This window comes from Amblyomma maculatum, chromosome 3 (genome assembly GCF_055883805.1).
Source record: "Amblyomma maculatum isolate TAMU_Amacu chromosome 3, ASM5588380v1, whole genome shotgun sequence".
In the NCBI taxonomy this organism is placed as follows: domain Eukaryota; kingdom Metazoa; phylum Arthropoda; class Arachnida; order Ixodida; family Ixodidae; genus Amblyomma; species Amblyomma maculatum.
The window spans coordinates 185,878,355-186,022,533 of NC_139346.1; the positions used below are offsets into that span (position 1 = coordinate 185,878,355).

The window sequence follows — 144,179 nt, forward strand, 5'->3', positions numbered from 1 at the left end:
GAAGAGCACAAGTACGGGCGCATGTGTGATTAATGCAACCTGCGGCGCTGAAGACAACAATTAAGAATAAGGCCCGTGGAGAGTACGAACTATATTTAACCAAATTATTTAGTTATGTTGCTAGGAACAGCTAATGCTGAACTGGGCGCGAAGGAAAATAATCTTCATGGCGGCCGGAAACGCTGAGTATTACATAAGGCGAAAAAATGGCAGCCAATAGGAGCATCAAAAGAAAAAAAATAATAAAGCAAGCCAGCAAAATAAAATGCAGAATGCGGAGGGCCCCGCAATCTGCCTTCGGAGTCTCGAAGACGATGCTGAAAAACAAAATGAAATCTCTTGCGCGCACGCTCTCGTAATGACACTAATAAAGGAGTCCAGCCAAATTGCAGGGGCTGGACCACGCGCAGGGGCTTGTCGCTCCCGTGTAGGTACATAGACGCACACACACGCGCACATTAAGAATGGCGCCTGTGTACCGTGGTTCTCAACGATGCCACGCATCTCGACTCTTTGTATATGTGTTTTATGTTTCTATAGACACTGTATGTACACAAGTCCTGCAGCCGACTCGCGCTTGTCTCGGCTGTTGCATGATGGCTGCCCGGACATCCTCCTATCTATCGCGTACTTCATCGCACGCAGTCCGCGGAGCTAGAAAATTTACGAGCATACCCCTCCTCCATTCCCCTGGAGAGGTGCGAGTGGTGTGAGCCTGTGTCGATGGTGGTGGCGAGACTCCCCGTATCATGTATAATAACTGCGAGCGAACTATTTCGGCTACGAGAGGCACATGTGCGAACGCGCTCAATGGAAGGAGGCCCCAATGAGGGGACCGGCGGGAGAGCAACGGGCTCATCTCGTGTGTAGATTCCTGCGCGAGTTGCTTCGAGAGCGTACCTTCCTCGTTGGAGGTCGACGCGCGCTGTCTTTCACGTACAGTTGAACGGGTCCTGAAATGCGCCTGAGCGCGTTTTCGTCTTTATCTAGGTGTGCTGAATTGCCGTGCGTCCGTATACATGCAGGAATGTGTGTCGGTGGTTCTGGAGCGCTAAAATCGGTTCTTTTGCACCTTATATCATAGTCTCAGAAATGAAAAAAAAAAAAGAGAGAGAGAGAGAGAGAAATAAATTACAACACCTGTTGTCCTCTTCAGAGATGAAGTGTAACCGTCTCCCTCCACTCCTCTCATCTATGGGCCGCCTTGACCGTGCGATATCGCAGGGCACATTCTCAATGCCCACATCCCTTTCAACTCGAATAAAGTGAACACTGCTGAACCACGAATCTCTCTGCTTACTGTGCTCGCTGCACCAGACGCGGCGCTGAGGAAGCCAACATGGTTTGCCTGGTGGAAAGTATGGCAAGTTGTCACTTTATACAAAGAGCAGAAGAGGAGGAGGAAAGACAGGGAGGTTAAGAGGAAGAAGAAATCGGTTTGCTACCCTGCTCTGGGGAAGGAAGTGAGTGGATATAAAAAATACAGGGATAAAAGGAGAGGCGTGAAGAGAGAAAACGGTTAGAATCACCGAAATACCTTTTGGTAAAATCGAAGGCGTGAAATAGCAACGTTTCTCGATCCACTCCAGTCAATCGTTTTATTAGTTTTCATTTACGCGTGCTGCCTGTATCCGTGCAGCTCTAAAAATATTATTGGAGACAATTAAGTTCTGCCTTTCAGGGTATGACGCGACAATGTCATCTCCTGCCTGTGGCTCCTCTTCCAAATCCCTATTCGCATTGAATTCGTTATTATTAACGTGAATTTGCGCCTCTGTATCACATATACTTATTAGCCCACAGTGGTAAGCTACCACATTATGTGTAACACCCAACATGACAGCAGGTGGCAATAGAAAGCCTCACTTTAACCAAGCAGGGTGTTTGGCATTGGGACGGCCGGGGTGGAGCTGTGGCCGGAAGACAGTGGCAAGTCGTTCGACCACCTCTCGAGGAGGGGTGGTGGTGAAAACGTTTATTAAAAATAGAGAGTTACATGGAGGTTGCTCTGGGGTCAGGCTTAGTGCCCTTCCCCTCACAAACACTAGGTGGAGTTCCCAGTACGGGACCCCAGCGGCTTCCGCTGCCGCCTTTACTCGTTTGACCAACGCCTTTTGGGCTTTGAGGTAGGAGCAAGCGAGTAGGGTCCCCTCCCAGACCTCTCGGGTGGGGTTTGGGTTAGGTGCAAAGGCAGGTTTGGAGGGGCATACCCGCACCACGTGGAAAACGTCCGATAATATATTCCCCATAGTGAAGGCACTCCCCGGAGAAGGCACTGTCAAAGTGTTAAGTGATTGTTTTGGTACAGCTGCGTAATTTGTCTGAAAGTGTAGGCTAGTGTGAATTCTTCTGTGGAGGAGGGGGACGAGATTGCCCGGTTAGGAAACGCGCGGGCGTCGGCATCTGCTGTCTCGTTTCCTCCTAGCCCCGAGTTGGCCAGAGCCCATGAAGCGGCGGGATGAACTTCCCATGTACGAGCTTTTTTGCAGTAGTCGGTAGGCCAGGCCCGAGCTGTTTTTTAGTAGCCGGTAAGCCAGGTACTGGACCCAGCCCTGTTGAACGTAGACACACCCCTCGCGAGTCCATTATGATTGTTTTGGAATCAGAGTGTGTTGCTGCTAACACGATGGCGACCTCCTCTGACTGTGCTACGTTTCGGGCTTTAAATGTGAGCCCGTTCACCGTTTCGGACTCGTGGATCACTGCTGCCGTGTACCACCCGCCTTGGCGCGGGCCGGAGGCGTCCACATAGTACACTCCGGGTTTCCCTTCGTAATGGTGAGCTAAGGCCATGCGCCTACCCTCGTGGTCGTCCTTGGACATGTTAGTTGGGAGCGGTTTTACGTGCAGGGCGTATCGCCACTCCGGGGGAAGTCTTACTCTTTCCTCGGTTACAGTCGTGTGTTGTATGTGTAGACGGATTAATAGGCGACGCCCCGACGGTGTCTACGATAACCGCGTGTATTGAGTCGTGAGGTGGGCTTCTCTCAGCTTCTCGAACGAGTTCGTCATACCCAGACCATGGAGTCACAGGTTCGACGTGGTTATAGGGAGGTCGAGGGCCTTTTTCATTATTTTGCTCGTGATCACCTCGATGATGTTCTCGTCGTGTTTCTTGAGGTAGAGATAGGGGGTCGAGTACAGGATTCTGCTTGTTACAAAGGCATTGGCCATTCGTAGCTTCTCGGTCCCCCTTTCTTGTTTGAGACTCTGCGGACCATTCGGCCCACCTGGTCTCCCACCTTTTTAGCTTGTCTAACGTGGTCGTCGTTAGCTTACGCTGGTGAATGAAAAGATCCAGGACTTTCCTCTCTCTCTGGTACCGGTTCTGATCCAAGTCGCAATTGTATCTTGTCTGTGCATTTTTTGGAGGGACGAATATGGAGGAATTCGGATTTTTTTCGGTGAGCAATGAAGGCCGCATTTCTTCGCGTACTCATTCACAGCGGTGGATGCCTCCTGCAAGCTGGCCTCCATTTCTCCCAGAGAGCCCTGCGTGGCCCATATGGAGATGTCGTCCGTGTACATCGCGTACTGCACACCCGAGACTTTCTCCAGGTGGACCGGGAGATTCTCGAGGAGGACGAAAGAAAAATTATAGAGGTAACTGCAGAATGCCCGAACTTACAAGATGTGAGAAACATGATGCCATATCAGTTTTTGAAACGAAAAACCCATTTTGTAAAGCACTGCAGCATCAGGAGATCCGGCGCTGGTTTCTATATATATGAAACTGAAAACCAAAGAAAGCGCATAAGACGCGCAGGGTGCCGGGTATAGACGTGACGTCTGATGATGACGTGATGCTATCTATGGCTATACTTAGAATAAAAAGGTAGCGTAATAAGGACGACCACAGAATAAGAACACCCCAATCAAATTCGAGTGTGTGGCGTCTTTCTTGTGTGGATCTTTTTATTCTAAGTATATGTCACCAACTAGTCCAGCAACAAGTTTTATTGGATGCAGTGGCTACGACGCCAAATTCGAACTGCCTGGTCGGCAATGACGTGGCTCTTCTATGACGTGGCATGTATTTTATTTCACTCCGTCACTGTCAACAGTAACACACATGCAGTTAGCAATCACTGGCGTTTCCCTGGCACAATGGCTTCGAGGCAAGAGAATGTACATGACGTGATGCAATACCGCTTGCAGTTCGAGCTGAGCGCCATGACCACTGCACATGCCATCACCAGATGTCGCGTCTCGACCGATCTTCATACGTGTCTCTTAATTACGCTCCGTTTCAGTTTCATATGAAAAAAAAAAAGCGTCGGATTTCATCACTCTGCAGGGCTTCAGAAAAACTGATATGAAATCTTGTTCATGGCTTCGAGCTCCTCGTTGGGACTACGCACCCAACTACGGCAATCAAAGTGTTAATTTGTGAGGCATTGCTAATTGGATAGATAATTAGAAGAGTTGTGCACTATATTCGTCAACTGAGGCTACGAGTTTTTTCTTCTAATACATTATTTTTCTATTTTTAACTAACAATTTTTGGGAGCTTTCGAAATATGGGAAGCAGTGGACGGAAGCTACTCGTGAGAGCTGTAGGCAGCTTGAATTGTCTGTATAATTCAAGCACTATAAGGCACAGCGCGAAGTTCCATGCAGGAACCGGCTTTTGGTGTATACTTGTATGCATGATGTTAGCTTCATGAAAAGTTATAACTTTCCTGGGGGATACTTTAACACTCATTCCAAATTAACCACAATATCTGTGATGTCAAACAACTGTCGCATTTCATTTCTTATACAGCGGGCGTATAAACACATATTCATGATTGCTTTGGCTTACGGCAAGAAATATATGTGGAACAAACACACAGACGCCATGGTTGCTATACAGCGTTTCCCAGTGCAGTTCAAAGGCACTTCTAGAGATAAATGATCGACAGTAGACTGCCTTTGAGAATCGACTTCGAGGCGTTCGAACTGTGCCACTAAGTAACCGCTAAACGCTATCACCAGCTGACTCATGAAATAACTGAGACCGACCATTATTAAGTTTGGCAACCTCCGCTACAAGTGTTCAGTCCAAGTTTAGCGCTGTCAAAAACGCGGCATCCGATGCCTGTGTCGGATACAATGCTGCCGAACTCTATAGATACTTTCTAGTGGCTGGTGCCATGTTGGAGGAGTGAAGCCATCTGTCATGTCGTTTCATAATAATAATAATAATAATAATAATAATAATAATAATAATAATAATAATAATAATAATAATAATAATAATAATAATAATAATAATAATAATAATAATAATAATAATAATAATAATAATAATAATAATAATAATAATAATAATAATAATCAATCAATCAATCAATCTTTATTTAATGTGCGCAGGAACAACCATGTGGTCTTTGTGCTGCAGCACAAAAAAAAATGAAAAAGCACAAACATGTTTACACACACAGAGAGAACACAAAAAAAAAGAAATAAATAATACATGAAATGAAACTGAGACGAAAAGTATCACGGAAATTAAGCAAACAATGAGTATCATCACTTATATACACAGTGAGAGAATTTTTTAGCACACCAGGAAATAAAGAAAAAAAAAAAGAACGGTAGGTAGAAGAGAAAAAAAAAACAGATAACTGACATTGATTATAGTAATATAGAAATATACATAAAATAAACAACCATTCCAGGCGCAACAAGTGCACGGTACTTAAAACACAGGCTAGAAATACAGAATAATACAATAAAGAAGTAAAATTGAACAAGGGACAGTAAGATTCGAATATAAAGTTTAAAGTTTAAATGTAAGCAAGAAACGGATAAAAAGTAGTTCAAGATACAGACAGCATTGAACAGGAGAAAAAGCAAAAAGTGAAGTAAATACAATTTAAGGCTAGAAAGTGGGAGTTATATGTGATAAAGTACTATTTAGAATACAACGCTACGAACATCCAATGTAAATGAACAGAGCGAGTTTTGGAAGATGTCAAGGTGAGGACAAAAAGAGTTAAATAACCACTGCATCCTGTCCAGAGGGGAGTGGGAATGAAGAGGAGAAACCTGAAATGGTCTGAATAATAATAATAATAATAATAATAATAATAATAATAATAATAATAATAATAATAATAATAATAATAATAATAATAATAATAATAATAATAATAATAATAATAATAATAATAATAATAATAATAATTAATTATGTTTCCTTCGTTTCCTCCATGATCAAGAACTCCTCGTTTATTCTTTATTCTGATGATATAAAATTATTCAAGGTCATACAATCTTTTCAAGATTGCTTGTTGTTGCAATCAGACATATCTGCTTTTTCTGATTGGTGTGCGAAGAATGGACTTAACCTCAATTCTTCCAAAACTAGGGTTGCCTCATTTACTCGTAAAATGCACAGCTTTCTCTACCATTATTCTTTGAATTCTGTGCTGTTGGACAGAGTTGATGAAATTAATGACCTTGGTGTACTGTTTGACCGCACCCTCAGCTTCTCCTCTCAAACTAAACGCATTGCTCAGCGGGCTATGCGCACACTCCGATTCGTCTGCAGACTTTCGAGAGAGTTCCGTACTCCACTCCGTTCTTAAAGCTGTACCTGTCCATATGCTCGCAGCTTTTGGAGTACGCGTCGGTTGTTTGGAATGGCACTTACAAATCAAACTTGGACAAGGTTGACAGAGTACAGCAAAACATTTTACGGGTAGTTCGATATCGCTTTCCTTACGCAACTTCCTCCTCTCGCTCCACCTGGAACACCCAACTGAATCTTCCTTCTCTTCACCGCCGTCGTGCCAAAGTAGATATAATTTTTCTGTACAAACTCCTTCATAGCCACATTATGTGCCCTCAGTAGAGTACATCTTACTTCGCGTTCCGCGAAAGAGCATGAGGGAATTCAGACCGTTTCAAGTTTCTCCGTTTCTTCATTCCCATTCCCCCCTGGACAGAATGCAGAGGTTGTTTAACTCTTTTTGTCCTCACCTTGATATCTTCCAAAACTCGCTCTGTTGATTTATATTTGATGTTCGTAGCGTTGTATTCTAAACTGTACTTTATCACATATATCTTCCACTTTCTAGCCTAAATATTGTATTTACTTCACTTTTTGCTTTTTCTCCTGTTCAATGCTGTTTGTATCTTGAAGTGCTTTTTACCCGTTTCTTATTTATACTTAAAACTTTATATCGAATCTTACTGTCCCGCGTTCAACTCTATTTCTTTATTGTATTTCGCTGTATTTCTAGCCTGTGTTTTAGATACTACACACTTGTTGCGCCTCGAGTGGTTGTTTATTTTATGTATACTTCTATATTACTATAGTCAATGACAGTTATTAGTTTTTTTTCTCTATCTAACGTTTTTTTTTTTTTCGTAATGTGCTCTACAATTCTCTCACCGTGTATACAAGACATGCTACTCATTGATTTCTTTCTCTCCCTGACTATTTTCGTCTCAGTTCCATTTCATGTGTTATTTGTTTCTTCTTTTGTGCTCTATCTGTGTGTGTAAAACTTGTGTGTGCATGTTTTTTTTTTTTTGTGGTGTGGCACGGGGACCACATGGTTGTGCCTGTGCACATTAAATAAAGATTGATTATTATTATTAATTACACTCATAAGAAGGAAAAGAAAATTAAAGAGAAGGGCATAGAGCAATGTGCGAGGATGAGCTGAAAGGTGAAAACCCATACGCCGCACGTCGGTCAGCCAATTGCTTACGCGGAAAGGAGGGGGGGGGGGAGGTACGAACGGACAGATTGCACACACACACATACACACACAAGTGCGTACACATACATACATACATACATACATACATACATACATACATACATACATACATACATACATACATACATACATACATACATACATACATACATACATACATACATACATACATACATACATACATACATACATACATACATACATACATACATACATACATACATACATACATACATACATACATACATACATACATACATACATACATACATACATACATACATACATACACACGCAACACACACAAGCACGCACAATCATATATCAATCCATGTAATTGGACAAGGCATGGCGCATGACCCGTGACTCAGCACGGTCAGCGGGAAGAGGCGTCTTTCGGGTTTTTGGTATGGGCAGAAGGTCAGTTATTGCCGCCAGGAGAACAGAATGTTTGTGGCGGGCAGTTCGGGCGTGGATAGGCTCGGGCTGCGCAGTGCGTTTTTTGCACCTGACGGCGGAATGAAGGCAGACTCCATCGAGCGAGCCCTCTAGGGCTGAGCAGACGAGGCTGTGCTCGAAGGTCCGCCACTTTAGTTGTTTTAGCCCAGATGCATAGTTTGGCTGCAGATCATGTCACTGGTCAAGCCGTGCACACAAGGTGATCGTGGCTCCTTGTACGCTTTCGAGTCGCTCAATGAGGTTTCCTTGAGAAGGACTCCATATGGAGGCACAACATTCGAGTCGAAGGAGGACAAAGGCAGTGTTAGGGATCGGAAAGCATTTGGGCCACAGTGCTTCGCCACTCGTGACACAAAGCCCAGCATACTTCTTGCTATCGACGCGACCTGGGAGATGTGAAGCGAGAAGTTTAATTCCGAGGTAAATATGACGCCGAAGGATGGCATAACGACTGGACGGCTTGAATTGCAATCCCGGACACATTGTAGATTGGAGTAAAAGCGCTCTTGCTGGCGTGGAAACGCATCACACCACACTTTTTGTTACTTAGTTGAAAGTAATTATGAGAGGCTCATCGGGTGACTTCTTGGAGGTGGACCTGGAAACGGAAAGAACAACGAGAAGTAGTAATTCGAGAGATGATGGAAGTGTCATCCACATATTGTATCAGCAGATTGTCCGGAGACTGTGGAAGGTCGTTGACATAGAAAGAAATTAGGGTTGGGCCAAGAACAGAACATTGTGGGACCGCAGAGAGAGCATAGTAGCGCACGGATACTGAGCCATGATAGAGGACACGCTGGCTACGATTCGTGACGAAGCGAGCAAACCATAGTAGGACAGCGCCACGCAGCCCGACTCATGCTGCCTTCTTGATGAGGAGGGCATGGTTTATAGCCTCGAATGCATTGAAGAAGTCGAGTTGGAACAAGTCAACAGGAATGCGGCTGGGAAGGCTGTCACTCACAAAGTGCTGTACAGCAACTACGGCTAGGACGGATGCCATGCTAAAATTAGGAGAGGATGTGGTTTTCCTCCAAGAAGGTCATGATGGCAATGTTCAAAAGTACCTCGAAAGATCTGGAAAGAACTGACGTGACGGCCACTGGACGATAACTCGAGGTCGAAATTGCAGGCTTTTCATGGCCCTTGTGTATAGGGGTAACATATGATTGACGCCAGGTGTCGGGTACAAATGAATGGGCAGAAAAGAACTGGAACACTTGGAAGATAGAATGAGAGGTATGAGGATATATCAGCTTCAGGAAGGCTGGAGCGATGAGGTCAGATACTGGGGAATGGAACGGTTTAACAAGATGGACAGCTGCATCGAGGTACTCAAGGGTGAGTGTGAGAGTAGAGATGGAGGTGCGTGTGGAGGAATGGAGGATTCGGAAAGCTGGACGAGGGAATCTGGGTCGTGAGAGGAGGTGGTGGGACTGTGTGAAGAAGAGAAATGAGAAGCGAAGAGGTTAAAAATGGTGCATAGGTCAGTGACGGGATGCTGGTTATGCTGGAAGCAAGGTTGGTGAAAGCTAGACTGTAGCTTGCGCACGTATGACCAGAAGAGCTTCGGGTTGTCCTTGGCTTTGAGAGCAACTTCTCTAGCACAAACGGAGTGGACCACGTGTATAGCGGTCTTCGGAAAGCGCAGAAGGGACTTGGCCTCTTGTCAAGTGACGGGACGCTGCAGTTGTGTTGCGCGTTTGAACAGAGCCATTTTGCGGCGAGACTTCTGATGATGTCACTGGTGATCCATGGTGGCCTGCGGCGGTGTGCTGTGTTGATAGGGCAGGGCATATATTCATTTTGGATGACAAGAACAAAGTCGCACCAGAGGTTGTAATCGAATGGGGAGTACTCCTCTGTTTGTAAACACCAAGGAGCTATTGGTGGACAAGACGGGTTATGTGATCGTGTTCAGTGCGGCTAAATTGCCATACAGCTCTGGCGAGGTGGCATTTGCGTGGAAGAACTGTCTGTTGCGTAAGACAGTTTTAATTCAGAGTGGCCACTGCCGGACAGCCCCGGGAGAACATTGCAAGAGACGACTATGCTTATGTTATAGACGAATTAAGGTGAGGTCAAGAAAGCTAGAGCGATTCCATATTGTGTAAGAGGGTTTGCGGTAGACCTGGTGTAGTTCGACTGAAGTGACTGCGTCCGAAAGGAGATAGTCACCGTAGTCCGTGGGCACGGGTTCATCATAATCCCACCAATCAACATGTGAGTTGAAATCACCGACTAGGATGACATCGTCGTAAGGTGAGGTAGATGTTTCCGATAGTACATCGTCAAGTGTAAGAATCCAAGCGGTTCTCGGGAGGGCAATAAACACAGCAAAGGTGGACGATGCACCAGGGAAGTAGCAATTCAAGAAAAATCGCCTCTAAATTCCGGTGTTCCAGGTCATATCGGCTCCATTTACATTTCATGCGTGAATGCCATGGCTTAGGAGTCTGGCCAATCTCCGTGGTCTGGCCGCAGCATGTCTTTATATGAGTGGGAGCAATGATAGGTTGAGCTAAGTGATGACGTTGTTTTGAAATTATTTCCGCAGAACGTGTTTTTGTTAAAAAAAGTTATGTCACTTAAAACTGCTTAGGTGCAGTAAGGCAAAAGCTTTTTCGGTTTTTAGTTAGTTTTCGTTTTTCTTCGAATTTTTTTGTTATTTTTAAATTTCTATTTTTAATATTTTTATTATATCTTTAGTATAACGATCAGTTCATCATTGGCTTATTATATAGCTACTGGATTGTATTCTGGCTTCTGGATTGACCTACGACCTTTCTGGATTCGCGTATGGCTTTTGGCTACTGATTAGCCAATGTTTAGCTTTTTTAGCCAATTTAGCCAATGCTGGCTTGTTATGTGGCTTCTGGGTTCGATTCTAGACTTCTGGATTAATTTACGACATTTCTGGATTGCCTTATGGCTTGTGGTTATTGATGTTTAGATGCTTTAGCCAATTTAGCCAAAGTTAACTTGTTATGTGGCTACTGGGTTGGGTTATGAACTTCTTAATTAATATATGACCTTTCTGAATTGGCTTATGGCTTTCGGCTATTGATTATCCAATGTTTAGACACGAGCCAGATTAGCCAATGTTGACTTGTAAAGCGCCTAGTGTTAGATTGGCTGTGGATCTGTCTCGTCTCCAGCGGTCGCCATTCGTGACTCGTGAGCCATGAAATGCTTTCGCCTTAATAATACTGCTGATTTGGCAGGATTCTCGCGGCTTCAGTCTTTCGTCTGTTGCGGCTGTCATTGGAGCAGCGTATGTAGAACAGCAACCATAGTTCTGCATAAAGAAAGTAACAAAATTCCCATAAAGAAAGGTGTTAGGCAAGGAGGCACAATCTCCCCAGTACTATTCACAGCTTGCTTAGAGGAAGTATTCAGAGACTTGGAATGGGAGCAGTTAAGTATAAGGGTAGATGGAGAATACCTCAGTAATCTGCGATTTGCTGATGACATTGCCTTGCTAAGCAACTCGGGGGATGAACTGCAAATAATGATTGATGACCTAGACAGGAAAAGTAGAAAGGTAGGCTTGAAAATCAATATGCAGAAGACTAAGGTAATGTTCAACAGCCTCTGGAAGGAACAGCAGTTTACATTAGGTAGCGAAGTACTGGAAGTAGTAGGCGAATATGTCTACTTAGGACAGGTAGTATCCGCAGATCCGGACCATGAAAAGGAAATAACAAGAAGAATAAGATTGGGATGGAGCGCATTTGGCAAGCACTCGCAGATTATGACTAGCAGAATTAACCGGTATCGCTCAAGAGGAAAGTATACAACAGTTGCATTTTACCTGTACTCACCTATGGGGCTAAAACGTGGAGGCTAACCAAGAGAGTTTTACTTAAGTTGAGGACAACCCAGAGGGCTATGGGACGAAAAATGGTAGGGGTATAACATTAAGAGATAGGAAGCGTGCAGACTGGGTCAGAGAAATAACTCAAGTTACCGACATTCTAGTGGAAATTAAGAAGAAGAAATGGGCATGGGCAGGACATGTAGTGCGAAGAGAGGATAACCGATAGGTAGCAAACTGGATTCCAAGGGAAGGAAAGCGTAGCAGGGGGCGGCAGAAAGTTAGGTGGGCGGATGAGGTTAAGAAGTTCGCAGGGGTCAAGTGGATGCAGCTAGCACAGAACCGGGTTAAGTGGAGAAATATGGGAGAGGCCTTCGCCCTGCAGTGGGTACAGTCAGGCTGATGATGATGATGATGATGATGATGATGATCTATTATGCGCAGACAGGCTCGCGGCAGGCAAGAAACAAGCGCTTATTATAAGTAAACATACGGACGGCAGGAAAGCAAGATGTTGGCAGCCTTGAAATAACAGAGAATGATAATCTGTCATATCAGGTCGGTAGTATACCTCAGCGGCTTTGTATAGCAATAAAAATAAGGATAATTGTAAAGAACGTGCTTTCTCTAGTCCTTGAAATACTTGTAATTAATATTTAGCTGTATATTTTGTCGGTAATCTGGGCATGGGTTGCGTTTATGCTATTAAATGGTTTTCCACTGACGCATATGCTGTAACGACGCATAAATAATCTGCTGGTGGATAATGGTCAGTTGGAGGATAAAAAATATATTCCCATGATATTCCTCGTTCACATTTTTCCACTCAGGGCAAGTACAGTCGAATGTCAACATGCGTGCAATCATATTTTGTGTCATATCGAAAATAGATTGTGTACATGAACCTCATAATATATATTCGCCGCACTCCAAGTAAAGCGTGCGTATATAGAACTTCTTTCGGTAGAAAAATATCACGCACATGGCGTCAGATGGAGCTTTTTTTTTTCTTTATATTCAATAAGTGAACACTTCCCACTGCACTGCGTATAAAACTACGCTGCGTTTCCTTTATGCAGACCAGAGTAACGTAATGAGGATGCGGCAACTTGCGTGGTGCATATTTTTCTTTTGCTTTTTCTTTGCTCAAAATCTGACTATATATATATCATTCATCATTATATATTTTCATCATTTCGAGTTATTGATTGCATTAGATTCCTGGATGTGTCTTGACTGCGACAGAAAAAAAAAAAAGACGTTTTTCGAAAATCCAAGCAGAGCTATTTTGAAGATGAAAGCTCAGCAACTTGAAACCCAAACTGGTTTCATAGCCAGAAACGACATCCCTATTGATGAAACGGTGACGTCACATGCAGTATTGGAAAAACAGTCGCACGCGCGTTGAATGATGGAAATAAAGTCTGGAAAACATGACGCAGTGCATAAAATGCCTGAGATATCCTAATACATGCCTCAAATTTTCATGAGAACGCGGCGAGCGTGGGCAGTAACGCGGGTATAATGTTTGTGACGTCACAAGCACAGTGTTTCCCGTAGAAATAGTCTGAACTGAGGCCACGAAAACCGCAGATTTTGAAATCGAGTTGCGCGCAAATGAATTATCGCGCGACTTCCAAATTTGGTGGAATGCGTCAGGACGGAGAGGGAAACCCACAGTAAATTTTTTAGCAGGATACGCGAATATCGAAACATCTCCGTAGTTGCTCTTTGACGAGGCACGACTGTACTAGAAAAACAGCAAAAAAAAAAATAATAATAATAATAAAATGCCGGTTTAAGATAGATAAGCTACAGGTGTTAGGAAGCAAGTGGTTTCCAAGTTCCGTGCTGAACTGAGCATAGCCTGCCGCTCGGCCGCCGCGCTGAAGACATAGAGAAAGGAAAAGATCCCCCAACCGGGCGCGCCTCTGCATGCCTCCACGTTAAGTCCATCGTGAAGTGAGTGCAGTATATCTATTTTTGTTCGGTATTTTCGTATCCAGAGCATTTCGACGTCGGCGTCAATAGCGCGTTAGAAACTCGGCTTTCCTTTTTCTCATTGCATTTTTTCCTGCACCTTTGGTCTGATATTTCCGCAGGAGCTCTTGGATCACCGGTATCAGAATGATCTATACTGAGCTTTCCCTGTTAATCCAGAGGTCACGATAAGGATATGCATCTGATAATGCGAATTCGTCATCATAATACTATAATGAGGACGACAGCCCACCGATTTTGCCGATTGAAAAGGTTTTCCTAAATTCGTGCTCCGTATAATTATAACAAATTGTTAAGTCCCAATTATCGAGATTCCACTGTAGTCAGGTGCGGCCACTCTATGCGTGGAACGAAGCAGTATATAGAGCTCTCCGATCCCACTGTATATATCGCCTAAGAGTTCTACACACGCGACGTTCCCTCCCTGCCGCTTGCATGGAGCGAGCTTGTGACTAAGTCGTTTATCAAGCAGCCTCACTGTATACAGGCCGAGCTTGGTGTCTTATTAGCATCCTCAACGCGTGTGCGGACATTACACCGCTCAAGACAGAGGAGGAGTCGGTTTTTAATTATGTCCGAAATAACGTTCAGCCTCTAGCTGCCTACCTCGATCACCCACCCCGCAATTTTTCGCCCGTGCTCAACCGCCTCTCTCTTTCTCAAGCTGGCACTTCGACATGTTTTGCTTTTTCATATATAGCACGCCCGTATTACTACCGGAAACAGCGACTTGGGCGAGCAAGCTCAACGCCCATTTTTAGGGGAAGGCTATGAATGTACCCGGCACTCACTCGTGTTCGAACATTTTCCTCCCACTGCCCGGCCTATATGCACATCATGTACATGCACTCGTTACATATATATACGAATTCATGGACGAAGAATTCTTGGAACCTTCAGTAGGTGAGGGAAGAGAGGAAGGCTGAGCTTGTGCATAACTATACCCTCTCGTGCACGAACATGGGGCGAAAAATGTTCGCGCACGATTTGTGTCCACAAAGCGGGTTACACACGCACACACACTCACGCACACACACACACACACACACACACACACACACACACACACACACACACACACACACACACACACACACACACACACACACACACACACACACACACACACACACACACACACACACACACACACACACACACACACACACACACACACACACACACACACACACACACACACACACACACACACACACACACACACACACACACACACACACACACACACATTCGTTCGGGTGCGTTGTAAAATAAATAAAAGTATTGCCCTGCCAGAAAGAACTACCTAATCAGGCTGGGCGATGAAGAACACAGGAAAGAGGAGAAGAAGGAAAGGTCGCTGATTAATGGTTTTATAATAGGGGCCGAGCCTTGCTGCTTTTCGTTCAGCCTCAGCCGTCTATTTCTTTTTTCAGCCCGTCGCCAAACCCCCACCATTTTCCCCGCCCTCCCTCCCCACCACCAGCGGTGTGTGGGATCGGACGTGAATCACGAAACCTGGTCGTGTGTGCAGAGGGAAGATTCCACTACTCTTTCCGCAGTGCTGCAGACCGGAGACGATGGCGGAGAAGGAATCAATGAAGAAAGGAAAAATAGGAGGAAGCTATAGAAGTAGAAAGAAAGCATAAGTACATACATTCATGCATGGACGTCTATTATGTATAGACGTGAGCGAACACTACATACATATCCCCCCCCCCCCCCCCCCCCCTTACCCCGGCCCGCCATCGTCTCGTCGTCTCACCGTTCTTGTAAGTGTCCTTCCTCCTATCTTCTTCCTGACACAGAATAATTGACGGGTGGGGCAGGGAGCGGAATTCGCTTCACAATTTTGCTTCGACGGGGAGGGGTTACAGCCGCTCGATCGCTGGCTGGCGCGGACGCAGCAGCAGCAAGCGACGATGACGACGCGGAACGCGTTCACTGAACGTGTTTATCGAAACACTTCTTGCGACGATGGGCTGGCTATTTTGCTTTTGTTTTATTTTCCAACTTCTTTCATCCAGTGCATGGATGCACGCGGAGTAGCGATGCATCAAGACGTGCCACAGACATTTGTCTGTGCTGTTGTTTTGTTCGCATTTGTGAAGCATGTTGGCAGGTTTTCGAAGGACGCAGAGAAAAAAAAAATGTGTCCTAGGCGGAAGGCGATTGCGAGGATGTGAAAAGAAATGTACGTATATGCCGCAGGTTCAACGTCCCGAAACGACTCAGGTTGTGAGTGATGCCGTACATCGCACAGCATACAGGCACATCTTGCGTTTCGCTTTCATCGAAAGGTGAGAACTTGACACACGCGGTCAAAGGAAATCGAACACGGGTTAAAGGGAAGCCCCAGACCGTAACCAACGTTTCGAGAAGTGGACTTGTCTTCAAGTCCACTTGTCTACACGATGGCATGCGGACAGACTCTCCCTTAAAACTCGCTTGGTTTCCTTTGAATTTTAGTATAGCCATCTTCACCTGGTTCTACCTTTAACACACGTATGGTATTAAACTGGCTATTTATCAAACTTCAGCAGGATAGCAGTGGCACCACAGTAAAAAAAATCGAGGCAATTAGAGAGATAGAGAGAGAGAGGGAGGAGGAAGGGAGGGAGAGAGAGAGAAGACTTTATTTATTGCCAGATAAGATGATTTTGACTCAGAGGTAGGTTGCAGAGATTGCAAGCCTCTGGGTCACCTGTAAGCTCCGACTGGCCTGAATTTTTCTCCGAGCCCTACATTCCGAGAGTGTTAGGAACCTACATATCTTGTGGTAGATAAATCCCTCTGCCTAGTCTGGGAGTTTCAGAGAGCTCCTTGTATGTGGTGAGGGGGTCTTTGTCTTCGGGTAGCAGGGTCTCTACGGCCGCTCGGGTATATACATCTCGAGCGAGGTCATGAGCAGCCTCATTGCCTGGTAGACCCTCGTGAGCAGGAACCCATATGACTGAGCGGGTGCTTCCTCAGTAGAAATTAGGCCTTTGCCGAAATTCCTAAATTCCTTAATATCTGAGAGAGTAGTTAGTGGCTCTAGTACCTGTAGATGCTATCGCTATCGCAGCCTCTTCAGCTATTAAGGTGTTACGCGCATTAACGAATATAATGACTTTCCGGGAGTGGTTCCTATCTCAATGCTATGACCGCGAATCCTTCTAGCCTGCAGGCAGCATCGCAATAGGGTGATTCCTCAGCAGGGTCTTTCATTAGTTTGCTTTAAATAAATTTTGTCTATGCCTCCTTCGTTCCTTGCTATGGACAGGGTGCATATTCTTAGGAATCGGTGCAATTTTTGAACAGTTCTCGCGTCTCAAGCTCCAGGGGTTCAGCGGCTTATAGGGTGGCTCTCTTGACGGAGGCTGTAGGTATTTTTCGGCCCGCTACAGTGGAGCTGAGCGGCCAGATCTGCGCCCCCCTGACCGCTCTGGCAATCTCTTCCCAGGTGTTATGCATTCCCATAGCTAGATAGAGACACTTAATATTATGCAACGACGCCTTAGACACTTAGAATCACGCGAACCCTGGTAAGATAACTTTTGGACTCTCAGTACGGGAATCGGATGCTACGATCATTCTTAAAACTGGAACAACCATCGGTTTTCCACAAATCTAGTTTCCTTTTATAGGTGTGCTAAGTATACATCCTTTTATAGGTGTGCTTGACATCAATATTGTTGAAGATCGTGGGATCAACTATTGTTGCTTGTTGTGCCGGAAAATCAGCGTTCATCAATGCGCCGCGTCCAATATGGACCTCAATAGCCATCTTCATCGCTTTATACCGCACCATCTACGAGACATTGTTCGGCGACTCAGTTGGTCTGTGCTACCCGGGCCACTCGCGACCGCCTGAAGCGATGTGGCGTTATGCCCTCCAGTGTATGCCAAACTTTCGCGGAGTTTAACCGCCACACAACCGTCATCTGCGTCGTGGCCTGTGTCTTCTGGCGCGCAGTTAATACGAGATTCCGCGGACAGGCATTTGTTTCGCGTGGTCGCTTCCCCGATCGCCTATTGGCACTAATGGCATGGGTTTGTTCAGCTTATGGCGAAGTCGTTGAGCAGCTGTGTGTGGTGGGTTTCGGGGTCATGCGTGTGGCCATTACTGTGTAGTGCACGTCGTGAAATTATTAGTATACTTGTTGTCAGAAGAACTTTTTTTTTTTGTTTGGAGAAGAGGAGTTGCTGAGACAATTGTCTTGCCCTTTTATGTCTGCTGTGTTGGTGTTTAGGCCAAATTGGAGATTATGCATCTCCTTACGGCCACCCATTTGTGCAACAATTGTATTATAATCTTATGTCATTCCCCTGTGCCCATATATTTTTTCCTACAGTCCCGCATCAGCGGCAGCAGGCGAAGGTCCGCCTGGCTCAGGCCCGGGGATAAGCCGAGACCCTGTAGGCTGTGTGCGCGCAACTGCGACAGCGGCTCGATCAAGATGCCTAAAAATTGGCTGCCGAACGCTCTACATCTGATGGAAAAGTGAAGGAACTGCACAGGGCGCACCAGCTGAAGGCGGAGCATGCGCGGAGCACCAGCGCCGCCTGGACGCTCTGGAGCAGCGCTGCGAGAAAACTTACCTGTCTCAGGAGCTGCGTGACCGCCTGTCCGAGACCGTACAGAACCACAGCCGTGACGTGAGCTAGCTGTCACGAAAGAAGGCGGAGGTAGAGGGGGCCGAGTAGCGGCTCGTCCAGACACATGAGGCTGCTGTGCATGAAGGAGCTGCGACGCGAGCTTGAAGACCAGCGGGCCAAGTATAACTGCACCTGTACACCGAGAACTTGGACGTGGAAGGGGCCATGTTCGGACACGAACACAAAGCCGAAATCCAAGTAAGGAGCTGAGCACGGAGCTGGAGACACTCAAGGCTAGGAATGTAAAGGAGATCCAGAACCTGGAACAGAGTTTGTTGGTCGAGTATGAGTGGAAGGAGCCAGAGCTGCTGGTGCGCTTGCTACCACAGTCAAGGTCGATGGTTTGGCCCACTCGAAGTGGCTGTGTGTTTCCAACGGGAGCTGCGACACAGCTAGTCTCAAGAAGCAAATACTGCAGCATGGCACGAGCGACCACTTCGCATAGGAGAGCAACGGTTCCTCCGCTGCGGATGTGGAACGCCATGCATGCAGCTCAGCGAGGCCAACCCCCGCTAAGCAAAGAGGTGTCTGCAGAGTGAAGCGTCGAAACAATCGAGGTGCTCAACTTGAAGGCATGGCATGCCGGTACTAGTTTTCGCCCACATGGTTGCAGGAAATTCAGGCCCTCACGCGGCGACATTAGACCAGACGTTCAATAAATGCGCCGAGTTGAAAGAACCAACTCTGAATGTACACAAGTACAAATTTGCACCTGAGCTACCGGAGCCAACGAGAACAGAAGGCGCACACTGCGGAGAGCAGCAGCGGATGAGCAGGGATATGAGTCTGTGAAGGTCGTGATAGACCAAGGCTGGTGACTCGTGGAGCAGGAAGGGTCAAATGGAGAATGAGCCCCGCCGTAGTGGTGCAGTGGTTAGAGAGCTCGACTACTGTGCTCAAGGATGCGCGATCGAATCCCGACCGCTGCGGCAGCTTTTCGATGGAAGCGAAAAGCAAGGCGCCCGTGTGCTGTGCGATGTCAGTTCACGGTAAAGAACCCCAGGTGGTCGAAATTTCTGGAACCCTCCACTACGGCGTCTGAAACCAAACCAAAAGGAGAATCAGGACAAGCAAAAGAAGCCAAAGTTCGAGCCAGTCCACGCTGGCTGAAGTGGAAATTGAGGCTATGGGGGTCATCGGTCAGCTGAACGACTTCAAGCTCAACCCGCCCAACTTCGGCGACGGGGTAAACAATTTCCAGGGCTAATGTTGTGGTTTTAAGGAATACTTGCTTTAACTGTAAGAAGGCAAAGTGCATTATTAAAAGGTGGATGGTGTTTCATTGAAATGGAAAACTGTTCTTGCGTCAAATTTCTCTGTGCCGCTCACCACAGCAAGATCAACAACAGGTTCTGCTAGTTTTATTATTTGCGTCTTGGTATCAACAACGCAAAGGCTGCATGCTTTTTTTTTTTATGAAAATACCCTCTACATCTTTCAGTTAAAGTGCAAAGGCATATTTATTTCTGGTTTAAAAAAGAATGGCACGGATCATCTCTATTATTCTAATAGTAATGCGAAAGCACGGGGAGCTGCACTCCCAGTTGCAGATGTCGCGCCATCTGGGAGCCGCCGCGTCGAATGGCATATACTCCAAGCTGGTTTAACGATAGAAAGCAATCACCTGGTATCGCAGTGGTTAAAACGCTTGACCACTGAACCCGATCAGTTTAAATGCGGAAGCAGTACAAGAATTCATGATCAGTCATTGTTCAGGCATACTAAGCTATAGGCTATATCACTCTGTTGGCTGGCGAACTTAAAAGTTTCATCCGGGAGATCCGCGTGTTGGAACTTGGTTTTAAATGCCCGCGCGAGGCCAGCTGGTTGTGATATCACGAAACAGCTAAGCCAATCAGAGCGATGGCACAAACACGATCGGGCGCCGGGGTTCTTGGTCGGCAGTGGTGAGCGGATAATTGCTTTCGTACTAAAACTCCAGATATTACCCGTGAGAGAACGCAAGTATTCTGTAGCATCGTTTTAATCGCACTCACGCCTGGGGAGAATGCGGCATACTGCGTCGACGCTCCGGTGATATTAGGAGGCTTTCGTGGCGTTGGCACACTCGGCAAACACGTGTGCGTGTGCGTGTGCGTGTGTGTGCGCGCGCGCGCGCGCGCGCGCGCGTGTGTGTGTGTGTGTGTGTGTGTGTGTGTGTGTGTGTGTGTGTGTGTGTGTGTGTGTGTGTGTGTGTGTGTGTGTGTGTGTGTGTGTGTGTGTGTGTGCGCGTGCGTGCGTGCGTGCGTGCGTGCGTGCGTGCGTGCGGGGGGTGTGGAGTAGCCGAAGTGGTGGGCTCATGGTTCATTTTGCATTTTTGACCACCTGGGGCACTATAATGTACACGCTGACTTCACACAACACACGGGATGTTTAACATTGCTGTATTACCGCGGCTTAAATTTGAACCCGCAACTCAAACATAGAAGCCGAACGCCAAAGCCCTTCATCCATGTTATCAAGCACGAGTCGAAGCTGCATGGTCGCTAGCAGGATGGCTTGCCATGGAAATGCTGTGAATAACCTTAGGGAAAGGCAATACACGTGTCCTTGTCTTATCAGCTGCCAGCAACTAAACAGGGGGGCGGACAGCAACCAGCCACTCGCCTTTCTCGAGTTCGTCGTACGAAATTCAGTGAAATCTCGCGTACGTACGACAGGCGTGATCGAGACTCCCTCCGCGAGCTGAATCATCGTCTCGTACCTGACACGGCTGATTGACGTGGGAGACGAAGAGCCACGACGCGTCAGTGCCCGGAACAACCTCGCACGGTGGTCGAAAATCGAGCCGTGTTGTTCCTGTTCTCATCCTCCGCGTGGACCCACGTCCCGGACAGAAACGCGAAACGGCGCGTGAAGGCTGAGAAGGAGGAGCGACAGCCGCCCAGAACAACGGACGCGAACCACTCTGTGTATACGGGGAAGAGTCATGGGGGGAAAACAAGAAGCCAAGCAGAAGAGGTGGTTTGAAGAAGCAAAGGTTGAGGACGAGGACGAAGTGTATATAGTGAAAGCTGCAAGCAGGGCGTCGTGCGTGAGTGCTCCGCGATTCACGAAGCAGGAAGAACAATAACAAGAACAGCAACAGTAGCAACAACATGTTTTGTGCGTGTGTGCGAGAAAGAGCGGCGGTAATGGATTAGGCGAGCCCCGTACGCATAGGGGCACGCGCGTCCATCGCCGTGTGCTGCAGAGCGGGGGGTATATAGTCGGTGGGAGGGCTGCAGACAAGGAGGAACCATTGAGGAGCGCAACGGACGTCCTGGCTCCGGCAGGGGTGGAGCCACGCGAATCGCCCAGCTCGAGCAGGCAGCCATACCGGGAAACTGGTTTGACCAGATAACTAATGACGGGGCTCAGGGCAACCGGAGCCCCGTGTAATGCCGGCAGGAGCAGACAGGGGTCACGCCGAAGGGGCCAGCCGTGATCCATTCTTGGCGCCGTCGACAGGTCCATTCATTCTGCTAGTCTCGGGACTGCTGCGTGCCGTGGACGGCGCCGTGGTCTCGCAGCAGTGCCTTCTTCTGGCGGACGTGTAGCGTGCTGTTTATACCTGCCTCGCCCAGTCGTCATCGCTGGGCTTGCTGGCCTGCCGCGAGCGAGGTGCCGATTAGCATCGACGACGGGCGAAGACGTCGACCAGTGCTGGCGGTGCGGCGCCTCCGCTGCTGCTGGTCCGGACGTCGTCGCCGTGTCGGCCGAGAAAGAGGGAGGGAGAGATGGCCTGTTCATTCACCAAAAACGTGGTACCGCGTTTGCTCGCGTAATCACGGCACGCACTCCCCACTCCGCGCCTCACTGTGAGAACGCTGCCGTAGGAGAGTTGAGCTCAGCCTTAGCAGCAGCAGCAGCAGCCCGCGGCTTTTTTATATTTATACTTAGCCTGACCGTCTTTCTGAAGGGCGAGGAGTCTTTATGTACACAAGGGGTGCGCTTTATTCTGCACAAGCTGCTACTCCAGGGTGGCTTTCGGTTCAGGGGGAGCACCTTTGAGCGGTGGTCCTGGCAGGAATAGATGGGATAGTAAAGAGGATCTTGCTTCGTTTTTGCATTCTTATGAGTGCGCTGCGTGGGCACTCATGAATGGAATTACGAGGAATCGCTAGGTAGCTTCAGCCGAGGATAACCTGCTTCCCCTGAACGTCGCGTGCTTTCAGCGCAAAGAATATGTGCATGCCTTCACGATGTCGTTCCTAAGCGCACCGTGTAAAAAATATATATTATAAATAGAGAGATGATGCGTTTATAGCGTGCAATGGTGCGCGTGACCGAGAAGCTAGATACAGAGTCTTGACTAACCTACGAAGGAGTGCATGGAGTAGGTAGTTAGGAAGTTAGCCAAGCACACAGAAGAAATATTGGCCTTGCATTAACAGGGAGCGGTGCCAGAGCGTCGCCGGCATTGAACCCAAGTATGAACGTCACTGGCCTAATTGCCTCAGAAAAGCTGGACCAAATCCATTACAAAATACAAAATTTATTTACATATGTCTAGACATTAGAACTTCCGGTTCAGGGCGCGACCTTTCAGCTCGACACCTTGTCGAACCTCCCCTTACCTCTTGTTGCATTTGCCTTTTTGGAGGCTTTTTTCCATTTTGGGGTGTTCACTTTCGTTTTTTCTTTTTTTTTACTGCCTACTCCAGCAAGTATAAAAACAACCCAACCAAGTCGTTTGCGTTGACTTATGCGCTCTTATTTTTATAAGGATATCCATCAATTCACTGAGTTCATCAGAGCCCCTATCGTTCTTGAACACGTCATGCAGCTTATATTTTAACAAAATAAGCGCACACAGGGCGCGCGTCAGGATCAGTTTCTGACTGCCCAGGCCAAGCAAAAAACAAACAAAAACATGATGTGCCTCGTGGCATAAGTGGGAGGTCTTCTTTTTTTTTTTTTTTTTTTTTGGGGGGGGGGGGGCACGTTGTAGTACACCCCAGAAAAAATGCACCGCTACAGCCATCCAGAAAGGCATGCTCAACAGGTGCGGCCTGCTGAGTCGCGCCTCCGTAAGCGCACGTCCTTGAGGAGTTTACAGTTACGCCCGCTGCTTTTGCCGAGGGCGCCACTGTCCGGTGAGACGTCGTCGCCTTGATCGCGGGCCACGCGGGCACGCGGGCTCTGAGCGCGCGGTTTGCTTCATGTCTGGACGCATTCGCCTCGAGTCTGCGCGGTCAACGCAAGCTTTGTGTGCGAGCACGCTTACGTCGAGACGGGGCGCGTTTGCTTTTTGTCCTGTGCTCACTTCAAGCATTTTGCTGTGCGCGCGTGAGGCGGCCAGGCTCACGCAGGCGGCATTCAGTTCAGTTCAGTCGTTCAGTCGTGTCCGACTCTTCGTGACCCTATGGACCATGTCACGCCACGCTCCCCGGTCTCTCACTATCTTCCTAACATCACATAACTTTATCTGCAGTGCCTCGAGGATGCCATCTAACCATCGCGTTCGTTGCCTACCCCTTCTCCGGCGACCCTCAACCTTTCCCAACATCAAATCTTTCTCCAGCGACTCCTCTCTTCTCATCAGATGACCAAAGTAGCTGAGCTTTAACTTTAGAATTTGACCCTCCAATGAGCAGTCAGGGTTTATGGTCGCCAATATTGACTGATTTGATCTTCTGGCAGTCCAAGGAACTCTCAAGAGTCTTCGCCAGCACCACAATTCAAACGCGTCAATTCTTCGGCGGTCAGCCTTTTTCACAGTCCAACTCTCGCATCCATACATCACAACTGGAAAGACCATAGCACGAGTTATACGGATCTTGGTTGGCAGACTAATGTCTCTGCTCTTTACTAGGCGGTCAAGGCTAACCATTGCTCTCTTTCCCAGAAGCAGGCGTCTCCTAATTTCATGGCTGCAGTCTCCTTCCGAGGTAATCTGGTAGCCCAAGTAGAGAAAATCTTTCACAGCTTCCACTTCTTGTCCCTTGATGCTCCAGGACTTGATAGGGCAAGACGCCATGATCTTTGTCTTTTTAATGTTCAGTTTAAGCCCAAACTTCTCACTCTCTTCTTGTACGCGCATCAGAAGTCTCTTGAGTTCCGCTTCACTTTCTGCCATCAAAGTGGTATCATCCGCATATCTAAGGTTGTTGATACGTTTTCCAGCAATCTTCACTCCAGCTGAAGACTCGTCCAGACCGGCCTTCCTCATGATGCCCTCTGCATATACGTTAAATAGGCAGGGCGACAGTATGCAGCCTTGCCTCACTCCTTTCTCAATCGGAAACCAATCAGTAAGACCGTGCCCAGTTCTAACTGTGGCCTGTTGCCCTTCATACAGGTTCCTGAGGAGACAGATGAGGTGAATTGGAACTCCCATCTCTTGAAGAGCTTGCCACAATCTGCTGTGATCTACGCAGTCAAACGCTTTCGCATAATGAATAAAGCAGAAGTAGATGGGTTTCTGGAACTCTCTTGCTTTTTCCATGATCCAACGAAGGTTGGCAACTTGGTCTCTAGTTCCTCTGCCCTTGCGAAACCCAGCTTGCACGTCCGGAAGCTCCCGATCCACATACTGCTGCAGCCTACCTTGGAGGATTTTCAACATCACCTTGCTAGCATGCGAAATAAGCGCGATCGTGCGGTAGTTGGAACAATCTTTGGCACTGCCTTTCTTTGGAATGGGGATGTAAACTGACCTCCTCCAATCCTGTGGCCACTGCAGGGTTGTCCAAATCTTCTGACATATTGTATGCAGAATGTTAACAGCGTCATGGTTGAGGTTTTGAAGCAACTCAGCTGGGATACCATCAATTCCGCTAGCGTTGTTCTTAGCAAGGCTTGCTAACGCCCATTCAACTTCACTCTTCAGGATGCCCGGCTCGAGATCAGTGATCACAACCGTCTTATGTTGGGTTTGCACATTCGGGTCCTTCTTGTACAGTTCTTCTGTCTACCGTAAATTAGTACGAGTTCCCTTGCGACCTGCAGCGTCTGGAAGCGTGGCTCAAGAATATTTCACGCCAAAGGCAATCGGTAAAAGAAGCAAGTGGGAGTCTTGAGACAGGTTTCTGGCATGTTCCTTCCATTTCACGGAGAATGACTACAAAAAGAATGCCATGGTGAGGCTCCAAGCTGCTTCCGACTGCAGTCCCGACTGTGTTTCATAGATATCACCAGTGCACGCAAAAGGACAACGTACAGCCCAGAAAACGCCGTTGAAGAAGCTCTATACCGATGGCATAGTATTGGGATATACGATGAGCGTGGAGGTTCAGGAGAAAGCCTTGACGATAGTGAAAGTCCTCTGCACTATAGCCACGCCGCAGAAGCCTTTTCTTCACAGGCTGCTGTATACTAGAACCGCACGCAGAATGTAGTTTTCTGGTTCATCGAGCCTGCCGAACTACACTGGATATTTTACGTCTTGGAAGAGGCGAATAAAGCGGAGAACAGACTGAAAAATAGGTTGGACGCAAAAGATCTGCGAAAATTGCAACGCAATTGTGGTAAAATGAAAGAACGTGTAGCTCCAAGTCTGCGAATTTCCAGGCTTTTCTACAGGTATTGGAAGCAGCGGAAAAAGGTGACAAAGCTGTGATTTTTATCAGCAACCAAGTGACCACTTTCAGCAAGAAAAAAACGGCCCGCATCCTGCGGATATGCGTTTGTTCAAAGCAGGGGCCTTTTAAAGCTTCCATGTCTTGCTACGCTTCAAAAATACGTCAGCCGGGGAAGTAGGAGTGACTCCATTAATAAAGGAGCGGCTTCGTGTCGAACACGAAGAATTAAGTGTGGAGCAGGAAGTGTACTGTTCTCTCATCATGAGATGGCTATTGTCTTTTAAGGATATGATATAAACCTCTCTCAAGGAAGGTTCTCCGTCTATGAATGTTTTCTTCCTTTTTTTGTGTGTGCAGCCGTGTAATAAACGTACCTATCTGCTCGGCTGCAGTTGCGCTTAAAACGTTTCACAACTTCGCTGCGCCAAAGGTATTTTTTCTAACTTAGACAGTTTACATCCTTGATGTTTCCCGGAAACGTGCTGGAACGTTAAGCAATGATATCTTGTGATCGCAGGTAAGCTAGTTTCACAACTGGATCACTCCCGATGCACGTTCTTTCACTAAAGTTTACAAACCAGCGAAATGATATGAATTCGCGAGAAGCAAATAAAGATTGGAACAAAAAGGTTCGGGCGCATATACGTATAGCATCTTGAGGCAGACCGGCACGACGGAAGTGCGTTTACTTTGACAGGTCGTGTACAATGCGGATAGCGTTATGGTGTACAAAGTCTATCTCCAACTAAGTCGAAGATCCCAGGTTATCAGCTAGATTTTAGCTAATAAACGCCTTCCTATTTCCACCGTAACATTTGTCAGATAATGAGAAACTTCACAGAGGCATGCTCACAGCTAGGGACACATATTTTATTGGGTAGCGCTGGCAGCTTTGAACAGGTTGGCAGGTTTTGTGTATACAAGTTGTATGCAGCAATGAGTATTTAGTATGAAAATGACACGCACGGAATTCACAACATTGTGATTTAAAGATTTATACATTAGGCTACCATGGCCGCTGAACCACCGTTTATGGATCCTTTATAAACGGTGCGCTGAACAGCTTCGAATTGTTTACAGCCGGGTGATATTTTCGTCTGACAACCAGCTTGACCTGAATGCCCAACATCACCGTAATACGCGCACTTTAATAGAGTGGTTTTGAACTACCGTCACCTTAAGTTTCCTGGTGCACACGCCAGTATACATTCTTGCCGAGTGAACGCTAAGCGCTGACATGCTCATACTAGACATGACAGTATATAATAAGTCGTGTTGCCAAATTGTATGAAACGGAGCTCTTAAATACTTAGAACAGCAGGCTGCGATCATGCCGACGCTTCACTTAAAGCGAAGTTGGCGCAGCTCTCCGCGCGCGGCTCTCCCCGAGCAGTGGCGCCGCTGCGCTGACGACGGGAAGTAGGTGCCTTCCATCGCTTTTGGACGACGTAGCAGGCCGCACCTAGTGCGCTTCCATCGAGCGGCCGTGCTTCAACAACCTCTGATTTTCTCCGCAGCATGCATTCGTACAGCATGCTGAACAGAAAAACAAAAGCACGAAATTCCCGGGAGTAACGTATTGATTGTGATTGAGGACATCATCATGACTGTCATCATATGCATGCAGTTTGAAGAATTTTTTAACTCTGGCTGAAGCATTAACTTTTTTTTTTAAATATTTTCAGTACGTTTTCTTGACCTCCACTGGACAAACATATGCATTTTTTTTTCCCCGGGAATATCAGGCCTACTATGCCCGCATTTATTTATCTACGAATATACTGCACGCCACTTTTGGCCCTAGCAGAAGAAACAGTAAAAAAACGATCTGAACAACATCATAACAAAAGCAATGAAACTAACAGCACAAAAAATGCACAAGGCACAACATAAGGCAGACCATATTTTAGCCAACCTAGAACAGGCGTTCTAATTCAGCCACAAAATATGATGACATTCCTCTCGGCTACTGTGAGGGGAAAAGACTTTTTAAAAGATTCCGTGCGAGTGAAAATAGGTGTCAAGGAGCATTTAGGACAGAACTATAAGGGCTTCACGTGCTTTGGGAGAACTATATTCAATGTACCATTTTTTTCTGCGTTTGACGTTTTTGGCGTAATTCAATAAAAAGCGCGCAGAACAAAAGCTAAGAGCACTAATGACTTCCCACAATTACACTATAAGACCTGAGGTGTTATTTAGACAAAACCATAATGTTTGGAAGTGCAGGAAGGAGGCGCAGCCGCATAAATTCTCGTATATAGTATGTTCTCCAGCAAAGGCCGGAGGCTGGCGCGACTTCTCTCATAAGTCGACTGCCACGCAAACGTCGCGAACTCGTTGAATGTTCTTTACATTAGCTTGATTACGAAACAAAATTAGCGGGGTTCAACCACGCTGAATAGGTAACCAGCTTAAGCACTGCTATGCATGGTTTAGCCATCGACGGCCCATCACCGAATCATCCATGGCTAGACTGAGGAAGCAGCTGCCACGGGAAGGCGAGAGCACCGGAGGAGGAGTGCACGGCGCAGCCAGTGATCACGTGATTGCGAGGATGACGTCACTCGAGGTTCGGCCGGTAGCAAGCCGAAAAGTGGCGAACAACTCACTGCGGCGAGACACAAATGAAACTGGCGCGTGCGCAGTACGTATAGCCTGCGCAGATGAATGACCTTGGAGGATGGTAGCAGTAGAGCTTACGTTCTAAAATCTGGAGCGTGTGCAACAACTTGGCGAATAAGAACACAATTCAAATAGCCGCTTGTGCAAATACTGACAAATCTCCACCTCCTCTATTAAACGTTCTTGTATTTCTCTGTTCTGGTTCTTGGGTTCCAGTGCGTATTATTTTGGTACTGAGCTAAAGGAATTCCAAGGCATAAGTAGACAGATTACGCAAATTTTTTAGCAGATTTCAGAAAGGCACATCCGCAGTCTTGATGCCAAATCTAACAGATCTACGTAGATTAAGTCGGCAACCTAAACCACATCACAAAATCTCTGCGCCACTCTTTTCTATGTTGTTTACTATTTCTTGTGAAAGCGAATGGCACCACATTACAGCTACAGCACATTATAAACTGTGTCTCTCACAGCCTGAGTCACTTCGGGACGTTAAACATAATAAACCAAACCATTATAAACCTCGATAATTTGAACTCAAAAGAGACGAAAAATTTGCTTTAATGGAGTTAGCTGCTGTCATGGCTCAGTGGTTATGTCGCTCAGCTGATGACCCAGGAAACATGAGCCTTTATAATACACTCCATTTGATGGGGCCAAAGTGTCAGGTAGAATTTAATGAGTTTAAGTGAATGTGCTTACCAGACCTTGTGACGGTTCTTTGACTATAGTGCTGTAGTCCCTCTAGAGTGACATCAAAGCAAAGTATGAAAACGTTACTTAGAGCAGGTATATAACTGTAGCCAACGCTTCATTGGGTATGGTATTTTGGTTCCTCTAGCATCACAGTAGAACAAAGTAAAAAATATCACTAACTGGCTGAAATCAATGCAGCTGCAGCCAACACTTACTTAGCTATGGCACATTGGTTTCTCTATAGTAGAATACAACCTAAAAACACAGCAGTTGCTATGGGCCATGGTATGCGCCATGTGTAATCCTTTACTCAAAAGTAAATGAAAGAAGTTTTTGATAATTATAACTATACACTAAATGAGCCAGGCGCACTGAAACTCTTGAGCTTATAATTTGGTGTGATGGTTATTTTCATACTTGGGCAACAAAATAAGTTTTAACTGTAAACTATACAACCACAGTAGAATTTTGTGTAGTGGTTACTGCAGACTTAAGTTGTACCCGATTATACTACCACATTAAAGGCCCAGTTACAAAAGTTGCACATGACTATACTATGACATTAAAGGCTGCTGAAAAAAAAAAAAGACATTCACTCATCATTAGGCACATGTTGCTTTAAAACTGTGCACAAATCCTTCTGGCACCTGGTTAGGTCACGGGGTGACAACAAACGCATCATGGCTGACATCCCCTTCTCAAAGTGAGTCGCAACGTTGTCATGTTGCTGGAAAGCTTCAGCGATCTTCTCAATTGCTGCCGTTCTTTTGTGGACGGTGTCAACCTGCGATGGGCCCCGATTTGCATACCTTGAACGACTGCTAGGTGCGAGCGTTTGAGGATGCAGCGGTGCATTCCTCGTGTCGGGAGATGGGTTAGCCGCCCTCTCCACGTCACAGCCTGTGCCATCTTTATCGTCGGGCTGACGTGAAAAACAGACCAAAATACTCATTCACTTGGTAGCCACAATAGCACATAAATTTAGACAACGCTAGTGATGCGATGCTTCAAGCCTGAGCACAGGCAAAGAGGCACTTTAGAATAGATTTGGTGCAGAATGGTTTATATTGTAATGCATGACAGAACCTAGTTATGCTGATGTGTATATTGTGAGGCAGCACTTACCAATTCACATTATTCTCCAAAAGCTTCAGTGAAAGCCCTGGCTGATGACATTGCCTTTGTGGCATCCAAGAAAGTCATGCAGGAGAAGAACTTCAACTTCCCGGAGTATGTTTCTGCAGCAGGCTGGCCACTCTTAGTTGTACAAACCTTCTTTCTTTCAGTCCTGTATGTTCTTCTTTTATTATTAAAGAAAGACCACAGGAGATCTACAATTTCCAACATTTGATTGGCGAGCCATCATACATTCAAAGCACTCAGAGTTGCTTGCAATAACTGTACGTAGATATGCTAAGCTGTAAAGCTATAAAGCCCAATTGGAACCACTAGTCAGATTTTTTCTTTTCAATATTCTAGTCTTTTTTCTTTAATTCCTGCCACTGTTGTTCTTCCCCTCAGTGCCCTGCGGCTTCCTTACACAATAGACGAGGCGAAATCGGGACCGATTCTTAGGAGGTTGCCGTAGATGTTGTTCAACACTTATTTATTCAGAAGACGGGGATATGGCAGCAGTCCTGACTGGCGCCCTCAGTTCAAGGCACCAGAGTATGGCATGCGCGCTCGATCGACTGGGGAACAGAATTGTTTGAGTCCTGACGTGGACATATTTTTATTATTCAACCTATTTCTCGAAGGTACGTCACACCTGGAAGACAAACCATGTATACGGTCATGAAGCAAGGAATGCTTTCACATTGAAATACCAATAGGAAATGATTTTGTTCAACATAAAAAAAAAAAAAAAAAAAAAAAAAAAAATAAATAAACTTAGCCACTTGATCGAGATATTTGATCAGTTATTTTGACTGGAAGCACTAATCCAGCTCAAATGGTCCAATGAATGGTGAAAACACAACTGGTTTTAGAGCAATTTGTTTCAATTTCCCTGGTGCTGAGGATTTTTTTTTTTTTTTTTTAACAAGGCGCGCGCTGCCATCAAAGCGCGCGACTAAGCTAAGTTTTTGGTTCGTTTGTCGCGCAGCACACTGCTGCAGCGCTAGACACAGTCTTGGTCTCTATCGAAAGCTAGTAACAGCGAGCACACTCTAAAACGTGTACAAATGCACGCGCCTACAAACAATTGCGAACGAAAACGAGAAAAATCAACTTGGGAGTTTTGGAGACATTACCTGCAGTGTATGGGCCACACTCTGGGTACTTTAGCTGCATTTCCTCGCAATATGTTCGCACAACGTGGCACGCATATGATTATCGGAATACTCGTCTCTGTGAATATCTCAGGGAGCGGGAAAAGTTTCTACTAGGGCGATAAAAAAGAAATTCGCTTCGTAGGTGAACCTCAAACCGTAAGAGAAAGATGGACTTTGAATGGTGAAGACATCATAGTACTCAGAAAATGAATCAGCGATCGGTGGGTTGTTGGCGATCACATTGGTTATCTGTCAATTCGGAAATTTTAGCGCTTAGCAGACCGCTTTCGCGCTCATGTATTTCGGATTGACCACAAGCTTGGATTGGATCCTGAAAAGTTGCTCGTTGCCAGAATAAAATGTTTTACCACTAATGCATCGAGTCACGGCTACATACCTGCAGTGTGAAAACTTAAAAAAGCATCTTTGCCATATCGTGAATCGCTGCTCGCGGATTGGAGCATCGCCTCCTCCAGAGGCGGCGATGACTGAAGCGAAGCAGAGGAAACCAGTGACGTACGTCATTTCACCGGCATCACGTCAAAGCGGATCGCGAGAGCGCTTCGCGATTTAGTCCGTCGTGTGAATCCACTTCAACCGGTGAACAAGGTGTCCTATACCATCATGGCTGCTAGAACAATTAGCAAAGGAGTGGAGAGGGTTTACATGGCAGTGCCGCCATCGCTTTCGCTCCATCAAGGGGCTAGCGGGAAAGCTACGCAGCATTTAGGTGCCAAATTTTATACGGGAGATCAGTCTCCATGCAGAACATAGACTTTAAATTTATTTTCGATCTGTAAACTTAAGAAAATTGCCGGAGCTGCCTTTAAGTATTCCCCTATTTTTGCCCTGCCAAACGACCCCTGCCATACATGAAATTTTGTGCACTTCTCACTGAAGACGCGAGTTCATTAAGGAAGTAAATAGACCAATCTGCTTACCAACAATCTGTACAACTAGACTGCCTCAATGAAATCGGTGCCATACTTTGAACAGGCATTCATTTTCTTGCTGTACGATTTAAACCGATAGAGTCACATAAAAAAGGCCTCCGTCATTATAGTGTTGAAGTAGATGGAGGCAAAACCCTCTTCAGTTATGCAGTTTACTTGCGAAAGTGGCTGGTAATTATGACACCTGTACTGCACTTTTATTTTAGTTTCCATATTATAAAGGCTGTTTTCATGAAAAATAGCATCACCTTTGTTAGAACACAGCAATCTATTAACGTAGCCCAACATCAATTTGTAATCAAAGTCCTTTTAAGGGGGAAAGCAGGCTCAAACAATACCCAAATATACCCAAATTGCATTCATCTCCCTTCAAGAAATCATATTGATATTTCGCACGTTGCTTATAACAGTGTCCCATTTTGAGCATGCGAAGTATTGCTAGAAAAACCTAAAGTGTACTCGTGCTAGAAAACAAAATGCATTTTAAGGTACACTCCTTAATGTACATTCTTCAAGGGTGATGCATTTCAGAACTATGGAACTTTCTTCACTTGTCACCCCCAATTAGAAACTTTTCTAAATTATGAAAATAATTTATTACTTTGTTATTCTACCAAAATCAATTTTATATCTGGTTAAAAGTTTTCCTTTAGGCACAGAAAGTTACCATGCAAATGTAGCTATTTTGGTTAGAATATGCAGCAAGCAAGTGGTAAAATATGAGGAAAAAGACTTTCGCTGAAAGGTCTCTTATGGAGAAAATGTTCCTTCAAAGCACTAATATGATATTTGCAGAAACTGAAATCTTGGTTATGCATTCAAAACCATAAAATGAGCCAAGTAAGCAGACTTTAGTTTTGCTTCCTCCAGACTTCTTAACAAAAGTGTTCTTGGTAAATGTCTTCATTTTTTTTCTTCCCGCTCTATATAGAGGCCAGGGATCTGTGCTCATTGCCGGCTTCTTTCGATGTGGCCAAGTGCCACATCGTAAAGCAGACATGGTGTTACATTCTCCTTTGTGCAGAGCTCATTTCCTGCAAAGACTGCATGAAAAAGCTGGTGCATTGGGCTCCGAAAGCACAAAGTAACTGCAAGCTCTTGTAGGTTCCAAAAATGGGGCACATTAAGAACACTGACAAACAATGTCAGAGTGACCAAGAAATGAATATTGAAAAGGAATTTTTCCCGCAACATGTGCTCCAGAATTTAAAACAACTAAAAGACAATTATGTTGTCTGTTCTGAGGTCAATAACAGCCATGCAAGCAATACTTGCCTGATCTCGTACCTAATTGCGCATTGACACGAGCTGCACAACATTTGTTTTTCAGCGCTTACTTGACATCACTTGCAAATTGCCAGGCAAATTCTTTGGGTACAAAAATATTTGGAGAATTCTTAGCAAATGCCAAGTGCGGAAATGAACTCGTTGCAGTCACAGAGGCACATACAGAGCATTCATAAATTTTTATTGCGCTTCCTCGATGCGATGAAATGCATATTATATATATAATATATATATATAAGTGCTAAACTATTTATACTACACAGCCTTTTATGTCTGCTACATGACAGGTTCACCATGTCTAGCAGAAAACAACTTAAAAAGCACTTTTTTCTTTTTTTTTCTTGTCATGCTCTGAGTACAAAAGCAATATCGGGACATGCGACATAAACACGTCATTTGAAAGTGGCGTCTTCAAAGTTCAAAATTATCAATTCCATTTTTGTTTTTCATTTTTTGTACACGACAATGGTAAATAGCGCTTTTTTTTTTTTCTCACAAAGAACAAACACAATAACATTGAACTGGAGTGTGCTGTTGCAGCCCAGGTTCTGTGATCTAAAAACGGATGACTTCTGGTCCACAGGCCCAATTGAGCGTCCAAGCTGCCAAATCAAGCAAAGAGAAGAAGAAAAAAAAAAAAAACCGATAAGAAAGATGAGGTGATCAAACTGCACTTACTCACTGAACAAACTCTTCTGAATAAGCCCCTAACTCAGTCTAGTTAAAGGTTTTGCTAAACAATGGTGGACTGCGAGAAGTCACTGGCAGCATTTGTTCCAAGTTCCAAGACAGAATTATCAGCACTATTACACTCGCTGCAGTCGAACAAATTGGCAAGAGATCTCTCGGCTTACTAGTGTCGCGTTCGTTAAATCAGACAACTTCGTAACAGAGCACAAACGACATCCGTTTATTTTGGGTTACAGCAGACGACTGACGCCCCAAGCGTCTCTCCGTGGTTTTGTCTTTTTAGCCTTCTCGTCTTGGCTTGTCTGTCGACTCGGGGCTGTCTTGTTTCGGTTTCGGTTTCGCAACACATTCCCCCCCGAAAATGACTTGTCATTTTTCTTCGTTTACGTGATCTCCGGGGGGGTACAAGAGTTGGATTGGTCGCTTGAGAGATGATCCTCCAGGTAGCTTCAGCAGGCACGATCTCACCTTTCCGTCTCTTCCCGGAAACAGTTTCTCAATTCTTGCAATCTTCCATTGTTGCCGTGGCTGCAGGCCATCACGAAGGAGTATCAAATCCCCTTCCTTGAGTGTTTTTCCTTGGCGTTCATTCTTCTTTTGCACATTTCGCAGTTCCTCGAGGTACTCTCTTGTCCATCTGCGCCAGAAGGCTTCTGTAGTCTGCTGGCGTCGTACCCATAGTCTGTGAACTGATATACGTTGACCTCATCTGCTTCGATTTTCCCCACGCTAGGCAGCGATGTGAGGCGTCTTCCCGTCAAGAAGAATGAAGGGCAAAGGGGTTCCGGTTCTCCGGGTTCGTCGTAGACGTGAGTTAAAGGTCGAGAATTTAAGACTGCTTCAATTTCTGCCAGTACAGTAGTTAGCTCGTCGAAGGTCAGAAACTTGGATCCGATCACCTTCTTGAGCGCAAGTTTGGCTGATCCGACGAGGCGCTCATAAAAGCCACCCCACCATGGGGCGCGCTCCACTATGAACTTCCATTCGATTCGTGCTTTTGCGACGTAGTCAAGAACTTCTGGTTTTCGGATAGAGCTCCATAAATAAAGGAGATCTCTGTTGGCCTTCTTAAAGGAAAGCGCGTTGTCACTGTAAATGACCCGAGGTACACCTCGTCTTGAGATGAAACGTCTGAAGGTCATCAGAAAAGACTCTGCGGACATGTCTTTTGCGAGCTCTAGGTGCACCGCTCTTGTTACAGCGCAGGTGAACAGTGTGATATAGGACTTGTGCAGCGAGTTTTCTCCTTTAACAAGAAGTGGTCCCGCGAAGTCAACTCCTGTTACCTCAAATGGTTGAGCCTCGTTCACTCGATCAGTTGGAAGCGGTGCTGTCACTTCAGTGGCTGGACGAGCATTGTAGCGCTGACAGGTTATGCACCCTTTGATGATTCTTTTCACTAGCTGACGGGTTCGCACAACATGATACCTCTCTCTCAACTGCACCAGAGTATCTCTTGCTCCACCGTGAAGCACTTGCTGATGTGCTTGACGCACGAGCAGTTCTGCTAGTCGATGTCGACTTGACAGTACAACTGGATGACGTTCGTTGTACGGCTTGCCGCTTTGTTGAAGTCTGCCGCTTATGCGCATGATACCATCGTTGTCAATAAACACTGGAATGTCTCTGAGGGGCGAGTCTGCGGGAAAGCGTTCGCCTTTTTTCACGCACTCAATTTCTCTTTTCAGGTCATCTCGCTGAGTTTGCCGTATCCAATATTTTTCGGCTTCATTCAGTTCAACCGCCGTCAATGGACCCTTGTCACTGCTCAGACGTCGCAACTTCTTGATGCATCTAAATACCCATGCAGTCACTCGGAACAGTCGTGTGGCACTGCTGTATCGATCTGTGTCCAACAGCATGGGAACTTCTGTGGTATTCGTCGCTTGAAGGACCTCTATGCTTCGTCTTTCTTCCTCCATTGGCGGAATGTTCCTTGGAAGCGAAGACATCTGTGGCCAAGCGTTTTCCGTAACCTTCATCCAGTGCGTTCCTTCCCACCAGGTGGAGCTCTCAACAAGCTGATCAGCTGTAACTCCTCGAGTCATGATATCCGCCGGATTTTCTGACCCTGGGCAATGCCTCCACGCTGAGGTATCGGTAAGACGCTGGATTTCCATTACGCGATTCTTCACAAATTGCTTCCATTGCGTCCGGTTTTTCACGGTGCCACAGAAAGCGCAATGCATCTCTGTCGTTCTCTCTGATCTCGATTTGCAAAAATGCCTTTTCAATGTCGGCTACCAAAGCTATTTTGTGGCTTCTGAAATTTAGTAACAGTGCTACAAGGTCGGCTGTCAAATTCGGACCACTTTCGAGGTTTTGATTCAAGGATTTTGCCTTCTGTCCATGCGATGAAGCATCAAAAACTACTCGCAATCTCGTTGTATTACTCGTTTCCCGAAAAACCGGCTGATGGGGCATGTAGTAGATCAGCTTTCCCTCTTCCTCTTTTTCTACTATCGGTTCAGCTATGCCTTCCATGCAATACTGTCTGATGACAGCGTCGTACTCCTCCAAGAGATGAGTTTTTCGAAGTCGGTTTGTCAGTTGTGACAAGCGTTTTTCAGCAACTTCCTTGTTGTCACTTAAATCTATATTCTCCTTCCATGGAAGGGCTACCTCGTATCTAGAACCACTGCGCCTGATATTCTCTTCGAAAGAATCAAGCAGCTTGTGCTCCGCACAGCTGTCATCATCCGTGATTCTGATCGACTCGAGAGTCCAGAATCGTTCCAAGCAGTTTGCAGCTTCTCTCTCGGCAAGTGATACGCGAAGAGCAGTGATTTGCATGCATTGCGAGTCACAAGTCTTGTACCCTACTGGTCCCTGAATACACCACCCAAAGGGTGTCTCCACTGCTCGCAGTTTCCCGTTGAGCTTCTTGTTTCTTCCCGTTACAAGTTCCCAGTAGTGCTCTGAGCCGATAAGCAGGTCTACGTCACCTCTTTCGTTATCGCAGGTCATGTCAGCGGCAGTCAGGGCTCCAAGTAATTCTTTAATCTTGAGGTCAGGGATCGGGATCCTTTGCTCACAGATTATGTTAGTCTCAAGAACTTCGATCTGATACATCTTCTTATTGTGCGCGGTTAGCGACACCAGCACTCTGTTAAATTCTCGTTGTCACTGGTGTCCGCCGAACACACCAACTTTCAGCGTTTCTTTTCCAACAATTTTACAACCGAGTTTTGCAGATGCTTTCTCCGTAATGAATGACCGTTGGCTTCCGCTGTCAAAGAGAGCACGTAAGTAGAGGGCTTTACGTTCGCCGACACACAATATCGTTGCCGTTTGCAGCAGTACTTCTCGCTGTTTAGGTACTTCTGACGTAGACTGCAAGTTCACGGGGACAGTCGTCACATCGTTCACATTAGCCTTGACTTTCGGATGGGTGAATTCCGGATCACACATGGTTGTTGCGTGTCGTCCTGCACATATTGTGCATCTAATCTTGCTTCTGCACTCGTTAGCACGGTGACTCGGTTTCACGCAACGAAAGCAACGTCTTCCCGATCGTAGCATTTTCTTCTTTTCTTCTAATGGAATGCTAGCACAGCAAGCGGCAGTTTCGTGGTCACTCTCCTTGCAAAAGAAACAACTTGGATTTGCGGTTTGGTGAAGTAGAGCTGCTGACGATTTAAATTTCGTTCCAGCGCTGTTCTTTTTACTCTCTGCTGGGCTGAACATCTTCGACTTTGACGCCTGCTGCCTCTTACTCATACTTTGCTGCGCGACCAGGTTTTCGCGGCTTTGCACTTCGATCCTCAGAAAGTCAACAAGCTTGTTGAGTAATGACAGCGTACCTTTTGTAGCTGTTTCTCTTTCTGTTGACTCTCCCGGTGCGTCATCCTCCCGCAGCGGAATTCCTCCTCCGTCCGAGCTCCGTGTTATGGCTTCCGACCCCTCCTCCCTCGCCACGGTCCGATGGAAGTCGAGCAATAATTCTTTCGGCAGAGCGCGCCGTACGAGGGGGAAGAGCAGTGTTCCGTACGTTTCCTGCTCCTGGCCAAGCGCCTGCAGGCCGCGGATCCGAGAGACGAGGGTATCGTATAACCTCCGGAGGGAGCGTATGTCTTCGGCGCTCCGCACAGGCTCGAGGTCCAAGAGCGCAGGCATGTGCGCTTGCACGATGGCGTCCGCTTTGCCGAAACGTCTGGTGAGCAGCAATATGGCGTCGTCATAGCACTGCGATGTGGGAGGGAGGCCCTGTATCGTTCTCGCTGCTTCGCCTGTCACCACCGATTTTAGGTATCCGAATTTATCCAAGGTCGTCAGACGGTCGTTTTTGTGAATCATTTGCTCGAACTGCTCCCAAAATTCTTGCCATGACACTTCTTTGCCGTCAAATTTTATGAGCTCTAACCTTGGAAGCTTCACCTGGCAGGCCCCGTTCGTCGTGGCTGCGTCGTTGGGGGGTGATGCTTCTTTCGGCTGCCTGTTTCCTTGAATTTCTTTAATTTCCTCTTGGAGCTTCGCGATGTATGTAACGACCCGGTCGTCATACTCGATAGATTCCTCGTAGTCCTGCTCAGCTTCTTTCTTTGGCACTAGAGTCTCGACAGAGGCGTTAACTTCGTTCAGCTGGGTCTGCAGAGCGCTAAGTCTCGCCAACAAAACACTGAGTTCTTTTACATTGTCCATGCGGCTCTTCATGCAGGAGTCAATATCGGAAAAGAGGCGGGTCACATGAGACCGAAGAGCCGTTCTCTTCGCTTTGTGTCGTTCCATGTCGCTGTACTCTGGTAGCACTGGGCGGCGGCTTCGGGGTAGAAATTGGCTTTTTCTTCGTTATTAGTCGCCTCCAGGACTGGCAGTTGTCTTCGTTAGGTCGCGGCGTACATCCCGGGTCTTCGGCACCAACTTTATCTTTATGTCGCGTTCGTTAAATCAGACAACTTCGTAACAGAGCACAAACGACATCCGTTTATTTTGGGTTACAGCAGACGACTGACGCCCCAAGCGTCTCTCCGTGGTTTTGTCTTTTTAGCCTTCTCGTCTTGGCTTGTCTGTCGACTCGGGGCTGTCTTGTTTCGGTTTCGGTTTCGCAACAACTAGTGATAAAGCTGTCTACTAGGGAAGCATCCCGACAGGATTTCTTTACTGCAAGATGAGTTGTTGATTGGCCAAAACCACACCTGCCTGCATGTGGCATGGAGGCCTGGAGTGCTGCACACGTCGCATGCTGTGCATTGCTTCTGTGGACATGAAGACATGGTATCTAGACCTGAACTATTCTGAGGCTGATGCATGATGTGTGCATCAACAGCACGGAGATCTGACAGAGCAAGGAGCCCCATGCACACGTGGACAGCGGCACACTGGCATGCGGTGAACCGCCCATGGAGTTAGTAACAACCACCACGCTGTGAAAAGGGTAAGAGAAAGGAAGAGAGCACTCTTCCTAGTTGCCATGTAATGGACATATTTAAATGCACTTCGCATGATTGAACAGCCTTTTTAGGGCCCTCCTGAGGAGACAAGTTCGAGTAAGACAACCTGTATCTCATGATCCCTTCTCGTTCATCTTAAAAGTAGGTCTGCTGTGTTTGACTTCCTTTTCCAGTTCACCACTTTGGCACAGCAACTGGCACTTTCTGTAGATTGTTGCACAATGTATAACAAAATCTCAGTGATACGAGCGTTGTCCGACTGAGGAAAATGCTTGCATCCTGACAAATTCATATCACTCGAAAATGAGTAAAATCTGGGTTGTGAAACATGAAAAATCATTATCATAGTGAGGCTAACTACACCCACCGCAAGACAAAGGTCCCTCTCATATTCTATATATGGCGCCTATCAGAGGGGTGGACTCGTGGCTGCATATTTGAATATGTAGCAGTACTGGGCTTGAACGAGTACACGCACCAAATTTTCATTGAGTATTCTGACTGCGGAAAGATGTGATACACATTACCAAACATGACTAATCATATGGATTGCATGAAAAAGCAGTATATTATTTAAAATTGAATTTTTTTCCCATGATGTTTCGGTTTCAATTGCTGAAAGAAGGCATCAAAGACTCCTTGAGGTCATTTGAGGCGTAAAAAACTGCAGTATTTATCGCTTCTTTGTTCATTTTAATTTGCACAAATGCTTACACAAGCCTGCTCCAAAGTAATAATAATAATAATGATAATAATTGGTTCACAGGAAATGAAAGGTGCAGTATCTGTCACACTTGCTCTGTGAACACCGGAACCGCGCTGTAAGGGAAGGTAGGAAGATGGGAGTGAACACGAAAAGCGAGAAAAGGGTGCTGTAGTGGAGGTTTCTGGAGTAATTTCAACCACCTGGGGATCTTTAACGTATACTGACATCACACAGCACACGGATGCCACTTCGTTTCACCTTCATCGAAATGCAGCCGGCGGCGGTTGGGATCGAACCCGGTTACTCTGGCACAGTAGTCGGGCATCTTAAAATCACAAAAAGTGAGCAAGCAATGATTACTCAAGTGATTAAAGCATGTGTATGATAACATAGCCATCGCTCAGCAGATGAAATCGAAACCGAAACTGCATGAGAAAAACATTGAATTATAAATTATTTAGCTGGTGTAAGTGGATTCTGCATGGTGTTTCAAGTACCCTACCATCTTGTGCACTACTCCAAGAAAAGAAATCTGTGAAAATTTTGGCGTCTCCTTTCCTTTAGGATAGTTGTGGCTATGTACCCAGAAAGAAAACCATACTCCGAATCCACTGAACTGAACGGAAATGCAGGTGTGTGCAGCATTGTGCATGGTACTCACTGCGAGAGTCACATAGAGTCTTGCTGGGTAGAGGAAAAGACCAATAAGTGCTCTGTGCTTTGGCTGGGCGAGTGGTAAAGGGAGACATCCGAGTTGCAGCGTGAGCCGACGTCTTCAAAGCAGGCCAGTTCTAATGCAGCGCACATTGCGGATAAAGAAAGAGAAAGTTCCTCACTTACTTTGCTATCAACGTAAACACACAGCCAAGAATAAATGTCCCCAGAAAGGACTGTTGGGCAACTGAAGCTAGGCACAACACTTAAAAAAAAAAAAAAAACCCTATTAGGTCTTTTTCCAAAGCCACACAAGATATTAAAGGTACAGCCTTTGTAAAAAGTTTAGAGCCCAAGGGGTCTGCTTCTTTGCTTTGCAGCAGCTTGCACAGAAGTGCAGCATCATAACCTTTTCCATTTTTTTTCCATTTTTACAGTGACAACTTGGTGCTTCTTTTGCACGCAAGATGTGAGTTCACAGCTGTGGGCGTAAGCAAGTATCTGCAACATGCCTTGGTAAGCAGATGCCCATATGTTTCTGCTGGTGGTCAATCACTCAGATGTCAGCATAGCACCTGCTTAATGTGAACACAGTGAAAACTCTATGTTATAAAATTCAGTGCAACGAGATGCATGACATAACAAAATATTTTAGTTATCACTATGTTGTATCTGCAGTACACTAAACGTTTTTAGCCTCAACGTAATAAGGTAAATGTTTTCACATTTTCAACTTAACAAAATTTTACTGCTGGCCTGAAGCAGTTTTACGATGCTATCAAACAACTGAGCAAAGCGAGCGCATAACAAAGTATGCACTGGAGCATGTAATAAAAATTGGATGCCACTCTGGCAGTTGTATGAAGAATGCACAGGCAGACGTAAATATGATGACAATGACGATGATGATGACCCCTCAGCGGAATGCACGTTAACTGCCTTGTCATCTGGGGTGGTACAAGTGTCAGCGAAGTCAACCAGGCAAAATCGGTGTCAAATTGGGAGCCCTGCATGTACTCTCCAAATGTTTCACGCCACATTTCTCCATGTTGGTAAGTGCCACAGGTGCCAAGAAAGTGACATGAGAGAGTGGGTAGTATGGCCCACTACCATTGGGCTTTTCTGTTTCCTTTTCCAGAAGGGACAGTGTGTCGGCAAAGTGCTTGGGAACTCACGAAGGATGGCGGCAGCGAAATAAAAAATAAAAAGGTGCTCACTGACATGCTGAGGTGGTTTGCGAGCTCGCAACGTAAGACATGGTGAAATCTCTACGAGCATACAACTGACAAGCAACACCGTAGTCAAAAGCAAAGAATGTGCAACTCAAGGATTTTCTCATGTGCAGGCTGCAACGCGTTTTTCAGGGTTCTTTTGCTAGCATGCTAGGTGTTGAACTCTGAATAAACGAAATTTCGATGTGATGAAGCACACTGTAGAGTCCACCCACTTTGTTCCATTGAAGTTTTAAGTTGTACACAAAATCCCACACAAAAAAGTTTTCAACTGTGTCATACTTCCACACTGTATGGACGATAACAACATCTTTCCCAATGTTGACAAAAACCTCCCACTCCCAATACAGTGTAACTGCTTCCTGCTCAAGCCTGCTTGAATCTTGACCTGGCTTCTCCGTGCCTTTTCTGTTCTCTAAAATGCATCTCCTATGTTGGTGCGTCTTTGATGATTGCTATGTTGCATGTCTCTCAGATTAAATTTATGCTTTCTGGCTTTGTCGAGCTACTCCGCATCCATCCTATTTGCTCCAAATCTGCTATGCCACCGATTCGACCTACTCTTCAACTTGTTCGACTCACCACTGCCGCTAGAGGTGCGCACAGCTTGCCTCTCCTTGTATGGCGACTCGTTCATGGCATCGGCAATCCGCTCCATGAGTTGCTCTTGTCCGTTGGCCTGGGACGATGTGCCCGAGCTGTCAGACCAGTGGCCGCACACTTCCAGTAGGCTGGGTGGACCTTCGAAGCTACCTGATGGGGTTGATGAGTGACAATACACGAGTCACTGTCACATCCGAGGTAGGAATCATTCAATACGGTGAGGCGTCAACAATTTGAACGCACTTGGTATCAATGCTAGGGGTAACGTTAAAAAGAAAGGAAGGGACCAGAGGGTGGGTTTTGGAGCTAATTATGAGCAGCATGCATCTACGTCACAATAGTGATCATTTTGTGGTGCATGAACCACGGAGAAGGGCTGCAGGCATATCTAACCGACTTATTGTTATCTGTTTCGGCTAGCACTGCTGCAGCTGTGCTCTGTAGCATGGCACCCGTGATATGTCACTTGAATACCTCCTATAGGTTGATGTCCTAGTCGAGATGAAGATAAGAAAATGGATTTGGCGAGTGCACATATTGCACAGCAGATAACTACCATATTTTCCTGTATATAAGATGCGGTTTATTAAAAAAATTTTCGATAGTGCGTTCTATAAAACGGTGCTGCGTCTTATGTGCATTTTTTTTTTCGTTTTGCGCAATGTTCAAAGGAGAACTTTATCGTGAAACGGTAATGGTGGCGACACCTGCAATTACAATATTTACAATCATTATAGTGTTCTAGAATTGTACAGCCGTCTCATTGGCAGAATGCCAAAAGGTGGCGACGTCCATGCTCCTCGCCCTTTCCATGCTGCCAACACAAGACAGATCGAGCAGACTTTCTTTCTAGTTATGATTTACAACATAGTTTGGTGGCTATTGCATGTGTGTTTTCTCTTCCCTGTATGTGTTTTGCCGTGTGCGTCAGGGCGCCCACGCGCATTGACGATCAGCGCCGCGATTATGAGCACAAAGAGGACGCCTGAGCGCTGTCGCGAGAAATCAGCAAATGCTTACCAAGATGAAGCCTTTCAAGGCTTTGAGTAATAATAAAGTGTTGCTGCTCTCATTGAGCAAGAGTTTTTTCGCGCACAAGTGTTCCTTTTTTTTTTCTTTTTTCTGTCATTTGCACGCACATGTAACAAATTTTCTTTCAGGCACATAGCACATAATGGTTGTTCAAGCATATATAGTCAAGCCCTATTGCTCTAACCTGAATAAACTGAAGTGCGTCTTATAAAGGGTGAGTTTTATACACCATTTTTTTTTGTTGAAAGGCTCTAATTATGAGGGGTGCATCTTACACAATGGCGCGTCTCATAAACAGGAAAATACAGTAATAGTACCTTTATTTGGGGTGTATGCAAATATTAAAATTTTCGAATATGAATAGAATACAAACATAGGGATAAAATGCTTTCAAATATTGAAGATCTAATCTGTTTTAAAAAAAAGGGGAAAATTAAGAGAATAGCAAACACTAATTGTTTTGTTTGTTTCAGATTTCATATGGTATTTGCAAATAAATTTGCACAGGAGTGTATACACTACTGAAAACTCCCCTATATATTTTATACAGGATGCTGAATACATTAAATTCATGTTAATTTGGTCTTCAAGGAACCAGGAAACGAGTCCAAATTATTTGAAAGCTCGAATTATTGAATGGGACTGAAAAAAAACTGCCAACGACCATTTGCATTGCACTAAATTTATCTGATGAGTGCCTCTACGAACACCTGCACAATGGTTGTCTGCATACGAAATGAAACCGAAGTGAGAACGACACTTTTCTCCGGCTTGGTCAAGTGCTTTGCTGTGCGCGAACTGTCGGAAAGGCCCTCTTCTCAAAAGAGAAGGTTCTTCCACTACAAAACGGCCCATCACGTTTTAAGGATGCTTCGCTGCACAGTGTACGCGGTCAAGCATTGCAGTGAAGCGGAGTGAAACTGCAGTGAATTCGAAAATTTAGTGTGTATTCAGAAATTTTCAGATGTGCAGAAAATTCTGAATATTCAATCTTGAACTTCAGTGCCGTTCTAAGATAGCCCCTCCCCCCTTCTCTGTTAGTAATTTCAACATGAGCGAAGGGAGGGCACTTGCTTGGAATATTATGGCACGTCGGGTGGCCGCTCACGCAACGTGGTAGCTTACAACTGTATGCTATGTATCCATGATTGCATGTGTGAGATAAAAGAGGCACAGATATTATAAGGGCAAGCAGCAAGTAACAAAGCACATGTACGTGAACGTAGATCAAAAAAGGGGCTAGGGAGGCAATAACACAGTTGTGTCACACAATTAAAGGTGGACCTTAAGTGCCCCTCAAATTTTTCAGAGGGAAAATAAGTCAGCTCAGAAGAGAAAAGCAGCCAATTACTCATGCACTATGTGAGCCGAGCTAGACGAAGCGCGGTGGCGGCGCCGGTGATGGCATGTTAGTGCTTCTTTTATAACAGTCAAGAACTGGGAAAGGACAAAGTGTCTGTTGAAGGATGGTTAAATGGGAAAGTATAGAGCATCCTCTAACCACTCGTGTACAGAAACATGTCTCGCTAAAATTCTCCATCTCGGTATATTGCAAAACTTAACGTTAATTTCCCCTTCCCTTAGGAGGCTTAGTCAGCTGTGCACAGGTACCAAGCACTCCCGTACGCAGCCTGCACTGAGCCGGTTTGTGCGGAACGTTGTTTTTTGTGTAGCTAGCCTATAACTCGGATGAATAAATATTAAATATATATATATATATATATATATATATATATATATATATATGTACCCAAAGAAGTAAATGAAGAAGCCAACACTAGGACCTGGTGAAGTCATCATTGAGCTGCAGTCAAACAGAGTTGCCCAACGTCCTCATCTCGCTCTCATTCCTGGCTCATCACAGAGCCAAACTTTAACAAGTGAGCTTACCAGAGGTGGCCTCAATCAGCAGGGGAGGAAAAGCACTGTCTGAGAAGTAGTGGCTCATGGATGGCACAGCGACGGGTACTGACATGGGGCCAGAAAATCTGCACAAAAAGTATTTTACCATTTTTCTTTTTTACATAACACAGGTCAAAGCATGCTATCGCTATCACAGTTTTCACACACAAAAGAACTCTGAAAACATACAATAAGTCCCATCAACAGAGAAAAAGCATATGCAGCAGAATTCCAATGGCACAAATATCATCCAAAATGAACAGAATCTACATGCAGAAATGTATTCATACTGATCTGTTTACGGCTGACGACATTCGTTTACAGCAGCGCACATCATCGAACTAAAGAACGCCATTGAAAAATAGCCTGAAACGAGATCGCGTTGATAGAAAACGCTAAAAAGTCAGAATGTTTATCGATGAAAATAACCTGCTATCATATTTTCCTTCTTTCCTTTGAAAGCGATGATCATCACTTTGTCTTCCAAAGTGTGAATATGACGAAGAACCTCATCTACACCCTCCTCAAAGCTGCAAAATGCCGTGTGACACTGGTTGCTTTTATGACTTGCGATGCAGACGGCTGCCCCAATGCTTCTTCCCCCTCACTGTTATCATCTCCTTCATCAACCATATGTTCCTTGCCAGTTGCCTGAGCAAGGATGTCTTTACCGGTTAGAGTGCCCCAAACCAACACAATGCTATCCCTGTCGATTTAGTCACCGAGGACGATGTCCTGCTGATCAGGCTCCCGCAACTGCATTGGCCACGCTGAGGCCACAGTGAACGGAAACAGTTCAAAACCTTTGCTGCTGTGACTTGCTCCCAAGCATGCATTAATATATACATGGCCGTGAGTTGCGTCACAGTGTACTCCTTGACACCTTGATATGGAAATAACTGTTACAGCATATCATGTGACATCCTTAGAATAATTTTACACTCTTTAGGAAGCCTTGGTCTATTGGCTGCAGGGCTGAAGTTGTGTTTGGCGAAAGGAACAGAGGACAGTGTGGCGGAGGAGGATGTAGTTTCAGGCGACGTCATGGTTTCGTTCGCATTTAAAGGATCATGGGACAAAAAGGCACTCAGGTAATCTTACAAGGCACTGTTCTGCCACGTCGTGTATGCTTGCTGCTCACGTCTTTACTTTAACCAAGAAAAGTGCAAAAGATATGCCTGTCTCTAAAACGATGAAGCCAGCCCTTCTGCTGACTTGGAAGTCCTTGAAATTTAGAGGCAGTGCACAGTCCAGTGCCTTCACCATCCCGATTGGGCCCCTCAGGCCAATGTCTTGGGTCCTCATCTCTTTGATCCAAATGACCACTGTGTGCTCCAATTCCATCTGTCTTGCTGGTTGAAGTGTCCTGTGACTGGCAGCAAATGTTCAAGTTGCAAAGGCATCCTCAATTGCTCTCTCATTTTCAAAATACAAGCAAACCGAAAAATTGGCCACAACTCAACTTTCGTGGTCTTTTGCTTTCCCATTTCCCTCGCCCAGTGACGACCAGGTTGGACCAATCGACCTACATGAGCATGTCACTACAACATTGCGAAATATGGCTTCTCATGGTTTCCTGGTGCTGTAACACGTTTCTGCGAAAGCTGATGACCTCTCTTCCATGGCTAAGAAAGCATGGGTGCCTCGCAGTGAGTGCTCACGACTGGCATCTGCCCCATCGGCAATGCGTAGGTAATGCTAAGTACTCGAGGGTGTGATCACGGCTCACCCATTCATATCATCTGTAGTGGCATAAGAGAGTCTTCGGAACACCCGCAATGCTGCACAGTGCACTTAATTAACTCTTGCCAACGAATTCTACTCATTTGTTCCAGTTCAAAATTTGTGTCAACCATGATTGAGATTCTGTTGTAGATTGCAGTGCTGAAGTACCGTAAAATGGGGCTACTTTGTGACAGATTTCATACATTTTCATTCTCTCGCTGAACAATTATCAACATAAAGACGAATGAATAGTGGCATAATGCTGTTATAGCCTTCCCCCACACGACGGTATGTTCTACAAATCCGCATCTTCAATACAAACGGCAATATTCAGGTTAAAAGCTGTCACAAAGTTGCCCCGCCGTGTGGGGCAACTTTGTGACAACGTTGGTTTTGGCTGAATATGATTGGGAAAAAAAAAAGGGCTAACATAAAGTTACCCCATCAAAAGTTTATTTGCGTTGTCTACAATGGTTTCTGCTCCGGCAGCGTCACAATTGTATTACAAATGATTGATACATGTACCTCCTCAATCAAGATCTTTTACTTCAAAGATGCCTCGCTTGCCTACTGGCCTAGGGGATTCAATTGTGTACAAAATTTCTTATTTTGAGTACAAAATAGAGTCTTCGTGGTCCGGCCATCTCCAATTCTTTTTGGTCCTCTCCATAGTGCTGACGATGTACCCCTCAGGTTTGACTTCCGTCACTCTTCCCGGGAAAAGTTGTCCTTCGAAGTTTACTACGACAAAGTCATCCCCCTTGAAGGTGCTTTCTCCGGAAACCGTACCGCGGACCCTCGGGACGTTGCTAGTATTTGGAACCACGGAAGTGGTAGGGGTGTCCGTTTCCGATAGGTTGTCAAGACTTCCGAACAGTACCACGGAATCACTTGTATCTCCTTCCGACCACTTTTTGTTGTCTCCATGCTGACCATCTGAAGATGATTCGCTGTCATTGCTTTCTTCTGAGCGGTCGTCCTCAAGAGAAGACCTCTTCCTAGGTCGTCTAGCTCTGATACCGGAGGAAGAGCTGCCCTTCTTTCCGGTTGTCGCTTTTCCCGTACTGCTGGCTTCTTTGTTGGCGTGTCACAAAGTTACCCCGCGAAGTATCAACATTTCAGTTTCCTTTCTACAACCTTATACAAACATGACTTGATTAAATTTATATTACAGTTTATTTTAGCCTAGATATTAGCAATCAGAAGCACATAGCTGTTTTCACTGGTTTTCTCGTGCGGACGGGTCGAGCACACAAAGTTTACGGTGCTTCACCAGATGGGCGCTAAAACACGACTCAACCTGTCAACGTCTGGGGGGCTCCGGAGCGCGGGAACTTCGGCCGGCTGCCGGTAGGTGGCACGGCATATCAGGCGAGCTTGTTGAGTGGCTCGTAGCTTTTCGGCGGCGCCTGGTCGTGGCGCGAGATGTAAAATACAGAAAACCGAGCGCGTGTCACAAAGTAATCCCTGCAGTCACAAGTAACCTCATTTTACGGTACCAAAGAAATGCAAACCAGCTATAGCAGGCACAGTGAAGTAGCTCCTTTTAAATATTTTTTATTCCTTAACTAAGACTACAAGTATGAATAAGGGAACAAATTGCAGTCAAGTCTTGATATAAGGAATCTAAAGGACCACTTAAAATGTTGAAATGTAGTTGTAATGTAAAACTTGCAGTTATAAGCCAGTGATCAAAACTAGGTATGAAAATGACTTACCTTGGCAGTAGACATGTATGCAGACAAGCAAAAGCTCAAATGAAAATGCTGCAATAACTTCAAATCTGCTTTATTTGTAGAAATCATTTTCTTCTGACCGGAACAGCACGGAACACCGATTAAAAACTTTCCACACCTTCCACTTTGCGCAACACCCCATCGTGTGCGTCGTTGCACTGAGCGATAAAAGTGTGGACTTTATTTACTCCCAATAAGCCTCAACTGCAGTGTTCAGTGAAGTTTGACAATCTTGTCGTGGTCTTACATGATGATCGCGGCAGTCGATGGGGCAATGCTAAGCTCTCGGCAGAGGCTGATTTGCTTTTTCCCTGTGCAGATTTCTTGCAATATGGCTACTCCTTCCTACAGCAAAAACTGCTTTAGCTTCTTTTTGGAACCATCGCTGACGGCATTCATCGCCGGATCTCGCACGAACTTCGCAATCAGATTATCCGCAACAAAAATTCCTGCCTGCACGCGCGAATGGCACGAACGACTGACCAGTGAACAACACAGAGAGAAAAAAATACAGGTGGCTAGACCTGCCGGCTACTGCATATAAAGCCACAGCTTTGCGGTGGTGCTTAGTGTTGGCACAAGACATGGTGATGATGATGGCTATAGCCTGCGGCATACACACAGAAATGTGAGAGTTTCGGCACTGTTAACTTTAGGCGAATTCGTAATACTAATTTTTCTTGATTACAGAAAAATAAAACAAATAAATAATTAACATTACTCTGAGATACTATGCGCTATATTGAAATTCGTAGTTCCGAAATATTCTTACATTGAAAACACTGCAAATCAGTGGGGGATTTTCAAAAAATTCTTTAATTTGAAACATTCCTTAATGTGGTGTTCGTAGTAAAGAGATCTGATTGTATCATTACGTTACAAATGCAATTCCTGGTTTAACAATGAAGGAAAAGGTGAAGCCGAACAACGATGACAGGAAACCTACTCAACAAAACGACTGGCAATCTGCTGAAGAATTCAGGCCTGAAGGAAAAAATTATTCACAGTTTGAAATGAGCTGGACATTTTTTTCCACACTTTCATGCTGGTATGTGTATCAAAACTTACATGGCTTGAATACATAGCCAAAAGTTCACGTGCAGCCAATGCAACAGAAACAATTTGAGGAAGCAAAAGACACAACCCCTGTCTAACTTTCAAAGCGGACGCTGACTAATGTAAAAAGAAAGATAAAAAAAAAAAATTGTGAACAAGCTAAAGGGCCTCACCCTGGGCTGTGCATTGTGTCCGAGTCTTCACCGTAGGAATCGGGGGACAGAGGCGTGTACTTGGTGTCAGAGCCCTGTGAGTGCTGCGACGACAGTGGGGTGCTGGCGGGGGTCTGAAGAGTCTTAAATGAAAACTGAGGGCCCATCCACAACCTCCGGTGAGGCCCCACGTGGGTGATGATCTCCACCTACAATGGCAAAACATCGCATGATGATGATCAATAGGAGGAGCACAACCAACGATAAAGGACATACCCACAATGGTGTGGGGACCAACTCCTCACTTGCCCTGTCAACATGCCTGCAATCTCGCTACCTATCATAAGAAAACACATCATAACCAATGCTAGCAAAAAATATCCTTTTATTTTTCTCTCTCTCTTCTCCCTTCCTCACCGCAGCAAAATAATCTCATGCCAAAAGGGTCACATATACAAAAAGCAAGCTGTTTTCAAACATCAAGAAGCAGTTCTTGTGTCTTTTATGTGTCTGGTTAAGAAAATAAAGCCTGCACTACTGGCGTTAAATAAACAGCGTAGTGCGTGGAAAAAGAGCATGCCTATCTCTGACCTCTCTGATAACAGACAGACTGCCTCAGCTAGACCTTTTTCCACATGCTTCAACAGTGGGACACTCAGTTCCCTCCTTCCAATACCCTTTGTCTTACAGGGAGATGTGCACATGACAAAAATTATAAAAATTGACATTGAGCTTTCTGCTCAACAGTGTCTATTAAACAAAAGCGTCTATACAAAAAAAGAAAAAAATCAAGACGCTGTTTTTTTTTTTTTTTTCAGTCTAACATCTGGTTCCTGGGAAATGAAAACATTGCAGCTACTGCCCCTGACACTACACTATCCACCTATGAGCATCGAGTTGCTGAACAGGTCTTCTTACGGTCTTGTTAAGTTGGTTCTCTGAACTGTACCTGTGAGAGCCAGCTGTCATCACTGTCCTTGTGGCTCATCCCTGGACCTTCCATGTGGCTCATCCCATTGATGTCTGTTGGAAAACAAAGTTCATGATTAGCATAGGCAAAGTAAAAACAAATATCATGACACTCCAATCATCACATGTTGCTCAAATGATGCAAGATGACAGCGCAGTGTTGGGTTAGGTTGGGTTTTTTGGCACATAAGCAACTAAGGCCATCATGCTCCAAACACTAGGTTGCTGAGCTTCTTTATGAGTGAAAATGAAAAGTTTGGAAAATTATGCTGCTCAAACAATAAACACTGAAGACAGAAAAAGGCATGTTCCTCTTAGGCTGTGCGTGAGCATGCAAATTATCCACGAAAACCCCAGTACATTTATGAATGCGCTAAATAAGCTTAATTTTAGAGCCGTTCGAATAGCAAATTTTTGGTACAAAGTAGACACGAATATTATAAACTGAGAGCGAATATAGCATAATGTTTTTTAAATACAGTTAAGGCTGCTAAATCACATATGAAGTCTGTGAACGATGACTAAAGAAAAGAAAATATATTAGAGGTGTGTGAAAAACAAGTTTTCCAGTGCAAAGTAAATATGAATACAGAAATCGGTTGTCAATAGATAACTTTGAAAATTTTCGAAAATTGGTACAGATATTTGAAAATAGAGAGGAAAGTTTTTCCATGATTCACAACTATGAAAACAAATAAAAATATTCAAAAAATTTAATTTTCACCCATCACCAGCATAACTTAGAATATCTGTAAGGCCTACCGGGCTTTAAGTAAGAAAGCTAGAATCAAGTATGACACCTTGTTTACAATTACTTACAATTACTTGATAGTAACTACTGCTGCAAATGAAAAAAGTCTAATATGACAGTTTGAAATGGGAAACTACCGAATGCTGTCACAAAGCACCCTAAGGAGGGAATCCCCTCTTACTGGAGGGGGACACCGGCAGTCGATTAACGGTGAGACAAGATGCTGGCAAAGCACAACAAGATGGCTCGCGAAATGGACAGAAGAGCGGCAACCTAAGCAGCAATGATAGCAAGATTGTCTCTTCCACGCTGCATTGCGACTCCCAAGGTCAAATCGTTGGTTGCCGAATGCCGCCCAAAACGAAGAGTTCACGACAATACGTAGCCCACTTAGCCCTCCACGCATCAGTTTTGCCGAACCGCAAGCTCCCTGATGGGTCTCAGATACCCAAATGCTGTCCGGAATGGCGAAAGCAAGAAAACGAAACCACGCAGTTATTTCCACAACGCACACACTGCACTGTATACGGTGCAGTTGAGCGGGCTAGCTTGGAGCTCGGCCCTTCTGTCGTATGTTTTTTTTCTTGACCCCTGTGGTCTAAAATGCATAGTTTTCAGGTTCTGATGAAAACTGAGAAGGATCTAAGTGCTTGCTGCAAAACAATCGTGGCAGCACGCACAGCCCGCAACTTCGCTCGCTCACGCTGTCCTCCACAAGCTGGATGCACACGCATATGGTGATCGAAAATTAGATTATCAGTGCCGGTCTCGTGAGCAGCCAATTGTCGAGTGCATAACAGCTAGGCATACCGACATGCCCCATGGTGCTGCATTTTATTTTGCCACCAGCAAGCATGCAGCCGCTGCAGGCTGACAGTCACTTCTATGAAGAAGCAGCACACTAAGTCGTGTTACGAGTGAAAGACACTGCTGTTAGGAAATGCTGCAATATTTTGCTGCCAATTTAGATCACCTAGAAATTTACAATTTCTGAAAATTAGGGAGTCCATGAACTGCAGTGCGGTACAAACTGTGAATGCTATTTGAAAACTATTCGAAATTCCACCTTTATATCTGGAATTTATCGTCCATATTAAATGGCTGTAATATTTCAGAGAGAGAAACAGAAAGGCAGGGAGGTCAACTAGGAGGAGTACGAAGGGAGAAAAAGGAAAGGAAGAATGGCAACGAAATGGGAGTTTCAGGTGTCCCTAGTCCACTATGGTAAGAGGACAGAGGGCGCACAAGTTGATAGTCGGGAACTCAACCCAGAGTCCTTTAAGAACTTCAAGAGCGCCTTCATCGCTTTCCTCTGTGATGCAAGATTCGTCCAAAGGCCCCAGGATCTTGTTTCCGTAAGAGGACGAGAGTCCAAGCGGCGGAATGTGCCAACCAGAAAGGCATGGTTTCGCTCAAACTGAGACCAGTCACAAAGTATGTGCCCAATCGTTTCCTTGCACCCGCATTGCTCGAACATTGGAGAGACTGCCACTGCACTGAGCTGGGAACAGGAATTCTATGTAAAAGCCACTAGCCAATTCAATGAAGAGGTACAGAAATTCTGTGCACTTAACACTAGATCCTAGATCTGACAAATGAAACAATACACTACAGAGTACCCTACGAGTCACCACAAGACCATCGAAGCAATGGGAGAAGTTTCATTGCTAGGCATGTGTGAATATTCAATAAACTCGAATGTTTGATTGAACAGTGAGGTATATTCAATATTCCATTCGATCCGCATATTTGGAATTCAAAACTTTGGAAGCATTCCTCTCAACTTTTAAGTTAATAAGGTTCATGGAATGTTTGTTTCACGTGGCACCGTCTCCTCTAGGATGGTACCCTCGCACATGCGAAATCAAGGCCCCGACTTCACGTGCACTTCTAGACATATGCACCTTGCGCCTACATGCCTGTGCGCATCCGAGAGCAGGAGCTGCGCATGGGTGTGGCCATAGGCATGAGCAGGCATGAGCAAGGCACCCCCAACATGTACCTGCAAGGTGTCTGCACCCATGTTACATGCACCACTGAGGCACTGCAACCCACGGTTACAAGCCAAGTATGGCGTGCGGGACAGCGCACTCATGGCCGCAACAATTTTTATGCAACCAAAATTATGCACACATTAAACAGTTTTATTGTCTCACTTTTACTATTGTGTGTGTGTGTGTTATTGGTTGCCAATTTGGGTGTAGGGTAATGTATACGCATGTGCTAATGTTTGTGTGTAATGAGTGTATAAGGTAGGCGCCATTTTGGCTTCAGTCTCAGGTATTATCTACCCCATTATATGAAATACCACTCAACATAAATATAAAGCCCTGCTTTTACCAAGCCGTACGAGCATGCCTGCATGGCCTAGGAGCAGCGTATATGTTTCGGGATCCAGGGGTGCCTGTGGGTTTGATTTCCATCTCAAAACTGCTGCTCAAGTTGGCAGCTCCTGCAATTCGGCCATGTCATGAGGTCTCGGGATATGACACAATCCGCCAATCACAATCAGTGCCCAGCCATGTCCCCTGCCTACTGCCAGCTGCCTTGGGCATGCTCATGAGATCACTTGCCTTTGAAGGACTGCTTCCCAGTGGATGTAGCACTGGAGGCCACCTGTCCCACCATGAGGGGGTTGTTGCTGCTGAGCGGCTGCTTTGTGTCGTGGCTCATGGGTGGCCTGCAAGTGCCACAGTAATTCGTTAACACAGGTGTTCAATAAATCATTAGCGATATATTTGCGATGGCACTGCACCCTTTTCAGGGCACCCAAAAAATATCCCTCATTCAGATACCTCTCATAAGGACCTATACTTTGATTTCATTATTTTTCGGAGCCAATGCCACATGAATCGTTCCTCGCAATCACCAGTCACTGAAAACCAGCAATGAAGTGTCAATACTCCACAATCGATCTGTAAAAACACAGTGAATGACACTGCTTTTTTTCTGGAAATGTGTACAGAGAGAATACTAGTCAAGCCCCGTGCTGGCAGCAATACAGTTAAAAATCATAACCCTGCACTTGGGGAGGTAATGGCCGAGTTAATACCAGCAGTGGTATGAAGACAGAGCATGCTCAGCACACTTTGCTGCGCAGTGGGTCACCAGTGGGTCAAATCGCGCAAGCTGTGTGACCTCGTATAATGAGTCATGCGGTCGAGCCGTGCAACAGCTCAGGTGTTTCAGAAGGGCCGCAAAAAGCACACGTGCCAGGCTGCTACTGCCACCTGTTGGAGCACCAAGGGAAATGGGTTTCACCAGTGGCTCACAGGTAGGTCACGCCATGCTTGAGAAAAGTGGGTCACTACATAGAGGGATAGGTGCTCAGAAACGAGCTGGCACAGCAAAGGTGATGAAGGGACACCGTGGACATCTCAATATAACTTTCGTTTTTAATGAAAATCAATTCTGAGACTCCTTCTGGGTATACTGATGCCTGCTTAGCAACAAAAACGCATTTGGTATCATAAAAATTGACTGCATTTACAGAAGTTTCTGCCTCTGCCTTTAAACTTGCGACATCTGAATTAAAAGGGACTCTGTGAACACTGTTTTGAAGTGAATGGCGGCGTAGACTGGCTTCCAATAGCCATCTCCAAGAAACTCTGTGACGATACATGCAGTTATTCGGTTCACGACGACAGAAACTGCACTTCATTTTTTAGCTTTCCCTCTAGCTTATAAAGCCATTTTCCCCAAAGCAGTATCTTTGTCTCAACATTGCGTTAATCTATCACTACATGAAATTAGAATTTGCTCTCAGTGTGTAACAGAAGATACACCTTGTTTTTAAAATATGCTTGGAATAAGAAAGCAAACCTTGTTTGGTCAAAAAAAAAATCATTTTTACAGAGCCTGAAATATAAGGAAATAAATGCGGGCATAAGCTTACAAAATAGTTAATGAAACTAAATGTTATCAATTTAATGCTCTACAACTTATGAACTGACACTGCGTTCCTGAAGCCAGCAGCTCAAAAGTTAGCCAACAAGTCTTGGCTAATGAATTAATTTTGAAGAACAAGAACAAAAATCTCAGGACTACATCATGCAACACTCAATAGCCTTCAGATGGTTTCATTAGGGTCAGACATTCAATCCTTTTCTATAAAGTTCAGTTACAGTTAGCTTGGATGCCCGGTATACACTTCACAAGAAAACAATGTTGAGTACGAGTGTTTCCACAAACAGGTTTGCCAAACAAGAATTTGTGAAATTGCAGATTCCCTAGGACTGGTTCAGTGCATCAATTAGAACATAAGGAATACGCAAATTGTGTCTGTTATGAAGCCTTACAATTTCCTGGCATTAATCTGCTATACTTACACACCTCATACCTTGAGCAGCTTTATTTGAGACCTTGTTCAGCCGAGGCTGATGCAACTGCTGAGCCAACATTTATCATGACAAATGTGCCGACAACTCAATCGAGACCATGCACGACGGCACTCTGCTAAGGACGCACCTGAGAAGGTTCCACTGGGCGTAACCAGTCACGTCGAGCTCAATGGGCGAGTCCTCAGTGACCTTGTTCAGGGAGGAGCAGGGTCGGGGGTCGACAATGTATTCCGTGAGGGCACCATTACACGTCATGATAAAGAGGGAGTCCACAGGATTTTTCTCTGCACCCAGAAAAAACAGCACTGAATGATTTGTAGGGTGCTTACAGGGTGAAAAAAAAAAAGAAATAAGATACACAAGAGCAGTGGTTGTACAGGTACAACCAAAATATTATCGAGCACAGTTCAGCATATTAAATTTTCTCACACATTCCATAGAGAGTGTAAATCGACTCCGCTATGAGGCTGTCGAATGGGTTACAAACGAAAATCAGAAAGAGAAAAAGAAGGAGAAACAAAGAACTCTAGGTCGCCCATGATCCCTCAGCCAAAAGAATGGGCCTAGAACAAGAGAAATTTGTATGAATGTAAAGGATTCTCATCGCCTTCTCTTGTCTTTCCTCCTCTTGAAGCTTTATCAGCCTCAATCTATACTCTGTGAGGCTGTCCACAACAGGTGCAGTAAAACCTCAACAATTTGAACAATTTTTGCTTTCCCTGTAACTTTTAATGTGTATTTTACTAGATAATTTGCACTGGTGTACTGCACCAGCCCAGTTAGCTCAATTTGAAGACTTTTAATTAGGATATTTTCATGGCCCCAATGACTTGAAATTGTATTCAAGTTTTACCATAAAAGGTATCTTATACAGATACAATATATATTGCTGTTAAACTTTGCTGCGTTTCTTTCATCCACATTTAATGCCACTGGAACAAAGCTCAAAGGTATACTAAAGAGAAATTTAAAGGCGTCTTTTTAATTGTGAGAACTTAATCTACATACTATGAGCATTCTTATAAACTTCAAATAATTGCCTTGTGTGGCCATTCCCCTTATTTAAATTGTATCAAACGTCCTGTACTCCGCCGTTCTTTTTTTTTTCTTTCTTTAACTCGCCAAAAAGAGCAGGAGGGTTCACCTAATGCGTGGAGCTTGCTCCAGGCAATCGTACGGTGGCTTGCCACTCTGTCGTCGTCGAAGTAATACATGGAGTGATTTTGTCAACATAGTGCACTAACATCGGACTTGTTGTTTCAATGACATGCTCTTCGAACCACATATACGCAGCTGTTCTACCAAAATATCATTTGCATCTTATCCACACACACACACGCACACACGCACACACACACACACACACACACACACACACACACACACACACACACACACACACACACACACACACACACACACACACACACACACACACACACACACACACACACACACACACACACACACACACACACACACACACAAATCACTCTGCGTGTCTTCACGGATCAGAAGACTTTCATTGCCCACCGCAAAGTGATGAGGAGGAATCTTGTGAAAGCAAACAGTACACGCGTATTTTTACTTTCCATGGGTTTAATCTGTGGCTATATTGCCTATGGCTATTTAATCATACAAATGCAAAGAAGAAACAAAAAAAAAGAAAAAAAAGAACAGAAGTAAACTTTCCAGAATGCACTTAGTGAACTTGATCACATTTAGCACAAATGAGCTGAGATTACCTCAAATGATCCCAGACATGTGAAACTGCTTATACACTGTTGCAGGTCATTCTAATTGTCAATAATGGGTTTATCTTGATGTTTCCTTGCCAACTTTAAACTGCCAGTCTCTCATTTGCCGCCTATGGCATTATCAGCATCCCATGACAATACCTTAAAGTAGAGTTGAACTTCACTACAAAAAAACTGATGGGGCTTGTAAAAAATTTCGCTGTGGCAAAATCAGCCCAAAAGCACTGTCTGATTGGACTGCACAGTCGAAAACGTCATTTGTTAACAAAAGTGCCGGTTAGCTGCTTCTGCTCTTTTTTTTTTTTTTTTTGCTATGAATGCCATGGTGCGCTTTTCGTAATCGATGAGCAACTACAATGCAATGTGATCGTTGTAGAAACCAGTAAAACTGTGGATCACGCCAGACATATCCCTCAAAGATGTTGATGCTACAAGATACGGATTGATTGCGGCTCTGGCTGGGAAGAAAATGACAGCTTACATGTGCACCTTGTCCCAATGCAGCCAGCCCAATTGTCATCAACACCAACCAACGACGGTCTTCATAGCAATGTGGGCACGGATTGGTGGCAATATGCTTACATTATTGTTAAATTAATTTTTAAGTTCCGCCTCTCGTAACAAGAACTTCGTTCAAGTGAAAGCACGTCCCAAAAATGCTTCGTTGCGGCGAGAAATTTGTTCCATTTGTTTCTATGACACGCTGACAGGGAATAGGAAATATTTCGGTGAAGCAAGAATTTTGTTGAACCGGCGTTCATTGTGACGGGATTTGACTGTATATAGATCATATTTGGAGATCTACAACATGGTCAGACATAAAATAACTCCCAACTCATACAGTGCAGCAGAACAAGCTCCTTGACTCCGATATGTTGTTTGTTACTCACCTTAGACCTGAGTAGCATGTTCTAGTTCACGTTTGCATTCACTCATGCCACTTCCTTCAGTCCGTGAGGTACGAAAATATTTTGGGCTACACACACCTTTCTTGTCACGAGCTGTGCTGGGGCTTCCCACCAGCCAGGCTCGGGGCGGGGCAAAGGCAGCCGCGATGCTGAAGGCCTCCTTGGTGGCAGCAGGGCCTGAGGGACGGCGACCCCGAGGGGGACTGTTCTGGGGGGCACCAATGCCGGCCACCGAGAAGCCGGTCCCCTGTTTGATTTGGGCCAATGGGGACACCAGCGTGGGCTGCGGCCCCAAGCGCCGCAGACTGCCCGAGGCATATTTCTCTAGGCTGCTGCTTGACGAGCCTGCAGCAGGGTTCATGCGTGCACCACACTTGCATCATGCCACGAGGTTTGTCATCTAATTTGTTGAGAAAAAATGAAAGACAACGCACTTTAAAAGGCTCAAGGAAAACTGGTCAGGGTTGCAGACTTAGAAAGCACTGCTTTCAGTTCGAACGCTGTTTCGGTTTGCCCTTTCTGGCACTTACTTGGCATTGCAAAGACCACAAACCCCCAATGCTTAGGAGTCAAAGTCAGTTGCCTGCGCTAAATTGATACTTTTCCCATTGTCGCATATTCCCCAACTTCTGCTGGTGGTAAATGCTAACCTGAAATACCTGACCATGGCAAGCTCGCAGGAAGCTGCCACTTTTGATCACTAGGTGCAGAGTGGGCACTGGCCTGTGATGTTCGCTAACTATACTAGTATTTGCAGCTCTTCACACCCTGGAGCCTCACCTGTGAAACTAATCAGCAAATTGAATTAACTGTATGTTCTGCTGGCAACACTCATTACAGCAATAAATGCGCACACTTTTACTGGAGTCTATGGCATTCGTGAACCAGACTGCAAACGAAGGCTCTCGCAGTCATTTGCTGGCCAACGAAGGCATTATACAAGTGGGTCATGTAGGCCTGAGAGCGAGTGCTCCTGTATGTCAGCCGAGTAATTTTCCTCAACTACTATCTCAACCATCCTTTTTTCTGGCTTTTTCCTTTCCATGCTAAATAAATACTTCTGACAAGAGTTTACAAAAGCAGCAAGAAGAAGCAGGAAAACAGAGTGGTGCGCACTTGAAGAGCTGGGGCTTCCCGAGAGCACGGGGCTGTTGCGGCCAGTGGAAGGGGCGGACTGAATCTCTTCCAGGCCCGCGCTCTTGTGAAACCTGCTCAGCCGGTTCACAACTCGGGGGGAGGTGTGGGTGCGTCGAGTGATGGGGCCTGCACAGAGGATGGGCAAAAGGAGCCGGGTGATAAGCCCTTTTGAATTCTTTCATCTCTTTGCTTTCTCATTCATTGACAAGGATGCAAGGCAGAAACCAGCAAGAAAGAAAAAGAAAAAGTGGCCTGACAATTTTCAAAACTACAAAAGACGTGTAATGTGATTACATACTGTGCGAACTCATACAGATGAACCTTGATATAAAAAACTCAAAGGTGGCAACGTAAAAGTTTAATACAATTATTGCCTGATGTACAAAAATGACAATAGAATAGCTTATCCGTAGCAAAGGGGCAACACTACATTACACTCCCACTAATGACATCCTTCTTGCAAGGACGTACCATTATGCTGGCAGCGCACTGCTCACAAAGTGTTGTTAGCGCCAACCTTTGGATCAAAGCCACAGCACATGGTACTTGGGAGCTGGGCCTGTACTCCGAGTTTGCATGTTTTCGAATAGTGTTGTATTAAACCTCATCTGAGTCACTGAAACATCAGAAGCGAACGTCAGTTAGGTTGTAAAAACGGGCGGTGATGTTCCCTCTTGGCGCTTCCACTAATCAAGCAAGGGTGAGTACGAGACTTTTCAAAATTACACAAACTTGAAATAAAGGCCCTGGCCACATCCCATCAATTCTACTAGCAGTATACTATAAGTAGAATATTCTCACTAAAATGAAGATACAGTTGGCGGGCAATCAAGGTACACCTTCAGTACTGAAGCACATTGCTAGCGCTGCTAGGAGGTGTCAAAGACCGTGCACACGGCTTGATCTCTGCACGCAAAAAGTGATCGAAGTATTGCATTAGGAAAAGCACCACCGCATGGATGCAGTGCATACTTTGATGCATTGAATGTTTTATTCGCCGGAAGTTCGATAACCACGAACAATACTGCAACAGTCTTGCATCGGACATCCAGCTTACTGGTACTGAAAAACGAAGTCAGCTAGCATAACTGACGCAATCACTGAACTTTAACAAGCTGTTAACAGAAAGCACCATACTTAGACACAGCTGCATCATGTGCAAAAAGAGAGCATCACATTAAACAACTGACCTAAACCTAAAATGACCGACTTGTAAGAGGCAGTCAAAACTTTTAAATAGGAAGTAAAAAACATGTGTTCATTTCAATTAATACAGAATGAGAAAGCAACGAGATCAAATGTTAAACCACAGAATTACAAGGCACTACTGTACAACTCTACTACGATACACGAAGAAGCAAGGAAAAGAAATGTGGTGAGAATACCTGTAGCAGTTGAAAATTTTGAGTTTCAAGGATTCAAAATTACAAGTTGCATGTTTCATGCCTTGTGCGCCTGCACGAGGCAACACTTGAAGCCTTTTTAAGCATGAGTTCTTGATAAAAAAATTCAGCTGATAATCGGTGTTTGGTTTGCCTGTGTGTGTTTCTTCCCCGGTCTTCGTTTTTCGTGCTGTGCAAAAATGCTTGACGCCCACCAACTCGCCCAGCACTCAGTTCTAATGAGTCTTTCCATATTTACGACACATCTGTAACGTGACGTGACTTTAGGCACAATGACAAGGTAGAAGAAAAAAAGAAGCGAGTCTCTCACCTCCATAAGGGGTAATGGGGAATATGTGCGTGGTGCCCCTGAGTGTGCTCACCGCCACCCACCGGCTGTCCAATGAGAATGCCACGTCCTGAATCTGGTAGAACAAGAAGCACACAACTCGCAAGATCACATGCTTTGCCTTGCCACCTTAAACGCACAGGGCACCGTCAATGAGTGCATTCAACTAATAACCCCCATTCGTTCAAGAGCCACTCTCCAAGTTCAACTGCAGTTTCGAAGAGTAAAAAAGTGCCTTTGCTCAGAGTGAGTAAAAACTGAGAACTACTATAAAACACAAGATGACTCATGAAAGCACCACTTAAACTAAGTTGCTGATGGACGCTGAATGTTTGACATCCATTGGTCTGAATATTATCATTACAGTAGCAGGAGTTCAAAATTCAAGGCACTACAGTGACGGTAAAACCTATGAGGAGCCGTAGTCAAGGTTCTCACTAAACATCCATGAGTGGGCACCAGATGTCACATCCTTACATACACTGTGACTAGATGGTCTTTACATGTGTGGTCAGAAAACTGAGCTGGAAAAGAACCTAATGATAAGAACTGTTAATATATATTATCTGGAAAGAGTTGTTTGTACTAGCCTGCAAAGCTTATTTTTGTGATAGTACTTCTGATTAGCACTTTCTCACTGTGAACGCGTAAGCAATGTAAGCAACCAGCCAATCAATTATATACCCGAAAAAGACTGCTTCTTCCGTAGCTTCTTCTGTAGATTAGGTGCAAACTATCCTTTCAAAGTATAGCCGCAGCAACGATCATTTGTTTTGGCTACATTTAAATATTATGTTCCTGGGAACTGCAGGTTACGCTTAATGACCCCTAAACAATCTGACAAGAAATGTAGCTCAACTGAAAGCATTGCTGGGCCATATCAATTCACAGTGAAAGGAACCTCAGATTAGCATACATCCAAGCGCATAAATCAACAGTATGACATAAAGTATGCTTCATCCTACAGATGCCTTTTCAAACTAAAGTGAAGCAAGAAGAGAAGAAAAGTGGCACATTTAGCCCATTACTCATTAACGCGTAATAAAAGCCGCAAAAGGAAAGAAACAGCGTGAGGACTGCAACATATTGGGTCACGGTAGATGCAAAAAAAGTTCTTTTGAAACTGCACAATAAAGCACACAAGACATTTTCCTCGACTGTGTTAACTTGAAGTTTGCGATGTGAAACCTGTTCTTGTATATGTGTTCGGAACAGTTACGTGTGCTTGCTACACGCGTGTTCATTCTCTAAAAGGATAACTGCCTACATCATCACAGGTGCCAGCAGTACAACGCTTCAACTGGAACCAAACACCTCACCAGGCACCCAAGCCTCCCTTCTTAAAATGCCTCTCAATTTTTTTACTACGACGCTGTCGCAGGCAACAGTTACACAACCACTTTTTTTTTTTCCCCCGTTCCGCGGGCCACATTTAGCATTTTGGAGCCAGGCTAGTGCTGCAAGAGCAAGTCAACCAAATAGTGCTCTTTCATTAACATGATCCTATGATATCACAAAAGCTGCAAACCTGACCATCTTTCAATGAGGTCCACTATTTGGCCAATGGGCTCCCTCAGAGTAAAGGCACTATACAAGACACGTCACCACCTTAGCCGTAATACTGGCAATTTTCATGTAACTGATACCATGCTACAATGGAGCTGTGAATTAGTCTAAAGAGGATCAGTGCATGAAGCCACATCAACTCCCTCTTTGCGTGAGTATTTTTGCCAGAATACTGAGACATTGCTGTAAGAATTTTGCAGTAAAAAACATCCGTAGCAACCTTATTATGCAAACATTACCGTGAAGGCTAGACAGAGGAGATAGCAAGTATCACTGCGTGTTTTGTAGTTCCAGGAGTACTGAACGGGCATGGGAACAGGAAATCTGAACGTAATGGTGCGCTGTTTTGATTGGCCTGGACCAATATTTTAACACCCCTGCTGAGCAAGCACAACTGACAAAAGCGCGAGGGCTCCTGTCGAGGAATGTCCTTGAAACTTGCCAGGTTCACAGAAAAGTCATTAGAGAAATCTGATCGGATCGTGAGGAAGGGAGAGAGAGGGAGTGGTTACTTGGCATTTATAATGATTCAATTGCTCTTATTTATTTCAAAAGAGCGGAAATCGGGCTGTTTCTGTGTGCGAACCACCGCCGACGTGCCACATCACTGCTCACTGTTGGGGATTCTTCGATATAGCAGATGCTGCCCTTTTCAGAAATTTCTTTGAATACTGCCGAGCATAACAATGTGCGACCCTGTGACATTTCGCCAAAAGAATGTGACCGAGTGTTGTGTTGGACATGGATGATCAAAACTGAATGCTTTTTTTTTTTTTTTTTTTTACAATACTGAACTGCTTTTCACATTCAGCATTGTTGTGTGGTATACAAAGGATTCTGAGCATTACTGCCGAGATACGGTTAAGTTTCTTTTGTCCATCTACGCCTTTCAGCTGGGAGATGGCGTTCCACTGCTTGTCAGCACGTTCCTCTTGTAGCACATCTTGTGGAATGTCAAATGCTTGAAGTTTGACAAATTCCATTTCGAGAGAATTCAAAACTTGTTCTTTCGACTCTTGCTGCTTTAGTGGCAGTAAGGCCAGAGATAGCTCCACAAAGAAAAGGACATTTTAAACGACATAGTGTAGATGAACTTCAGATCTGCAATTCTGGACTTACTAACTGCACTGTCAGCAAAAGAGAATTTGAGGCCGATATAATCGCAGGTAGTGACCATGTATTTTTGAACAGCCTCATAAAATTGTTCTTGCTCACTTGGCTTGAGTTTCTAAACAATGCGTTTGGCTTCCAGTCCAACCACCACAACGTTTTCATCATTTTTCTGTCCATCTCTGTCCTCACAATCAACAGTAAGAAAGTCTTTATGCTCCTTTAGGAGGCGTGGCTGCGCGAACCTTTAAAGGAGGTCTTCAAAGAGCCCAAAAAGTAGACTGCAGCACATGTATTTGAGGAGTTTGAGAATGCATCCGGCAGTTCAGTGCCACAAAGGCAGGAATGGTGTTATTCAAAAAAAGACAGCACGCTTTTATGAGGTAGGAGCTGAAGAACTCAAACAGCCTCTCTTCACGTGCTATGCATGGTGGGCTAGTCTTATCTACCACATCAGTTGTGTTAGCCATTTTCACTGCCACTGGTGTGGTGTCTGTTGCCTTCTTTTTTTTTTCAGTTTGCATGCCATGTGCTCCAGTTGTGCATTTTACGCTGACACCACTGGAGTCTTTGGAATTTGGTAGTATGACAAAAGCTGCGCACTTGTGGCTTCTTTTTTTCACCTCATGGAGGAAAAAAACTCAACAGAGGTCCAAACTGATTTATTAACCTCTCCAGCTGTCACTTGGGAAATGCCAGGAAAGGTTAAAAAATCAATAGTGTGTGCTTCAGAATTTTTCAAAACTTAACATTGTGTATTTCTTGAAAATGCTTAAGAACAGCTTTTTTTTTCACACTTAAAAAAAAAAAAAAATATCTAAGAGGATTTCGTCCACCTTCGCTGGGTGACAAGATGCTGTTTTTTCAGCTGCAATGTTGATTAAATGGCCTCGGCAGCCAATTATAATAACGTTTTCATGGGCCTCCGTCAGTGTTAGCGTTGCCGCTAGGCTATTTTTCTTTCCCAGCATCACGTTGGCATAGGCAGAGCCAAAAGCTATGCAATTAGACAACGGTATGTCTAAGGAACTAAGAGTATCTATCAGCAATCTGGCAATATTGCGCCCAGTTGACTGGCCCTCTAGGGTGCTCAACGCAAGAAGTTTGCTTTCGATCAAGCCCAATTTTTCGACAAAATAGGCAACTATGATTGGGTACAATTGCCCTTGGCTATCGTTACTGCCATCTACTGCAATTGAAAATACTCTCTTTTTCAGGGCATTCACCGTGCTCTCTTGTGCATGGCACGCCATTTCACAGACAATTGCTGTCATCTTGGTCCTAGAACATGCATAGCGCTTCGCAACGTCCGACTTCAGGAACATTTTGCGCAACAGAGGTCCCCCGTGGTCAGAGGCACGCAGCGGGATGTCAATGCTCCAACAAGAAATCTGTAAATAAGCACTCCGCACGGATGACACCGCTGTCGTCTTGTGCACTGAAGAAGTCTTGGCGATGGTGTTGCTTCTCTTGGCACTGAAGGTAGCTTGAGTGCCTCTTCAACAAAATGTGCGTAGTCAAGTCCGTTCTGCCGCCGTGCGAGATGCTGATGTCATAATTGCAAACTGTGCAAAACACATGATGCTCGCCTATCCACGATGCCACAATACATCCAAACTCAGCAGTATACTGTCTTAGAAAGACTTGAAGATATTTCTTGCGCTCTTTACGTAGTGCCATGGCCAAAGACTATGTTAACGCGGCACTAGACAACGCACAATGCACGCCTCCTAAAAACTGCATTAGACCATGCACCTGATCTGCCAAAGGTAACAAAGAACAGAAAAAAACGCATATGCCTGAAACAAAAGCCAGTATAAGTGTAAAGCTATATAAATTCACTGGAACTTTAAACAGAACACAACCTTAGCGCCACGCATGAGCTGCCCCAGGCAGTGGCAGCGCTACAGCCTCATAAACAGCAAAATGAAAGTAGTTCTGGCAGGTTTAACTACTTCGCTTGGCTGACTATGCTTTTTAGACTCTTCACTGATCCCAATGTCAATTAGTGTCACGCGGTAGGCAGCTTCGGAGTTGTGTGGTCAGACTAGAAAGAGGATTTGGCCAAACATGGGGGCGTTTCTAGGAGATTTCTGTTTTGGTCATACAATCGTACAAAAACATCAGAATCCGAGAGTCTCCCGGATAATTCGGGAGACCTCGCAGGTATGTCCTTATAATGACAGATCTTAGCATGGCATGCATGTATGGCGATTTGTTACCCATGAAGGGAGGGAGGAGGTGATTAACGATTTACACAAATTTCATCTTGTTACAATTCTTCTTGCACTTCACTACCGCCTTATTTCCTTGCTGCGTTGCTGTGGCTGGGAGCATGCACTCTGAGGGGCATATAGTAAGAACAGAAAAAAATGTTTGGTTTAAAGAATCAGATGAGAGATTGTATGAGTCGCTTTACATTCAGTACGTTCCTACTACCCGTCGTTTCTGAGCAAACAGAGTGGAAGGCATGGTTGTTTTTAAAAAAATCTATATTTGTATCTAAATTAGTATGTGGCCTTTAAAATGTGAGAGCATTAGAAAAAAAAAAAAGCTTAGAAAATGGTGAGAATGTTTCCAGCTTGCTTTCTGCGCTCTGTGGCACTGAGTACTGGACAAAGAAAATTGCCTTCTTCACACGCTTGATTTAAAATCATCACCAAAGTGCATGGCCCCCTACGCACATCATGCACCAGACGGAGGTTTCATCCTTGTCTCTCGCTTAGTCCTTTTACACTAGTGAGCAACGAAAGACTAACTCACACGATGTCATTACCACTGACAAATTAGCATACTGGGGCTGCAGCCAAAAGCAGCCCTGCACAGTACGACCCTATTGGACAACCTGAGGCATGAAAATAGCCACTACAATGCTTCACGGCTATGATGAGTGGCCTTGAGGTGGCAGCGGCATAACAACAAGCAAGTTGCTCTCCTTCCTTGCAAAGATTTCAATACTGAAGCAAAATGCATATTTTTACGCTGGCAAGGTATCGCAGCGATGCAGAGCAAAATGCTGTGCATGTTGCATGCTACGAGGTGATGTACGAAAAATCTTGCAGAAGCCAGGAAAAATGACTGAAGTTTAACCATTCTAAACCTGGTTAGGTGAAGCTAAAGCGTCATTTTGCTTTTGCTTTGGTTAGGCTTAGGTTCAGACATGGGCGCACTGAGCACATATAGATATAGTTTTCCAGCGATTAAATTGTCGAGACTATGGAGTCAAGGACGACAACTACGAGAGGGAACACATGATGCTATATCTGCTGTCAAAGGTCAAGAGTCAGAGGCTTAGTGGTGGTACACCATAGGCATGGTTAAGCTATATAGCCAATCTATGATCTTTGGCTCAATAAAATTCAAGCGTCCTGCCACGTTGACCTTTAGTTAATAAGTGGTACAGTGAAGATTTCGCTTCAAAGGAGTTCTAAAAAACCATATTCATGCAAAACAGCCCACAGTGCCTGTTTCAATAAAAAGTTGCAAAGACTGTGCTGAACTTCAGAGATGTACAAACAGTCAATGTAGCATAAAATTGAAATAAGCTGCCTTTGTCTCTCAAGAGCTATGCAAGTATCATTGAAAGCTGACACTGAATTCAAAAGCACCGATGGAAGTTGTTACCATATTTTCACAAATCTAAGCAGCCCTCCTATTTCGCAAAAAAAGTTCTACATGCAAATCTAAGCACCTCCTTTTCGCAAGGAAGAGCGAAAAGCCAAGGCCGCCAAGCGCGCGTTTGCTCACTTTGTCGTCGAACCAGAGCTGTCAAAGTCCTTCGGTGGCACAGCATTTGTGACGCGATCTCAGACTTCACGTGTTGCTGTTTTCAGACAATACATGACCGATGCCAGCGCAAAACACCAAAAACCGGCCGAAAGCAACCCCGATCGTCTTGTCACGTGGGCCTGGTATCGGCAGCACTTGGCAGGTTTTACAATCATCGCGGTTGCACGTTGCTAGGTTTGGTGTCCGTGTCTGTGAGCCATAGCAGAAGTCAGAAGGAGTGTGTAGAGGGCTGCCTACAGCTTGAAGTTTAAGCGAACTGTAGTAGCTTTTGCCGAAGATATTTCCCAGGTTTGTTTGCCAATTAAATTATTTCCTGTGCCCGTCTCATTGATATATCGCTATGGTGGCTAGAAGGGAGAGGTGGCGCGACCGCGCATTCCGCCGCTTGGAGAAAACGCGCCTTCGGTTCATGCCGCCGCCACTGGTCGCCGCTGTGGCGCTGCTGTCAGCTCTTCGATGCATTCTCTCCGGCGCACGCCGGTTCGTTCGTTCTTGTTTGCCTGTAGATGCTGCTTGAGCTGTGGTGCTATTTTTCAATCGGCTTTGCCCTAGCTCAGGTTATCCTGTTTTGTTTGGTGCCTATGTAGTTTTTCTTGCCGAGGTGCTAGTGGGAGTATGTAGTACATGTGCATACTTTTCTGTTTCTCTTGCATTTAGAAACCCCCCGCTAAAAAAAAAAAAAAAAAAAAAAATGAAAGAATCGTTGTCAGGCAAAATTACCTTCAATTGCTAAACAAAAAAATTAATGAAAGCATCGTTGTCAGGCAAAAGGCCAGTCAATTGCTAAAAAAAATTAATGAAAGCATCGTTGTCAGGCTAAAGGCCAGTCAATTGCTAAAAAAAAATTAGTGAGAGCATCGTTGTCAGGCAAACGGCCAGTCAATTGCTAAAAAAAAATTAATGAAAGCATCGTTGTCAGGCAAAGGCCAGTCAATTGCTAAAAAAATTAATGAAAGCATTGTTGTGAGGCAAAAGGCCAGTCAATTGTTAAAAAACATAATGAGAGCATCGTTGTCAGGCAAAAGGCCAGTGAATTGCTAAAAAAAATTAATGAAAGCATTGTTGTCAGGCAAAAGGCCAGTCAACTGTTAAAAAAAAAATAATGAGAGCATCGTTGTCAGGCAAAAGGCCAGTGAATTGCTAAAAAAAAATTAATGAAAGCATTGTTGTCAGGCAAAAGGCCAGTCAATTGTTAAAAAAAATTAATGAAAGCATCGTTGTCAGGCAAAGGCCAGTCAATTGCTAAAAAAATTAATGAAAGCATTGTTGTCAGGCAAAAGGCCAGTCAATTGCTAAAACATAATAATGAAAGCACGGTTGTGACGCAAAATGCCAATCAATAACTAAAAAAAATAATGAAGCATTAATGTCAGGCAAAAGGCCAGTCAATTGCTAAAAAAAAAAAGATTAGTGACAGCATCATCCATGACCAGCTTCTTATGTGCGAGACCTGAGTGAGGCAAATGAAGTTCTCAAAGACTGTGGCATCGAACACACATCTGTCATCACTCAGGCCAGTTATTCAAGGCTGATATTTTATATCGCTGGATATGTGGCGAAGAAATGCATCGCTGGCACCAAATGTGAAGACTGATGCAGACAACTCCTCAGTCTCAAGAACGGAACTGAGCGTGTCTTAATTACCAGTTGAAAGTCAGCGCTCGTTGTGTCGTCTTCTAATCTTGTGCTCCCGTCCACGTTCCGCGCTGTTACCTCAAGATGCATAACCAACATATGCCCAAGCTGCTATTCTAGTTAATTACCAGTGCAGTTGACATAGGCGGTCTTATGTTTCCATCAACCAATCTAAACGCCCCTGTGACATCCCATGAAAACACCTTTACTCGCTGTTTTAGTGCGTGTGAAATCCGAAGAGACAGCCTTATTGACTTGGTATCCATTCTCCAAATGACCAAACTGCAGCTGGTTGGTTGTCACGGACATATTAAATTTGTGACAAAGTGATCAAGTTCTATGTTCTTAGCAGACTACACCTGAAGACGCAGAATTCATTTTCAAAAGAAAGGCAAGGGAGAATGAAACTGTTGAAACTGAGGTGGGTTGTTTAATTTGCTATTTGGTTGTGAGCAGTTGTGTCTGGAAATTGTGTTTATTCTACCTGTATTACATGTATATTTGAGGCCATCAACAGCAACCTCAACATTGTGATATTTCACTTTTCTTTCCAGCATTCTTGCCCTTAAGTGCAATAAACAAAACTTTGCTTATCCATGAGAGGTTTTTGTGAATAAAACTGCAATTTGTTCCTTCTGTACTTATAATACCGTTTCACATCGCATGTTGCACGTTCTGGCTATCATCTGGCTAAAAATTGCACTTTCCCACTTTAGACGCACCGGAAATTCGCAGACAACAAAGAATAGAAATTAGCCTGATGCCTGCGTACTGTACGACGTAACCGCACGTTAAATAATCGCTTGTCATCTGCATTCTCTGTAATCTTCGACTGCAACGCCCCTCAGCCCGAGTCGCTTTGGCTTTTTTAAAACTCACGACACCAAACCAAAATATTTAGCTTTATAACTTCGACCACTGTGCCCATCGGGAAATGATGTAATGCATCTTCAGACCAAAACTTCTTCATTTCAGCAGCATTTAGTAGCACGACAAGCAAAACAACCGGCACAGCCGCATCGCCCGCTTTCACGGTGCCAAAGAGCATATTAGCAGTCGACGTCACTCCTGACTTGCCTATTTTGCTTACCTGGTTAAAATATTTCAAGTGGTAACAATAATTTTAACATTTTGTTGGTATGACTGCGCTGCAATCGCACCAAAGTTTACCCCAACCACGGCCCGTCTCGAAGGGGAGCGCGCGCTCTCCCTCGAGACCGGCCGTGCCCCAGCGCGAGCCGAGCATGCATCGAAGTGCTGAGAGCAGCGCCACCTACGAGAGGCATGAAATGTAGGAGCGGCGCTCGCGGCCAGCTCGCGTCACCTAACCTTTCTAGCCACCATAATATCGCCACGAAAAGAAGTGTAGAAAGGGGAGGCTTTATTTTAGATTTTTCAAATCTAAGCAGCCTTCCCCACTTTGGGCATCACAATCGCAAAAAAAGAAAGGGGGGTGCTTATAATTGAATCAATAGTAATTACTGAATCTCCATGACCGACCAAATACCAAAAAGCAATCACTTTCTACAACTTTGAAGCTGACATAACACACAGTACACACTTAAGGACAAAAGACTCTAGCATACATGAAGTATGACTGCACATAAGTGCAACACAGGGTGCTTAAACTAGATACACAATCTGAAAACAGAGCAAAAGTGATATTTCTATTCAGCCATCGCCAGACAGCGAGGCCACGTGTGTCTGCTTTTGGTATGCCTTGAGGACTTTTGGCTTAAACAGTATGTCTGCACGCTTGTGGAAAATGGCTGTAGAAAACGGCGACAGTTTAGAAAGCTTTTCTTTCCCTCACGTCTTGCCCTCGCACTGCATTGTCGCACCTTTGTGAACACATGCTAGAAGGCCCAGCTCAAACAAAATAACTCTACACTACTACTAATCGAGTGAGAAGCAAGGCTTCACTGAATTCGATAATTCTGCTTCACGTGACTCTTCGAGAATAACTGAAACAAAGTGACCAAATGTAAAAATGCACAGTTTTACGGCTATGGCATGTGCAGAGTTAAACCTTCAACGGAAGAGAACGACTCTAGATCTCAGAATTTACAAGTTTCCAGAATGCTTTAAGCCACTGTCGCTCTACTGGTCAAATAAAGCCCTCTGTGCTTTCTTCAGGTTTCTGACTAAGCCTGTATGTTGTGTGCAGTAAGGCCCTTGATTTTGGCCTGATATCACCAAATGGCCCAAGCAGACTGTAAACAGATTATTAAAAAATTCCAACTCCTCAGTAAGACAAATGGCCACGTACCACGAGCTATCCCCTTAAAATCCGAATGATCAAAGAGAGAACACTGCCTGACCTTGGCAGTCGTGTCGCCTCGGTGCAGAGTGTACAGGTGCTGGACGCTGCCGAAGGTGGGTCCCCCCGGGTGGGGCAGCAGGTGGAAAAGGTGAAAGTTATGTCCCAGCCGGTCGGCTGTGAACAGCAACACTCCGCTGGGATCGAAGTGCAGGGCGGACAGGGGCTCCCCGTGGTGCGCCTGGAAGTGGGCCACCAATCCATCGGGTTCGGCGTCCTCTTCCGTGCTGAAGGACGAGCCGCGGGCCACACTGAGCACATCCACCACTGACACCACGCCGGGGCAGGTAGCCAACGAAGCACCAGTACTGCCCGATGCACCACTAAGGCTTCCCCCTAGTCGGTGGCAATCCTTCTTGGTTGAGGTGCTAGCTGAAGGTGCTTTGTGACCAGTCAGGCTCGATGCCACCGTCTCACCAAACAAGGACAGACCCTTGCCCAGCGTCTATAAAGCAAGGTATAGGATGAGGGCAATGGTAGTCTCGCTATAATGAAATTAGCCGTTACAGCCAGACCAGACATTACAAAAGTTTGAAAGGTAAAAAAAGATCACAGAGAAAGCTCTGCATGATTCCTGCCTACTATGACATTCCATCAAACCAAAGAATACCTTTACATTAAGATGTGCCTAATCTGAATTGCTAAACCACTATTTTTCATACCGAAAGCCATGCTACTGAAAGATATGTATAAGGATCAAACTATGGAAGCCCCACAAAACTTACGAAAGATAACCGTTGAATTACCTGTTAAACAAAAATAACCAAAGTATATTAACAATGCTCTTGCGTAGCCAGTTCATAAATTAATAATGCCGGGCAGACCAGAAGCAACATGTCAAATACAAAAAAAAAAAAAAAAGAAACGAAAACGGAATGATCATCACAATAGTACAACATATGAGAACAACTAAATCACAAAAGAGAAGTCAAAAGCTATGTCTCATGAAAGCAATGTAAAGTTTTTTCAGCCCCTGACTGATGTGAGCGAAGTGCCGAAGCAGTTCAGTGGGCCTACCTTGGCAGCATGTATGACTGTTGCAGTGTAGGACTGGGTGCCTTCACCGGCAACTCCGCCTCTTGTCTGGTGCACTGGAAAAAGCTGCAACAATTCACAGAGAAGCTTGACTTAAGCAACAGGGCACTGCTGCACGTGTGAACACCTTCACTTCAATAATCGTTACGATAATAAGATAATTAATGGCAGTTAAAAGTAACAAACTTTTCTGGCCCTGAAGCTTGAAATGCCCTCCACACGTGAAACTGAAGCACCTACCACATTTACGCTGACAAGGTTTTACGTTGGTGTCATTACCACACTGAGCTAACTGAACAATGTCCAAGTGCTTCAGGGAGGAATGTAAGCATGGCAATGGCTGTGGTAGGTTGCCGTCAACATCGAAAAACTGAAAAATAAATTACAAGTCTGTCAAAAGCTGGGCTTTTCTTGGAAATGCTGTGTACTTACAAAAGCTAATGTAGACTCTACCTTCCAGCAAATAGCATTATCATTTGTTCATTGTATGGCAGACAACTCTGAATGTGAGGGTTCTAACAAATGCTTCAAAGCTGTTTTCTTGCTGTTATTCAAGGACAACAAGAAAGCCCCATGTGCATGAAAATCCCACTACTTTGGTGAACAAAAGTTAAATTAAAGAAAAAACAAAAAGAATTACAAAGCCACAAAGTAAACAAAAGTATCAATGGGGAGGGGGAGGAAAGATTGTTTTCAGACAGGATTTGATATACTTGGCAGGATCATGACTGGAATGCCACATGACAAAGATGTTTTGTATCACCAATGAAAAAAAAAAGAGAGATGAAGAGAGCTTTAGCATTTCGTTCAAGCGCTCGACCAGTACGGAAGCAAGCAAGGGCAATATAATTTCCCAGTAGCCCCTGCCAATGTTACACATTAAAACTCTTCTCTCGCACCCGCACATAATGGATTCTGTGCCTTCAAGGCAAATTGCGATGCTGTACGCTCTGTATAGACAAACGGTTGGCAAAGGCTTATTTACTTTTCGCAGACACAATGCGGAAAGAAGAACACTTAATATGAACCATTAAACATATGCAAAATGCAAACTCTTGTAAAGCTGCAACATAACTGAATAAGTTTGTACACCCAGGCAAAACCAGTGCTGAGCAACAGGTGGCTTACTCTGCATTGTTCAATCAAGCGCATTCTGCTCTTAAGCATCGTAAGCTTTTTCTGAAGAGTGAAAGTAACGAGCAGCCTCCATCCAAAAGCAAAACTGGTGCACCAAGCTGCTGAGGATATCGTGCTTAACTGAAAAGTTCATCTTTTGAGTCCTCCTGATGTGCCCTTACGTCATTATCAATTAACAAAAAGCAATATGATATTTCAGGAAGGTCCATTTAGTAAGCAAGCAGGTATACATGGCACCGTCAAGTTTGTCTTAAAAGGAGTCGACCTTGACCTCAGGACCAAGAGCTGCAATATTAGTAAGGTCAAGCATGGCCTTCTCATCAAACATTTTTGCATGAGCGTGACAAACCGCCCACAAAGTTAGGCCTTTTTTTATAAATATACTCTATAAGGCATCCAGCAAGCAATTCTCACAAATTTTGGCTCACCGCTTTGTCCGCGAATGCCAGCCATCGAGTATGCAGCGCAATTGGGTTGACGTTTGGCCCCGACACAGGAAAGCAACCTGCAGGATTCCAGAGTTGTGGCAAAAATGTTTTTTAAAAATTCAAGACTAAGGTAGTGGTATCATAACGATGCACTTAACAGCATAATTAAACAAAAAATTGTGGCTAAAAGAAAATGGCAAAAAGGAAACAAATAACGAAGACGTACCAGTAATACAAAAGCATTCCTTAAACGTGCAAGCATTGTATACAGAAATCTTGTCTTGGAAGGTGACGGCCAGGACCCTGCAAGCAAAGAAAAAAACGTAGAAACAGTAATGGTAAGTGACAGAGTTCACACAGCACTAAAAAAGCGTGGAATGTAGCCTATATCAACCATCTGTCAAACTACTGCACTTGTGCCTGCTGCCATTAAGTCAATCGCATACAAAAATTCTCATCTGTACATTCCTAGAATACACTGCGTTATTTTGATCCCCCAAACTTGTGGAATGCTAACAAATTAGGGCAGGTTCAAAAAAGGGCTACCCGATTTACTTTCATTGATATGAGAGAGGTTTTTCACATTTTCGTTTATCTTATCTGAAGGGTGACACAGCATTCCTCATATTGTTGCACTGCTCTGCTGCGGTGGCTCAGTGGTTACGGCCGAGGACACGGGATTAAATCCCGGCCACAGCGGCCACTTTTTAATGGAGGCAAAAAGCAAGATGCCCATGCACTGTGCGATGTCAGTGGATGTTAAAGAACCCCAGGTGGTCGAAATTTCTGGAGCCCTCCCCATATCCTGACTCGCTCTGGTATGTTAAACCCCATAAAACATAAAACATACAGTTGAACTGAACATTTATATTTTTGGCACATGCTATTTAAATCCCCATGATTTGAAATACTCAGCAACTATTTTAGAGATCTAAATCATCACCACTGAAAGCTGCTATTAACTAAACATTTCACCCTTCAGTCATCTAGTGACTTGTGCACATATAGCCTTTTCTATGTTCTAAAGAAATTGGAAACTCCCTTCCTGGCCCTGCTTTTTGCTCCTCCTTTGAAAATACTTTTTCGATAAGTTCTGCAATTTGTAGCTGACATATCCTTTACTGCAGCAGCATTAAGGTTGCCATGAATGCGCAAACTGTCCAGCGGCAGCATGAGACCTCCGCCTACCAACTGTACAATGTGGAAAGAAGGAAGTCCTCCTCTCCACTTGTAGGGAAGAGACCGGAGTAAGAATGGTTCAGCAAAAATGAGAATGGCTAAGGCTGGCTCGGGAAAAAATGAATCAGAGAAGCGATAAAGAATAAACATATGAAATATGAATATATAATCACAACTGGAATAGATTGCGTGGCAAAGTCAATAAAGTCAGAATCGAAATAAATTGGCAACTGAAAGAGAAATGCTATCACATTTCTTCTGCATCAATCCAAATCATGACCTTCTTTTTTTCTTTTTTGCCATGCTTCGACTGTGTCTGATATGCTGTCAATAGTTAGCATTTGTTTGCTCATTCTTTATCTTGTCCTGCTATAGACTCAAGTGAAGCTTCAAATGCAAAAATAAGCAAACTACTAATCAAATACAGAGGCCGTGAATCACATCTCATTTCATGGTTCCAGAGCACCGCCAACAATAAGCCATTTTCTAAACACGTTTATTTGAATGTTAAGCCAAAGGGCGAAGATAAGCTAGCCACAATGAACGACAAACTTTTCAGGACCAAACCAACTAAACAGCAACACAATTAAAAGGTGGCCACGATATGAAAGAAGGGCTACCTTCTAACAGTAAGTTAAGACAATGTGGCTCCTTTCTTTTAAATATTTTAGATGTAAACAAAAATACCATCTGAAGTCTTGCATACTATGCGTTAGCTAGGTAACCAGGTCTCATCCCTTCCCAGTGCTAAGGCCTCAATCTTAATTTGTGTTGCAGGATTGCTTCTGGCACCAGTAAATCCATTGGCACCTCAGCTTTGTGCAACCAGTCCACTTATGATGTCACCAGCCCTTTTAATTATATCATGAGCAAGGTTGCCTAGCATGAAAGTTATGACTATTCCATGCATCAGTACACAGTGACAATGACCACAACACCATGACTGCAGGCTATATTTTCTCACCATCCCTCCTCCCTATCATCTTTGATAACTTGCACACTGCTACCTGAGGAAAGCCAATTTCCTTCAATACCTTTACAAATATCATAGACTTAATTGCAATTCAATCTATTCCCCTAAGCTGACATTACCTTGCTGGCTACACTGGTACTACTGTCACTCATGGTCACAATACACAGCTTATGTGTTGGAAGGCAATCCCTGGAATGGCTTAGTCTTAAACAACTACGAGCTTGGCCTCACCTTTTGTTGGATCGAATCTCATTGATGGGTTCCTTGAACCTGACGTTATGAACCTGGTCCATGGTCTTCAGGGAGACGATGCTGACAGAACAAAACTGCTGCCCAGGACTGAGGCAATGCGGAAGCAAAGGAAAAGAAAAGAAACAAACAAACATTTCACTAAAATGTGTAAACACCAAAACTGCAGCTTCACTTCAATATCTCTGAATCATAAGCAAAAAATCAATAGCCAGCTAGGAATATAACATCTGTCGGGTATCAATCAACTGCCAGAAAAAACTACAAAAAAAGATAAACAGTTACCTTGAGCTGTCGCAAAGAGCCACGACTGGCCTCTTCGATGCAAACGGGTCATTGCCACAACTGCCTGCGTGGTCAAGAAAAGCAGTATGCAGTCATGCGGCCAGAACTGCAGAGACTGGCGCACAAGAATGCAGTTTGTGATGCTACACAATGCAGGGAAAATAATGCATTATTAGCATGATAATTTGCCAGGAAATCCACAGCTAAATTTGAGAACTGATGGGACTTGAAACATAAATCGACACTTTCCTACTAAAATGCCATAACAGGATTAGTTAGAGCCAGAATTTGTGTAATGATGGCCAAGTTATGATGCATGGGCATTTCTGTACCTTGCTACTGTCCTAATACCACTCGAGTCGTAGCTTGGACGTCACCTGTGGCATAGAGTAATATAACCAACAATAGGGGACACTTGGGCCCTTGCATGGCTGAGACTGGCATTCTATGTCTCCACCAGATGGCATTTCAAATGCTTGGCTAGGTGTGACACTTCTCAACACCCTGTTAAAAAAGGGATGCTAATAATGATCTATTTATCTATTCTGAGATTTTGCTTATCTAATAATTATCACCCAATATCCTTGACCTTGACCAGTTGCAAAATGTTTAGGCGTGTGATTTGCCGAGCCTTGACAGAATTTACGGAATTGAACCACTTCTTTCCTGGTGAGTGATATGGATTTAGGTTTGGTTTATCTAGAACCGCACAAATAGTGACCTCTTGCCATAATTTTTTATCGCAGTTAACAACAAACAAATGGATGCCATTTTTCCAGACTTTGACAAGTTTTGCACACTAAACTCAAAGAAAAACTTCATACTGGTGCAATTAATCTTAATATTATTGACCTTAATAAAGCCTACTTACAAGGTTGATTTCGATATGCTCATGTTAGCAATGAGTACTCCGACGCAATTCCAGTTTCATCTGGTGTCCCGTAAGGACCCGTTTTGGGACCTATATTATTTTTATCTATGTAAATGTAAAAAAATATACAGTTAATGTGGCTGATTCCAAAGTTAGAGTTAAACTATACTGGACAGTTAATTCTGCAGTTGACCAGATTAAGCTCAACTGTAATCTGTCTGCAGAAGATATTGGGGTGTGTTTGGTCCTTAATATCTTAAAAAGAAAACCATTTTGATACATCCATATTGCATAGCTGGCGTAAAACTCCAAAAATCCGGGTCTGTAAGATACCTGGCATCCAGATAAGTAATAACCTAAACCGGAATGAACACATTGATATTGTAGACTGGTGGGCAAGTTGGTATGACATTCTAGGATATTGTAATGCACCTGTACAAACATGAAAGAGGAAGGGATGAGGCACAGCGCTGACTAACAATTGATGATTTTTTACTCAGAGCATCCCAGTTTGAGTACTTACGGGTGCCACTGATAAACCAGAATGATAAAAACGAAAAAAAAACAACAAGAAAAACGAAACAAACAGTCTGGCCATTCACAAGAAATGACTTGAATCCTTGCTCACCCCTGCTTGGAGTCAAATGAATCTGCAGTACCACTGAATAAATAAATAAAATAAATCAATAAAAATCGCAGCTATCTGCAAGGCTGCTGTAGAGTGGTGGTGTCCTTCGCTGCCTCTGCTAAGTGTGCCGAGAGAAAAAGGCTGCCACAGGGGACATCTGAGTGTGTCACCTCTTGTCGGCTCTGTTACTCTGTGCCTGCAGCCTGAACCTTCTCGGTGAAAAACTGCCTCAGACCTTGTGCTACGTATTTCAACAAGCTGAAGAGAAAATCCAGAGAAACACTGTCTGCCAAGCCTCTCTAGCAAAACAAATAAAGATTCTTCAAAAGTATCAAAACTGCAGTTGTTACTTAACCCTTGTGCATTGCACTTCCAGCACAGCTGGTTAAGGAATGGGCAAATGAGGGTATAGGAATGAGGTTTCTGCACATAGGTCCACTCACTGTCTGGTGCTGGCAGAATGTTCAGCGCTCTCACAGGCCCCTGTCTCCAAGACAAAACTTCTTGCGCTTCTCCATTAGCCTGGAAATGGCAAAAATAAATCACAATTTCATGCGTTTTACAGAAATCATGCCGTTCTCAGTGCACACTATAACTGCTTTCATCATCAACTTTACTGAAGAAATAGGTGTAACCGAAGTTAAACAAGCCATACAGTGGACTAGAAAACTCAAACAAATTTTCTACAACACTTCAGTAAAGAAAGAAAAGTGATCTTAAATGCAGGTATTTCTCCAAGCCTTTACATGTCAAAGAAAGAAAAAGCAATTATAGTAAAGTCAAACACACTTACAGTAATACCATCTAGAACAATATTTTGGACATAGCAATGATCTACCGTAGAACCCCAAGCTTCGCTAAGTTTTCCATGGTAAAATAAACAGCTTATAACAATGCTGTCATTGAGCATTATTGATTTAACAATTAAATATGATCACTGGTGGTCAGCCTTAACAGAGACAAAAACATGAGAATGTTGCAACCATGCCAGCCAAACCACACTCACAATGTGAAAGCACGTGTATCAGGAGCTGGTGAAATTGACAAATGGATCGATTTGGTGCCGTGAAGGTGAAAACCCCACGCGACCACGCATAGACATTGTGTGCATCGGGGATGCTTACATGCCGTAGCACTGCGGGGGAGGAGAAAAGACTGAGACATGACGAAGTGTTCTTCTGTGCAGCAATCCATTATTAACACTTCTGAGGGTGTGCCTCACGCAGAAAACGCAAAAGGGCATCGGCACTGATGCATTGCTGCATAGGCCACGTGCGCCATATGTAACTCCATCAGGCAATGAGGTGCAAGCACCGAGCACGGTCTTCTTTTTCCTTTTCACCAACACTGTTCTGTCGGTCCTGCCAGCTGATTGGATTTCCAGTCAATAACTGCTTCCGGAAAGTGGGCTTTATTCAGAATGCCATTAACGCGAAGCTCCCACTGATGTAATGATGACAGCGGCATGCTGACACTTGAAGAATTCTTGCAGTTGACAAATGCAGTCATGAAAAATGAAGATTTCACCGACAAGGCAATCCACTTAGCCATCACTTGTACTGGCAGGGACAAAGAACAGGAACTTATGCAAATGACGTCTTAAAAACGATGGAGTCCCTGCTAAAGGCCCTCATTTGGGTATGTGCACAGACACCTTGCAAGGAGATGTGACGTAAAGCTTTGTTCAATTCAGCGCTTGTTCTGGACCCCAATTCCAAAAAGTTCTGCCGGTGCCAGCACGGGGCAGTTCCAGTTCTGTGGTGCGGGCGCAGCATGTCATTAGCACCAAACACCACTGGTGCGACAATGTTCAAAGGAGCCTTGTCATCTGCTCAGCATTAGCCGTTGGCCTCGTGCTGTCAGTTCTTGTGGTGCATCTGTTTTCATGCTTTATAAGATCATGGACGACAACATTGCTGAAGTCACTATTACGGAGTTTCTGGAGTCCTCCGACAGTGAGTGTGAGAAAGTTAATGCCATGCTTTTCTTTGCAGCTTCAGACAGACCACAATTTACCAAGTACTGCAAAAGCATTGCAGCGAGACATTTCAGTTTTTAATTCAGGAGGCTATTCAGGTTATCTTTTTGACAATAGAGGAACCATTTTCATGGCAAATGATGCTCGACCCGCTGACGACGGGGAAAACTTTGTTAAGTTGAACATCGATGTTCACAGGCATTCGATCAGCAGTGCGCATCATCTGCTAACCCTGCCAGCACGTGCACAACTTTTCTGCACCTCCTCCTCGGAGGGTGCCGTGGTTCTGTGTACCACAGCGGCACCACGGCTACACCTAAATGAATCGCAGACAGTGCTGCAGGGGGCACTACGAATCGAGTGCTTCGGCATAGCGCACCATGAACCGATGCCGGCGGTGCATATAAGTATGGCTGAATCGAACAGAGCTTAAATATGCAATGACCCAGTCAAGGCTGACTGATACAAATGTTTTACTGCAAAGAAATCAACGTCATAAGCTATTTTAAATTAAGTGAAATTTGTTACTTCTTCTGGCTTTGACATAGCCCGGTTATAATAATTACTGGTTATAATCATGATATTTCCTTGGCACTTCAGTATTGTAATAAGTAGGTTTGACTGTATATTTAGGCTAGCAGTGGTATAAAGAAAAAGTAGAAGCTGGTGTCATAAAATGCCACACAAACGAAAATAACGGCAGAACTTGCAGCATAACGTATATGCCTCAATCGTCCATCACTTCTCTTAGAACTTGAGCCTCAATTTGTTTTAGTACAGTACTAATGTGGGTTGGCATGAATAACGGACACATTACCACTTGAGAAACAATTTTGAAATGTTTATCCTTTCCAACCACATGTAGTAAAATAAAAAGTCACTACCTATTAGCTGTAGATGGGCAAGAATTTTACTTCTAGCAGCACCTCACTCTTTCATTACTACACTTGCATCACAGACTGTTTATTACGTACCGACACACACCACACTTGGACTCCATTTACATAACCAACGACAAGTAGAAGCGGGGGGGCAGTTCCATTGTAATCTCTGGTTCCATCTGTCAAAAAAAGAAAGAGAGAAACCTGTGAATCACAACACTGATTTCTAATCCCAAACTCTGTGATAATACAATTGTTCAATAAAGAAAGGCCACCATTCATTTAAACTTTCACTCAGAATGTCAAAATCAAGATGTTAAATATCTGCATCCATTTTTTACATTCGTGATTTTTTTCTTTGTTCTGAAAACACCAATAAAGAAAAATGAATACTATTTGAAAAAGTTTCCTTGGTTAGTAAACAATCCTTAGGTTCAATAATTAACTTCAATTTTAGGTTTGCTGTCATGCACTTTACCTTTTGTCTGCCTCTGTACTTGTCACACTTAGTACAAATATTTTACCAGCAATAGTACTTTTTGTGCAAATCTGCGTGACATACAAATCTGTACTCCCAGATTTAACGGAACAACATGCTCTAAAAAGCAGATTATAAGCTTTTACTATACCAATGAAGTTTTTCACTTGCAAAAAGATGCTAAAGGAAGCCTATGAGGGGCACGTATACACAATGAGCAGACGAGCTGCTTTTGATGTTCTTGGTTGACAGCCTTCCTTGATTGAATGTGTCCACAAAGTGTGGTTTGTGTCTTGCCATGGCATTATATTAACACGTTACACCACTACTACAACAAGCTGTGCTTACCATTCACCTCTGTGTACGCAAACCGCACCCACTGAATGGTTTCTTTTTCTTCTGCTTTTGAAGACTGCGTATAGGCCTGGAACAAGGGAACAAGTTTCAACACTTAGACTAGAACATTAACTCAGTAAATACTGGGTTGCTTGAACCAGTGCCTCCTTACTTTTTGCAATGCCTGCCAAGTATGGCCAATCCAATCGTCCACAACCCTCTCCTGTCCTCCTTTCCACTCTCACCCATTGGCTAGCTTTTGCATCTGCTCTACCTTTGTGGGGGAGAGATACCAGTTGGGTGGCGCCATACGGCGAAAAGCAGGAAAAGCATTTTTCCATAGAGTTCCCGTTTTTTTTCGTGGAGTGTCGTTCTGCATCCCTCATGGTCATCAGGCTGCCTGTCAGGTACAGATGCGTCGTGGAGCGTGCCCTTCATGACACCCCCTATCATGAAGCTGCTGCAAGCGCTGGTTTTAAAGACGGGCATAGAGAGTGGGGTGCAGCGGCATTGGCATCCCTATAAAAGGCTGTGGTGGCTTGTTGGAATCATGTATGTCTTTCTGCTACAAGCCCGAACATTTTGTCAGTGGCAGCGAAGACTCGAGCACAAATATGAAATCGGGGGGGTAAAGGAAGTCGGTAATAAGTTTAGCTATAATGGTTTTCGATTCGGTCAAATTTAGTAAGGAAAATAGAGGAGTGAAATATACAAGGCATGGTAAATCTCCCTGAGAAGGTATTTTTCGAAATTGCCACGCATCAATAGCTTTGAAGTCACAGCTCTACTTTTGCTAGGATAAGCTGTCATCATCATCATAATCATCAGCCTGACTATACCTTCTGTAGGGCGTCATGTGCAAGCTGTCATCATTACGGCGACAAATATTTTTTTCTGTTCGCCATAGCCTACAGCTACGACTGTTTCAAAAAGCAGAAAGTGAACTTCATTCTGGGATGAATGGCACTGCAGCCGATGCCAAAGCACTTACTGGCTGCCAATTAAGTTATTGGCTTAGCATTTCTTTTGTAACTGCTGCATTGGGAGGATTCATTCGTGGTCGGGTCGGGCTGGTTGGTTCAAAATAGTTGAAAAGAACAGCATGAGCTAAACACAGACAAATGAGAGGCAAAGACACAGACAAATGTAGAACCAGCCACACGCGAAGGAAGAACTGTGCAAGCTAGACACTTTTGTGGGCGAAACGTAACAACTTACAACGCTTTACTCGTCTTGCAAAGAACAGCAATAAGCGATGAAAACACCTCAAACAATCCCTCAAGTATGCCAGCAGTGACGGTCAAGTAATAAGCAGAGCGAGCACTGAAGCTATCTATGCAAATGGCAAGAGAGCTGCCGTTCCAACCGATTGGTGTTTGAAAAACCGCCGTGCCCAATAACGAGGTCCACCAGAAGGGGTACGAAACAAGAATAAGGCAAACGCATGGTGTAGGAGTGGGAGCGAGTGATAACCGGAATGCCATCAGTGCAGCGCACCCGGACACAAGCAGCAGTACCCTAGGGTAGCGCCACATTGTGGCAACTAACTGAAGCGAGGTGTACCGACGGCTCCTATTGCGAAGCGGGCGATTCAGCTGGCATTGTAAAAATAGAGGTGGCGCTGCTTGAAGAAATGTTGGCAGCCTGAGAAGCGATATGCATCTGCAGTGAATGGACAATATTACCATTCAGCTAGAGTCTGCGAACCAGATATAGTTCTAATGATGCTGGCAAACAATCAAACAAGAGTTTAAGCCTGTAACTTAAGCCACCTTAGCAATTCTAAGCAGATTTGTACCTAGGCAAAATTGAAATGCAATGGTATAGGTTAATTACTGCACTATTTTGTAGTTTTATCTTCATCCCAATTTAGTATGGTCCAAAACACTTTAGTAGTAGACAAAAATCTTTTCTACTGTTACATATTTTAGGGAATGGGCCAAGCATGTCTGCTTGAATATTTAACAGTGCCATGCCAATCCACTGACTATGGAACTTTAAGATACCCACCTATTAGAAGGTAACAGAAGTATTCAAAACACACTGCAATAAATGCAGTGAAATAACAACAGCTAAGAAATAGCTTCTATATTCCTATTCTTGCAGTATATGCAATAATGAGATAACTACAGTGTGTGCTGATCCCTGTCTGTGATACGTCTGTAGGTGACAGGTCCATCACATAGGATACCAATTGTGTTTGCTGCAATATTTACCTTTACAAAAAGAAAAAGCTATACCACTTATCCTTTGTTGCCTGCCAACAATGCACAAGAAATGTGTAGCCGACAGTGTACACAAATGATAAATGGAGCTCATGTCTATCGATAAGTGCCCCTGTATTTATCAAGAGGTAAGAACACACCAATAAATGCAGGTAAGATCACCAGGCGAAAATGCAATGCCGTTCTGATTAAGCAAAAGCTTGTTATTCTTTGGCAAGTGCTCCATGCTATTGGGCAACTACTCAAAAACACAAGCCCCCTACTGACTTCTGGGATTTGTACTTGGGAACACACATTTGTCTGCATATGCACTTACGGGGCTTGAATACCTGATTTTAAAAATATTTTATGCAGCTATTTTCACCAGCATGCTTCATTATTACGTAAAATGTTTACTTAAATTTCTTTATAGCCATAAATTAACATGTGAGCAAGGCTAAAAATATACAGAAAGCATTTAAAGTTGACTGTTGTTTGTTGTATTCAAGTGGAGGTGCTTCTGAGGCAAGGTGTTCACGAAGCCAATAAAAAAAAAAAAAAAAAAAAAAAAAAAGAAAAGAAAGCAGCAACCTCCCGCACATCAGACGTACTGCATGCAAGACACGGAGCGAACTTCTGTAGCTTTTGCTTTGTGCTCTCCGGGCATGTCGCAAGCTGCATTTTTTTTTTTTTTTTTTCTCTCCCTCATTATCCCCTGCCGCGCTCAAAGTGAGACATTTATCTGTAGTCACTTACTTGAGGAATGACTTCATTGATCAGATCAACAACACTGCCCATATAGGACTTGTCACTGCAAAGCAAACGGACAAGCATTATTTGAAACTAGTTGACTCGGTGGGACCAAGTCGTGTTACTAGGGGTGACTAAGCGGCTCCTATGTGCGCGATGAAGCAATTGCTCATTTGGAATTTTATTGGCCGATAAATGGGAATTTTCTCTCAAATTGTTGCATTTCTTCCCTGCTCGCGGCAAGTACGAATAGCGATGAAAGTGCCTTTGTTGTTAGGGCGCAGACGATGCATGCAAACGAAGGTCAAGTTCTCGTTTGAATGGCACCCCGGAAACAACGGTAAACGATCGCAGTTTCAACACGCGCGCACGCAGAAAAGTTTGCTTGCGGCTCTTTGCGCACGCTTGAACACAGCGTTACCGCCGAGAAAGCAAAGCAGCCTCTAATTTATCTGACCAGTGATTCATACTTTATTAGGGTTAGGCATTACCGGATGTTGCATAAACGGTGAGCAGACAAAGTGAGCCCGAGAGAGCAGCGTGCAGAAAGCAAGGCTCTAGGCTTTACTTCAAGCCTCGCTTCGGCGCCACCAAAACAAGGGGCAAGCTCCGAAACGGGTGATCTTATCGGACTGCGGTGAACGGGAGCGCGCGATCGGCCAATTTCAGTGTCAAGACTGGGTACTGCGTATTTTGGTGTATTGTTCTCTGAGCACCTACTTGATCACGGCCTGTGGTCGCACCACAAGGCCAGATGGCTTGACACCTCGCCTGTGAGACTCCGCTGCCATGTCGCTGGCAAATGAGATCCAATTTTGGCATACGACTGGCTAGTGGTTCACACAAATTCAGAAGAAATATCAAATGACCGTCCGGACAGATGTCTCCATCTTGTTTACAAACATCAGCTGAAGCCTGACGTCATGTGCGGAATCCCAGAACTTAACAGGCCTGGTGAAGAGCGTTTAGCAACAACTACAACTACTTTTATAAATAATAAATATCTTTTTATATTTAATGTTTTTTTTATTTAGATTATTTTATTATACCAAATTATTAATAACTGCTGGAATTTTTTTTATTATTTTGTATATTGCAGGTTATGTCATGTAGCGCCATCTTCTACTATCAGGATTATCGGATGAGGAACGCTTGCGTGCGCATCTTGCGATCGTGCTGAAAGTGTTTGTCGTAGCGTTTTTTGCTTTCTTCGCTCGCTTGCGAAAGCGAAAACTGCTAGTGTTTACTACATGCACAAGCTGCGGAGATAGCCGTCATGTCTGCGTTGGGTGGAGTGATGCCCGCTCCCGGCTGCCAGCAGCTTTCCTCTTGCCTGCTCGTCGTCTCGGCCGAACCGCAGAACATGGAGTAGCCACGTAGTGTTCTACAGTTATGGGTGCCGTGCGTGGTGGGGGGGCCGTGTAGGACGATGAAAGTTGTGCAGTGATCACTCGCCTGCATAAAGCCCCCCTTGTCCACTGCCTGTAAAACCAAGTGCTGCATTGTAGCGTCGCCTCCGGACAACTGTCCCAAGCACAGGAAACGGCCATGGATAGTGCTAGCCTGCTGCAGTTTGCTCCCGACTGCACCCCAAGGTGCAAGTCGTCAGCGCATGCCGACCTTGTCCTTGCATCCATAACGAAAGGCACGGTTCCCGAGATCCAGACGTACTGTCGCTACCTCTGCCACAACTTCTGGTCTGTCACCGACCCGATCGGTCGCACGGCGCTGCACGTAGCCGCGGCACTGGGGAAGGTCAAGCTTGTCAGATGGTTGCTCGAGCAATGTCACGCAGATGTGGACGCTCGCGACCGTGAATCCGGTTGGACGGCGTTGCACCGGGCGGTGTTTTATGGCCAGCTGCACTGCGCCAAGGTACTTCTTCAATACGGCGCGAACATCGGGACATTCGACTTCGAAGGCCTGACGCCCGTAGACCTGGCAATTCGAGACAGACTCCCCTACATCGAATATGCTCCGTCAGATCCGTGCGAAGTGTACGTGTGGGGTTCCAATAAGAACTTTACACTGGGTCTGGCGAGCGAGCAGTCCCCGAAAGATCCCGAGGTCCTTGAATCGTTTCGCCGGGATGACATATCCGTCCAGAAAGTCGAAATGCAGAAGTTCCACTCTGTTTTTTTGACGAACGCCGGCGACGTTTACGTTTGTGGACATGGACTCGGGGGTCGTCTCGGACTAAACTCCGAAAAAACAACGTTGAGCGTGACGCAGCTCCAGCTCGCTAAGGTAGCCAAAGGGAGATGTGTAGACATAGCCTCTGGACAAGACCACACAATTATTCTTATGGAAGACGGACAAGTCCTAACGTGTGGCTTGAACACATATCACCAGCTGGGCCTCATCCCGCCACCTCCTCAGGTTCTGTCTCCTAGGCCCATCTCAATGAAGTTTCTCAAGGAAAAAAAGGCAGTCGGAGTCTGTGCTGCCAGGTATCACAGTGTCATCTACACAGAAGATGGCATCTACACATTTGGCCTCAATGCTGGACAGTTGGGACACCCGAAAGGAGACAGGCTGCAGATCACACCGAGGCAAATCTCTACACTGAGCCATCCTGACATAAGATTCAGCCATGTAGTGTCTTCGGATGGTGCCGTTGTCTGTGCGACAACAAAGGGTGACATATATGTATGTCAGGAGTACAAGTGCCGCAAAATAGCCTCCAAGCAACTTGAGATCAAACAGCTCTGTGTTATTGGAGGCCTGATTGATGAGTCTGTAGATGGTGTCAGCGGTGCTGAAGCAGAGAAGCATTCACTTAAAGTGGTGATGCTGACAAAGTCTGGGAAGGTCTACCTGTGGCAGTCATCAAGCCTTGCTCTGACACGCTGTCTCTTCAATACTCATCTGCAGCCTATAATAGTGGATGTCTGCCTGAGCTCAAAGAACATGGCCTTTGTGTCAAAGAGTGGTGAAGGCTACCTGGGAACGTTGGTGGCAAAAAAAGAACCTAAAAAGGTACCCGAAAGCAGTCCTCAGTCCAAAAAGACAGCCTTACCACCATCTACGAACACTTGCAGTTTGGTGAAGCTCTTAGAATGGAAAGAGTGTGAGCATGTGAACTTGAAGAGGCTTCATTCTGTTAACAGGGCCACAAGGATAACCTGCAGCTGTGGCGGAGAAAGCTTTGCTGTGCTGCAGAGTAACCCCAAAGTGGGGCTTTTGTACGAGCCAAACGTAAAGTACTCAGAATTCCAGAGCCACATGATGCAGCTACTAGAGTCTGCTGACTGTGGGGATGCCGTGCATGACATTGTCGTAAAAGTGAAGGGCAACTCGTACCCTCTGCACCGTTACATTCTCGCCTCCCGCAGTGACTATTTTCAGAAGGTGGCAAATGAAGTAGAGCCCTCTGGTGTGCATGTCATTGAAAACATTGCAGTGAAGGCATTTGAAGAGGTTCTTTGCTTCATCTATACCAACAGCTGCAACATTCTGGAAAGTGACAGCATGCGTGTTGTTGTTGGGCTGTCGAACAAATACAGTCTCGGGAAAAGAATCACGACCACATTTTTGAAAGAGGTGCAAGATGCCTGCAAAAAGCTTGGAGTTCAGTCTCTGAAAGACTGTCTCAACAAAGCGAGCATAAAAAATAACAGTTTGACACTAGGAACTGTGCCACCAATCACCAAGTATCGCTTTTTCAGGAACAAGTTTGAAATGCTATGTGATGTCACTCTGGTATCCAGCGACAATGTGAGCTTTCCTTGCCATCGTTGCATTCTTGTGGCCAGGCTGGAGTATTTTAACAGCATGCTTTCATTTGGCTGGGCTGAGTTTTCGAGGAGCCAGCTGTCTCTTCCCATAACGTCAAAGGTGCTTGAAGTTGTTCTGGAGTTTCTGTACACAGACGATGCGCCCAGGCTGAAGCACTCCAGGGACATTGAATTTCTCTGTCAAGTGCTTGTCTGTGCTGACCAGCTTTTGGCAACTCGGCTGAAACAGATGTGCGAGGCCACACTTGGTGACCTAATGACCTTGAAAAATGTTTCTGACCTCTTGGAGGTTGCCTGCATGTACAATGCAGACCAGCTGAAAACATTGTGCATGCAGTTTATGTGCATCAACCTTCCCGCTGTGCTAGAATGTTCCTTGGATTCTCTGAGTGATGATGCAGCGGAGGACCTTGCCTCTTGCTACAAGGAAATGATACCGGCCATGTCAAGGAGGGTCATAACGCCATACATGAGCAATCCTAGCAAGGCAGACATTGAGAGGATCCAAGAAGATTACGGGCCCTTGTTTGATCATGCTGAGTTTACAGTCTCTAACAACCCTGAAACGAGAAGCAAGGCTAGACGAAAAAGTACTCCGAGGAAGACATCCGAATCTTCTACACCAACGGGCCTTCCTGTTTTGCCCACAAAGTCTACAGAGCAGACCCTGGGGCCTCTCCCGGGTGCAGGTGATTGTACAAAAGAACCTGCAAACACAGCAGCGAAGCCTTCTGTGGTGCCGAAATCATTGCAGCGAATGTCAAGTGAGGGGAGTGCTGCTATTAAGATGCCAGAAAGAAAGACAAGAACACATTCTGAAGGCGCTGCCTCTCCACCACCAGTGTCCTCATTCACATTCCCAAGCCTCAACGAAGTTATGGCCGAGAAAGATGGACCCAAGTCACCCAAAGATGGCAAGCACACTGAAGCTGTGCGGCCAATGGTGAAGCTGTCCCAGAAACAACGCAAGCAAATGAAAAGCACGACTCCTGTGAATGTACTTGCACCTAAGACACCACCGCAGTCCAGCTGTCCGTGGTTTCAGAGCACATCGCAGGGAGTTCAGGCTTCGTCACCTCCAAACACAGGCATAAATGAAGGAGTGTTCCATAACAGTTTTCCATCTGTGTCTTCGCCACCCACTGAGGTGCCAAGGATGATCGACATACTCAGGTTTGAAGAGCAAAAAGTGCAAAACATGGAGAAAGTGAAGCCAAAAGCACTTCACGTCATAAACATTGAAGACAAAGCAATCGAAGAGTTGCTGAAGCTTTACAATGCTGAAGACAACCCTGAGGAAAGGATAATAGCTAGCAGGGTCCTACCAGAAGCGTATGCTGCTCCTGTCTGGAAGAAGCAGCACTAACTTTTGCCAGTGCAAAGCTTGCTAATAGAGAGACATTTGTTGTTCAAAAAATGAACTGTGGATGTGCTGTTCTGCCGCCTTCTGAGGGTCTTAAATTTTCTTTAATGAACTTCTGTGATGAACTAAGTAATTGCCTTTTTCGTTGTTTTGCTGGTGAAACTTTATGAAAGATGAGCCCTTTTATGTGCAAATTGTGCCTAGACTGAAAAATATATATATGAATGGTAACATGAAGTTGAGTTTATGTTGCCACTTATTTTTTTCCCTTGAAGCAACATCAGAACTAACGGTTGTCAACCGTGTGGAAAGAAGAGTAAAGGAGAGTTGTGTGGTTTATCTTGTTTCCTTGCACAGGTCCAAGTATGAGGTTCTAGCCCACACTGCACCAATGCCACCTGGTGCAGCATGACGGTGGTTGAATGTGTCATGTTTGCTCAGAGCTATGGTATATGCAGTTTGAATTGTCTCAGATGCACTTCTCCTTCACTTCACTACATCATAGAGGTTGCTGTGCATTTTCACCTCTTGCTCCAGCAGAATGACTTCTTGGGCCACTCTCACACATCACCTCGGAACTGCGTCTTGACTGTCCTGCGTCGCCTGGTGTCGAGCAGCGCTGCGCGGTCGATCAGTTCAATGACGTTGCTGCAGGGCTGTGCAGCGAGTGGATTAGCCCATGTGTCGTCGTCGATTCCACTGAGAATCGGCGAAATTCTTTCTTCGTTCGCCATCGGGTACGGAGATTTGTCAAGCAGAGCATTTTGTCTTGAAGGAAGGCCCTTAAAAACCTCGCACTGTTGAATAGAAGCCAAACTTGTGTCATTTCTGTAAGTCTTTTATGTGTTGTGGGCATTTGGCTTTGTGGTTCTGTTTCTGTACACAAGCCTAAACATCCGATCAAGATTTCATCTGTCCAGGCATCAATGTTTTCTCTCTCTTGTAACTCTTTCTTGTGTGGCTCGAAAAACTCCATTAATATGGGCATGTTTATTTTTCCTTCGCTCAGAATTGGAGCTTGGTAGTCATGGGATCATATCCTGGCTGCTGTGAGCAGATTTCAATGAAGACAACATGAAATGTCTGTGCTGTGCAATGTCACCCCTTGTTGAACTCCATGTGGTCAACATATCTTTCACAACATTGTCATGGTTCTCGTGCAGCTATGGGCCATAATACCTATGTATACCACAAAATGTCTCTTTTTTTTTTTTTCTTTTTTTTTTTTTCAGATTTGCTCCCAAAAATGTGGAATATTACCTGTAAGCATCTGATGCTTCAAGCATTGTTTTTTTATTATTCAGCAAAAATATTTATTAACTGAATTCTTGAGATGTGGTGGCATGTTTTAAGGTCCTTTAAATGGGAACAAACAAATTTAAAAGCAGAATGTCAGGTGTAGGTTAGGCACTAGTTTTTCTAGTCCAAAGGCGTTTATAGCTTTATCATAGTCTCCACTCTGTTTCAGCTCTTATGGAATCAGCACTATGGTAATTTTAAAATTCGCATTGACAGGTTTTTGCAATGGAATTTGAGGTATGTGCAGAAATATTCAAAATTGTTGTGCACCTTGTGGCATGGCAATAGATATAGTTAGGATGCAGGAACTCTATGCCTTGCGATTTCCCCCATCCTCTGCTTCAGCAAGGCCCATTCTTACTCCTTATAACTCGATTTTTAGACACACACTAAATCTTTGGATTCTGGGTACATGTTATGACTACTCTCAGTAGCATCCATTGCCTCTTACTGTTAAGATCAGCATTATCCAGGTGCCACCCATAACACTGCAAGTGCTGCATTGTCCTCACGCGGCAGTGTCGGAGCAGCTATGGGAGGGGGGGTTCAGTGCCATCGGCAGGCGCGTGCATTTTAGAGCGCCGCTTTTTGGCGCCCGTTCCTGGGACTACTGTGCCGGAGTACCCGGGTTCGAACCCGACCTCGGCGGCTGCGTTTCGATGGAGGCAAAACGAAGAGGCGTCCGTGTGCTGTGCCATGCCAGCGCATGTTCAAGATCCCCAGGTGGTCTAAATTACTCGGTAGCCCTTCACTACGGCTCCTCTTTCCTTCCACTTTCACTCCCACCTTCCTCCCTTCCCTTGCGGCGCGGTTGAGGTTTCCACGGGAAAACAAGCGAGACAGTTACCGCGCCTTTCCCTTCTATAAATCAATCAATCAGGTGTCCATCCAGAAGTGTGATAAATGCTGTGTTTCTCCTTTCTTCTAAAGCAATTCATATTTTTACTAATAAACTTAGAAACCGCGGCAGTTTACGGTAATTATCAAAAAGAGGAGGATAAACATTATTTGAGGAAGTCAGGCAGGCAGGAGCTTCCACGCTAGATGGCCAGGAGCCCTTGAGCTCTGGCGACCTGGGTTGCACGCTCGATGGCCCGCAGTTGGATTACCGGGTCCGAGCTGAGCATAGCGGCCTCCCACTGCTCGCAGGTGGAGAGCTGCTGATCCCGCGGAGGAGGGTCTCGTGGTCATGCCCATAGTATGTGGTGTAAGTTGGCCCTCTGGTGGCATAAGTTACAGTACGGTGTGATCACAAGGAGAAATCAATGAAATAAAGTCCAAACCAGCCTCGTGTTTTATATCAACAGAGCTATCGCTCGACATTCGGTTCAGCAGCGTTGAACCCCTCTAAATATATATTTTTTTCCTTTTTAGGTGTGCCATTGCAGCGTTCATTGTAATTAAGCATATTTCACGTTGCTGCTTTCAAGAAGACATTTTCCAGTTACCTAGCTGTACATATTGTTAGCGCTTTGTGTCTATATCAGCCCTTCTGGGCCATAGACACGTGTTGTTGTTGTTGTTGTGGCTGTAGGAAGGAAAAGAATGCATGGGCCTGCTACTGGCTCTGTAGCTGAGCCACCTCCGCTGCCTCGTGCAGACAGAAGAGAAAATAGAGAAGAAAAGGGAGAGAAAGACGCGCGCCGCAACAATAGCCGTCGTCCACCACCGAAACAGTGGCGGGTGCAATGACGGCCTACAACAGACAAAAAGTTTGTGGCAGGCCAGCCCCAGCTACAAGCGGCGGCGACCCACCCGTCCCAGCCCCATCAGGGGAGTACCAGAAGTCGACTGGGAAGATACCTTATCCGACGGTCTGCCGTTTTACGCAGCCAGCCGGAACCAGAAAATACGACGAAACACCAGGATGTCAGGCTGGGCAACGCAAGACCATCATATTGCGATCAATTTTCGCCATAGCTTGTTCCACTGAGGGTGCGGCTTCGAAGGTCTTTGTCTCGCTTTGAAAAATAACCGATGGAAATTCTTCATTCATCGTAAATACCACGACTTCACTACGCGAGGTTAAAGCGCCGTAAAGGTAAAGCTTGGAGGTCAAGTTGGAACTTAAGCCACGACTACCTTGGGTAGCTATATTCTCACCAAAGGTCAAGGTCAAAGATCAATTTACGTGGGAGTGCGTGAGCAGCTGCGTGGCGAGACACATGATTGCTAACGTCAGTCTCGAGTATATATAGTGTTCCTGTATATGCTCCCGCATATACAGGAACACTAGTATAGAGGCGTTCCGCGCGGCTCGGTAGGAGCTATCGCTTCACACTAGGCTTAACCGAAGCAAGACCACAGCCAATTTCGGCACGGATGGTGGATGCACAGAAACTTAAGGCGTCCATCAAGGCTCCCACGAACGGTGGAATCTGAAAATGTGCATTCTCGCCGGTTGGTACATACCTTGAGGCGTAGTTGCAGACAAAACGCAAAAGACACCCGTGTGATGGACGATGTCAGTGCACGTCAAAAAGCTCCAGGAAGTATGAATTAGCCCGGAGCGCTCCACTGAGGCTACCCTCGCAGCTCATGCGTCTCTTCATTCAGTTAAGCGCTATAATTTACAATTCGTTAAAACAGTGGCAATAACTTTGAACCAGAGCATCTTTCGAATAATTTTCATTATTTTGTCCACACATCTCAACTCGCTGATAGTAATCTGCCTTCTGTGTCTAATGGACATGGAATTACCATGCTGCAAGCAATTTAAGGCAGTTTGTATAGCCGTAGCCACTGAGGTCGCCAGCTTGACATGAGGTAGACAGTACATTGGTCGATTCATTCATTCGTTCAATCACTGATTCATTGATTCATTTACTCAATCATACACGGCCCTTCAATGACATTTGAAAAAATCAAATTATCTCGTAAGTTTGCTTCGCCGCATGTTTAACTATATTGCAGAGAAGTGACCTTTGCAGTGCGCAAATTTCTAAGTCGATGCTAAGTATACCGTCTGTCATTTCTCAAGCGTGGCAAAAGCTAGGTGCTCGTATATGACGCGTTTTGTGCACAGATATATGCTGCTTTGTTTCTTTCGTTTGTTTCTTCCTTCCTGTGTTCCCTCTCGTGCACTCCGTTCCAAAATTCTCTTATATGAGCCCGATGTGCCCAAGTAATGATGGGAAAGCACTTATATTGTTGTGAGTACGCCTAAGGAATCTAAATATTATACTGTTTGCGGTGTTCTCGCTTATAAGTTTTCTCTAGAGAAACACCAATAAAGTAGAATCCAGAAGCAAGAACTAATTCACTCTCTGAAACTCTCAGTGTTATATATCTTTTTCTAACCAAATATCGCTCTGAAGAGGTCAAGAGTCATCGAAAACAAGAAGAGTATAGAGAGAAGATCTCTTCTTCTTTTTAATTTTGGGATATTGCTTAATGGAAGGTTCGGAGCGCAATAATTTATTGGCTGAAAGATAATTGATTATAAAGTAGAAGAAAAAGAATCAGCCGCCGCCGCCATTGCTCGCCAGCAGAGATATAAAGCACAAAACAACAAAGGAGGCCATGCGTGACGCCATGCTGAGTCTTGCTGTGTTTTCCGTGCTATTTGCTCGCATTCAGATAAAAAAAAATGATTGAACAGACGTTTGATTTGCCCACCTGCCTACATCCAAATTTTACTTCATTAAGCGATACTGCACTGCCAAAACTTCTTGCGAACGGCAGCATCAACTTAGCTACAGTCGACAAAACCCTCGTTGCTTCTCCGGCGCATTCTTTAATACGCTGCTCAAATACGTGTCCTGGAAATTTAATATTGCTTCCGGGTGTAAAACACGTCTGCGATGTCATTACGCTACGTCAGCCGCCGCAAAATGCTTTCGAGTCCAGCGTGGGCTAGGCTCAACCTGTTACTGCGCCCGGCGTTCGGCCTCGATCGTTGTCTTTCTATATTACGTTGTACAAATGCGCGTACACGAAGGCCCTGAGCTTGGTATTGTTTCTTTTCTTAAATATAGGACCAGTGCCTAATAAACAGTGCGCTCCGATGGACCTTCACAATTCCCAATACAGTGCGTGGACTACTGTTCCCATCCTGTTGCCATCCTCTGTCTGGACGTTTAGTAGTGGCTGATGTATCTCGTTAACGTGTAAACAACCATGTAGCAGATTGTTATTGACTAAAACTCCCAACCACGTGAATTTGCCGGCGAAACGCGACGTGTCAACGACGTGATTCCGTGGGAGCTAATCCTCCTCAGATATGTAGCTCTTGTCGCAGTCATATCGTGGTTCCACTTCGTCAAAATCGATACATTAGCAGATACAGCTACCTGCCTAGTCACGTCACAGATATCTGTCTTATACCCGGACGCAATGTCGAGCTCCTTCACGTACGTGTATTCGAGCAACATTTTGTGGGATGCGAAATTTTTGTAGCAAAGCCATTGTCCTCTCTAATGCTGCATTTCGATTCTTTTTCTTTCCGTAATACTTGACGGGAAGTATTTCACGTTGTTTTTTGTTTGCCATGTCATGGATGGGCTCAGTAGTGAGACAGGCATCAACCTTTGGAGCTTATTCAGAGTCTGTACCAGTTTCTAGCATTGGAGAAAAGTTGGTTTTTACTTATCTATGTTTTGTGAAGGACGGATGGAGGGCGGGGGGGGGGGGGGGGGGGGACGAGGTTTTAGTGACTTTGTTTACTGCTTCTGAACATTTTGAATGAAAAAAAAAAAGTGGCAATGATTACGGTACTTCCTAATGTGAAATTTGAGCGCAGCTCGTCAGCCGCTTGATCTTTTCGATAAATTGAGGCGGAGAATTCGAGCAAGACAATTACAATGTACAATTACAGACAACTGGTTACGAGGGACAACGGCGACGACCGACGACGACGCGTAACCGAGGAACAGGCGCCATACTGGCGCCAAAGAGCTTAATGCTGAAACGATGCCATTCGACACATTTTTTGAAATGCGTTTTCTTTTTTTTTTTTTACCGTGGTGTACTAGGTGTATATATACACAAGCTACATCAAAGTATGATGCTTTTCTCTCTGAGTGTGTGAATTCTCTTTTACTGCACATGTTACTCTGCATTTCGGTGTGGGTGCTCGCATTATTCATGAATTATCTTTTCAGTGTGTACCATACGCGGTCACGTGTTCCACTTGAGCTGTGAAGCGTGCCTTTCATAATTGGTTCACATGAATGGAAAGGCGCAGATCTGTCACACTTGTTTCTGTGGACACCTAAATCGCGCCGTAAGGAAAGGAAGGAAGGTGGGAGTGAAAGTGGAGCTGGTTACAAGGGACAACGCCGACGCCGCGAGAAGAAGGTGAGGGTGGCTGATCCTGGCCCTGATGGGGCTGGGACAGGTAGGTAACCACCGGTTGCGGCGGGGGCTAGCCCGCCACCGAATTTTATTGCGAAATATCGCTTCAGTTGCAAATGGTTGACTGTTTCAATACAGAGATTTAGCTTACCGCAATCCGCCACCGCGCGTTCCACTGCGCATGCCCAGATACCCTTGACGCCGATAGATGGCGCCGCATACTTGATGTCGGCACATAGACCTGCCGCGTCGGGACCAATCAGCTTGTGCGCCCCGCCAACGCGTGGTAAATGGTCACGGTGGCGGATCGCGGATCACGGTAAGATAAATCTCTCTAATCACTACCTTACACTATTTTGATGGCGCCTTATTCGACAATATGGATCGAAAAAAAAGACCGGCATCACAACTAAGGCGGAACTACTTTTCGATGCGCTTCGCATAACCACGGCCGGTTTCGGGGGAGAGCGCGCGCTCTTTCTTACGGCCTTCTCAATCGCCGCGGGAACAATGGGAATGTTTCTCCTTGAGTTGCGCTCTCCGCCACCGCAAGGGGCGCGACCTGCTCACTGTTCGCTCCGCGTCTGCTTCAGCGGCGGCGGGTGGCTTTTGCCTGGTTTCGCGCTGTCGCTCGCGAGTTTCGTGGTTAGTGCAGCCCCGAAATTAAAGAACACAGAACGTAGATGATGCAGCGGCATGTCGTCAACGTACTACACACGTGAACGGTTATAAAAAACACTGTCGTTCAGCAAACGTTCGACAAGCATGGCATACATTGCGGCATGGTAGCTACTTTTGTCCATTTTAGTCCGAATTTTTCCCAAGCCTGTACAAGAATAGGAACAACAACAACAACAACAAAACTGAATGAGAAGTGATCACATCGAAGCTTCTTCAAGGCTAACATGACAGCAACTCGTCTGCTACAGCAAAACCGCCTTTAGCACTAAATGCGAAACCATTCATGTAACACCGAAGATGAAAATAATTTCATAAAAATATAATGTAAATTGCAAAATGCTTGCATGATATAAAAGATTAGTATAACAGTCAAAGTAAACGTTGTAGGGTTGAGTTTTAAATGTTATTACAATTCATATATTAGCCAATGTGTGGTATTATACACATTATTTTAATTTTGCAAATAAACATTGTTTTAATGAAATTTTTACATGATATTAAGCTTGTTATGAAAGCACTAAAAAATGGTTTGATATTCATGACACCACTTGTGCTCGAAGTGGTAAAAAGAGGCCAATAAATGATGAAGGTGATACTCGATGTAATGACTTACAAATGAGTTCACCTGCTATATTGAAAGTATGCAAGAAACTTTAAAGCGTTAAAGAAGGACACTCTCACTGAAGACTCATTTCAAGCCCTATATAGCGACCCATTGAGGCTCTCTTCGGGAAAGTAAGGTTAATGTGCGGAAGGGAATGACATATGCTAGATGCGAGGGCCGTAACAGCTAACGGCACATGACTACATTGTCAAGACAGACGTTTCATCTGAGAGCAAAATCAAGGCACTGAAGGAAGTGATGGCATCTCCTACCATCCCATTTCCCACTGTCACATATTCCGGTTTACCTTACGCCGCTGGATATATCGTTTAGTTAATCAACTTTGGGTGTGACGCTTGCTCTATTCTTCTTGAAACTAGCGAAAGAAGCAGCCCCATGTAGTACGCTCATCTACGAGGACAATATTCTAGTAGACTGCATTATCCGAAACCAGAGCTTGTTGCCCTATTGGACAAGTTTTTTTTTCTTTTTTTTTTAAGGAAACGCTGCCGTGCACCTACTATACACACAAATGTTTTCGAAGTACTTAAGATCCTGATTCAGTCAGCATTTCAGAATTCAACACTGAGTTGCCCGAAAGGAATTGACAACAGCTATGTTATTAGGTCCGCTTCTTTGATATTTGAAACATTTCTCAGAATTCTTCTTCTCAATTAATTATACCAGGAAAGTGACAGAGAACACCGAGAGGCCAACTCCTTATGTGCACAAGCCGTGCAGGAAGATTTTGAGACTGAATTTTCTAGACGCAGGTCGCGTTTTGATGAATTGATGAACATATAGTGCAATGTGTAACTTTGAATGACAATTTTTTTATTGTTTGCCGCTCTTTTCAATTCTGCTTAACTGTTTATGCCGATTTCCTTGATTAAAAGTAGTCGCGAGACTACATATACATCTTCGGTCTTTCAAATGACTGATATGTTTTGAACGAAGCTAGAACAGCCCACTCCACTAGACAAGTGAAATTTTTACTATATGAGTAAATTTTCGTTCTTTACGAAGAATCTGAGACGCGCCATGAATTTTTGCCCGTGCCTGTTCTAATCTAAACGAAAACGGTAGCGGTTGACAGAATCTCCACCCAACAGTTCACCATGCACTCACGTCAGGTCGCGCTACACCACGGTCGCCATCTTGGAAGTAGTTCAGATTCTGCCACCAGGCTACGCCACTAATCCATGACTGAGTAATTGAGTACCCAGCCACCCAGCCCTCTCGACTTGCGCTGCCTGAAGGCTTTTCTTGTGTTGCTGCGCGGACTGAAAAGTTTTTGCGGCTCCACATCAGTGTCCAGGAAGAGAAGGAGGGGGGGGGGGGGGGGGGGGGACTTTTGTCCCCATTCTGCGCAGAGGGAAAACGTAGAAGCACAATACCCTCTCGTATTCTTTTTCTTTCTTTCCTTTCATAACTTCCTGTATTTCATCATTGCTTCTTTTCAAGAAATCTTAATTTACTGTAACATGCTCTGTACAGTTTTTCGTTCTTGTATGTTCATCGTAGATTGCTGTACCAGCAATCGTGGCTTGTGATGGTTTCATGTTGTTGTTTTTTTCTTATTTATTCAGAACGCCTTAGGTTCAGGTATTGTTATTTTTGTAATGGATTTTGTTTTATGTGCTTGTGGAAACTGATGTCATGATGACCGCTACACATATTGTATTTGCTTGTTTTGTATACATGTGCCAAATGCAATTTGCTTCCCCCAGGGAGGAAGGCCCCCGTCAGGCGTCGTGCCTTTTGGCCTCCTTCCTGAAGTGTAAATAATGAAATGCACTTCAAATAAATAAATACTAAAAAAAAAATACCCCTTGATTCAAGGTGTTTGTAGCGCCATCCTCGTAATTTTTCTGAACTGCGACATTTTAGTGCGCATAAAATTTCATAGATGGCGCTATTTACTACATTTATTATACGTGGATCTGTTATTCCACTATTATTTGCTTTTTGTACACTTTGTAGTTGATAATTTTTAGCGGTTGAATAAAGGAACGAAAGCCCGAACCTTCAAGTTATATTCGCCAGAAACAAACAAGCCATGGAGCATTTCAATCATGCTTAAAATACTTTATGCTTCATGCTCGCGCGCTTCAAGTGAACCACGAAACAATTAGCTGAAATCACCCTGACAGTGCACATTCCTCGAGAGTCGCAGAACAAAACCGACGCTTATCCTCTGACAGCAAGGTGTAAAGTTTTTCCACGCGAAATTTCAGCACAGATAAAAGCTTATTACTTGAACAGTTTAGCATTTACTTTTAGCCATTTTACAAAAAACGCTAAGTTTGATCCCAAATAACTTTTACACTAAATGAAGCAGACAGATGATATTTTCAGGAAAAAGCGAACTATGTACGTGCTCCAATTGCGCAAAAAATCTCCGCAGCAGAATGCATATCTTGAAAGTTATTGTATGTATAATTACCTGTTTTATACACTTTTCACAGGCACGTGGCTAATAAACTATGCAATACACAGTAATAAAAATGCTTAACTTTGTTCATTAACATCTAATCTGAAAACAACTAGAACGGTTTTTTTCTAGGTGCAAAAGAGTTTGCACAATTTTGCTTTTCCCGAGACAAGTAGAGCTGAAAAGCCGTTTTTTACCTTTGTGTTTTCCTTTACAGCTTAAACATCGTTGCAGCTATTTATAAACCAAATGCACCACTAGAAAGGAGAGGAAATAAACTTTACAAATATATTAAAGTTGCATTTATAAACTAAACGAGTGAGGCGCAGTGGGCGTATGAATATCACCAAAAATGTCGTCTCTTCCCCGCTGGAGTGGGACCGCCACCTTAAAACATTCAAAGGCACATTGCATAGCCTGGTAAATTTAGTTTTGTAGAAAACTTAGAGGTAAAAAATGTTGAAGTGTTCCCGAAGTTTTATCCGACCGTGCAAGGCCGCAGTGACGAAGGAGAGCGCGCGTGAGCGGATTGTTGACTGTATTTTATTCCTCGTACACGATAAATATTCGATGTTGATTACGGATTTTGTAGAAACCATAAGGGGCGAAATGTCAGGACCTGCCGGTTGCAACTGACGCGGGCGAAGCTAAAAGCGAGCGCGCGTTTCCCTTGCGCGTGAACGGCTGTAGCGGAGGAGTAGCGGTGGGGCGGTGGCGACCTCACCGAGGCGCGGCGGGCGGTCGAAACAGACCCTATTGGAGAGGCCGTAAGAGAAGAGAAGCGCTCTCTCCCTCGAGACCGGCCGTGGCATAACTCACGAAGAAAAATCTCACACTGATAGAAAAAAAAAAAAAAAGAATAAACAGTGCGGTGATCGCCGTCACTGCAGCAACAACAATGATTCCAACTCGCGCTAGAAGAGAGCAGCTAAATGGTAGAGGCAGTTGCTACCACGTATAATTTGCGTCATACCTTTTACAAGTCGTGTTCTGGAGACACATCTCAGTGACTGAAGCCTGGGTATAGTCGATTATATTCGATTCATTGGTTAATCGAATGCTAAAGACATCAGAATTTCGCGTTATAATTTAATTAGAGAACAGTTTGGCGCCTTTGAAGTGCTGCAACGTGATCTATCTGGATACCTGGATCTATACTTGACGATTTCTCCTCAGCTTGTATGCATGAAGACGTAAAATCTGGGATGAGTTGGCGCAGCAAAAAATCAGGAGCAATCCTCTTGCAAATTTTACGCGAAAAGGCACTCGACAGTCAGTCTACATACAAACGTAACACACCGTGGGCGATATATTTCGTTTGCCTTGGCACCGAGGACGAATATGCAATTTTCAAAGCAGGTTAAAAGATGAAATTTTACAATTCAGGCGTGCCGTTGATCGAAAGTGCATCTGCAGCGCTAAAACCACAAGACCACAAGAAAAAAAAAAAAAAAAAAAAGCCCAAGCGATTTAACTCGCGGCTTCTTTTCTTCAACACCCTTACTTTAGTTTTGCGGTATTAGGAACACGACGGTATATATTTCTAAACTGGCAACGGAAGTGCCAGGGAACAGCGCAGTAGTAAATTTCACAGACCACTAAATATTTTAGCGATGAGAGATGTCACGCAGTTCGATTGTATAAAGCAACCGATCAGCTTTATCGTTTCCTGCACCTTATGGCAGTTGAGTCGATGGATAAACGACGCTTCCCTTAACTTCGTTCGGTGGTTCTACCCGCGATACATTGCCATCACTTTTATACATTTTCGTTAAGAAAAAAAAAAAGAAAAAGAAGATCTAAAACGTAAGGAACCTGTGAAAGTCCAGCGGGCCATTGCATCAAAAGGCAACAAAAGGGACGGGACAGATGCCGTGTTGCCACAGGCACCGCGACCTCTACGGAGGGTGCGGTGTCTGTGGCAACTGTTGCAACACGGCATCTGGTTTCCGGTGGCTCTGTCAGAGCCGTCGCGCGCCGGTACATACGCGACGGCCTAAACCCGCCTCAAGCCAGAATGGGGTGTCCTCGTCCCTTCCAGGGGAGGTCCGCTTGAGGGGCCTGGCGTCTCAGGCAGCGGACCACCACCCTGTACCCGTAATAACGCGTCGGGTGAGCGCGCGGCCGGGAATTCGATGAGCGGGGAGTCGAACCCACGACCTCCCGATGCTGAGGCGGACGCTTAACCACTAGGCCACAACAACGGTGGGAGCCCAACCGGTTACTAGGCTTTCATATCGGAGCGTTCCCCCTCTCACTAACCACCCTCTCTCACTGGACCGCGATGCGCGCACCCCTCGCAGCGGAAAGGGCGGACCGCGTTTGAATGCGACAAGAGCGCATCATTGACTTTCTGGCGTATCAGACTCATGTAAACCGGCATGATGCGCCAGGAAAGCGCATCACATCAATCCGCCAGACGGATGTAGATTGAAAGGGAGAAATCGGCTAGCACGGTGCATGTATACGGTCCGTCCGATTCACCTATACACTGCCTACACTAGTTCTCTTCGTGGGGCACTTCGCTATTCGTTTCACAAGTGTAGCCTAGCGCCCTGTACACGACGCCGTTCTTTTCACACAAGTGTAGATGTCGTGCAGTCCTAGTTGCGAAAATTTCTACACTCTCTCGACTGACAATGCCGATTGCGTGCAGCCAGTGCCGCAGCAGACGACAACGAGAGGCTCGCGTGACTTCGCCCTTCAGTTGGTCAGTTTCAAACGACGGCAGCGTGTTTGGCGTTATCAACGGCGTAAACACATAATTAATGCCTATCGTTGCAGAAGAGGGCCAACAGCTGGGCTCAGAGGATGGATATATGTACGCTTCGCTCGGTCAACAAAAAGAGAAATTTAAACATGTGCATGTGTTTCTTCATGCGCCGACCCCATGGTAGTATGATACTTTTTTTTTCGTTTTTTTTTTTACTCACCTAGTTTCCTTCTGGCTTTCTTTTTCTCGTTCCTCGTAAATGAGCTTGGTACTAACCATGTTCGTAGTTAGATATCTTGGCATGTTTACTATTCAACGCTTTTAAATACGTTGGCTTTATCCAGCCGTGTTTGCGTCGCCTCTTCTCCCCATCGACCTTTGACAGGTTTTATTCTAGCTATGACCCAGATTTTAAATACCTTGCTTTATTTAGCGGTGGCTCCCAAAACATCAATATTTATACTCTTGCAGAGACGGCACAATCGTATCGGCGATGTTGAGCGACAGTCACCGGGGCTAACCACGTGCCGATCGCCGAACGTCCACGCCGAGTTCCTCTTCGTCATTGCTGTCGGAGTCTACAAGCTCCATAGCAGTTTGTATAACCGTTGGCACCAGGTCGCAGTCCACTTTCTTTTCATTCGTAGCCAAGAGAACACACGGCATGCAATGACAGGCGTGGCAAGCGTGCGCGCGCGTCGCAAACGAAGCAGAAGGCATTCACGAGCTCTGCACTTAAGCATTCGTTTCTATTTGGTGCTAGTGTCGCGCTACGCCTGCACGTTTGAACTGGCGTTGCATGAGTGTAATACTTGCACGGCACTTGTTGTGCACTGCATGAACTAGTGTAGATCGTGCAGGGTGAATCGAACAGACCTGTAAGCAAAGCGGTGCATCGTATTGTGAACGATGGGAAGGCGTGCCAGAGCTCACTTCCGGTCAGATCCGGCCCCCGCTCACGGCATAGCCAGATGGCACGTAGGTTGTCGGCGGACGGGGCGTGCACTGGACGTGTCCTCTTCTCCCGCGAGGAAACAATAGCATTTCTCGCTTAAGCAAGTGCATTTTCAACTCATTCAACAGAAAATGTAAAAGTTGGGCTGCGGCGTTCCGGTTGGCGCAAGCTTCCGAACATCTATGCGCTTCTGATCGCCTCTCGGTTGCTAATTTCGGCCTCTGGCTTATGCGGCTGGTAAGCCGGCACGCCTGTTCTTCTGGCTGGCGTCACATAACCTCTACATCGCTTCTGGCTGTCTCTGCGGCTGCGAATTTCGACCACACATACGTACTCCGATGTTACTTCAGATTTCTGGCTAATCGCGGCCGATAAGCCGGCACGCCTGTCTTTCGGCTAGCGTACGCGAAACGCAAAGCTACCGTGAGATTCAGCACGCTTGGCCTGAGTTCTGAACTACCGGTCTAAGAGAAAATATTTTTTAAAGCTGGTACTGTTCTAACACTTAGCTTTTTCTTCACACCTCCAGTCATTGTTGGAGCTCTCCGTATACGCCTGTTGAAGCATGCACTCTGTTTTGACCTTGTTTTAAAATCCATTAGGCGGTCTACCTTAAATAAATTTCGCTAGCCCGCAAGGGCGCTTCGCTACAAGGTGTCTATATCCGACGGCGCCGTTGTAGAAGTATACGTGTTTAGGTCATGGTGTATAGCATGGCGTGAGCATTCGTCCACGCCGCTAAAATAACAACAAAGAAACGAAATGCTGCGAGTGGAATGGATGACGCAAGTATCGCAAAACCGACAAGACGCGCCTTCAGCGGGAGGCGATCAATTTCGCTCTCGCTCAAAAATGCGACGCCATCGACCTCTCTCTTCTTTTTTTTTTTTTTTTTTTTTTTTTTGCTGTCGCAGTCGGTTGATTACAGTGACCACGTGCTAAAAAGAAAAGAAAAAAAAAGATAAAAGGCAGAATTATGAAGGGAGGGAGGGGGGGGGGGGGGTAGCTTGCAAAACTGTGAACGCGTCCGGTGGTTCTTCAGGCAACATTTATGTTTCTCACGGCAACATCCTGTCCCAATCACTGGAATGCCGGAACAAGTAATCTGAAATGAACGACACTAATGTGCATTGGTTGTCGTGAGCAAAGCATTCGTCTTACGTTTCCGATGCAGTTCGTTGTTCAAAATCTCTTGCACTCTGTGACGCATTGCCAACGGTCTATCTAGCTTTATCGACCATCACCGCTTTTGCCAGCGGACGTATGCACCCATTGAACGATATGCAACAAGAATAGATACAAGCCGAAATCTGTACAATGAGTCATCTGTTCTACCGAGGCAAGTAAAAATAAAAAGAACCCTTTTTATTCGTGTGCGGAAAGAGTGGAAGTCAAGGTTTTATCACACCCTGCTTCCTATACTCATTTTCCACAATTGGGTATTTTCCAGAAGCGCGCCCTTGTCACAATCCCCAAGCGCCACTACAGATTTTCCACGCGGAAACGGTATGCCTAGCATAGCCAATGCAAATGACTATGGCCAATTAGGAACTATTCATGCGAAAATATGCCTGGATCGTGGGTGGCGTGGACAGGTTGCGTGACCACAAGATATGACCCTTGCCGTCTTTCGGGGCAGCTTCACGTGGAGTCACGCTTTTGGCCTGTTGGTTCCAGACGTGACCTCTTTCCCGAGTTTTGCATTGTTCCCCCTTCCATATATCGCTTTGAGAGGTACCACCTGTCGATAGCTCCTCCTCCTCCGCGAGCCTTGCAGATTTATTTCCCTCCCTTTGCCATTCAAGCCTGCGCAGGTCTCTTCCACGTGGTCTGGCCTGGTATGTTCGCTACTGTCGTTTCCGGCGATGGAGTCCGCGATTTGTCATTGATTTTTCTTCTTACCGCTGCGCTAGCTGTCCTGCCAGGGAAGTTATCAGGATACGACGATCGCGTCCTTTGCTTCATCGTCGCATGAAATATTTCGCCTGCACTGTGTTTTATAAGTTAATGCACTCCAGACCTTAAATAAAGCCTGCTTTGTCCTCGCCACATTAGATTTGATTGATTTTTTTGCCAGAATGGCACTGAGAAGACTTAAAACCGGTGCAAAAACGCAAACGCCGGCTCCTGTCCGCGAACTGGCAAAGGTACGATAACAGAGCTCTGCTTTTTTTTTTTTTGTTTTCCGCGAATTTTTGTAAGCGACTTCGTTATAGCATCAGCCAACACATATTTAGCCACAAAACTTCTTGCAGGGTGTAAAAATACCTGACTACAAGTACAATATATTAAATTTTGCTCCCAAGCGTGCACGCAAGCCAAGCGTACGTGCCCGCAACTGTACTTATAAGAGATTGAACTAACTGCTGAAAATACGACGCTCCGCGCTGTCGGCAATCGGTCCGCACGGTGCCGCTCACCATGTGCGGTGCAAAGAGTAGCGCATTCTGCGTCCTCACCACACGGATGCCAACTACGCAGCAGCCAGCCTCAGAACAAGAAAACCACTTTGTGGGGGAAAACGCGTTTATTTCTCAATTAAGCACACAAGTATATACGTCCATGCATACACTATCATTCACATAAAGAACGCGACCACGTGGAAGCTCCGACATAGACCTTGTTCAGACTTCAGTGATGGGGCCGCGCAACCGCCTGGTTGCAGCAGCGAGACTTTTGATGAGTGCTAACATAGCCAGGATGCAGCCCGCCAGCAACAGGAGCGCTCGGGTCAGCTGGATTCTATTGAGGACAGCGCCTTGACTGACCCGCGCGTGGCTGGCTTTGAACTTGGCGGCGGAGTTCAGATGATCCAGGCACAGGAGAAGCATTGCGAAGGCGACCACTACAATCACCGTTGTTTCGAAGGTAGACCAGCAAGAGGACCAGCTTACTCCGGCATCGTGGGGGCGACGACGTTGCGGACTTAACAAGCGGATTCGGACCACAGGCTCTGCATTCATGTCCCGACCTACGGAACTTGGGATGTCACTTTCTCGGCTTCGGGAGATTCCGAACTGTAGAGTCGGCTGCATTTCAGCAGGGCGTTCGCTGTCGAAGCGAGTCTTGCAAGTCTAAGAAGTCTTGAAAGTGCAGGCGCTCTGAAGTAAACGGCAGATTCTGCTCCGCGCTTCAGCTCGGCGTGACAATCGACGGGAAGCCAAGAAACGAAAAGGCTTCCACTCAGTTTCAAGACGCCCAGTGGTTTTGAGTCAGAGGCCACCAACCTCGCTCTTTTATATCTCTTTGCATCGCCCCTTCTATATCGCGGAATGAAGGAAGGCAGTGGTTCCCCTCTCTCCCCTACCACCATTTCAGGTCGATGGAATGCGAGGGCTAAAATAAGGCAAACAGAGTGTATTCTCACTTCTGGGAAATGAGGGCTTTTGTGAACTCAAAGCCAAATGAGCTTAGCTGGAAGGGACAAAGGACGCATATGGGGTTTATCTTCAGATGGCTGTTCGATATGTTCCTGCGCGCACCCATCCAGATTTTCAGAGCCGAGCACAGACGCAGATAACAGCACATTGTAAAAAGCTTATACTTCGTCTCACAAGATATCTGCAGCACTGCGAAAGGCAGAGGATCCCTTGCAATTTGCCCCTAAGTGCCTCTCACCCCTGCACACTACAATAGAAAATTGTGCTCCTACTGTCACCACCGCCAGTTTGGGGGGTGAGAGGCGCGTAGGAGCACAATTGCCTATTGTAGTGCGCGCGATCCTGATTGCACCGGGGTGCCTCTGCCTTTCCCAGTGCTGCAAACATCTTGTGAGACGAAGTATAGTAGACATACGCAAACCATCCAATTACTGAGGGCGTGGAGCAGGAGGTGCTACTCGCACTGAGGCGGCTCTAATCGGGACAGAGACGCGTGTGCTACAACATGGGATACCGGGAAAATTTACGGCTATTATAGGCCTATTCACGGTACTGGCGGACGACCGCATGTCAACTTGAAGTGCACGTTCAAGCCATTGTAGGCGTACAGCGACCTGGTATTCAGTAACCGCACTTTTCACCTAATTTGAGCATTCATGTCTTTATGGTACCTTTCTGCCTCAACAAGCAAAATGAATAGAATCCTGGTCTGAAAGCTGGTAATGATGGTTTACAGGACTTTGCAAATTTCTTTTGGAGCACCAATACAAGGAAGATATCCACTCTGAAAGAAGTAAATTGCGAACACGTTCCTGACCAAAGTATTTTGCAGCAGTGATCGCTTGATAATCGGAGTAATTCCGGCTTTGTAATGAAAATAGCTACAACTTCCTGATTACCACAATGGCACAAATTATGTTGCCCCACGTCGCCGTAAACTTAAGCAACAACTTGAGAAACTCTGTGAGTCAGCTTCTCTTCAAGGCTTGTTTTCCAAAAGAAAGGTCTTGTTTTCAGACACCACTCTCGCGTTATTCGTAGAAACGAGCAAAGGGAAGTCCTCCTTTCTAAGTAAAACCGGGAATGTCTCCAGTCGACTTCCAGATGACTCAGAAATAGGGGTCGGAGGGCTACAATGTTTGAATACCACCTCTTTATATGCGAAATAGAGGATGAATGGTGTGGAGATTGTCTAGCGCCTTGGTCCTCCCGCATGACTGAATTCTGTCCATTCGTCGCGTTGCCTCCCTCCCTGCGACACCTTCGAGACTCGCGAATACGCCGTAAATAGGCGCCTGCTCCTTTTCATTTCAACAAAGACTGTGACTGTGGTCTGGAAACGAGACTTTTGGATTGGGAAACTAGCCTTGCAGGGAAGCTGACACAAGGAATCGTGTGGTGAACAACCACTTGATTTCTTTCAAAATGCATGTGCGGTCTTGACAGCAGCTGTTGCCGACAAATAAAGTTGTTCTCAAGAGCAGCTCCCAGTAACGTTAGCCAAGGTCACTGCTCCCTGGTGATGCATTGTATAAAATAATTGAAGCCGAAATGATTAATAAAAATATTATAATTTTTCGGCGGTAACTTCGATTACGGAAGAAATCTGAAGCAGCGCACGGAAACAGTGACAATAAGCAATTCTAGTCATGTAGTTTGCGTATTTGTTCTTCGTGCCCGTTTTTTTCATGCTGCTTTAAACGTCCATGATGTCAATGGTCAATTTGCTAATACAGATATTTGCAATTGCACTCCTCCTTGAGCGACGATCTAGAGGAAAATTATGTATGCAGGTCCATGTCGTCTTTGCCCGCGCAGTTCGTGTACTGCACGAAAGATAGAAAATTTAAACTTGACAATTGCGTTTTAACGCGTGCACGTTATAAAAACTTTGAGAGCACTGCAGAGATCTGCATTATAGAAGTGCGAAAATATGTGCGTTGGACGCTCTTTAGTAGCTCATGGAGTGTCGTGATTCAGAAGTTTTGAGTAGTTTCTAGTCATGGTAATGATTTCGGTTGACTTACACAAGTCAAGGACTCCGTAGTCATGCACATTGAATCTCCGATCTGTCTGACACATGACAAGTGACTATGACTAAAATATAACGACTCACATGTCGCGACAGACATTTATAGGGCCATTTGTTCAACCTACATCAGCTACACTAGTGTATCAAACATCCTATACCTACAATGGAGTTTTGCTGCACTGGTGTAGGTGGTGTAGGTTAAAAAAAATGGCCCTTATATACCACTTTTCTTTACATACACATTCAGGATTATCCGTCTCATCATAATGTGAAGTCATATCACACGTTGCATTTTGTTTCCACGTTTTGCGGACATGTTTTCGCAAACATAGCCAAGTAAGTATTTCGCCTTAATAACTTGTGGCTATATCATCTTCCAGGCGGTTACAGCGCGGTAACCTCATGCGGCGACACCGTATGTGAAACATGCGAATACCAGAAAATTGCAAGCGTCCCGAGAGACGATGATGGTTAAAGTGCAATCAAATGATATCCGAAAAAAATCACGTTTATAAACAACGTATTCAGAATTTGTTTGTCTTTTTTCTTTGACCAGCCTTGCAGCGGCTAGAGACGAAGTACTTGTGCTAGGTTGAACGCATCTACTCTAGGAAAACTGCATTCCAGTGGTGGGTGGGCTAGAGATGGTTCCGCCTAGCCAGAACAGACAGCAGTGAGTCATCTGTGGACACTCCTTGGGCCCACTTTCGGCATAGCACTTGATGCCCCCGCTGTGGCAGTCTTTTAAAAGCGGTGCCACACATTTTCCGAAATAGTCAACGTCAAGAAATATTATACCCTTTCCAAGAAAAAAATAAAAGCGGACCATTTGCGGAAACCTCAAAGCCTGGCAGTTTGTAATGCATGTTTAGCAGCCAAAGCTACCACTCTCAAATGACCCTGGATTTTTTGTTTTTCGCAAAGAAATTCACTCGAGAGCTTAATCGATGTGAAGTCCAGAAGGTCCCAGACAGCCCCCAAAAAGCCGACGATTCACCAACGCGCGCTTCGAAGTCGCTAGCATGCGTCCAGCATAATTAATCGGAATAAAAAAAGGTAAAAAGAAATGCAGACTCCGACATAAATGGATTCCAAGGAAGGCAGTTTTATCGACGCCTCTGTCCACGTGCTATGTGCATTATTGCTGCATTTCACGTCTCGATTTTCAAAATTCACGTGCGACCGTAGTCTGAGAGAGAAACTTTTACTAGGACAACTTGTCTTGCAAAGAACGTGATTTGTGACTTAGGCGAACAGTGATGCCATATTTGATTTTTCGCAAGTTTAAATTAAGCCAGAAAGGAAAGTAAGCACATTTACACCAACGAATTTAACCACAACTATCGTGGCGGACGAGTTGAATCTAACGTGTGCATCGTTTCTGTTCGCGTTGGCAGATTTGGAAGCCGTAAATCGTGATCCCAAATTGGTCCCTTGAATGCCAACAACACATTAACTAACTCTACCAACACAACTTCTCGTACACCTTTACGTAGTTAACTGGAACCAAAAATAACGCATCCGGCGTTCCGCGATGTGCTGCTCAGCGTAGCGCGCTCCAGCGAGTTCGAGTCGACGTCTCCTGCCGAACGTGCAGCCGCCATTGGACCGCACTGTCCGCAGTTATGTGCACACTGTGGCCGCTTCAAGTCGAAAAAAAGAACAAACTGTACTCCTATATACACGTGGTTTAACGTCACTGCTTTCTCAGGGCAATGCTGTCTGAGCCGGAGTCGTTCGCCCCATCAGTTAATAACTGCTTTTGCGGGCAATGTTTTGTTTTCACAGATGAACTAAATGGCAACTACAACCATTCAAGGGATGTTGGGAAAAAGCGAAGTGCGCGGCTAATATTTCCCACGCCATATTTTCTAGTTCCGCTCGCAGCGTGTCCCGTCAACGTTCATTTTACTGGTACCAAACCGCTGCTGGCGCCACAGAAAACGAAAGTGTAATACATACATACATACATACATACATACATACATACATACATACATACATACATACATACATACATACATACATACATACATACATACATACATACATACATACATACATACATACATACATACATACATACATACATACATACATACATACATACATACATACATACATACATACATACATACATACATACATACATACATACATTTTATTCTCTGGCCAGCGTTTCTTTCTTGGCACGCGAAAGCAATGAATTATTGTGTACACCGCACACAGTTTAGTTAAGTCTTCTGTTGTTATTCGCAATCTTAATACATACATACATACATACATACATACATACATACATACATACATACATACATACATACATACATACATACATACATACATACATACATACATACATACATACATACATACATACATACATACATACATACATACATACATACATACATACATACATACATACATACATACATACATACATACATACATACATACATACATACTTTTTATTCTCTGGCCAGCGTTTCTTTCTTGGCACGCGAAAGCGATGATATATTGTGCTAGCGGACTAGAGCGAGCGATAACTCTGTAGCTTAGCAACTAGGCTTGATGCCGCCGCATAAACTTGGATGAGATAAAATGGGCCATGATATGTTTTTATTCCCGATTTTCTGATATGCTGTTTTTATTCCTTGCTCTTGGTTGCCTCCGTAGAAACATACGACTAGCTTCTACATCGGTGAAAGCATTAACTTATCTCACAACGTATCTCGCATATGCGAGGCCTAAAATATAGCATGCATGCTGTAACATACCTGCGGCCGATAGGCCACGGCAAGAACGGAACGCACGTACACGCTTGGGAATGAGGCAGGTAAGACACGGTGTTTATTGCAACAGAGGGTGGTTATAAGTAATCCAGGGGAGAGAGGGAATGGAAAGGGGACATGGCGAGATAGAAAACTTCACGCTTGCGCAGTGTGTGGCCCGCACTATGAAATAGCACTGTGACACAACATATGCTCAATCTGGGACCCCATCAACCTAATCTTTCAAACACCCTTGAAGCTGTTCAGAATCGCGCTGTCAGGTTTATTTTTCGGACTACTATAACATCAGTGTCGGTGAACTTAAATCACGCGCTAACCTCACTAATATTGCAAAGAAACGTTGCATATTCAGTCTGTCTTTTTCACAAATTATATCAACAATAAATGTTTCAGCATCTTATCAGATATCATCAACAGTCAAGCAACGCCAGTCACCCAAAAGCCGTCCATCCACCCTTCTGCGTGCAGGCCGCTCGGGACAGGAATAATCTCCCTGCACACGCTGTGCATCACTACGACCCACAGCGTTTCACAGTTTCAGAACGCCAATGAACACACCTCACTTGAGCATTATGCCCATACCTCATGTAATACCCCCCCCCCCCCTCCCCCCGTTCAATCCACATTTGAGGTACTGTACCGAATCTGTCTACATCATCGATGACACGGAAATTCGGAGGCCCACCTATCGTGGCTCTAAAGTAGCCTTTTGGAACCTATAGCTAATAATGAGTTTTGACCATCCATACGAAACTTTGCAGCACACCTGCCTTCCTAAAGCTATGAACCCAAGATGGACAGTGTGCGAAATACTTGGGCGTGCCTCTCTTGAGCGTTACCTTAATGACGGACAGTGTTTCCATAGTGCGACGTCGCATGGTCTCTCGGGGCACCTTTTGTACCTGGTGCGCTAGAAGACACCTGCCACAGGTATCATCCAGCAGAATGTATTTAAAGAAACTTGTGCTGCCCTTTATATATGCTTTCACATGGTCTTGAAAAGAAGTAGGTAGGGTCCGTTTGCGTAGTTGCTGCAACGGTCATTTTCCACACCGAATTAGCAAGAGAAAGACAGCATAGTTTCGTTTTCTTAGCTCTGTCATTGCGTCAAAGGCTATAGTTGTTCGCTTGTGTTTGGAAATTCGCTCCTTAAGTCTCGCTTCACAGGACCAATGGTATATTCGGCTGTATGAGAAGCCACATTCGATATGCGAAGATGAGGCAGTAAGATATTCAAAAGACAGCATTTTAGGCGGGTCGAATCGAACGATATTCATTTTTTCGCCACCGCGCGTTCGGCTACGCTGGAAAGCGGCGCGCTAGCGCGGCTGCACTGCCGAAAAGCGGGAAGGGGCCCCCCGCTCGGCTCCTACTTCCACTTGATCTCGGACAAGTGGCGCTGCGCCCTGCGCCCCCAGTACGAGGAGCGCCAGTGGAAAGAGCGCTTGAGCTCCTTCGCTCGCCGCAGCCACTCCTTGCAGCTCTGGTCCAGGCCGCACGACGAGGTCCTGCGGGAGCCCGGAGACACATTTGCGGTGTACACTTTCCATTGCAAACAGGAATCTTACGGACCTAGCACTTGCTTGCACGAAGCGACTTTAGTTAAGTCTTTTGCAGTTATTCGCAATCTTAACCTTCTCTTCGAATTGAAGAAAGGGAAGACACGTAAATGACACGGGTGTGTGTCCAGCGGTGAATTGAGGCGTTCATGCGGCTTTCCTACTCTCAATATCAAGAGTTCTTAAAAGACAAGCAGTAGCCCATAGAGTTCAAATCGATTTCGAGCATCGGGGTATTTAACATAGCTTTACCAGAGAGGGTGTAAAGCTGCTTGTCATACCATTTATTTATTGCCAATGCGCAAGAGCACGTGGTCCGTGGGGCCACGCAGACGCAATGGCCAAATGTCGCACTCTCGATCTCGTGGGCAGCATTGGTGACCCCCACGGGCCCTGACCGATTGCAATGACTTCGCTGTTATTAATGGTCTGTACATACTGTTATCCGCGTCCGCTTATTGGTCATGGTGTTTTCTAGTTCAACAGAGTAGATTTTTGTGTTGTTCTTGTTGTTCGTTTGTATACATAGCTTGTGTTCTTGTCCTCTGCTGCGTTAGTCTTGCTGTGATGAAGTTTTGATACCAACAACAAATTAGCGGCTCCATTTTGGTAGAAACAAAATGCGGAAACGTGCTCTGCTGAAATTCAGACACTGGGTAAGCATCTCTATATAGACCAAAATAAAATCTACCCTTCTGTCTTTACTTACAATGTACGGTTTCTAATAGCGCTGGGTTCAAAACGTTCACGTGGCTCGAGAACGCGTAGTTAGCAAGCGTTACTCGTCCGGAACAGAAGGAGTGAGCGTATACCACATGGCCATGGCTGCGGTGAGGTAGAACTCGATCTCGTTGTTGTGCGTGTACGGGGCCTTGCTGCACTGGCTAATGGCGAACTCCAGGCAGGTTTTGTAGAGCTCCTGCACGTTGTCCAGCGCCGGCACGTCGATGCCGACTGCGCCGCCACAAAGAGAATGAAGCGTTACACGGTGTCTGACTGTTCTGTATCGGCGAAAGAGCCACAATTCCATCTCCACGCGTAGTCGAACTCCTGGGGACACAACGCCACGCGTGCACTTACGCTCAGAGTTTTATCCTGAATTAAGTTATGTGAACCAAGTGATGCAGTGAGAAGTGGCATTCTTGAAAAAGAAAGAGGGAGGGGCACAAGGGGTGTTTTTGAAAACCTTCACTTGCTATAATGACGACGAAAAGGGGGAAGGAAAGGGAAGAATGTGCGCATGGCTTTTTACAGGGAATGCCATGCTTAGCGTCACTATTGTCTGTTTTGTCTTCAAACTACTCTAAAATGTATAGCACGCACCGGCGGTCTGTAACTCACATGTGCACAATCTTGCGTAGTAACTACCTTAAAGAAAGGCCCTCATAGTTGAAACAGGCCAGCGACACAGGGAACAGCTGCCTGCTATACCAGACCCCGCTGTCACAAGCGTGTCACGTAGCGTCCTCGGCCGAACGGTAATACACAAGGCATTATGAGCTGAGTCACACGTCAATAGCTTGCCGACACTGTACAGGCTCCTCTTGTTGGTAATGTATCACATAACAACATTAACTGAAACTGGCGCGCCACTCGCTATGGTGTCTGGCAGAACGTGAGTTCCGAAATCCAGTTGTCAGTTCTCGCTTATCTGAGTGTACAGAAAAACAAAGATGGGCTACAGAACTATTTACCCGTTGAATTTGTCCTCATCCTTCCCTTCTGGTTGACAACGAAACAAAATTGGCTGTGGCATAGTTTGGCTATGCCAGGATATACGTAGCGAAAACTAAGGTACAGTTTGGTTAGCCTCCTTGGGTAATCTTGATTGCTCGTCCAGGTCAGTGTGCTTGCCTGGCTAGGTCTCTTCGGCTCGTCGCCTTCGCCTGTTTTCATTCCATCGCATAATCCTGGCTTGTTTAAGCCTTTTCGACACGCTTTACATGGCTCCAAACAAGGCGGCGCCGACGAATCAACAGCTTTTTACACAGCGCCGCTACGCGCGCCAGCTGCTATCTCCCATCCTACCTCCCCAGCTGCATGCCAAACACATGGCTTCTCTCGAGCGTCTCCGCTGCTTTCTTCGCCTTCTTACGTTCATTTTCTCTTTTGTGCTGCTATGCGCTGTGATGTCATGCGCAGCGCACCTGTTGCTCCTCTCTGGTTTCCGCGCATGCGCACTATTGGCCTGTCTTACACATGCCGAGACGCTCTGGTCGTATACACGCTAGATGACGAGGAGGTGGTTGCTAGGCAGCGGCGGTGAGAGCGGTGCAACCACGGTGGAACTTGGTACCACGGCGAAATCGCTGCATAGCGGCCAATGTAGCTTTCGCTACAAAATGGTACATCGAAACCGACCTCCATTCACCACAACCTGGCTGTGTATATGTGCTCACATTGATGGACGAGGAGCTCGGCAAGGCCACCGTAGTAGAGGGCCATGCCCACAGTGTCCTCGGCGACCTCGGCCACGTGGCGCAGGTGACTCAGCACTTCGCGGCACTTACTGTGACTGCACAAGAAAGAGGCGTCACAGTGGGCTCCATGCTGGACACCGCAAGCAGCACTCACTTCTTGCTGTACAGCAGCGTCTGAGCCAGGTACGGCAAGATCTTCAGCAGCATAGAGGTGTAGTGGACGCCGAGGGCGATGCGGAAGGCTTCGTACCCTGCACACGCGCGTGGCACATGTACCCAGAGTGAAGACCGTAGCGCTTATTATAAGAGTAACAGTATCAAGGAACTCGGATCCAATTCGTGTCCATGCGGTACGATCGTATCAACTGTATTCGCCCTAACTATCGGCACGGCGCGCAATCTTTGCCATCCCCGCATGAAGCTTAGTCGCCACATGCACTCACCGACGTCGACGGCCGAGGTTATCTCGGTGCGCAAGAAGCGCACCTCGACAATCTTGATGAGTGTGTTAAGCACGGCCACCAGATCATTCACCCGGGGGTGCTTGTCGACCTCGAGCGAGTGAATGCAGCTGTAATGGGGAGGTTGGTAAGCACAATGGCCGCATGACATCATTTCATAGAGCCACTCACTCTTTGATGGCCGTGTCTTCAAGTTTCTTCTGCTTCTTGTACGCGATGTGCACGTAGTGGCTGCTCTCGATCACCAGCGAAATAGCTGGCATCTTCTGCGGAGCGGACGAGAAAGAATAAGCCAATTAGCGGTTTAAGATTATTCCACTGCAGGCAAACAGGCGTGCTGACCCATGTTCTGTTGTCATAGGCATAGTACAGTTTTTCAAGAAGCTTATCTCATAGCGTCTTAGCAGCACAGTTGCCACTTGAGGAGCGAGATATCCAAAACTAAAATGTCCCTCATCTTGCGCACCTTGTAGAGCGGCGCGTTCCGGCAGGTGACTAGCTCCCAGAAGTGGCTGGATACGTCCAGGGCCACACGTGGGTCGCGCCGGTTCAGGAACACGCGCGCAGCCGTCTGGAGGCAGAATTCTTCCTCCTCGATCTCGTCAACGCGGCAGCTGCAACATTTACCAAGAACACCGAAACATGAGCTGTAGCCCCGCGAGTGGTGCATCTTTGATACAATGATCACAATCGGGATCATCATGGCAACTTTAGCCTCTACCAATACGTAATCCCAATTTTGTCTTGACTTGCACCACCCACAGTTGTTCCAAATCAGTTAATCTGCATAGCTATCATCAGCTGCAGCCAGATTTACCCACTACAGGGCGAAGGCACCCTCAATAGTACACTAAATAGCCGGGTCCTCGGGTCGCTGCGTCCACTTGACCTCTCCCCCCTTCCCCCCCCCCCCCCCACCCACCTCCGAACTTCTTAACCTCATCCGCCCACCTAACTTTCTGCCACCCACGACACGCTTTTCTTCCTTTGAAATCCATTGTGTTACGCTTATAACGACCATCGGCTATCCTCTTTTCACAATACATGTACTATCCATGCCCATTTCTTCTTGATTTCCACTAGAATGTCATTAACTAAGTTATTTCTCTGACCCACATGGCACAGTACTTATTGAATTTGCACAGAACAAACTAATAACATGATTATCTGGCTCCACAACTGCATTTCTCTTCCTTTATATCCAGAAGCGCCGCTTCCATTTTTTCCGTGTCAATTGCTTTATCCAAGTCCGCTTTCTAGTCTGCAATGATACAATTGAGTTTCCCTCGTCTACGCTGTTGTTTCTCTATGGACATTCCCACCCTTCGTTTTTCATTTTGTTGCTTCATCTACGGTCATTAATGTATTAGGAAGATATCCTCTCTGTTTCAGTAGCACAGATGGGCACTGGCAGTCTTTATGCTTTCCTCTAGTATATTATTGCATAACGGTAAGGCACCCACCACTGGACAACGCGCAAGGCGTAGTTGGAGGCATTCTTGCGGTAGTCCTTGGGAATGTTCCTGCCCAGCCACTGGAACGCCAGTTTAATCTCCTGAAGAGATGCGTCCACGTTGCCGTAGTACAACTGGATCTGCGTCATAAGCCGATACCTTCTAAAGTCATTGCAACGCAGAAGCGAGCGCGGATACACATATCTCGAGCGGTGGTGGCCTATGTTACGCCGATTCAACCTAAAAGAAATTTAGCGCCGTGAAATTTCTCTGGCACGCCGAGTACTCCAAGGGCGCATTATTTCCGCGAACATCTCCCCCGCTACGTCGTTTTCAGTGTTCCAAGTATTGCACTGCAACCGAGGTTCTCTAGAACTGTACTTAACTCAGGTCCCCAATCACTTACGGTCGCTCTCATGCGGCTGATCGCGATGCGCTTGAGCTTCAGGTAGCGCTCGTCCACGTTCTCCCAGCTGGAGGCCTTGAAGACGTTCTCGCTGCTCTCCAGGTACTCTTCAGCCTGAGTAAAATAAAGCGTTTTTATTGCGAAAGCAATACTACTCTAGGTTTCGAGCCTTCAGCGTAGCGCGGCCGGTAGCCACGTCTTACTCACGTGAGGCTGTGACGTCACATCCCACGTGACACTAAGGTGTGGGCTGGCAGAAGCTGGTAATTTGGGTCTCTTGTTTCCCATGGGACGGTTATGTCAGAATCAGCCTGCTAGGACCCTGGCATTCACGTTACCCCTATAGGCCACTAAGACTCGTTCATACGGCTTTTTTAAGGCGGGGTTTTATATGTGGGCTGAGGAAGAAGAAAAAGACAAGAAGAACGCTCGGTCATCCGCAGCTAATGCTTTCGCTCAATATTTGGTTCAGCAGCGTTGAACCCTTCTAATGTTTATTCATGTATTCCATCATTCTTAACTTCGTTCCATAATTATTCATTCATTGTATTTTTATTACTCTTTCGCTGTCTGTTTTCTGAGCGCTCCAAGTGCCAAGTCTTTGAGCTAAAGCAATAGATAGGCCGAGGGATCACTCGAAGCAAAGTGTGGAGCCCTGGTTGTCCGACGTGAGACCGACGAAGGCCAAGACCTAAGTGTAATATGGAGCAAAGAAGCTTGGAATCTACTAAGCCACACTTACCTTTTTGACGTCATCGACCTCGAGCGAGCACTGAGCAGCGGACAGGAAGGCCTCGAGGGCACGGCCCCGCATCCCGGACATGTAGTAGTGGTTGCCGATCTGCCCGTATGCGTTCGCCTTCGTCTTGTGGCACTTGCAGACGCGAAGGTCGGCCTTGTCCGGAGGCGACTGCCTGCAACCCAACCAACCACCCGAAAGGGGAAATGTCTACGGTGCTTTATTCGGCTTTAAAATAAATGTGTCTCACATGAGGAACTCGTCTGTTGCTGAAGAGTACACCTCGACGCTGAGGTACTCTTTGCAGAAACGGCATTGCAGCGCGTTCTCCTCGAGGCATGTGGCGATGTCCTGGTGGATCTCGGCTTTGCTGAGAGGACGAAACGGAAGCAAATGTTGGCGCGTATTTTGGACGGCGGGCGTACCCAGCGAAAGTAGATCGGCTGTTACATAATTAACGACGAGTATATATGGTACCAGAGAAGAATTTGAGGTTCACATAATGCTTAACTTTAGCATTGACCCATGGCTCCCTCTATACCGAACAAGGATTAACACTGTTTTGGAGGTTTTATGTGTTTATATCAGTACCTGTCATAGGTGAGTGTGCCGTAGATAGTCTTGTGCACCGCCGCTGAATGGAATCGCATGAGGGAGCCGACCTGACCACACTGCGGGCACTCGGGAGAATCCTGCACCTTTCCTTCCAGCAAGTAGACGAATGACGTCGTCGTGTTTGCCGAGCAAGTGATGAAGTGCTGCTCCACCAGCTTCTTGATGGCGCCGTTTATCTGTACCAAGCGAAGTGATAGAATCGTATGGCGCATCTGTCCGCTATATCTTTGAGCACATTGTTATGCAGCAGAAGTTCACGAGGTGTCTGCATAACTGGTAGATGCAGAATGTACAAGCACGTGTATTCACCTCAGCCGTCGTGATAGTGGGGCTGAGGAGTTTCAGTAGGGACACCTCGAAAGCTTTGCCGCACACGGACGCCTTCTTGAGGAGCACAATCTCCTGCTCGTTGAGCATCTCCATGCGTACCACGGTCAGGGCTGCGCAAACCGCCACGCTCGTTTCAGAATCATTGGCCCAACAGCGCCCCTCTATTCACGCATCTTGCACACTTCGTACCTTGAAGGGAGTCGGGGACCTGTACGTCGTCCTTGAGTCCCTCTCCGACCACATCACAGATCATCTGGTTAAGGAAAATATTTCCAGTGGCAGTTAGAAGGGTCAATCGTGACAACTGTAGGATAATTAAAAACACGTCCAATGTCCCAACGTCCTAAATACCAATACGCGCGTTACGTTATTTTAAGGCTCGAGCAAGCTTCTACGTAAAAAAAAAAAAAAAAGAAAAGAAATTGAAAAGCCTGACAGACGTGACATGAAGAAGAAAAACTAATGCCAAAAGAGCGTTGTTGTATGCATTAACTAAATACACTCCCCAGATCACTCGCAGTTTTCTATCTTTATCGAAATTCTTTAACTAAAAGTTTGCTAACGCGATTTGCACTGTATCTCTCCAGAAGTGCTGCACCGAACTCTCAAGACAGGATTACCTACAATTCGGAGCAGGATCATTACACGAGTTTCTGATTATTTTTTGCTTCGCTGCTTCTCGTCGCAGTCAGGTCGATGCTACACAAGACAGATCGTGGTGCGTTTAGAAATATGTGTCTTCCTTCTCTTGCACACGTTTGCTTAACCCCCATCGAGACTGGAAATGCGCGGCTCATGTATTGCGCCTGCCAACAGTGCCATGGCACAGACGTGAGTAGCCCCTTACCGCGATATACGGCAGTAAAGCGCAAAGGAAAGGCGCACGCATTTCTCTCTCCAAGCCCCTTGCAGTATTGCACTAATTTCTTCTGACCCGCCGGGATGGCGTAGTGGTTACGGCGCTCGAATACAGTTCCCAAAAATGCGGGATCGACTCCCGGCCTCGGCGGCCGCCTTCCGGTGCAGGCGAAAAGCAAGGCACCCGTGTGCTGTGCGATGTCAGTGCACGGTAACGAACTACAAATGGTCGAAATTTATTGACTCTTCCACTACGCTGACTTTCATTCTTTCATAGCCTAAGTCGCTTTGGGACGTTGAACCCCACAAACTAAACCTAATTTCTTTTGCCTGCCTCTGACCCCCTCCCCCCCCCCCCCCCCCATCACCACCATATATAGAAAAAAAAATGAACCGATCGAACCATCGTGGTGAAGGAGTTTTCGCTGCGCAGGGTAGATGAATTCCAGATTTCTGCAACTTGTCCATAGCGCACGCAACAAGCACGTTCAACAGAGCCACTCTCCAGATTTTAACTCGTGTATAGAGTACGCAGAAGCACGCTCAAAGTGCTACTCAGCGGATTGGCTGTGAAAATGTGTACCAGCGTGCGACACGTGTGCTGTAAGGTGTTCGAAACAGAGCAAATTGTTAGGGCGGCGACCGACTCACGTATCCTTCCCCCGGCCGGTGTTCTCTCATATCGTGCTCGTCCTCTTTGGCCAGGGTGAACTCCCGCTTAAGGCGAGCATCGACGACGGTGGTCGAATTGATGTTGTGGATGAGGCCCTTCTGCTTCAGCACTTGCAGAATCTCCACCATGGCCGCGGGGTTGCCCTTGGTGTACTCCTTCAGCAAGCTGCGCAACGATTGTCTCACAATCAATGCGCGCGCTAGCAGTGATGGTCCTCTTGGCAAGTGTTATGCGCTCGACCACTTGTAGCAGCTTTTTGCTACTAGCCCATCATTATCCGAAGGAAAAACAATTTTTTTTTAATTTTATTTGAACGCTTACAATTCACACTACGGATTTACGCGTAGTGTTTTAATATATCACTCATTGGACTTGTCTACGTCAGAGCTGGAGGAAATACATCGAGTTGTTTGTTTACTGCATAACTGCAATGACGCGCAGACCTGGCAGCGAACCCTGTCTTACATTGCTTGTCTACACAAACTGGAATGATAACGAACAGCCTTCACAATCATCGCGCCATCTGCACCATAACGTAGCTTCGCTTACAGATCAACCAGCCTGTCGTCGCTGGTCTTTGACGAAATCAAATTAAAGCAAACTGAGTATGCTTATCGCGCTGTTGGCAATAATTCGAAATACTTCCGTTGAGAACTTATAAATGCGCCATTTTTTGAACCGCATCCAAAAATCAACCATGTTTTCTGCTGCAATATGGTTCGCCAGCAATTATATGTCAGATTGTATACCGCAGTATCTGGTTGTGTATTCCCTTGATCTGCAGTCTCTGGAAACAGAAGTCCGGGATGTATTCCTTGTTTAGTGGCTGGATCTCGACTATGAGCACAGCCTTGGCCATGATCTTTTGGATCTGGAGTGGCTGCTGGACTCGCTCGGAGTGCGGAATGGACGTCAAGGCCACCACGCAGGGGTACTGGCTCGTGAGCTGGCCGAACTTGTCCAAAAGTTCCCACGACAGGGTGTCCATGTAGTTGGCGTCGTCCACGGCCAGAACGCACGGAGCCCTGCCGCACAGCTACACGCCGCGAAGAGAACGAGAACTGTCGCCTACATCTGCCCGCTTGTAGAATCACTATATAGGCTTTGCCTATATAGTGACTATATAGGCTTTGCCTATATAGTGACAATATAGGATTTGCCTATATAGTGACTATATATAGACTATATAGCCTATATAGTAACTCACGCTTGAAGCTATGCGCGCCACCACGTAATCGTCATGGCGGATTGAATGAACCACAAGCGTAAGCTCGGAACCGGGCTGAAGCTCAGCTATGCCGCCACCCCATGCACAACTGATCTCTCGGGTGAGGCTTGTGAGAGCGCATCTTGCGGTTTTTTTTTTTTTAATTCATGGCCAAAACCGAGTTTCTCGTCCAGAGGTATCCCGTTCGTGCAGCTAAATAATCGAAGGAAGGACTCAGCCAAGTACTGAAAGCGCTTCAATAACTATCACAACTGACGTAGCACAGATGGTCTAAACAGTACGTTGTGGCATTGTGAGCTTACCGTCAGTTGTATAGTTTTCCCGGCAAGGCGACAGCACCGATACAGCTGCCCTGATCAATGGCGTATACATATGTGGATGCGCCATTTATGCATTATATACATTTCTGCCGAGATTTGTTGCAGGTGCAAAACGCGCACTGCAGGAAGCCACTTCATAAAATGCTCCGCCCGGAACGTACCCACTCGGTGACGGCTATAAAGTGGTCCTTTGCCTGGGCCAAGCTTTTGTTTTGCCAGGAGACATCCGCCAGGCTGCCCGCTGTCGCCAACTTGAGGGTCGGGGCATTCTGCGAGACAAAGATGAGGAAGTATAAGCAATCTCTCTCTATGAAAAAAAAAAAAAAAGGACGAACTCTAGCGGAAGCCATAGAGCCGTCGCTGTTAAACTATAATGCGGCGATTGATAACGGATGGCTACAAATTTATCCCTGTACTGTTGCACCGAAAAAATACCATATACGAGGTTAGTGAATAACATATATGCCCTGTTTTCTGACGGTCTTAATTCTGTGATGATATTATTATAAAAAGAAAAAGATATTTCACCTCAAGTAGCCTATATTTAAAGATTGATGAGGTCTCCTCATCAATCTCCGCTGGTTGTGGCGCGCCGCGGTCACGCCGAGGCTTATAGCATATTATGCAAGCGCAGCAAGTGACCCAACCTCGATGGCTTGGTTGCTTTGGTGTCCCGCTGTTCATTCAAAGAACGCGGAATGAAACTGGGCTACATTTCTATTGAGGCGAAATGCAAATACACCCGTGTGCTCAGCAAATATCAACGCACGTTAGAGTAAATTTGGTAATCTAAACCTGGAGCAGCGGCATCCCTCATAACAATGGGCTAGAGTCCTTGGTTTGTATTTCTTGCATAATGGCGGATTTTTTTTGTTTGGCAGAGCGGGGAAGGGGGGGGGGGGAGGTATTTCAGAAGGAAGATTTTGGGGCTGCTTCCTTCTTTTCAGCTAATACAGTTTCCTATACGGACAAATTACTGGTCTTTTCGGTGATATAAGGCGGTACTTCTGTGCGGTCGACATTCTCTCGGTTTATCTTGGCCCTGTTGTCAGCACAAAATGTCAATAGTAATAGTAATTGAAGTATGAATTGTCGTCCTTAGAGCCGCTTTCGTAGAAGGAAGTGGTACTGCCACTAAAAAAGTTCAGGACGTCTACGTGGTTGTGCTGTGTTAATGAAAGAACGGGCATCACAGTGATCCTATTAAAGGCTGCGATTGAACTGCCACAGAATCATTCCGGTAGACAACTCACATTTTTTTGCAACTCATATTCGCGATTTTGCGTCTGTGATGTTACATTTGCAAGAGAAGTAAAAACGGCGATGCAGTGGTGCTTCCAGGTACGCTAGGCGTTAAAGGTAGCGTATCAATGCTTAAACGCTGCGCTAATCAAAATGTACCACTATATCATCACGCCCATGGCACAGCATTTTTTCGTTAAAATACAATTTCGAAATTGAATTCGTGTACTTTCGTTTAAGTCGAAATGTGTAAACCTTTCAAACTGCCTTGCATCGGGAGGCTAATATGCGACCAGTCAAGCCCAGCAAGCGATGCGGTTCGCCGTGTACCTTGAGCCGGATGACGCCTTTGTTGATGACAAGCGGGGTGGAGGAGTCGGTGCCGAGTATGTCTTCCAGGATGGTGTTGTTCTCCTGCTGCGGGTTGAGGCCGTAGCTGTCCAGCAGCCGGGTGAGCAGGAAGCACACAGAGCTGAACGGATTCCGCATCGTGCGCACGCTGGCGTGGCACGTGCCCGTCCTGCGAGCACCACTCGGCTGCTCAGTCACAAGCAGGGGCAACAAAGCGAGTTCTTATAAGCCAACCGAACAGAATAGCGCAATACACGTCAGTGAAGTAAATGCGTCATCAGAGAGCCAATTCTTTGCACAACAGAGACTCAGCAAAATAATAATAATAATAAATAAAATAAAAATAGAGGGTCTCTTAGATGTCTCTTAAGAGGCGAATGGCGAAAGCCTACCCTTCCTTTCCCATCATTTGCCTCTCATCTTGCCTCTTATCGGCGTTCGTTGCAGTGCTACATATAATTATATTTCGTTAACAGGAAGAGAAAGACGCCGTATCTGACAATCTCTTGTGCAGTGAACGGTACACCATCGCTTTTGTCGCGTGGTGTTCACTGGTGCACGTTCAAGCAGATTGCAGATGGCACTAACACTAGACAAAAAGACATCTCGCGGAATCTCGCGATATATGGCAAATTTCGCCCATAGATCTCGCGCACAACTCTCGCGCATGGGATTTTATTCAATGAGCTTAGAAAAGCTTTCGTCTTAAAAAAGAAAGCAGGGCCCCATTTCCTCACTTGAATCCCTTCTTGATGGCGAGTTTGACGGTGACTGCGAGCAGGTGGCTTTTTCCACAGCCGGTCTCCCCTCGCAGCAGCAGCATGTGCTTGGGCATGCGCCGCTTGGTGAGGAAGTCGCTGAGGAAGTTGTCGGCCATCTCTCTCTCGTGAACCATGCCCATCATGACGTCTGGGAACTCAGCGATCTCGTCCATCACTTCCCTATGAACAAAATATAAGTGTGCCCTGCGACTGAGGCATAGAACTCGACAAGCATAGTTGAGCCTTTTAAGGGCTAATAATTAATAGTTTTGAAATCACTAGTTTTGCCGCTGAGGTCTGCCGTGGTGGCTCAATGGTACTGCAGAATAGCCACTTATTATCGAACAGTTTTGAAGCGAGAGCTAGAATACGCCAGTTTGTCGAGCTGTCAGCTTGGTTGCGCCGTGACCTTTAACCAGCTAGGGATCATGTAGTTGGCAGGCGGTAGTTGGCAGCTGACATGACCTAGCACTAACTTGACGTCGGGTTGTCAGACGTCTGGCAGGAACTGCCAACGCGGGTCTATATCCTTTCAGATGGGAGGGTGATATCAGAATCAGCCTGTCGATCAGGACCCTTGCATTCATGTTACCCTTAGGCCACGCAGGCACATTCATACGTTACAGCTGAGCTTACAACAACTCCGACCAGAGCTACTCCGTGGAGCCGGAGGAAGTGTAACCATAGAGCGGAATTCTATACTTTACCTGGCGTAGCCGTGTGAAGCTATCGCGACATACTAGGTTGAACCAAAGATAAACGACATTTTTTACCACCCTGGTCAGTTAAAACTGTCATTTAATTGTTTAAATTTTGTAACCTCTTAAGCATGGTTCAAAGCGATGGGATATCTACTCATCATTTGTGTGCGCCGCTCGTCAAGCGGAACAAACCACCAGGACCAAACTTTACCAGAATTCATACTTTCCCCTCACAACACATCAGTGGAACCGTTTGCCTCAATTTATTGTTGAATGCACCAATGAAAATATGTTTGCTGAACTGTTACTGCAGAACATGTAACCCCACTCCTGCTTAGACAGCGCTGCTGCCTGCAGCAGTATTTGTAAATAAATAAATAAATAAATAAATAAATAAATAAATAAATAAATAAATAAATAAATAAATAAATAAATAAATAAATAAATAAATAAATAAATAAATAAATAAATAAATAAATAAATAAATAAATAAATAAATAAATAAATAAATAAATAAATAAATAAATAAATAAATAAACGAACGAGAGGTGATCGAATACAGTCTTCTGAGTAGATACGAGTTCCTGCACGTGAAGCAGTGCAGGGGCATGATTTAAGCACACATTCGATCAAGAGTCGGGAGAACGTTCCTCCTGAAGTAAATTTTAGCGAATGCGGCGTGAGAATGGTAGGGAGGTGTGACTCACTCCTCGGTGGTGATCTTGACCTGGAAGACGCGGCCCATGTGCTCGATGCCCTTGAGTTTTCGGTACTCGAGCTCTTTGAAGTTGTTGGGCCCCATGAGGAGCACGGAGCGCTGGTAGGTGTCCTCGTCGCACACCATCAGGTAGTCCGAGTACTTGCTCATCAGCCGAGCAGCCAGGTTCACCTTGCGCCCGATCACTGAAACCGGGGTGGGCCAAGTGAACCTTGCTGCGCACTTCAACATTCCTTTATATGGGAGATTTTGCAACCCCATGTACCGTTAAGGCATCTCGCAGCCAAAAATTACAACTCTTTACTCGCTGCCAAGGGAAGATTTTATCGAATGAGGCCGGGGTAGTAGCACTTCCTAGAATGTGCCCTATGTACGGCCACGGGACGGATTAATAGTGGGTTCTATCAGAGGGCTGGATAGGATAGTAGATGGCAAGTGAGATTTTTTGGTTATTTTTTTTTTAACTCTTCCCGCGGTGGTTCAGTCGTTTTACCATTTGGGTGCTGACTGCAAAATCGCGTGACCAAATTCCAGTCGCGGAGGTAGCGTTCTGACGCAGGCAAAGGAAAAAACAAAAACAAAATGTCCCTGTTCTGTGCAACATCAGCGCGCGTTAAAGAAGCCCACGTTGTCTAAATTAGGTTAGTTAGTTTGTGGTGTTTAACGTCCCAGAGCGACTCAGGCTATGAGAGACGCCGTAGTGGAGGACTCCGGAAATTTCGACCACCTGGAGTTCTTTAACGTGCACTGACATATTGCACAGCACACGGGCGCCTTGCTTTTCGCCTCCATCGAAAAGCAGCCGCCGAGGCCGGGGTTAGTTCGTCCTTCCTAGCCGCTGTGTACTGGACGTTAAACCTACATACTAATACTTATTTTATTAAAAAACCCGTTATCTGCAATTAGTGGATGATCCCTATGCTACTAAAAAGCTTTTACTACCGTCTGTCGCCTCACCCTAAATAAATTTTGACCAGTATAGATGTACATGTCACTGAGGAGTTATCCGTGTATCGTATATAATATCGACAAATGGTAACTGAATGCCTACAGTGTGGGGACCACGTACGCACGACAAACGGGCACATGGGCAAATCAGCTATGTACTAGGAGCTATACGAGTAGAACGACTCACCTGTGTACTCCTGGCGAAGTGGGTGTCCAATGATGCCGCAGAACGTCATGCCTGACGTGATCCCTGCCGTCACTTTGCTGCAGATCGAGAAGACTTGCATTACGTCAAGCTCACCCGTTCGACATAACGTTGTACTGGCGAAGGGTCGCAGTATGAGGGAGACGCGCTCACATGTTCATGGCGCTGACTTCGTGCACCAGTTTGTTGCAGCACATGAGTGCGTTGCACGTCTCGTTCTTGCCCTTGTATCCGGGCAGGCCGAACACGGCCAGGAAGGAGCAGCCCTGTGGGAATGACGAATGAGGAAAAGCGTTTGTGTCAGCGCGGTTTCAGTCTACGACCGAGGTCCGGCGAGTAACGACCATCAACGGGTGCAGTGTACACGTCTCTATTCACAGAGGCGAGTGAGCTTACTTTGTCGAACGTGATGACCTTGTTGAGGACACCTAGCAAAAATGTGGAAGTACAGTAAGAACAGGTCCCCTTTACACGAAATTTACACCTATTAGACAGCGTTTCTGCACCGTGTATGCGTTCGGGGCACTTTTATATTAGCACACGAAAGTAAGCGCCTTGAAGGTTGTCTTGTTAGCGCCTACCATCCGTTTCCTTGAGGGCGGCGCTGACGATCCTGTACAGCGCGGAGAGCGTGGGCAGGTCGATGTCGATGAACTCTGGCATGCAGACAAACACGATAGTCACGTGTCTCATCTCGGAGAGAAAGATCAGCTCCTCCTGGGTCTTGATCTGAAAGAAAGTGACGCGCCAGTTGCTTCTTTTCGCAAGTGTGGATGCGAACGTGTGTGAGCGTAAGAGGAATCTTACAAGCAATTGCTTTCTCCATTTAAATGAAGGAATAAAGAGTAAGTACACTGTGCGCTAGTCCTACCTGTTACATTGTTTTACAGAACTTGCTCAATAATATTGCTCGTACGATTTCTATGTTTTAGGCTCACTTTCTCCCGAAGAAATAAGGTGTTGGATAGCAGTCGAGGAGTATGCTTCAGGGAAGACATGTTTGTTTGCCCACAAGCCTCCGTGATGGTGCAAAGCAAACAGCGCTCATAACGCGATGTATTATAGTTAGGGAGACGTCGCGTCAGGTATAGTTGCAGGACTCAGTGTACAAAAATGAAGCGCAGCAGCCTCGTCCTGTCGTTCTTCTTGTTCTTGTGCTTGGAAACAAACAAACTAGCCCAAGTATTGGTCAGGTATAGTGCGCAGTACATAGAGTTTAACGACCCAAGGGAACACGGGCTATGAGAGACGCCGTTGTGAAGGGCTCCGCATTAATTTTTTTTACTCGGGGTTCTTTAAGCGCCCTGAAATCACACAGTAGAAGGGCGCGCTTTGAATTTCGCCCCCATTGACAAGCGGCCGTCACGGCTGGATTCGAACTCTCGTCCTCGGGCTGCAAGCAGTGGAACGTTCTAACAAGAGGAGTCATTGGAGAGGGGAGGGGGGGGGGGGGGGCATTGCAAAAGAAGTCATCACTTTCTTCAGTTCGCTCACGTAGTCTGCAGGACGACCGCTACTCTTAGTTTATTCATCTGCCAGCATGACACGCTGCTGTTCCCTGCACCTTACTTCTTCATTGCTGGGACGCATTCCACTTATATTTCATTCACTTGCTAGGGTAGCGCCTGTCTTCTCCTCCTTTTTCCTCGCCTTGTCTTAACGAACCAGTGATTACTCGTTACCCATATGACATGTTCCGCCTATGTCCGTTTCACTAAGCGAAAGTTGTTTTCTTTCATGCTCTGACGTTTTTAATAAGGTCTTTTGTTCCTTGGACAAACTTGTCAGTGCCTTCCCAGTCGGAAAAAAGAAAAGCTATAGAATTTTTTTTTTTTGTCATCAAAACAGAATTTCTGTGCGGTTGTCGATAGTAAAAGTGCGGTGAGAATTTAAAATTCTGCAGCATAGCATCCGAATTTTTGCCGGTGCGCTAGAAAACTCTGCTACAGAAAGAACTTCGCTACAGAAAAAATATATAGAACTACAGAACTACAGAATACTTTCTATTTTTGACATGGTTCTGTAGTTAATTTTTTTTTCAACTAGGTTACATATACTTCCTTACTTCCTACTTCAGTTACTCGCTCCACGACTCTGCGAGTTTATAGGTGAGGTTTAGACTCACTGACTCTGGGAAGTAGCCTGCCTCAACCATCAAGAACACGCCTGAAGCGACGGATGCAGTTTACGTTCTCAAACTCGGTTCTGACGGTTTGCGAGGAAACGGTATTTACATCAATGTTTATGTTAACCATACTACCCTGAGTTTCCTCATCAGTGGACTATGTGTTCTCGAGCGAAGTCCTGAATTGCTGTGCTTTCTCATTATTGCTAACTCGTTGGTGTGTTGCCTTCCCGCGTTTTCTTTTTTTTTTTTTTTTTTGTTTTTTTTTTTCTCGCCGGCTTTTCAAGGCTAGTTCAGTTATGGACATCGCTATCCTGTATTCGTACACGGCACTTTGCTTAACACCTTTACATCACGCAACATGTGCAGGAGTGAAGTTCGTTTTCAGTTTTAGCCTCCCCTTTAAATATTTTACGTGTCCCATTCCGATTTCCGTGTTACCGAATTACATGCACTACACAGCACAAATCTAGCATATTCCACGCAAAACTAGGCACTCACATTGACGACCACAGGAGAGATGAAGCGTTTCAGCAAAGGCGCGTCTTCGAAGTTGAGCGCATAGAGTGCAGGCCGCACCCCCGTGAAGGCTGCAAACGTGGGGCACAGTAAGCCGAGACCCGGATCCCCTTTCCCGCTTCGGGGGCAATGCAGCAAGACATGTTCGCCTTACCGCTTGTGAAGGCCATTCTGTCCTCGTCCGTGACGCTGGGGTCAAAGCACAGGACCTGCAGACGACAAACAAAATGCGAAATGGGCTTCTCTCGTATGCATACTTGAGTTCAAGGTTACGTGCATTATGGCCACGAGTAACACCAAAGTCATCGAGTTAAAATTGGTTCACAGGAAGGGAAAGGCGCAGTAACTGTCACACTTGCTCTGTGGACACCCGAACCGCGCCGTAAGGGAAGGGAGGGAGGTGGGAATGAAAGTGGACAGAGAGAAAGAGGAGCCGTAGTGGAGGGCTACGGAGTAATTTCGACCACCTGGGGATCTTTAACGTGCGCTGACATCGCACAGCACACGACGCCTCTTCGTTTCGCCTCCATCGAAACGCAGCCGCCGTGGTCGGGTTCGAACCCGGGAACTCCGGCACAGTAGTCGGGCGTCTTACCACTGCACCACCCCGGCGGGGCTCATCGAGTACGCTGCATTCCTTCTCATCATTTTCAGAATGCGGTGACCGCGTTCACGTGTGGATAGAATGTATGCTAACATACAGTGCCTAAAAAAAATCACTGCTGGGGCCGAGAAAACAAAGCAAAAGAAAAAAAAACGCGCAGCCACTTTCCATCGAGTACGCTGCATTGGAAAGTGGCTGCGCGTTTTTTTTTCTTTTGCTTTGTTTTCTCGGCCCCAGCAGTGATTTTTTTTAGGCACTGTATGTTAGCATACATTCTATCCACACGTGAACGCGGTCACCGCATTCTGAAAATGATGAGAAGATGTGTGTGTGTGCGTGCGTGCGTGTGTGTGTGTGTGTGTGTGTGTGTGTGTGTGTGTGTGTGTGTGTGTGTGTGTGTGTGTGTGTGTGTGTGTGTGTGTGTGTGTGTGTGTGTGTGTGTGTGTGTGTGTGTGTGTGTGTGTGTGTGTGTGTGTGTGTGTGTGTGTGTGTGTGTGTGTGTGTGTGTGTGTGTGTGTGTGTGTGTGTGTGTGTGTGTGTGTGTGTGTGTGTGTGTGTGTGTGTGTGTGTGTGTGTGTGTGTGTGTGTGTGTGTGTGTGTGTGTGTGTGTTTGCGTGTGTGTGTTTGCGTGTTTGTAAGGTGCGGCAAATAAATTTGCAAGAGGCCATTCATAGCACTAGCTACCTGCAGCATACGATTCACGAATTAAAATACTGAACGATTGATCCGACGATGGCATACAGACAAGAAGGTTATATACGATGCACTGCAGTATAACAACTGTTGCTGGGTATAGTTAGTGCGCGCGTTCGATCAAAACAAGTTGGTGCGGAACAGGACGGACACAAAGAGGAAAAAAGGACGACACGCTTCTGCGACACGCTGTCTTCCTCTCTTGTGTCCAGCCTGTTTTGCACTAACTTGTTTTGGTCGATTATTACGCGTCGCCAATCGCGAAGCGCTTTGCTACTACTACATATAGCAGCATTTATTACAAGTTGGTGGCTGTTCTGCGATGAGAACGAAGCAAAGGAGGAGAACGATTTAAAAGTTGAGCACTAAAATTGTGAGGTCACGAGGCCTCCAAATCACCTTGTGAGGCTATGCTGCTTGTTCACCTTAGTTCTTCAAGTGGGCCTCCAGAAAGAAACGCGCAAGGCATGCTTTAGTCGCAGCATCGTTTTAAACCTAATTACATAAGTCCGAAGCCGTGTCGGTATTTTTTTTTTCATGTTTTGAACACCATACACCATTCAGTTCATCGCGTCAGTTCCATCTCTACGGCATTTGTCGCTGCACATCACAAGGTAAATTTGTTTCCACGAATTCCGATGGATAAGAATGAGAATTAAGGCACCCGCGCGTAATGCGACTTCGATTTGCCAGGAATAGAAATATCTCGAAATTTATCACTAGACCTCCACCGCGACGTGTCTTATAGCCCATTAATACATAATTAGATCACATAAATAGATTTTAATTAAGGTGACAGTGTGGACAAAAATACAAACCGGTTTGTGTTATATCGTGAGTTTCGGTTCTTGTTTTTCTTTCATGGATTGGCTTTGTACTTGTGTACGAATGTTGTGCGCTTGTATTGGCTGTTTGTCATGTATCCCGGACCCCATAAATATTTGTCCTCGTTCAATAAACGTCAGTCTGCGACTGGTCATAGCCATTTTCAACTGAGTCTCGGATCCCTTCGTTACGGCCGCCCCAGCCGATACAACAATCTGCATCAAAATGTCCTAATTTCAAAGCGACCATGCATTATTGCCAAGAATAAAACCTACTAAGCTACAAAGGGTAAATCAACGAAATGCACGCATCACCATCATCAGCCGTTTTTGAAACAAAATTTGTATGTCGATCCGTGTTTTTACGCGGACCTCTAAAGCTAAGTACACATACTTCGTCATTCATTCAAAACAGTAACCAGTCATTTTCGATAAGGCCTTCACGAGTTTCAATCTATAGGCGGTAAAGGTGTTTAAAACAAATTTTCTCTTCCCAAAGGCGTATTTTTGCTGCCGAACAAGATTCAACAATGCCGGGAAGACCTAGAGAATGCCAGTGAAAATGACAGTTAATTGGATGGTCCTTTGTGTCCCTTGTTAGTTATTTTAAGTAGTACACTTATAGGGTGTAGTATATACCTTGACCATGTCCTCGGGCAGGGCTGTGTACGTGTACCGGGTGTGGATGCCCCTGCTCTCCAGGTAACGCCAGGCCTCTGTGGTGAGGATGGTGTCGCCGGCCGTGCACAGCATCTCGGCGTTGCGCACGTACTCCACCACCGTGCCGCTGGCCGAGTAGTGGACGGAGTCGTACTCGTCGTTGAAAAAGTGGTACTCGAGAAGACCGGTTGCTATTCCTGCGGGGCAGGACACACGAATTCCAGTGAACCTAAAGCCACGGGATGGGCTTCGCTGGCCACGTGGAGATGGAAGCATGTGACTGCACCTCCTTTGCAACAAGGAGGTGCAGTCACATGCTGCACCTCCTGCATAGACTGTACCTCCTTTGCATAGACCTTTGCAACGAGGGTTGCCTGGGCATCGCCTCACGCTGGGCTGTTGTATGCTCAAGACGCTAGCATGGTGGAAGCAGTAGCGGAACCGGTTTGCAACAACCCAGAGAGGAGGCACTTCGACGCCTTCCTCGCCTGATGCAAAGCTGTTACCACGAAAACTGAACCCCACACTACCACAGATCGAAGAGTATAGTAGTAAGCAGCAGTCGCTAGGCGAAATGCGAAGCGCAGTAAGAGGTCCAAAGATATTAAAGTAAGCGGAGGGATCAATATTTACTTCAACATGCTTCTGTTGTACGAGTAGATAACAAAAAAAAAAACATTAACCGGTCGCACCTGATCTCATCTCGCCAAAACTTTCATACGAGACACCGCACTATCCGCGGATGCCATTTAATTTTCGCAACGCGCACGCACGCCCGACTTCCTATCTTTCTCGGCCAGAACACCATTCGATTACTAAAAAAAAAAAAAAAATGCTGAGGCTTAGCTAAGGTTAAGCCTAGTCAGATGCTAAGCATATTGGTGGCTAGGCTTGGAAATGCACAGGCATTGATGCTGCATTGGTCCAAATCCCGCCTCATCATCATGGTGGCACCCCGTGTGTGCCTAGCAGAAGCATGACGCACCCCCCTTATATACCGCCGCTCCGGCATCACGTGTTCACTACAGCGCACCTAACGGTAGAAGTGGGAAGCGCATTGGTAGCGCAGTTAACTGCCCTATAGAATTATTATGTGTTCCGTAGCTTTTCTAGCATCAAGAACAACATTTCAGCATGACTGAAGGCCTGTGAGTGGCCTATTACCGGCATGGCATACTGATGCAAGAAGCACTCCCCATTTTTTCAGACTGGCCTCCAAGGAAAAAAAGGTAACTGAGCGGGTCACGAGGTTAGAGCACGCAATAAGTATCTAGTGCAGCCATGAAACCGGTGCAACTTTCTACGAATGATTGCAGAACGCCACGGGATAGACAGCCTCGGCCAAGTGCTCGCTCACCAATCTTCACGCGCAGGGTGACGCCAATACAGGTCGGCCACTCGCCGTAATTCTTCTGGATGTTCAGGCTGCAGTCCACCACAGTCTGAATGGTCTCGGCCAGCGTGCTGTCATCGTCAACCTTCCAGATGCAGAGCAGGGCGTCACCTGACGAGCGTAATAAAAGCGTCAAGTAAATAGAGAGCTTTAGTTTACCGTGATCCGCGATCCGCCACCGCGCGTTCCACTGCGCATGTTCAGACCCCCTTGATTCCGATACATGGCGCCACATACTGGATGTCGGCACATAGACCTACCACGTCGGGACCAATCGCTTGTCCGCCCCGCCCATGTGCGGTAAAGGGTCACGGTGGCGGATCGCGGTAAGCTAAATCTCTCTAATAGAGAGATTTAGCTCACCGTGATCCGCGATCCTCTACCGTGATCCGCCACCGCGCATTCCACTGCGCATGCCCAGATCCCCTTGACGCCGATAGATGGCGCCACATAGACCTGCCGCGTCGGGACCAATCAGCTTGTGCGCCCCGCCCACGCACGGTAGAGGGTAACGGTGGCGGATCGCGGATAACGGTAAGCTAAATCTCTCTAATGTCAAAACTACGTATGCAAAGAGAGTTCGGAATACATTTTACGCGATAGCGTATATATACAGTTCGTTCGTTTCGTCGAAAAGCCGTTCCCGTCACCTCGAACGAGATAAACGTATAGGACAAAAATATGCCATTCAGGAAAATAAATCTGCTACTATTGGGGTTCGAACCTAGGCTCTCTGCATGACAGGCAGGCACTCAATGTATAGGCCACGAAGCGTGTTGAGGACCCACCCAGCGAAGCGTTATGGTGTCTATGACTTACGTGCGACTGAAATGTGTACTGATTTTATAGTAATATTAATTTAAAAATTGAAATAATTTAACCGAAACATTAAAAATTCGTAGATGTAAAGGCGGTGTTAACAATAAGGCGCTGTCGCGGCTACTCCTAAGGTTGTAGCTGAAGTGTCCTCCCATTTTTTTTTTAACTCTAAATGCCGGGCACAACAGGCGCTAATCTTCGAAACTAAGAAACGTGTGAATTCAGAGCCACCAATTACTGCGGCATTTTAGACGCCTGCATGTAGTATCTTGGCTATCGTATACGTGTATATGTACGAGCATTACAAAACGTACGGCCGTTTCTACATTAGTTCGATAAATCGACAAACACGAGGGTCTTACCGGCGAACTTGAAAATGTCTCCACCGGCGGAGAAAATATCTGCGCAAAAACAACCGTTGTAGTAGGTGAATATTGGAACGCAACTTGACCGGTTGACCTGTTAGACGACTCTGTACGTACGTTGAATGATGTGGCCGAAGAAGTGGTTCAATGTCCTGGTAAGGGCCTCAATGCCGAGAGCGCCAGTGAGGGAGTATGTCTCAGTGAGCGCTGTGAACCCTGGATGCACGGGTAATACAAAAGTAAACCGTGAGAACATTCGCGAGGTAGCTTAAACACGCATACATTGATTCGTTTGTTACAGGAATGAGTCCAAAAATAGTGTGGACTAAGCATGGGTCGGCGCAATCACAAGTCAACCAAAGCCTGCTCATTTAAATCAAGCGAGTGAGTTCGGATTAGATTTCGGCTTGTCTGAGAGATCAGAATCGCGCTCAGGTCATCATATGAGCAATGGGTCCGGACTTGCATTCACAGCACAATTTGTCGGCAGTCCGGGCTCATGTTTAGATTATGAGCTATGCTTTCGGTACGGCGGTGCGAGCTTTTTCACTTTGTATAGAGCGAATGACCAAGGACACTTGAGGGATCTCTTTAAGCTGATGCCCCTTTCGGGCATCGAAGCGTGCTCGTAAGGTGGGCAATTCACACGTCTACCCCAATGCAGACAATTTTTTCTATGACTGCCGTTCTAATCCCTACGTATTAAAAAGCAAGAATCAGTCAGTCAGTCAGTTCAGACGTTCAGTCGTGTCCGACTCTTCGTGACCCTATGGACCATGTCACGCCACGCTTTCCGGTCTCTCACTATCTTCCTAACATCACATAACTTCATCTGCAGCGCCTCGAGGATGCCATCTAACCATCGCGTTCGCTGCCTACCCCTTCTCCGGCGACCCTCAACCTTTCCCAATATCAAATCTTTCTCCAGCGACTCCTCTCTTCTCATCAGATGACCAAAGTAGCTGAGCTTTAACTTTAGAATTTGACCATCCATTGAGCAGTCAGGGTTTATGGTCGACAATATCGACTGATTTGATCTTCTGGCAGTCCAAGGAACTCTCTCAAGAGTCTCCGCCAGCACCACAATTCAAACGCGTCAATTCTTCGGCGGTCAGCCTTCTTCGCAGTCCAACTCTCGCATCCATACATCACAACTGAAAAGACCATAGCACGAGTTATACGGATCTTGGTTGGCAGACTAATGTCTCTGCTCTTTACTATAGGCGGTCAAGGCTAACCATGGCTCTCTTTCCCAGAAGCACCTAGGCGTCTCCTAATTTCAAAAAGCAAGAATGCTACACTTTAATTTCATGTGTAACTCGCTCCACATTCGCTTTTTTTTTCTTTTTTTTTTCTTTTTTCAAAACAGCAGCGTGCACTTCTTTCTCGACTGCTCCCGGTGTAGAAAAAAACCTCTTGTTCCGGTACAGAATTAAAGTGTCCTCACTAGTGTTCCCCAGCAGTAAGGCTATGTCCAATGGAAAGAGCTAATTCGGCACTTCCTTGAAAACACCGCAAATAAAGACAGGGACAACACAGATGTAGACAGGGTTTTGTAAAGCAACATTGGTCTTGCTGACTCACCCGAGATGTCGGCGAACAGGATGACTGTGAGGGCCATCTTGGCGAAGGGCAGCTTGGAGAAGGCACGGTCGTGCACCACCTCGAGGCAGATGTCGGGCAGGAATGTGCCGTTGAGCAGGGTGCCGCTAACCGTTTCCGACACCACGGGCATCAGGTTGAGCAGACAGCGGGAAGCCGTCTTGTGGTCGCACGGGACGGCCTGCTCGGCTGCGCGCGCACACAGAGGGCATAGTCTCCTCTGCTGTCCTGAACCATATATTCTCTACATGACTTGCCCAGTACTTTATTGCAATGCGCTAAGCCACAACAGTGTATGGCCAAACTTCACAGATGCAAATAAAGCTAATTACTTGTGCGGCACTATATGTCAAGTGTTCCCGGAGATAAATATCTATATAGTAGCATTGCTACGAATTAGTAGCATTAGTGAAATTTCTATCTAGAACTTTACAAGAATTATTTTTTTGTCGCGAAAAACAATACCGTTTGGCGTGTTTTTGAGGCTAACGTCACAAAGCAACGCCAACTACGAGGGGCGTCATGCGTTGGAGGGAGCCTCTGGTAGTGTATTGTGCAATGCGCGCTCGCATCGCACACTGCACGAGTTCCTTGCATTTGTACACTATCTAAACGCGGCCGCCGCGACGAGGATTGATCAAGCATTCCAACATTGATCAAGATTGATCAAGCCTAAGCATTCAAGTGCACTGTAACCACTCAGCCACCTCGGTGTGATGGGAAAGAACGAAAATCGAGCAGCATTTACAGAAAAGCTCACAAATACACAGATTAAACAGATTAAGATTAAGCAAATATTAAGAAGAGTTTTCGCTAGTTTTATTTATTTATTTTATTTACTTAACAATTCTGTCAATCCTCGTGCGAAGTGCTTTGCAGAGAGAGTACGAAAAACTTCATGGAACAAGCACTGAATAAGTCAGCATCAAACTGTACGGTCTGTCCAGCATCAAATGACACTTTCAAGCAAATAGCTATCTAGAGTTGTGTGTGGCTTTTTTGCTTGAGGCTTTTTATATCTATAATATGTACACTACCCTCCGTAAAATTATGAAAGGTCTCATGGGTTACGAACTGTATACTAATTTCTTTGGCGGGCCGGATAAGTTTCGCTATTCTAGCTGCTTACATGCGGTTTGTAAACAAAAGGGCTAAATGCCTGTCAAATCCTAGGACATGCTACTGAAACACTAGAAGCACAGCATACATCGGCACGCTCTTTTAGCTCTCAGCGTCGTGTGGCTGCCGAATTTGGCTGCTAATGCACTTTCAGTAGTAGTAGTTCTGCGCACTGATTGTCCACCGGAGGCGGGCATGAGGCGGACGGAGACCGGGGAGCGTGCTCCCGCGGGAGCGAGCACATTCCAATGGCAAATTTGGAAGAATGGTGGAAATATTATAGCTGCCAAATATGCCTTATTGAAGTTTTATACTCTCGCAAGCAAACTAGTAGACGACGCGCGAAGAAACGCTATATGAGGCTCATTATCGCGCATGGCTGATTCGGAGACGACCACAACTCTACCATGTTCACATCTTCTCGTCCTCTCATGTAGCATCAATGGCTAAGTGGTTAGAGCGCTCGATTACTGTGAGCCGAGACACCCGACGGGTTCGAACCATGCGCGGGATTCATACGCAGCACTGTCACATCATTATGAAAACAAAGATTCAATTGCGAACTTACGTTCATCCTTCTTTCCTTCCTTCTGAAGTAGGTTCTTCATGCTGGATTCTGAAAATTAAACCTCGTATCAGCGCCCCCACGCAACGAGCGATCGAAGTATGCGCGCCGGTTGATATTCCTAACCAGTATACCCTTAGTTCCCATCTCTTAATTCGCGGGTCTTGCTGTGACTCTCCAAACCACTTCGTATGCATTATGACTTCTGCATCGACACTATTCTTTCAGAGCCACCGCGAGGGGGCATAAAAAATGGTGACAAATGCGCAAAAATCTCGTGATAGGAATGTGCTAAACAGGGCTCGCCAAATAGCGGTACTGAAAAGCAGCAAAAACGCACAGCCTTGCTCTCGCACAAGCTCCCCGGTCCAAGCAAAAGCGAAACTATAGCGTCAAAATGTCAGAAGCCCGCGTTTCGGCAGCCGCTGTGCTGTCAGCGTGACGATGTCCTTACCAGTCTGTCAGCTGACTCCAAGGAGTCAAGGCGGGGTTCGAAGGAACTTTAGGATGCAAAAACAGCGCTGGAACCGCAGGAACGACAGGTCCGCTGACCGTGCCCGCGCCTGGCTCGAGCTCGTCCCGGGTCGCGCGCGCACCTGCACGCTGCTTAGACCGGAAATAAAAGGCGATCCTAGAGCCCTCACAAAATTTAGATGCGAAGAAAAAAAAAAATAGAAAACGCAATTTAGAAAACGCATTTTTTTTTTTTTCACTTGAATGATGTACTGGAATATACACCAGGAGCACCTATCAACGGGACAAGGGGCGTCCGCCATAGCTCTCTGTCCATGCGGGCACGTACAAGAGCGGACTCCGCTCTGTAGCGTTAATTACATGTCGATTTGTAGATATATTTATCCTGATATCCGTGATAATGTCCCCAAATATTTCAGCTTCGTCGGTTGTCCAAGCTAGACTGCACATTTGCGCATTAAGCTGCTCTTCTTTTGGCCAATCATCCTTTTCTTGTTTCCCCGATCATATAACTCCTCTGTTTATAGAATTTCCTACCTTTGAAATCTTGATCTGGTATACGCGAATAAATTTTCAAAGTAGCAGCAACGACAACCCCGGTCGCATCGAAAAGAGAAAAGGAGATGGAAGCGTACGAAGATTTGAATAGAGCAACCACTGACTTTATGCTCTGACCCGCACACGCATGCTCCCGTAGCGCTGGGCTGCAGTCCAGCGCCCAAATATGGCAGCGCCCTTCACACCTTTGTAAAATCACGGTAAGTGAGCCACTGTCCACGACCGCATGCATGAGCACCAGTACAATGAAGAGTTACCAACGGGCGTGTAGCGTTCTTAATTGCGTATTTACTGGTATTTTTCTTTCTTGCATCACATTAGGTTCATGAATTATCATACTTTTTTAGTGCCTCCTTCTTTTCGCCAGCTTTCGCTTCTTCCTTGTTCTATATTGCGTCACGGTTGCCTCAGCATTGTCCAGCGGGCGATTGCCCCCCCCCCCCCCCCCCCCCCCCTTCCTCCAGCATTTTTCTGAGGGGCCGGCGCCCCCCCTGCCTCCCATTTTCCGACCACTCACCCTGAAATTAGATTTTTACGAGCACTAAAACGTTAAGACGTTAAAATGTGGACTATGTTGTCAATGGTTGGGACTGTCGCCAGTTTGAAAGCTTTTTTTGTCACGCGAACTAAAATAATTTTCTCCCAGCAAAACTTTTTGAATGATGAGCAAAGTCGAGGGGATTGAAACAGGCCATGCACGAAGTTTCTTTACTCACATGTGTATTGTTCGCGCGTTTACTTTCTTGGAATCACGTTTTGTTCTATATTTCATAATTAGTTTAAAAGGCCGTTTAAGCGTTTCATTTCCTTGCCCAAGTTTCATTCACTGCCTATTAGTATAGTTTATTATATCGTGTGGGCTTCTTCCCTTTGTTTTGCATACATGGTAAGGTAATGTTTATTGAATGATTTATTTTGTATTACACAGTTTGTCTTTGTAATTCCCGAGTTTCTTCTTCAGTGTAACCTGATAGAAGGAAAAGCAAAAACACACTCACAGCAAACAGCAAGAAAAATATCATCCGCAATTTTAATTATTTGTGTTTGAAGCATTTTGTGCTGCCCACATTTTAGTTTAAGCGCCCTATAATTTTCTTGCTGAGAAATCATATGCCAACTGTGATAGCCACTGGATGTAGTGTATATACCTACACTACATCGTTTCCTGATTACAAAAAAAAAAAAAAAAAAAAAAAAGAAGAGGTATATGTGGCACAAATGAAGTTAAACTGAGCAAACACAGACACGTGCGCCGGTTACCTTGGGCTGTTATGATCTTACGTCTTGCGAACTCAACGCCTGTTATAAGAACGGCAATTGTAATACTGTGCTCGGGACTGTGAGAGAGTCGAGCGGTGGCAGCGATGGCACTGAAGAGACCGCGGCCGCTTTCCCGTGATCGGCTGGAGGAAGCGGTGGTACACAAATACATCACTGCTTTACAATCTAAAAAACTACAGACGGACGCTTGAGGCCTTCCTTCTCACAACAGCATGTACAATATGGAAGCAGAGAACCATTTCAGCCTGGACGTATACGGCGCTGTTACAAGACAAAAGAGCTCCCCACTGCAAGGCACCAAGATTCCTTCTCGTGTGGGCTCACGTGTATTTGTAGCCACCTACAGAGGGGGGATACGGGAGCGAAGGTGAGAAGTGGAGCTAATGAAGAGGCTAGCGGCCAGTTGAAGACTAATTAACCAGTTGGTTTGCGATATGTACACAGGTACCTGGGGATTGTCAAGTGTCAACAGCTAACTAGCAGGTCAGAACGCACTTCATATTTTTTTTTTTTTACTTTCGGTTTCCTTGGTTTCTTGTGTACTCGCACAAATTCCCTAATCCATTTTAATTATATAAAAGAAGTAAATAAATAAATAAGTTTACTGCTTTTGAAGGCTGCCCATCGTATACTCTGCCTACCTTCTCTCCCTGTAGCGAAGTCTTCACCCCTTTCCCGATCTAGATGACAGAGAAAGTGATGTCCGAAGTATAAAAATGCATGAATTTCGTGGAGTAATGAAAGGCGAAAGCACAGAGGTAGACCACCACGTGTTACTAGTGTGAGTAGAACAATGTTTCGACGCCTCACATTTCAATGTATTTACTTCAACAATAGCCTCGGAAAACAAACTATGTATAAGGAGCGTCTGTCAAGACAGAGTGACATCTCTTTTAGGTCCGCCGTTGACTTAAAACAAAACATTTGTGGACACAAGGAAACTATTTTCGCCGGACTTGACTCGACGGCATATGTTGGCTCTTAAATACAGGCGGGGGGTGTCAGGCACCCCCAGAACCT

At 45.5% G+C, this 144,179-nt stretch overlaps 4 protein-coding genes across 4 annotated transcripts; 1 reads left to right on the top strand and 3 right to left on the bottom strand.

The window, feature by feature from the left end:
* Window positions 1–22,591: 22,591 nt before the first annotated feature.
* Window positions 22,592–39,396, bottom strand: LOC146197161 (uncharacterized). Its single transcript, XM_084597134.1, has 2 exons — window positions 38,472–39,396; window positions 22,592–22,641 (listed from the first exon to the last, which is right to left on the bottom strand). Exons 1-2 carry the CDS (start codon window positions 39,394–39,396, stop codon window positions 22,592–22,594), a joined length of 975 nt encoding a protein of 324 aa, XP_084453260.1.
* Window positions 34,143–87,209, bottom strand: LOC146197162 (BCAS3 microtubule associated cell migration factor-like). Its single transcript, XM_084598937.1, has 22 exons — window positions 87,002–87,209; window positions 86,288–86,342; window positions 83,340–83,415; window positions 82,607–82,692; window positions 80,098–80,176; window positions 78,156–78,219; window positions 77,853–77,960; window positions 75,696–75,772; window positions 75,470–75,546; window positions 73,887–73,970; window positions 72,871–73,314; window positions 62,432–62,525; window positions 60,698–60,844; window positions 59,660–59,926; window positions 57,044–57,200; window positions 55,150–55,256; window positions 51,806–51,879; window positions 50,878–51,065; window positions 46,176–46,273; window positions 43,233–43,403; window positions 41,426–41,555; window positions 34,143–34,580 (listed from the first exon to the last, which is right to left on the bottom strand). Exons 1-21 carry the CDS (start codon window positions 87,070–87,072, stop codon window positions 41,434–41,436), a joined length of 2,646 nt encoding a protein of 881 aa, XP_084455063.1. The 5' UTR covers window positions 87,073–87,209; the 3' UTR covers window positions 34,143–34,580; window positions 41,426–41,433.
* Window positions 87,210–87,400: 191 nt separating this feature from the next.
* LOC146197163 (inhibitor of Bruton tyrosine kinase) lies at window positions 87,401–91,618 on the top strand. The gene has a single exon (XM_084598938.1). The coding sequence runs from the start codon at window positions 87,830–87,832 to the stop codon at window positions 91,382–91,384; it is 3,555 nt and encodes a 1,184-aa protein (XP_084455064.1). The 5' UTR covers window positions 87,401–87,829; the 3' UTR covers window positions 91,385–91,618.
* Window positions 91,619–114,938: 23,320 nt separating this feature from the next.
* Window positions 114,939–129,755, bottom strand: LOC146197164 (adenylate cyclase type 10-like). The gene is made up of 22 exons (XM_084596444.1): window positions 129,712–129,755; window positions 129,541–129,617; window positions 128,395–128,590; window positions 126,963–127,166; window positions 126,205–126,394; window positions 124,794–124,901; window positions 123,834–124,120; window positions 123,063–123,249; window positions 121,743–121,806; window positions 121,533–121,663; window positions 121,200–121,399; window positions 120,859–120,978; window positions 120,612–120,783; window positions 119,870–119,983; window positions 119,473–119,603; window positions 118,476–118,623; window positions 118,181–118,275; window positions 117,992–118,119; window positions 117,703–117,799; window positions 117,528–117,643; window positions 115,941–116,082; window positions 114,939–115,077 (listed from the first exon to the last, which is right to left on the bottom strand). The coding sequence occupies exons 1-22, from the start codon at window positions 129,753–129,755 to the stop codon at window positions 114,939–114,941; spliced, it is 3,090 nt and encodes a 1,029-aa protein (XP_084452570.1).
* Window positions 129,756–144,179: the final 14,424 nt, after the last annotated feature.

Bases quoted from the DNA above. Each gene is read 5' to 3' on its own strand.
- LOC146197161 (XM_084597134.1), bottom strand. From the start codon at position 39,396: ATGGAACGACACAAAGCGAAGAGAACGGCTCTTCGGTCTCATGTGACC. The intron at 22,642-38,471 runs GTACGCTGTCAT...TATTCCTGCCAG, and splicing joins AAGAGAAACAGCTACAAAAG to GACCACCGCTCAAAGGTGCT.
- LOC146197162 (XM_084598937.1), bottom strand. From the start codon at position 87,072: ATGGCAGCGGAGTCTCACAGGCGAGGTGTCAAGCCATCTGGCCTTGTG. The intron at 73,315-73,886 runs GTAGGCCCACTG...CTTGCTTTATAG, and splicing joins CAGTCATACATGCTGCCAAG to ACGCTGGGCAAGGGTCTGTC. The intron at 57,201-59,659 runs GTGTGTGTAGCC...TTCTGGGTGCAG, and splicing joins CACAGCTCGTGACAAGAAAG to AGAAAAATCCTGTGGACTCC.
- LOC146197163 (XM_084598938.1), top strand. From the start codon at position 87,830: ATGGATAGTGCTAGCCTGCTGCAGTTTGCTCCCGACTGCACCCCAAGG.
- LOC146197164 (XM_084596444.1), bottom strand. From the start codon at position 129,755: ATGTGCTGCAACAAACTGGTGCACGAAGTCAGCGCCATGAACAT. The intron at 124,902-126,204 runs GTACACGGCGAA...TTTGTCTCGCAG, and splicing joins AAGGCGTCATCCGGCTCAAG to AATGCCCCGACCCTCAAGTT. The intron at 118,120-118,180 runs GTGAGTGGCTCT...TCCCCATTACAG, and splicing joins GAAGACACGGCCATCAAAGA to CTGCATTCACTCGCTCGAGG.